Source organism: Schistocerca cancellata, chromosome 2 (assembly GCF_023864275.1).
Source record: "Schistocerca cancellata isolate TAMUIC-IGC-003103 chromosome 2, iqSchCanc2.1, whole genome shotgun sequence".
In the NCBI taxonomy this organism is placed as follows: domain Eukaryota; kingdom Metazoa; phylum Arthropoda; class Insecta; order Orthoptera; family Acrididae; genus Schistocerca; species Schistocerca cancellata.
Window position 1 is genome coordinate 334339022 of NC_064627.1, and position 138339 is coordinate 334477360.

General features: G+C 39.3%; 1 protein-coding gene across 1 annotated transcript; it reads right to left on the bottom strand.

Moving 5' to 3' along the window:
* Window positions 1–1365: 1365 nt before the first annotated feature.
* On the bottom strand, window positions 1366–120266 carry LOC126161720 (putative U5 small nuclear ribonucleoprotein 200 kDa helicase). The gene is made up of 26 exons (XM_049917755.1): window positions 120150–120266; window positions 119883–120046; window positions 109241–109412; window positions 104631–104823; window positions 102217–102368; window positions 94600–94846; window positions 90225–90578; window positions 85898–86091; window positions 82642–82797; window positions 78560–78730; window positions 63378–63548; window positions 62689–62869; window positions 55662–55777; window positions 50851–50961; window positions 48736–48867; window positions 48423–48652; window positions 41588–41744; window positions 41372–41478; window positions 41069–41168; window positions 40656–40803; window positions 39706–39865; window positions 19180–21368; window positions 11663–11952; window positions 11126–11368; window positions 7157–7280; window positions 1366–1715 (listed from the first exon to the last, which is right to left on the bottom strand). The coding sequence occupies exons 1-26, from the start codon at window positions 120192–120194 to the stop codon at window positions 1588–1590; spliced, it is 6435 nt and encodes a 2144-aa protein (XP_049773712.1). The 5' UTR covers window positions 120195–120266; the 3' UTR covers window positions 1366–1587.
* Between the last annotated feature and the right edge of the window lie 18073 nt (window positions 120267–138339).

The window sequence follows — 138339 nt, forward strand, 5'->3', positions numbered from 1 at the left end:
TAATGCCATGGTAGATGCCGCTGACCACATGCCACATGTTCCTTGTGTGTTGCAGGCTGTGTCATTGACGCAGCATACTGTGAGCAGCAGAATCGTTCGGTGTTCATGTCAGGAACAAGCTGAGTTGGTGTTTGTGTACAGCGAAGCAGATGGAAATGGTCGAGACGCAGCATGGCCATACCAAAACAATATCACACAATATTTCAAGCTCTTTATGGGTGTTTGCATGAACATGGGTCCTTTCAGAGAGATGAACATGCAGGGAGGTGGCAGATTGTGCATACACCAGATTTGGAGAACCGAGTTCTGCAGGATATTGAGACGATCCCTAGTACACGCTCCAAGCACGTGGCCTGCCAACAGGGTGTAAACCAAAATACGATTATGTGTATCCTGTATAACAACCACTACTATCCCATGGAAGCCATTTCGAAAATCTGCTGAGATTTGGATGCAATGCAGCTCTGTAACATGTTCCAGGATGATTTGTTATCAAACAATGCACACCGTCCATTTTTGGATACATGTTCATAATACCTTTTTTCCTCCATTTTCAGTCAGGAATCCATCCCAGCAGTTTGTCGGTTCTATTAATGTTCACCCCGTATACATAAAGCAGAGTATATGTTTGTATCTCTTCCTAAACTCCTGGATCGATTTCAACCAAACCTGGTGCAAAAACTGCAGACCTCATGAGTATCAGCACTGTGGGGGTTTATAATCTGCTAGTTGCAATAGAAGTGGGGACATGGGTAAAAAGTGATTTTTTTTCCAGCCCCTGGCATATAGGCTGTCATGCATGACAGGTGGATTGTGTGGGAATAGTATCAGACTGCCTTTCCACCCAGCTCTCGACGGCAGCCTACATGTTAGGGGCACACAATGGTTTTGCAGCCCCTTCTATAAAGGCTGGGCAGAAAGAAGGGAAGGAACTGGGAAAAGGGGACGAGGGGAGGAGGAGATAGATAGATCAAGAACGGTGAGGGAGAAGCAGTAGATGGAGAGAGGAGATAAGACAGAGAGGGGGGCAGGAGGAGGTGGGCACAGAGAGGACGGTAGGAGGAGATGGAGGGAGGAGGACGCAGGCAAAGAGGGAGCAAGGAAGGTATAAGCCAGAGGAGGCCAAGGTGGAGATGGAACAGAGAGGGGAGGCGAGGAGATAGAAAGAGGAAGGAGAAGGGTACTGCAGAGAAATGGGGAAAAAAGAAAGAGATGGCGAGAGAGAAGACGGAGACTGGGATAGGAGGAGATGGAAAAAGAGTGGGGGAGGAAGGAATAAAACAAGATTAGGGGAGGCCGAGATGTGAGCAATAATGGTATGTGTCGAACAAGTACGCGGGCTAAGTTGCAGGGAAAAGGGTAGTGTTTCAATAAAAAGGAATCATTTATTAATCAAACTTTTTAATAAACACATCCACAGTAAAGTTTCACTCATCATACAGCTCTCTGATAATTTATCCACAACTATTTTAGATGGATAAAACACATACAATTATAAAGATGGAATGATATATATACAATAAAAGGATGATGAAATGCCATTATTTACAAAAATCAATCACTTGAAAATTTACAAGCCTGTTAGGCCTAGTCACTTCCACTATCGCTTTCACTGTCTCCACTTTCGAAATCTCCTACATTAATTGAGAACTTGTATTCTTGATCACAGCCAAGGTATGCATCACTCATGAAATACAAAGTATATGTATGGTGACCTGCAAAGGAAATATTCTGATCAGTAACATAAATAAATCTAAAAAGTCAAACAAATATTATTATTAATCACACTTAACAAAAATTGGTTATGCATTGTACCTGCAGTTAAGCAATGGTATGTTGATAGACACAATGAAAAACACACAAACACAAATTTCAAGCTTTCGCAACCCAAGGTTGCTTCATCAGGAAAGAGGTAAGGAGAGGGAAAGACGAAAGGATGTGGGTTTTATGGGAGAGGGTAAGGAGTCATTCCAATCCCGGGAGTGGAAAGACTTACCTTAGGGGGAAAAAAGGACAGGTATATACTCGTGCGCGCCCCCCCACACACGCACGCACGCGCACACTCACACACACACACACACACACACACACACACACACACACAGATCCATCTGCACATACACAGACACAGGCAGACATATGTAAATGCAAAAGAGGTTGCGCAGACATGTCAGTCGAGGCGGAAGTACATAGGCAAAGATGATGTTGAAGGACAGGTGAGGTACGAGGGGTGGCAACTTGAAATTAGTGGAGGCTGAGGCCTGGTGGGTAACGGGAAGAGAGAATATATTGAAGGGCAAGTTCCCATCTCCGGAGTTCTGATAGGTTGGTGTCAGTGGGAAGTATCCAGAAAACCCGGACGGTGTAACACTGTGCCAAGATGTGCTGGCCGTGCACCAAGGCATGTTTAGCCACAGGGTGATCCTCATTACCAACAAACACTGTCTGCCTGTGTCCATTCATGCGAATGGCCAGTTTGTTGCTGGTCATTCCCACATAGAAGGCTTCACAGTGTAGGCATGTCAATTAGTAAATCACGTGGGTGCTTTCACACATGGCTCTGCCTTTGATTGTGCACACCTTCCGGGTTACAGTACTGGAGTAGGTGGTGGTGGGAGGGTGCATGGGACAGGTTTTACACCACAGGTGGTTATAAGGATAGGAGGGTAGGGAAGGTGGTTTGGGCATTTTATAGGGATGAACCAAGAGGTTATGAAGGATAGTTGGACGGCAGAAAGACACCCTTAGTGGAGTGGGGAGGATTTCATGAACGATGGATCTCATTTCAGGACAGGATTTGAGGAAGTCGTATCCCTGCTGGAGAGCCACATTTGGAGTCCGATCCAGTCCCGGAAAGTATCGTGTCACAAGTGGGGCACTTTTGGGGTTATTCTGTGGGAGGTTCTGGGTTTGAGGAGATGAGGAAGTGGCTCTAGCTATTTGCTTCTGTACCAGGTTGGGAGGGTAGTTGCAGGATGCGAAAGCTGTTATCAGGTTATTGGTGTAATGGTTCAGGGATTCAGGACTGGAGCAGATTAGTTTCCCACAAAGACCTAAGCTGTAGGGAAGGGGCCGTTTGATATGGAATGGGTGGCAGCTGTCATTATGGAGGAGGTACTGTTGCTTGTTAATGGGTTTTATGTGGACGGATGTGTGAAACTGGCCATTGGACAGATGGAGGTCAATGTCGAGGAAAGTGGCATGGGATTTGGAGTAGGACCAGGTGAACCTGATGGAGCCAAAGGAGTTGAAGTTGGAGACGAAAGTCTGGAGTTCTCCTTCACTGTGAGTCCAGATCATGAAGATGTCATCAATAAATCTGTACCAAACTTTGGGTTGGCAGGCTTGGGTAACCAAGAAGGCTTCCTCTAAGCAACCCATAAATAGGCTGGCGTACGAGGGGGCCATACTGGTACCCATGGCTGTTCCCTTTAATTGTTGGTATGTCTGGCCTTCAAAAGTGAAGAAGTTGTGGGTTAGGATGAAGCTGGCTAAGGTAATGAGGAAAGAGGTTTTACGTAGAGTAGCAGTTGATCGCCATGAAAGGAAGTGCTCCACCGCAGTGAGGCCCTGGACATGAGGGATATATGTGTATAAGGAAGTGGCATCAATGGTTACAAGGGTGGTTACTGGGGGTAACAGATTGGGTAAGGATCCCAGGCGATCGAGAAAGTGGTTAGCGTATTTGATGAAGGATGGGAGACTGCATGTAATAGGTTGAAAGTGTTGATCTATGTAGGCAGAGATACGTTCTGTGGGGGCTTGGTAACCAGCTACAACAGGGTGGCCAGGATGTTTGGGTTTGTGAATTTTAGGAAGTAGGTAGAAGGTAGGGGCACGGGGTGTCAGTGGGATCAGGAGGTTGATGGAGTCAAGTGAAAGGTTTTGTAGGGGGCCTAAGGTTCTGAGGATTCATTGAAGGTCCGATTGGACCTTGGCAAACTTTGTATGTAGTGTTGCCTGAAAGCTGACGCAGTCCCTCAGCCACATACTCCCGACGATCAAGTACCACAGTCGTGGAACTCTTGTCAGCCGGAAGAATGATGATGGATCGGTCACCCTTCAGATCACGGATAGCCTGGGCTTCAGCTGTGGTGATGTTGGGAGTAGGATTAAGGTTTTTCAAGAAAGATTGAGAGGCAAGGCTGGAAGGTTCGGAGAGGGTGAATTTGAGGAAGAGGAGATGGGTCCCACTGTGACGGAGGACGGAACTGTTCCAGGCAGGGTTTAATTTGGATAGTGTCTTGGGGAGCTGGATCTTTAGGAGTGGGATTAGGATTAAGATTATTTTTCTTTGTAGCAAAGCGATATTTCCAGTTCCGTCCTCTGTCACAGTGGGACCCACCTCCTCTTCCTCAAAATCACCCTCTCCAAACCTTCCAGGAATTTCTCACTTCCAGCCTTGTCTCTCGATCTTTCTTGAAAAACCTTAATCCTACACCCAACATCACCACAGCTAAAGCCCAGGCTATCCGTGATCTGAAGGCTGACCGATCCATCATCATTCTTCCGGCTGACAAGAGTTCCACGACCGTGGTACTTGCTGAGGGACTGCGTCAGCTTTCAGGCAACACTACATACAAAGATTGCCAAGGTAATCCCATTCCTGATGTCCAGGCGGACCTTCAATGAATCCTCAGAACCTTAGGCCCCCTACAAAACCTTTCACCTGACTCCATCAACCTCCTGAACCCACCAACACCCTGTGCCCCTACCTTCTACCTACTTCCTAAAATTCACAAACCCAATCATCCCGGCCACCCCATTGTAGCTGGTTACCAAGCCCTCACAGAACGTATCTGCCTACGTAGATCAACACCTTTAACCCATTACATGCAGTCTCCCATTCTTCATCAAAGACACCAACCACTTTCTCGAACGCGTGGAATCCTTACCCATTCTGTTACCCATGGAAACCATCCTTGTAACCATTGATGCCACTTCCTTATACACAAATATCCCGCACGTCCAGGGCCTCACTGCGATGGAGCACTTCCTTTCACGCCGATCGCCTGCTACTCTATGTAAAACCTCTTTCCTCATTACCTCCTAACCCACAACTTCTTCACTTTTGAAGGCCAGACATACCAACAATTAAAGGGAACAGCCATGGGTACAGGATGGCCCCCTCGTACGCCAACCTATTTATGGGTTGCTTAGAGGAAGCCTTTTTGGTTACCCAAGCCTGCCAACCCAAAGTTTGGTACAGATTTAGTGATGACATCTTCATGATCTGGACTCACAGTGAAGAACAACTCCAGACTTTCCTCTCCAACCTCAACTCCATTGGCTCCATCAGATTCACCTAGTCCTACTCCAAATCCCATGCCAATTTCCTCAACATTGACCTCCATCTGTCCAATGGTCAGCTTCACACATCCGTCTACATCAAACCCACTAACAAGCAACAGTACCTCCATAATGACAGCTGCCACCCATTCCATATCAAACGGCCCCTTCCCTACAGCTTAGGTCTTTGTGGGAAACGAATCTGCTCCAGTCCTGAATCCCTGAACCATTACACCAATAACCTGATAACAGCTTTCGCATCCTGCAACTACCCTCCCGACCTGGTACAGAAGCAAATAGCTAGAGCCACTTCTTCATCTCCTCAAACCCAGAACCTCCCACAGAATAACCCCAAAAGTGTCCCACTTGTGACACAATACTTTCCGGGACTGGATCAGACTCCGAATGTGGCTCTCCAGCATGGATACGACTTCAAATCCTGCCCTGAAATGAGATCCATCGTTCATGAAATCCTCCTCACTCCACCAAGAGTGTCTTTCCGCCGTCCAGCTAACCTTCGTAACCTCTTGGTTCATACCTATGAAATGCCCAAACCACCTTCCCTACCCTCTGGCTCCTACCCTTGTAACCGCCTGCGGTGTAAAACCTGTCCCATGCACCCTCCCACTACCACCTACTCCAGTACTGTAACCCGGAAGGTGTACACGATAAAAGGCAGAGCCACGTGTGAAAGCACCCACGTGATTTACCAATTGACATGCCTACACTGTGAAGCCTTCTATGTGGGAATGACCAGCAACAAACTGGCCATTCGCATGAACGGACACAGGAAGACAGTGTCTGTTGGTAATGAGGATCACCCTGCGGCTAAACATGCCTTGGTGTACGGCCAGCACATCTTGGCACAGTGTTACGCTGTCCGGGTTATCTGGATACTTCTCACTGACACCAACCTATCAGAACTCCGGAGATGGGAACTTGCCCTTCAATATATTCTCTCTTCCCGTTACCCACCAGGCCTCAGCCTCCACTAATTTCAAGTTTCCGCCCCTTGTACCGCACCTGTCATTCAACAACATCTTTGCCTCTGTACTTCCGCCTCGATTGACATCTCTGCCCAACCTCTTTGCATTTACATATGTCTGCCTGTGTGTGTGTGTGTGTGTGTGTGTGTGTGTGTGTGTGTGTGTGTGTGCGCGTGCGCGCGTGTGTGTGTGAAAGTGTATACCAGTCCTTTTTTCCCCCTAAGGTAAGTGCTTCCACTTCCGGGATTGGAATGACTCCTTACCCTCTCCCTTAAAACCCACATCCTTTCATCTTTCCCTCTCCTTCCCTCTTCCCTGATGAAGCAACCATGGGTTGTGAAAGCTTGAAATTTGCGTGTGTGTTTTTCATTGTGTCTATCAACATACCATCGCTTTCTCATTTGGAAAGTTACAGCATCTTTGTTTTTTATATATATTTCTCCCACATGGAATGTTACACACACCCGTGTGTGTGTGTGTGTGTGTGTGTGTGTGTGTGTGCACGCTGATTACCTATTCTCCTACCACAGTTTGTATTCTACCAGGAGTTTGCAAGTTATATTAATGTCATTGCTATAACAGAAATGTCAAACACAAGAACGACAGAACAAAACATACATGGAATACATATCCATAGGCATTGCAATATCGTATAGAAGAAGACATATCCAATACACACTAACAGACACTTAAATCAGAGACTGGCCACAATTTATGTTACAGTTCACTTCTTCAAGAACCAGATCCTTATTGTTCAATGGCTGACAGTTTTAATATTTATTTCTGAATACAAAATAAATCTCTAACCAAAACTTACAAAATGCCTTCCTCTCTGCAGGCACAATATTTCCAAGCAAACATCACGAGAATAAAGCACTCACCTGGACTTGGTGCAACAAAGTCCAACTTGACTTTTGCTTTCTGCTGAAGTGTAAGCCTTTTAATTGACAGTAAGGAATTTGTTTTTGGGTCACCTATCACAACCCACCATCCTTCTTCACGTTTCTGCACAGGCACAGGAAAAAATGGAATTAAAATCTTGTCACAAATTATTATTATTATTATTATTATTATTATTATTATTACGGTATTTACACATGAAATATCTGATCCACAATACAGTAATACTCCAACTTATGTTACCCTGTTTTACGCAAATATTGAGTTACACAATGCACCTGTTTGAGTGCTGCACACTTCTACTGACCCACTCCACTCACACAGTGCTTGGCTTACAATAGGTTCAGAAGTGTTTCGTACAGAACCATTTTATACACAGAGCTGGCTTGATTGATAGATTCTGTCATCCAAATGAAGAAGAGCTGACGTATTTGCATAACCCAAGGAAACAAAATCATTGTCTTTGGAATGTACAATTAATACAGAGAGTACATAAAGTCCGAAACACTTACAATTATTTATTGCACAAGAACCAAACACTGTACAGATATCATACATAGTCATTTTGTAGAGAAACCCTGAAATAATAATAATAATAATAATAATAATAATAATAATAATTTATTATTATTAATAATTTTTTTTTAGCCCCATGTGAACCTCCACAGCATAGTTTGGTAATTTGCCGATAGTCAGCGCTGGTCACAAACATGGTGAGTTCAGGTGCGGAGCGAGCTTTCTGGGTGTTGGAGTTCAACAAACACAAGTGTGCTACCACTATTCAATGAATATTTAGAAATAAGTACGGTAAGAAGCCACCAACAAGGAAGGCCATTTACCACTGCCACAACAAATTCGTTTACAACAGGTTGCTTGTGTCTGGCAAAGACAAGCTGACGTCCCAATGTGAGTGAAGTCTATGAGAGACATTCATAAGGAGTCCAAAGAAATTGGCGCATCTTGCATCAGCTCCAATGACAGTGTGGAAAGGCCTGTGACAGAATCTGTCTATGAAACCATTCAAATTGGAGCTAGTGCAGAAGCTCAATGACGACAACAAAGACAAGCATTTTGAGTTTTGTTTGCAGTTGCAGCAATTGAATGACGATGGGGATGGCATTGGTGATCACTTAATTTTTAGTGATGAAGCCACTTTTCACACTAATGGGAAAGTGAACAGGCATAATTGTATAATCTGGGGGACAAAGCATCCACATGAATGCACTGATTTTGAATGTGATTCTCCAAAGGTAAATGTTTCTTGTGCCTAGTCACGTCGAAAACTGTAGGGGCCATTCTTCCTCACCGAGAGCACTGTCATTGTATATTCCTACTTGGACATGTTGCAGCAATGGCTGATGCCTCAAATGCAATTGGAGACTCTACATCCATTTTTCAGCAAGATGGGGCTCTAACCCATTTTCATTGTGAAGTTCATGGGTACCTGAACACGGAGCAGCTGCATCGATGGATCGGCTGTTTCACGAAATGGCCTCCCTGATCTTAAGATCTCACTCAGTGAGACTTTTTTCTGTGGGCTCACATTAAAGACCTGGTGTATGTACCGCCTCTACCACGTGATGTAGCAGAGCTCTGGGAGAGAATATGGGAAGCGACTGCCACAGTCGATGATGCTATGCTGGGATGGGTATGGCAGGAATTCGATTACCGTATTGACGTCTGCTGGGTCACTCATGGTTCGCATATGGAATGTTTGTAAAACAAACTTTCAGGGTTTCTCTTCAAAATACAATATGCAGGACATCTGTACACTGTTTAGTTCTTGTGCAATAAATAATTGAAAGTGTTCTTGGATTTTATGTACACCCTGTATTATCACAGACTTTGATGCAAAAACTAAAATTTTTTAACTGCCAAAAAAGTTTTAACTAGCGGAATCAACAGTCAAAACATCTACAAAGGTAAAGAAAAATTCTCTAAGCTACGAAAACTGCTCAACCACTGAATTAAAGTATCATTTGTGAACATCATGGTATTATCCCTCAGAAGGAAACAATATTAAAATTATGGTGTACTCTCAAGCTGAGCTGATTTTTTAGAGACTGGAAGAAGAAACTGGGAAGTTGGCCAAAGATGAAACATTTAAAGCTAATAATGGTTAGTTTAGCCAATTCAAAAGTAGTCATAATTAGTACAGCAACACAGAAAGTGGAGAGGAGGCAAGTACTGATAGAGAGACTGTGTCACTCTATGAAGGAAAATTAATGGCAGTGATAGAGGAAGGTGGCCATACCAACCAAACCACGTTCAATGTAGATGAAACTGGTCTTTTCTGGAAGAAGATACCCAACAGAACTATTCTTACACATGAAGAGAAAACATTTTTAAGTCTTAAATTCACCAAAGACTGACTGACACTGCAGCCGGTGATTGTAAATTAAAACCTCTTTTAGTTTATTGCCCAGGAAATCAGAGAGTTTTAAAATATACACATACATCTGGGTTGGCCGTGAGTTGGAAGTCGAATGCTAAAACTTGAGTGACAGCTTATTTTTTGAGGACTGGTTTGGTCATCACTTCATATCTGAAGTTGAACATTATTGCCAATAAAAACAATGCCCATTTAAAGTGATACCATTAATCGACATCACACCAGGTCACCTTCCTGTTACTCTAATTAATTTCCACCCACATGTGAAATTTGTATTTTTGCCACTGAATACAACCAGATACATTAAAAGAAGCTACGAGACAAAATGATGACTTCTGGAAGCAAGTGCTGCGGGAATTATTGGACAATCTCTGAACGAAATTTCCCAAAAAACTTTAAATGGCATTTGGAAAAACTGTGTCCCGTTTTTTCACTGCCAAAACTGGGGAGGAATCAGTACCAGATCCTGATCAAATTGATAATGTGGTTGCTGAGGTGGACACTGTTGCCACACAATTAAATTTAGGGTGATGGCGTTCATGAACTGTTGAATTCACACAATCAGGAGGTGACAACTGATGAGCTTATAGCAATGTGTGAACAAGAGTAAAACATTGAATAACTTGATTTTTTGCACCCAGTTCAATCAGAAGTTATAGTTACAAACTTGACATAAGGCCTCAGTTCAATTGTAAAAGGGTTACATAAAAAAAACAGATTCAATAAAATGTGCATTTCTGCTACATAACAGGGAATAAAAAATTTATTAGCAAAGCTTTGATGAATTATGTGTGTGTGTGTGTGTGTGTGTGGGGGGGGGGGGGGGGTGTTGTGGGTCCTCGGTAGATGACATTTTTAAATTTTATGAAGCCTTCTATGTCACTTAACGTCTCACATTGTTGCAATGCATAATACTGTATTGTAATATAATTTTACTATCCTGTTGTACATTTTCTTCTAAATTACATTGTTTTCTTTAGTCTCTTGTCCCAGTTGAACATAATTTGTATGTTTTTATATGTAAAAGTGGACCTTGACTTATGCAAATTCGACTTCCACGGTTATTGCTCAGTTCCACCTACTGCCTTAAGTCCATGGTATTACTGTGGTGCCAAATTTCCAGATGAACAGCAGAAGTATTAAAATTTTAAAGATGGGACTATAAAGAGATTGTACGTGAAAGAGAACGATGCTCTTACTGCTGTACCTTCAAAATACGCTCGTTTTTGTTTGCTGTAATTTCAATCACTACGCAATTTACAAGGGCAATTATACATGGTATCTTTGGTAATGGGACTTAATGTATTGACTGTAGTGGTTGACAGCGGGCCTTTCTTTAAAGTAATTGTTACGAACAATGACATGTGGTGCACGCTTTGTTGCACTACCATCAACGAATATCTGTTAGTGGTTGGGAAAAACCCACCTCAGAGCATATTGCTATAAAGAGGCTTAGGCTATGCATGTGCATGTGTGCAAGGAGCGAAGACAGACAATCCAAACCTCTTTTCAGAAAGCTCATGTTGTTTCTAACAAAAACTGCTACAAAAAATATTACCTGTGGGTAAAATGGTGCAATTACAGGACCTGTAACTTCATCTTCTCTCTCAAGCTGCACAAGAACATTCACAGATGAACCTGTATGTATCCTGTCCTTGTCTTGTACCTCATATCCCAGTTCAATATTGGGATAACGATTACAGAAGCGTGCAACATCTGCCATTTGTTGATCTGTAAGTTGCAGCAGCTTAGTGCGGTCTTCATCTTCAAGTTCCATAATATCAAACACTGTTTCCACACCCTGAAATATAATTGACACACAATTATCACATAACAGCAGCTAATTATTTCTTTTCCACATGATGGGTATGCATTTATCAACAGAGAGATATTTTGAAAGAGAATAGCTACAATACTGCAAGGAATACAGGCAGCATAATTTCCATCAGAAATATTTTTAGAACTGAAAGAAATCCAAATGTAAAAATACATAATATAGTGTCAGAACTATAGGGGTGCAGGGAAATAGCTTGTGCAGATTTCTGACAGTTTTAGATAAGCTGTTCTAAAACAAGTGAAGAACAAATGAAACTACCTTCTCAGTACATCGCTTGATGATTTCAGGAGTAAAGTGTGGCAACTGCTTTAGATATGAGTCTTTGCTCCACATGGCTTGCGTCACCATCTGTGCCAGCTCCATAGCAGCAACAGCAGGAGACAGCCAACCATTTGAGCTCAGTACATCAACACAGGCCTGGATGAGTCGGATCGCCTTCCCCAAAATCACCTCGGTGTCTCCTTGCAGTTCAGCTCCAAGCTGCAATCGGGAAAGGTGTGCCTGCAGCATCAGGTTTGTCTTCACGTGTGGATCATTGAACCGAGCTCCTGAAAGCAAATTAAGTGTGTAAGTCACATTTTACAAAATCATGGCATATTTCACAAGGTCAGTAATAAAATGTGATGTTAAATGGAGCAAATTGTGCATATTAATAGTAAGACATAATTATTCTCCTGACAATTGAAATAATGGAAGGAGTAAAGGTAACAAACTCACTGTTGACATGTAGTAAATAAAACTGGACAAATTGGTAAGATTTCAGACAAACTCTTTCTTGAGTGTTACTACTGTCTAATTCATGAATGACTGCGGTTCATGCAGGTCGAGACATGAACAAAAACTGCAGTGTTGCCGGTTCCAAGCGGCAGTTGCGGTAGCATGCATACACATGTTTTGTACTTAAAGAAAGTACTTATCCTGCAATTTGTCTCTTGCTTGCTTATGTAGAATTTGTCTCTTGCTTGTTTATGTAGAATTTGTCACATAGCACCACCAACAGCGGTGACAACTCAAAATAATGTAACAAAGATTCACTAAATAACTCGCTATGATCACATTTAATGTTCATACTGGTCACAGCATTCACAGCAGAGCACTTGGACTGAAATATCATTGGCTATCAGAGAATGTATGGCTCAGATGTGCAGAACAAGTCTAAATTCTATTGCCACTGTTCGTTACTCCAACTATAACATAGAAGGAAAAAAAAAAAAACAACACACACACACACACACACACACACACACACACAGATAAAGGCCTTTCTGGCCAAAAGCTTACTTGTTTGACACACTTTTTGTTGTGTCCATCCGCAGCATCTCCGCTATATGGTGAGTAGTTATCTATTCTTTTCATAATATTGTCATCATTCCATACTGGACTTCCCACTGTTTAAAACTTTTCACTCACTTGTACACTGAGAAGCCCCCACACAGATAATTCACAATGGCATATTGAAGGTGTTAAGTCAACTAATGCAGTCAACAAATTGTGTCTAGGTCAATTAACATCACACATGTAAAAAATTTCTTTCACTGTGATGGACACCATATACGATCTACATATTTCATTGTTTCCAATTTATAAATGTGGAATTCCATTTTATCACTTCCGTGGAGAATATCCCTTGACTGGGTCATGTTTTTCTATCTTACATCACACCCTTCCCCTTTTTAAACAAGAAGAAGCAGAGGAAGGCTGACTGACACAGAGTTAAAATCACACTGAATTTGTAGTTACCAAAATTTTAGGCAGATGCGTAATCAGGAAAAGCTGAAACAGAAAATATAGAAGGGGAAAATGTGCTGGTGCTGGAGGGAAAGCCAACTCTGCAAAAATCTCTGGATAAGGATGGACAAGGTGCAAGATAGGTGCCAGAGAAGTAACAACTCTTTTAAGAGATGAACATGATGATATCTTGGGCTACACAAAAAATTAGCAGAAAGCAGAAGGGTATTTCGAAAGATCTATAGAGGCATCTACAATACCATGGAAGGTGAGTGGGAATGAAGGCTGAAAGATGACCTGCACCAGAAATTTGGAAATACAAAAATAGGCCGAAAATTAGGGCACTAGAGGCTGCAGTGGTTTGGCTGCATCCTTCAAGCTTATACACACATCCCATATTGAATTATCCATTCTCAACCTGTTGGAAAATGCCCACAGGGAATCCAAGAATGCGAGGGAAGAGTTGAGTGTCTCCCCCCCCCCCCCCCCCAAATCATCAGTCCCTGACTGATTTGATGTAGACTGCCACGAATTCCTCTCCTGTGCCAAGCTTTTCCATCTCTGAGTAGCTATTTCAACCTATGTCCATCATTATTTGCTGGATGTATTCCGATCTCCTCACTTCTTACCTTGTCAGCCCATCTCAATTTTCCCGAGAAGTAGTACCACATCTAATGCCTTAATTCTCTTTCATTCTGGTTTTTCAACAGTCCTTGTTTCACTAACATACAATGCTGTGCCCCAAATGTAAATTCTCAGAAATTTCCTCCTCAAATTAAGACCTACCATTGCTACTAGTAGACTTCTTTTGGCCATGAATATATTCTTTGCAGTGCTAGTCTGATTTCTATGTCCTCCTTGCTCCTTCCAACACGAGTTATTTTGCTGCCTAGGTAGCCTATATCTTAACTTCACCTACTTTTTGATCCCCAATTCTGATGTAAAGTTTCTCACTGTTCTCACTTCCACTACTTCTCATAACTTTTATGTTTCTTCAATTTACTCTCAATCCACATTCTGCACTCATTAGACTTTTACATTACATTCAACACATCCCATAATTCTTCTTCATTTTCACTAAGGATATCAATTTCATTGGTGAATCTTATCACTGATATCCTTCCACCTTGAATTTTAATCCCGTTCTTGATCCTTTCTTTTATTTCCATCATTGTTTCTTCGCTGTAGAGATTGAACGGTAGAGGAGAAAGATATCATTCCTGTCTTACACCCTTTGTAATGAGAGTGCTTCGTTCTTGGTCTTCCAATCTTATTGCTCTGTTGCTTCTTGTACATATTGCGTATTACCATCTTTCCCTATGGCTTAGCACTATTTTCTTCTTCAAACATCTTGCACTATTTTACATTGTTGAACATTTTTTCGTGTTGACAAATCTTATCAAAGTCTCTTGATTTTTCTTCAGTCATGTTTCCATTATCAATCGCAACGTCAGAACTGTCTAAAGCCAAACTGATCATCATGTAACAGAACTTCAATTTTCTTTTCCATTCTTCTGTTTATTATTATTGTCAGCAATTTAGACGCATGAGCTGTTTAGCTGATTGTGTGGTAATTCTCACACTTGTTGGATCTTGCTGTCTTCAGCATTGTGTGGATGATGTGTCTCCAAAAGTCTGATGGTATATCACATCTCATACATTCTACATATTAACATGACTAATCATTTTATTGTCACTTCTGCCATAGATTTTAGAAATTCTGATGGAATGTTATCTATCCCTTCTGCCTTATTTGATTTTAAGTCATCCAAAATTCTTTTGAATTATCACTCTAATACTGGATCTCCTGTCTCTTCCCTGTTGACTCCTGTTTCTTCGTCTAACACATAATCGGACAAGTCCTCCCCCATATAAAGGCCTCCAATGTACTCTTTCCATCTATCTGCTCACTCTTCTGCATTTAATAGTGAAATTTCCATTGCACTCTTAATGTTGCTGCCCTTGTTTTTAACCCCTGAGCAAGTTTGCCTATGTATATATTTTTCACCATTCCATTGTTGCTTTACAATTGCAAGCTCATACCTATTCCTTCATTATTGGTGTGTTGTCATACATCCAAGTGAGCATCAGCAATATAAAATAAATAGTTAGCTAGGTAAGGAAAAATTTACGATCTGTGCAAGAAAATGACCCACAATGAGGCAGCTGACTATAAGATAATTAGTAATCGAATAAGTGGTTGGCTGGGGTCTCATGCAGTGTTCAATGCTTCAAGTGGTTCCATTACTGTGGGGTAATGTATATGGTAACAGAGTAATATAATGAAAGTTTATTTTAAACAATGGGAAATCCAGGATGGAATGCAACCATATTATGAAAAAGAAGTTGCCACTCAGGATGTAGCGGAGACGCGGAATCGCATCTGGTGTGGCTACAATTGCCTGTGTGTGTGTGTGTGTGTGTGTGTGTGTGTGTGTGTAGGGGGAGGGGGGGAAGGGGAGGGGTCTATTTTTGACGAAGGCCTTTCAGGCTGAAAACTTTATTTGTGAGAGTCTTTTTCATTGTGCCTATCTGCAACTCAGCATCTTCCTAAATGGTGAGTGCCAACTTTTCTTTTCATAACATTGAAAGTTTATTTTACTGTGGTGATTCTGTTCGCATATGATTACCTTGGTAACATAAAGAAAGCATTTCTTAAAATGTGTATAGAGCATGTTGCGCACCTGCTCGTTATGAAAAAGGTGCGCCCGCTCAAAGGTTACTTTCACTGAAGATTGTTTTGACTTTCTATATGCTGCGTCAGTCTTTCCTACAATCATTTCTTTTTTGATTTCTCCACAAGTGTCATGTAGCCATTTCCCCTTACCTTCCTTGCAATTACTATTTATTTCATTCCTAAGTAATTTGTAGTTAGCTTCCATGTGTTCCTATGTTTTCCTTTCCTTTTTAGAGATGTCCACTTCTCTTCATCTGAACTACCTACCAAGTTATTTATTTTTTAAATATCTATAGCCTAGAGAAATTCATGCCTGTCTCTCATTCTTTAGTATTTCCGTATCCCACTTCTGGGCACACTGATTCTTCCTAACAGCCTCTTAAATTTCAATCTACTCTACATCATTACTAAATTGTATCTACATCTGTTCCTGCATGTGACGTAATCTAATTGGAGTCTTTCTGTATCTCCCTGCCAATTCCAAGTATACCTCCTCCTCCTCCTCCTCCTCCTGTGATTCTTGAAAATAGTATTCACTGTCACTAGTTGAAGTTTATTTAGAACTCAATTAGGCTCTCTCTTCTACTCCTTCCCTTACAATTGCATTCTAATCTCACTTGACTGTTAGATTTTCATCTACCTGTATGTGCTCAATTATCTATTCAGTACCATCATATACTTTCTCTATAGCTTCATCTTCTACTTGTAATGTTGGCATGTATATCTGAACTATTGTTGAGGGTGTTGGTTTGCTGTTGATTCAGATGAGAGTGATCCTATCACTGTACTGTTCATAGCAACTCTCTCCCTGCCCTACCTTCCTATTAATAATTAATCCTATTCCCATTATACCATTTTCTGCTTTGTCTGCCATCCATTTCACTTCACTGACTCCCACTGTATCTATACTGAGCCTTACCATTTCCCTTTTCAGATTTTCTAGCTTCCCTACCACATTCAAACTTGTGACAATCCATGCCCCGAACTGTATAACATGACATTACCCTTTCATTGTGTATTCAATCTTTTCCTCATGGTCACCTCCCCCTTGGCAGGCCACTCCCTGACATCCAGATGGGAACTAGTCTGTAATTTTCTGCCAATGGAGAGAGCATCACAACACTTTTTCAGTTACAGGTCACGTATCTTGTGAATTACATTGCGTGTCTTTAATGCAGAGGTTTCCACTGCCTTCCGTGTCCTTGTGCCATTGTGCACTGCTGATTCTTCCATCTTTTAGGGGTAGTTTCCCAACCTAAGGGCAAAAGAGTGCCCTGAATTTTCGAACACTCCCTTCGCCCTCTTTGACAAGCATGGCTTCTTATGTCAGACATGTTGATGATTTTTATTTAAAACTTAATCATCGGCGAGATCTGAACCAGGCAAGCAGGACATTTTGACCTGATCGAGTATTAACAATCCTTAAACAAGTGGAACCAACAATGGTGGAATAGGGGGCTAAACTCTCACAATGATGGACTACCATTTACAGTAGAAATCTCCTCTGGTGTGACTTGCTGATCTTTTTTTATTGTGCTTTTTGCAGTATGTTCTTTTATAATTTTTTATAGCGTGCTTCTTTCATTTTGTAGTGTGGTTATTTCTTTTCTGCTGTAGGCATTAAAAGGCCCGTTGATGCAATAAATAATAATGATGATGGTGACGAGGAAGAGAGGGAAACTAAATACAGGGCGTTTCAAAAAGAAAGAGCAGATTTCAAACATTTATTTCTCAAAAACTACAAATGATAGAAACACAATTCAAACGTTTCTTGTCAGAGAAAGGTTCAAAGTTTTTCAATGGTCCGCGCAGAAGTTCCATGCAAATCCGCAGTGGCGCTGGCGTTTGTTTGTAGGAAAATGGCGACGACACCACAGGAACGATCATTTTGTGTGCTGCAATTTGCAAAGTTAGAGTCCATTGTTGGTGTGCAACGTGCATTCCGCCATCAATTCAACAAACAGCCGCCTCGTCATAAGCAAATTTATGAGTGGCATCACAGATTCGTAGAAGATGGTTGCATCTGCAAGCGAAAAAGCACGGGTCGTCCACGCACATCGGATGAAAATGTCGAGCGTGTCCGTGCAGCTTACGAAAGGAGCCCTAGAAAATCCACGACACGGGCAAGTCACGAACTAAACATGTCTAAAACAACGGTATGGCGCGTTCTGAGTAACCGTCTGCACATGAAGCCGTACAAACTGCAGTTATTGCAAGCATTGCGTCCTGACGACCACAACAAAAGGTTCGAATTTTCAACTGCAATTCTACAGGACATGGAAGAGGACAATTTTGCCGAACGATTAATTTTTTCAGATGAATCAACGTTTCACATTTCTGGTAAAGTTAATCGGCATAACGTACGAATTTGGGCGAGTGAAACTCCGAGGGACGTTATTCAACATGAAAGAGACTCACCAAAGGTTAACGTCTTTTGTGCAATTTCGGTAAACAAAGTTTATGGACCTTTCTTTTTCATGGAGAAAACTATCACAGGAACCATTTACCTGGACATGTTAGAAAACTGGCTATTTCCTCAACTTCAGGAAGATTCAAATCACTTCATCTTCATGCAAGATGGCGCCCCACCACACTTCTCTGAACCTGTACGACGGTACCTAAATAACACCATTCCAGGACGGTGGATTGGAAGAGCAGGAGCACAAGATCAATGTCATCGTCTGTGGCCTCCCAGGTCACCAGACCTTACTCCCTGCGATTTTTATTTGTGGGGGTACATAAAGGACTGTGTTTATGTCCCACCTATGCCCGCTACTCTTCAAGAGGTACGACATCGAATTGTTGCGGCCGTGAATTCGGTAACTAAAGACCAGTTGCGTCGTGTGTGGCAAGAAATGAGATACCGGTTTGATATTTGTCGTGTAACAAATGGTGCTCATATTGAGGTACAGTTTTGATATTTGTTGTGTAACATTTGGTACTCATATTGAGTGAAGGACCGTTGGAATTGTGTTTCTATCATTTGTAGTTTTTGAGAAATAAATGTTTGAAATCTGCTCTTTCTTTTTGAAACGCCCTGTATATATCACTATGAGACACTTATTTTTGACAATTATGTTACTAAATAAAAACAACACAAAGAAAAAAATAATTTCTATGATATTACGATACACAACTATACCATATGGTACAAGCCAATAAATATTTCTAAGTAGAACTGATACTGTACAGTCAATTATTATATCAAGGATTATTATTATTAATACGCCTACTACTGTTACAATCATTACTTATATCCTTCTGAAGTATCTGTAAACACTCCACTCTTTAAGCAGTGACTTTCAATCATGTCTGTTCTGTCACCTTCTTTATTAAGATAGATTAATACATAAAAATAGTATGATCTCACCTTGAGGCAGTTTATTTGGAAGGCGCTGGGCAAGATTCTTCAGTAGTGCATCCTCTTTGTGGCGTACGGGGACATCTTCATATTCTGCTGCAGAGGAGATAATCTCCAGCAGACCACGGATTTTGGTTTTATTATTCAAGGACAAACTGAACAATTCAATAGTTGTGTAATTAATGTAATAATATGCAGCAATCATACCCAGATTCAGAGGTAAACAATCCATTTCATCTTCAATGCTAATGCATTTTGACTGTTCCAAATCATTCAGTGTATTCTCTACAAGCTCTGATAAATGGTCAGACAGATGCCTGTGAGTTACACCTTGCAAGTTATAGTAGTTTGGGTTCTGTGTGAGCCTACGATATAAGAAAGTCCATGTTAAGTAATCAACTGCATCTTGTTTGTTTTCAATTGTTTTTGTAACAATCTCAGCATTGAAATGGTCATGGAGACGATGATCAAGATGACTCTCAACTGGTAGTGATTCATTCAAAAATTTCTTAAAGAAATCTTTCTTGGAACTCTGACACATGAGAATGCACTTTGCGTCATCATCTTCCAATGGTCTATTTGCCCGTCCAACCATTTGCAATACATCTGTAATGGGATAATCTTCATATGCATGTATCTTTCCATTGTAAAACTGAGTGTCCATAATGACCACTAAATGCGCAGCAATATTCACACCCCAGCACAGATTTTTTGTGACTACTGCCACCTGTATCGCACCTGAGTCAAATAACTGTTCAACAAGCCTATGATCTCCAGGAGTGAGGCCTTCGTGTATGTATGCTACACCTTGTGATAATGTTTCACGAAGAGTTTTATCCTGCATGCGATCTAAAAATGGCTTGATATCTTCTTCCTCTGCATGGAAAAATCTATTTGGTTGTCCTTCGGCAGCTGTGAAAGTTAGAAGGTCAATAGCTGTCAAGCGAGCTTGTTTCCTGGTTGGTACAAACACAATAACAGGTTTGTGAGGACTGTGTTTTAAAATAGCATTGTACACTGGTTTTGCCATAGCGATAAGTCTTGAGGCATTGTGTGTAATATTGAAACCCTGCACGTGAAGTTCCAGAGGTACTGGTCTAACGGATGGATGGAAATTGAATGTTGCATTTGCATTACAGCCAAGCCACTGAGCAACATCTCTAGCATCTGCTAAGGAAGCCGACAATGCTACAATCCTGATTTGTTTTTCTATCTGAGATGATATGTACCGCATACGAGAACACACTACTTCCAAAGTTGGTCCATCTTCACCACCAATCAACTGAAGCTCATCAACAATAAATAACTGTATATTTTGCACATTTTTTCGCTGCTTCCATCGCCTTGATAGAACGTCCCATTTTTCTGCTGTACAGACAATTATCTGTCCTTTTGCCAGCAGTTTTAAGTCAGTCCCAGTTTCTCCTGTAAGTAATACAACCTTCTTACCAAGTGACATACCAAATTTTTGTTGCCACTCCTGAAACACTAGTTCTGCCAAAGCTTCTTTTGGTACCAGATACACACATCGGCCATCTGAATTCTGTGATAATAGTCTCAGAACTGCAAATTCTGCGATTGTTGTTTTTCCAGAACCTGTAGGAGCTCCAATGAAGATATTATCATCACTATTATAAACAGCATTGAAGACTTGGGTCTGAATTGGATTAAACTGTGGAAATCTGTCAGAATATAATGATTCAAACACATTGTTCCTGAGAGCAGATACAGGCAATGGCTGCAGGTCAAGAAGCTCTGTAGGTGGCAAGTTCTTTTCTGGCAAAATCAAATGCCTGAAAGAGACGGGAAGTTGTGTTTCAGCTCCAATCCACCTATCTGAGACAATTCTTAAGAAATACTGCGGCGGCAGAGGTTCAAATACTGGTACAAAAAATTTTACGAGATGCTCATCAGTTGAATATTTTGATTTCAAAAGAAAATATTCGTGATGAAGAATGACTTCAGAATCAACATCTTCAACAAGAATCCAAAATGCTTCTGATGCACCATGCAGCTTCTCGTCCCACTGGAAATCCGGAGTAATTGTCAATTCAACTCTAAGAGTAGATCGGGTAATAGGTTGAATGTGAGTGGATAGCTCAAGTTTTGGGAATTGGTGTACATATTTGTGAATGGTTTTTCCCAGCTTTGGAACTCGGATGAGTTCTCCTATTTCATTTGGTCCCAGGTCATACAATCTGAAAATAAAAAATAAAGCTTCTATGTAATGTGACTGTTGTCATTTCGTGCAACATGTATATTAATGATTGTCAGACAAACTTTCCTGTCTGAAAATTGTTCTTCACCAACAATTAAACAAGCAAGTCTGCATGTATATCCCCCCCCCCCCCTCCCGTCTCTCATAAAGTTTTTTAAGAATTTGTGACCACTAACCCTTCTGGTATTACTAAGGGACAGGGTCAGGGGGGGGGTGGCACTTTATTGACAATGTGTCAACTGGGAACATTAATATGCTTTTTGTTTTGCATCTCTCGATTTATTTTTCGGCATCACTACATGGATATTGTATTCAAAGAATACCTCAGCAGTATGAGGTAATCTATGCCACATTAAAATTAAGGTAATTAGGAAACATGTACTATATACTTGACAATATTATGAAAAAGATATCATTGCTAGTCACTACATGCAGGAGATGTTCACTCACATACAGGCACAACGAAAAGACAGCTATACATGTGTGCTTTCAGCCAAAAGGACTTCTTCAATGTAGAAAACACACACATATTCATGCAAGTCCAAATCACACACGCATGCCCACTGTTTATTGTCACTGAGGCCGGTAGGCCTCAATGGCCAGAAACGGTGGCCATATATGTGAGTTGTGCTTGCTTGAATGTGGGTGTATTTTCTGCATTAGAAGAAGGTCTTTTGGCCCTTTTGACCAAAAGCTCATGTGTATAACAGTCTTTTTGTTGTTCTGTCTGTGGCCCATATCTCCTCTATATGGTGAGTAGCAATCTATTATTTCCTAATACTATTTTTATTCTATCCCGGCTTTTCCACTGATTTAAACTATATAATATTCACATAAAATACATAACCACTACAGAATGCAAATCACCAGATTATTAGGTTATCCAAGTTTGTTTGAAAGCTTAAGAAAAATTAGGTAATTAGGATGTCTGAGTTATACTGGCGGGGACAACACATTACGTGGAGAAATCACAATGAGAGTTCTGCATGTTTCGATCAAGGGCTCATTTGTGTTCTTGCTCATGTTGATTATCTACTGTTTTATTTGACTTAGAAGGTAAAATTAGTTGTTTTTGTGGATGATGTGAATATTGGTGTCAACAGAGAAAAGAGGAAACAATTTTGTCATTCAATTTATTATTTGGTTTTGCACAAATGGCGTCCCTTTGAATTCTAGAAAAAATATCTTGTTCTGTTCTGTACTGTAAATAATATCACACCTTTTATAGATGCAGTGTACAAACAAATAATAATAAATACAGTAAAAAGTTCTAAGCTTTGGATGCACAGGAAAAACCATTAGCAGGCCTCTGTAACATTTATTTTCAGCCACCACTATCCCAAGAATAATAGCCAACACTGGAGATGCAGAAATCAGCAAGTTAACAAATTTTGCACATTTTGATTCACTGATGTACTATACGATAAAAATATTGTTTTCACTCTTCCTTAGGCAAAAGGTATTCATTGAACAAATGAAAATAATTGGAATTGTGTGCGGGTCCACATACACACATCGTGCAGGCAACTGTTTGAACAACTGAGTACATTAACCACAGTCTCACAGTACTCTTACTCAGAGATGAGATTTGTCGCCAATAATCCAGAGTAGTTTGAGGGTAATATAGATATTCACGAATACAATATGGGAAACAAAACGGTCTGTATTTCCTTTTTCTGAATCTAACTTTGACACAAAGCAAGCAAATACAGTCTTTCACTATCTGGCTACAGAAATAGAAGTCTGATAGACAGCTGAAGTGTTTTCAGATGTAGAAAATATTCCTTAACCAATCTGTTTTACACAATACAGGAATTCTTGAACAGACTGAGAAGTCAATTACAAATCTACACACACTTAACACAAAGAAAACTATTTAGAACACTGCTGAGAAGACATTATTAGGGCTTTAAAGTAAGATTGATTTGCACGTTATACAATGCATTTTAATAGTGGAGCAGACTAAAAATTTCTTCGAAAGCAATAGGTTTACAGTTCAATACCTCTTTGGTGATGATGACGATGATGATGATTATTTATGGCAGAGGGCACTAAACAGCTAGGTCATCAGTGCCTTTGCATTAATGTTATACTGAAGATTTTCACAATCTATGGAAGGAGATAATTAACTGGAAAACTACATTTGATTCCACCACAGGAAATTTAAAACAACCCCAAAAAGATGAGGTTCATAAAAGCCCATAATAAAACCCCAGTGAGACACAGCGGGATAACTAAATAAAATCATGGAGAAAATACCTAAATCATGGAGTAAATACCTGTAAGGAGACTGTTAAAAAAGGGACAAAAAACAATGGCTAGATGACAACAGAAACAATACGTGATACAGTCATTCTGTGATGCATTAAGATCTCACACCAAGTATTTTTGGAAGAATTCCGGACACCACACAAAATTTTAAGACACGAATGACACTCGCCTCCTTAGAGGGAAGACTCAGTTCAACCCTCAGATCATCATATAAAACACACTCAGTTAACAGATGTCTTACTGACAGCTATGTCCCACATCTCTGACATACTGGGGGCTCCTCCCGACGTAAGAGGAAGCCAGGTGTCAGTGGACAAGCTAGGTGTCAGTGGACAATGTCCCACTCTAAGCCGAGTAAGTGCTACTTCTTCACACCGTCGCGGGCAGAAGGAGGTGATCCATGGTCGCACTGAAGTCTTGATGGAACGTAGTTTATTGTTCCTCACTTCTAGCCACTGGGACTCCCACCGACATATGGCCTTCCTAGTCACAAATGAAGCGACAGCCCGCAGAGGGACTGAACAGCGGGCAGCAGGAGGAAGGGAGCAAGCCTCTTTAGCAGCAGCATCAGCGATTTCATTTCCCTGGATGCCTATGTGCCCTGGAACTCAGCAAAAAATGATTTCCTTGTTTTGCCTCTACAAGAGGAGAAGAATGTTGAACCATCCAATCTGCTGAGTACATCTGTCCATCAGTGAGAACGGCACTTTGAGAATTGGAGCAGATGATAATTTTTTTGTCATTGCGCCATCTCATCTGCTCCATTGCCCTCAGGACAGCAAACAATTCTGCGTAATAAACTGAAAACTGCTCTGGGAGCCCTATCCTGAGGACAGTGTCGGGGAACACAACAGAACAACAGGAAACATCTCCCTGCTTAGAACCATCTGTGTACACAGTAATAAAATCTGGGTGGCTAAGTAAAATTTCATTAAATTTAATTTTAAACACATGGCCTGGGGTACAACGCTTCTGGTAAGCAGTCAGTTCTAAAAGCAATCTAGGCCTTGCTAGTAGCCAGACGGATGCTCTACTCCACCCCTGGCTTTGGACCTTAATGCCCCCCACCTGTAATAATTCAAGACTCTCCCTTGCACGGATCCCAAATGGCCGTCTTGCTTGTGGTCAATGATCGAACAGCCGTTCCAGTGGCAGCTGAACAATGTAACTGGATGCTGGCGATGTAGGAACGAACAATGACCTATTTTCTTGGCATACCACAAGAAGATGTGAACAGACAGCGGAGGCTCACCAGCATCTGCACACAAGCTAACAACAGGGCTCGTGCGATAGGCCCCTGTTGACAACCTAATACCATCGTGTTGAACTGCATTCAGCATTTTAAGGTATGAAGGCCTTGCTGACCCATACATCTGGCATCCGTATTCAAGCCGGGGTCATACGAAGGCCTTATAAAGTTGTACCAGATGCACTCTATCAGCTCCCCAAGACCTATGACTGACACATTTAAGGGTGTTTAAGGCCTTGAGACATCTCAGTTTCAGTTCTTTAATGTGTGGCAACAATGTTAATATCTCATCAAAGATAAGACCCAGATACTTCACCTTTTTCTAATTAAACAGACAGTGGGACGATTAAAAGCAACACATACTGTTTTATCTAATGAGAATTTAAAACCTGTGGTGCGAGACCATTCCTCCAACCATCTGATCATCAACTGCAATTGCCGAGTAGCCGTGGTGAGGCTGGAGGATGCACTAAAGATGGAGAAGTCGTCCACAAATAAGGAACATAGTACTGGACGTCACACTGTGGTTGTAATGCTACTGATTGCGATAATGAAAGCCGTGACTCTTAAGACACTCCCTTGAGAGACAGCATTCTCCTGCTTAAAATCGTCAGACAAGACATTCCCAACACTGTATGTAAAATATCTGTCCGAGAGAAAGGACTGTATGAAGGTCAGTAGAAGTCCACGGAATACCCACTGATGGAGCTGCAACAAAATATTATGCCTCCAGGTAGTGTCGTAGGCCTTTACCAAATTGAAGAAAACACTGATAAGGTGTTGCTTATGAAGGAAAGCTTGTTGAATAGCAGCTTCGAGCAGGGTCAGGTTATTGAGAGTGGAGCGATACCTCCTGAACCCACATGGGAGGGACTGAGTAGGGACCTGGTCCCCAGGACCCACACTATACACCGATTGACCATACACTCCAGTGTCTTTCCTACACAGCTTGACAGGCTAATGCTACAATAACTACCAGGGTCTCTCCGATCCTTTCCTGGTTTTAAAATTGAGATTAAAATAGATTCCTTCCACGAGTTGGGAAAGTCACCAGTTATGCAAATTTTATTGAAGAGCTGAAGGTGGACTTCATTCCACCATTGGTCCAACTGTTGTAACATGCTGTAGGTTATCAAGTCGTTTCCAGGGGTCGTATCACAAGCAACTGACAATGCAGAATCCAGCTCCCACAGAGAGAATGGCTGGTTGTACTCTTCCATGCTGGTCGAATGGAAATCAAGATCAGTCTTCTCCTGTGCCTCCCGATATTGACGGAAGGTGGGATTCTGGCTGGAAGTGGCCGTAATGGATTTATATGAGTCAGCCATTGTCTGAGCTATATCCATTGTCAATGTTGCGAGACCCCCCTGTATTCGTACAGCTGCTATTGGCGGTCGAGAGTTGTGCCTTGAGATCCTCCTAATGGCTTCCCATAGTTTAGGTGTGGGTGTGGACCTATTGATGGAGCTCAGGAACTCTTTCCAAGACCTCTGCTTACTCACCCAAATTATTCTCCTCGCCTTTGCACGTGCCATTCAAAAGTTTGCAAGATTATCATCTGTAGGGCATCAATTGAATCTGCGCATTGCTGCCCTCCTGTTCCTAAATTGCAAAGCAACACTCATTATTCCACCAAAGGACAGGTCGCCTCCTCGGCACTTCCACAGACTTTGGGATGGATGCATCAGCAGCATTTTGAATCACAGCTGTAATGCGATCCAAACAGTCCGGATACCGTCATATTGCTTGAAAACAGCAAACTACCTGCAAAGCATCCAGTTAGCCTTCTTGAATAACCATCTCTGTGGCTTTCTTGCAGGATCTGTTACATCAGGCAGATGGATCCAGACTGGGAAATGGTCACTACCATGGTCATCATCCACTGCCCACTGAGCAGTGTCCCCAAGAGAAAGTGAGCAGGAGGAGAGGTCTATGGCTGTAGACGAATCTGTAGCAGTGCTAAAATGTGTGGCTTGACCCATGTTGAGCAGTATAAGATCTGTTGTGTGTAGCATATCTTCAAGTACCCGACCCTTGGGGCATGTGGTGTTAGAGCCCCATAGTGCACTGTGTGCCCTGAAGTCCCCCAAAAGGAGAACGGGTCGGGGTAGTTCATTAAGATGAGTGAGGACCCTACTATCAAGAGGCTCATGGGGTGGTAAGTACACAGAGCTCACTGTGATGTCAACATGGGCCACTATCCGAACAGCAGCCACTTGTAGTGTTGTTGTTAAGGGAATAGGTGAGGAGTGAAAAGTCCTTTACGAACACTGCAAAATCACCTTGTGCCCGTCACCAGTAAGGTCGTCATTTCTATAAAGGTGATAACCTCCAGGTACAGGTGTGTCAGTCTCTTTAAAATGAGTGTCTTGAAGGCAGGGGCAAAAGGGTCTGTCCTGTACAAGGAGTCTCAGTTCTGCCAGATGAGTCCTGTATCAATTTATATTCCATTAAAGTATGGGAGCCATTTCGTCAATGTGGTCTTGATTTACCCCTGTCTTTGTGTCAAGGTGGTTAGGCGCTTGTAGAGTGAGGTGGGGTTTTGGGGCTGACTGGGTCTGGTGATGAGGCATCAAAATCCATGAAGTCCTCATCATCAGTCAGACGTGCCAGAATGACGTCTGATGGAGCCCGGGTCAGCTTTCGACCTGAATGCTGGGATCCTTTCCCTGCACCCTTTCCCAGCAGGGATGAGGGGGAAAGGTGGCAGTGAGAGCCACTTTTCTTCAAAGAAACTGGGTGTTGAGGGTCACACTGCTTTGGGGTGCACTGTGGAAGCATTACTGGTCTTTTCCATCGTAGCTGTTTGAATTGCTGTGTATTTCAATTTACTTCAGCAAGTACAGGTGCTAGAGATGGATAGGGAACATTGGAGGTCGTGTCAGTCGAAGCATCGACCTTACTAACGGGTGTCTGCACCGACGAAGCATAAGAAGTGGCAAAGATGGGGTTTCATCCCCTGATAGTCCTTTTTGGCTTCTGTGTGTGGGATCTGCTTGGTCACTTTGATTTCCTGAATTTTACGGTCCTCTGCAAAAACAGGGCAGGCTCAACTCCAGACTGTGTGGCTTCTAGAGCAGTTAATACAAACTACTGAAGATGGACAGTCCGTTCCAGCTTCATGGACTGCCTCTCCATACTTCCCAGAAGTCGCTTCTCCTCTGCAACTCAGTGTTGCATGGCCAAAATGTTGGCATTTGAAGCATCGCATAGGGTTAGGTACATAGGGTCGAACCCTAAGTCGGAGGAAACCTGCCATGGTGTGTTCAGGTAGCGTTGGAGAATTGAAGGTCACAATAAAAGTGGCAGTCTTCTCAGTCTCTCCATTGTTCTTGTGTGTCCTTTGTTCCACATCTATGATCCTCTGTGGTGCCCATTCTTGTCTCATTTCAGCAATGTCTATATCCATAATATCACTGCAGGTTACCAAACTTTTGGTGGAGTTAAGGGAGTTATGAAACTCAACAATGATGTCATACTCACTCAATTTCAGTGACTTCTTAAGCAGTTCCACCTGCTTTGCCTGGTTAGTCTCAACAAGCGAGGAACGATTGTGCAACTGCTTAATAGACTTTAGCGTACCAGCCAGCCCTTCTAAGCCTTTATGGATATAGATTCATGACTCATTGAGCCCCTTTACTGACAATAATTTGATTAGCAGGAGGACTAGCCTCCCTCATTCTTTTTGATGAATGAGTGTGAGAACTCCCAGGCAGTACACCCTTCCTGCTGGGAGGAGAAGAAGAAGATTTCGAGGGTTCCAGCTCAGTCCCACGAGCAGCTAGGGAAATAAGGGTCCACTAAGACAGAGCCCTGTGTGCCTAAGTAAGCCTTATACAACTGAGGTGCAGCAGGTTCCCAAAAGGTTGCCCACTAACGACTGTTCCACATCAACAACCATGCATGTCATCAGTGTGCAGCACACCTTAAGATTGAGTTTTTTTTTTTTTTTTTTTTACATCCTCGCGATCCAGGCGGTCAAGCCAAGATCCCCATTCCCTGTGACACACAACCTTCCACCACCGCACCGCACGGTGGTCACTAAAGCATGCCCAGAGCTTACGGTGACAAGAGGACTGGCGGTGCTTAGCAGTCCCCAGCTCAGGAACCCCAGGATCGCCAAGCCCGTACCCAGCAAATGAATGCTGAGCCCTGGGGGCAATACCTTTCTGCCAGAGATGAAATGGCACATTCACTTTTCGAAGAACTACCAGACACGTGGCAGGCACTTATCAATTTGATTTTGAAGATTTGAAAACCATAACGCTAAATCAAAATTACCACAGTATGAAACAGAATTCCTATAACTGTGTGTCTCATTAAAGTGCTTTATTCTAACATCCAGCATTCTGATCACAAGGAGCAATGAGAAGGCATTGTATGAATCGCAAAGCAGATGAGGAAAGACAATTGTGAGCATCTATGTGCAGAAACTACCTGCCTAATAACAAAGCTCACAACACCTGAAGATGATAACTGGGTTGTTCATCAAAAAACCATGCAGAAAAATGGAATCGACATCTCAGCTGAACACCCAAAAGCACATCATAAATACCCACAGACAGGGGGGTGGGGGTGGGGGGGGGGGGGAGAAAGAAAGAAAGACAGTTTATTTTCTGCCCACTTCGGTGTTATTTCCTGATGGCTTAATTTTCAGCCTTATACTGAAAATGAATATGTGCCTATCAATTATATTACATTTACTGACATCACGTCTCATTTGGTTTCATTATTTAAAAAAGTTACTTAAAATGTATTGAAAATAATGAATTAAAGAACAAATAAATCTGGATACAATGTACAATGTTAAAGTTTTCAAAAGAAAGTATTCTCTTAAATTCAAATTTCTATTCAGAGACAACATGCCATCAACCCTTTCAGACAGTGTGCCCTATTTATCTCGACAACCCACAATCAGTTTTTTTCCAGAAGTAAAATACAAAACCTAATGCAAAAATGTTGTTTAGCTACCTGGGAGGCATTAACCAGCATAATTCTCTTTTTTGTGACTTTTATTGTTATGAAAATATAACAGCATTACGTGTTTTTTAAATGGCACCCTATATGTTTTATTTGGTATTCCACTTCTTCTTCTCAGAAACTGTTCAAAAATGTATCACAGTATACCATTCAAATAAACATGACATTATTAAGAAAACTGACTTACTCTCCTGTACTACCAAACAGTGAAAGTACACAATATAACTCATCTGCTTGCTGCAGTTGGTAGTGGACCAATGGAAATATTGGCCATATGCACACTTACTGTCAACCATCTTCAGTTGAAGGTATTGGCGAGTATAATGTACACCAATGAAGAGAAGGTAGAAATGCTACTCTTCTATGTAGAACGTAAGTTAGCAAAACAGCAACTGCAATAAGGTAGGAAATAATGTTCCTGTCAGGATATCACTCTCTGTAGAGTTCCTCCACCTGAGCAGCATTATGGTTATCTTCAACTACAGTAAAAGAGAAGTAATGAAAATGTAGTTTTTAATCCAGGACTGCCTTTACTGCCCACAATATACTGTTTAATAAAAGTACTACAGTACTGTACCACATGTACTTCTATCAAAATAAGGAATCACTATTGTTTTGTTTACTGCCAACACCAACAAGTGGATGAGTTACTTACCACTATCACCTGTGCTGTGTGCTGGTACAGGACAGTCAAAGTTAATATTGTGTTACATTTTTAATAATGTAGTGTTTACTTGAATGGTACATTGTGATATGTTTCTGAATGGGTCTTTGAGGAGACAAAGTGGATCCAGAATGCAATTAAAAAAAAGATGTACTGCTGTTCATACCTTCGTTACAAACAAAGTTACATTAAAGACAATCACACTGGTTAGTGCCCCCTGGTAGTTAAACAACATATGCTTGATAAATTTTTTACTTTGCTGATGGACAAAAAGTTATTTGGGACAATCAAGATATATGACACCCTGTGTAGTGTGAGAGCTGCCGTTCAGAGTCTATATTTCAACAATTATGCCAAGCTGCTGCTAGTACAACAGCAGACGTTTGACAATGTCCACATTTCGTACTGGCACGAAAAGTTTCTATCTCATAACGTTTTCAAGGGATTTGTGTCCCTTCAGTATATCTACACTGCAAAGGCCTGTCATTCCAGATATACACAACAGGCTCTTTGGCATGTTATCATTCGTTATCTTCCTATTGATGAAACAAGAACATACTGCTGTGAGACTTGCATGTATCTGTGCTCATAAAAGTTGGAAGGGTAGTTTGAAAATGCAATCCAATATGTTTCACTGTTTTCTTCACCTCTGCCTGAAGTGCCTCGTGTCAGGTGTTTCAAAAGTACCATTCTAACATGGAACAGAGGTACTAGTTTTATCCACAGCATTATCTTTGCTGCAACTTCTGCAGAGTAAATTGTTCCAAAAACTATGCATTTTACAGAGATCTTTAATTTGTGCATCAATTAAACTGCATAATATTATGAATGGGAAAGCTGCTACTTACCAGATAGCAGAGATGCTGAGTTGCAGATAGGCACAACAAAAAGACTGTCACAATATAAGCTTTTGGCCAACATGGCCTTCGTCGAAAACAGACACAAAACACATACACAACTGCAGCCACTGGCAGCTGAAGCCACTATTTTCAACAGAGGCCATGTTGGCTGAAAGCTTATCTAGTGACAGTCTTTTTGTTGTGCCTTATCTGTGACTCAGCATCTCTGCTTTATGGTGAATATCAACTTTCATTTTCATAATATAATTACATTCCATCATGGATTTTCCACTGTTAGAATTAAACTGTACGTTTTCATAAGAAATAAGTGTGAATACAGAAACTGCCAAATACAAATAAATGTGATACAGAAGAAAAATGAGGCTCAATGTCTATGTAAATGTTTGCAAAATTAAAGTGGCATATTTGGTGGTTTTCATAGTTGCGCTTCTGTACTACGAAAACATGCAGTTTAATTAGAGTACCACAAAATGCGACATTTTCTCTATGATTTGTTGCACAGAAAAGTCAGGGAAATAGACTTCAGCAGATAAAGCTGTTACTGGCTGTCACCACATCTAGGCATCAGTTTGTACAACAGGGAAGGAACGGCCATTTTAAGGTCATATGCACACCACAACCTCGAGAGCATAAACCAAGATCCAGTTTCAGCATTAAATAACTTACAGTTCCCAATATCGGTAAACTGCTGTCTTCAGATTTATGAGTCCCCCCCTCAAGAATGGGGAAAATGCCAAATGTGATATTTTAGCTTTCCTGGTCAACTTGGGCACTTAAGGTACTACACGCATTACCTGTGATTCAGATGCATTGCATACCTATCGAGTGCCACTTAATTTTGATTGCTTTGTTTACATATGCAATCCGTGTCTTACTAGATTCCTCTCAAAACCGGAAGCATCAAACCATCTAGAAACAAGAGTGTGGATACATAAAGGACTGCATAAAATATGGAACATTAGTACGTGACCACAATTCTTCAGCATGCATCTTCATTCAGAATTAGGCAAGGACCACTGAAAACAAGACAGAAGCCACGTGTAAGTACTGCTGAGCCATATATCATAGCACAGTGGTTACTCCTATAAGATCACTCTCAGAAGTGTAGATTCTGTCCACAATCTGACACGTGTGGCTCAGGAGCCTCTACTGAGATCAGGAAAAATTTTGAGGACTAATAAAACATCAATGTCTACTATATCTGCAACCTTGCCTGACATAGACAAACTCATTGTTAGAACTGTGTACGCTTCAGGAGCCTCATTATCAATGTTACAGACCCAAGACTGGAAGAAATCTTTCATTTAATTCATCCTGGCTACGAGCCACCTAACCACGGTGCAATGGTTACAACGTTGTTCAACACCGAAATCAGGATTTTCGGGATGTACCGTATTTACTCGAATCTAAGCCGCACCTAAAAAATGAGACTCGAAATAAAGGGAAAAAAAAATTTCCTGAATCTAAGCTGCACCTGAAATTTAAGACTCGAAATTCAAGAGGAGAGAATAGTTTAAGGCCGCACCTCCAAATCGAAACAAAGTTGGTCCATTGTAATATGAGAGACAATTTAGGTCGAATGAATGGCGATACACCTACAGTAGTTTGGTTCGAGTCGTAAGCTTAGCAGTTAAGCTTTACCAGGTAGCCATTGCTATGTGTCAGGCGCTTCGTCCGTATTTATACGGGTACCCTTCCTTTTTCATGTGCTTCGTCTGGCTTGAATCGATTGCTTATTTTGCTTTGATCTGATAAGTGCCGTTTTCTTTGTTATAGGTGTTTACGTCACTGTAAGCTGAAAATACATTACTGTACTGTGTCATGCATTGTTCGTTGCGTTCTGATAGTGCATGTTTACGGCCTGTCGCCGCTCATGGCATGGCTTGCTTTTGTGCACGCTACCACCGCTTACAATAAAATAATAATAATAATAATAATAATAATAATAATAATAATAATAAACAGGAGAGGAATCATCTCATTGCCGAAACAATGGCAAGAGACTGCTATTTGTTGTTACTCTGCTGCTTTCTTTGATAATAATCAACAAGAACCAAATAATAGACTGCGTATGATAGAACAGGTTCTTAACGAGAGTTAGGCGAAAATTTTTCTCCATTTGAAAATCTTTGCGGCCGCTTCTTTAGTACATCAAATTCTGCACAGAAATGAGAGTCATCTTAGATTTAAAAATCTAGTCAGCTGCCATGCTTCATTTCTGACAGTATCACTATTAGGCATAAGAACAATACAAATATAAACATGAAATGATACATATATTCTTCCGCGTTTGCTGTTGTCTCACTCTAGTTTTGTAGTTTATTAGGCAGACAGGATTTAAACGAGATAGCAGCAAACAGGAAACAATACATGGCAAAATGTTTACATTTATATTATTCTTATGGTGAAGAGAATACTGTATGTGGTTCATATTTCATCAGGTTCCTATTTATTAGCAACCATCTCTTCTCACAGGTAGGAAAAAATTCAGAACGTAGAGTTGGCCATATTGAAAAACATCCCAAACAGTCTTGCCAGTCGGATTTTCATAGTACATTGAAATTCTGCTACATTCGAAGATGAACAATATGGAATTTGTATTTGCTTCGTTGGACAATGTATGACAATGCAGTGGTCAAAACTCGGGGCGGAGAAAAAAAGCTCGTCTTCCACCTTTTTTTGTAATTTATTTACTGATGCAGAGGTTTTGACGCCAGTATTTATCTTTGTGCCTACAAAGCATGCTTGTGCAGCGCTACATATATTCGACAGCAGAAGTTAGTTGTGGCGGCACCTACCAACATTTTTGAGAACTTCCGCTTGCTTTGCGTTTTTTGGATTACAAAAACCGGAAAAAAGTGTGGTTTAGATTTGGGTAAATACAGTAGTCACAGATAAGACTAAATGATCAAAGCCTCTCACTTTAATTTGTGACGCTTGGACAGATGTTTCCAGACACGAAGTGATTAATTTCATTGACATGACATCAGAAGGAGTTTTCTTCAACAGCTTTTGTCATGGTTCGTGCAGCATTGTCACAGTAATTCAAGAGATTGGGGATGTAAAGTTCATAGTGGTGATCACCCTCAATACAAGAAATACGCAGGCTGCTTCGAGAACAGCGTAAGGAAAGCACATGCATACCTGTACTCCAGGAGCTATTCCAGTTCAGTAAGAAAATATTCAAAACATACATATTGCTCATGCTCTGTTGGAGTCAAAGCAGAAAGAAAAGTATGGAATTCAGCTGTAACTCTGAAACTTCTCTCACCAACTCATTGGGCTAGAGCACTAAGAAGTTTTGAAAGTGTGATAAAGAACAAAGAGTCTATACTAGAATACACTGTTTCTCCTTCAGTTTATTTCAATAACACAGTAAGAAGTGCTGTTTTGAAGAAGTGCAGATGGGAGAAACTTGGACACGCAAGTCCCTTACTATGACCAGTGTCTATTGCAATTACTCCACTTGGAGTAAACAATGACCTGTTGTCAGATGTGCATCCTCACTTTTCTAAAACTGCAGTAAGGTGGACCGCCTTAAAAACTACCTCCAGAAAACCAGCAATGTATTACATCTGCAATTACAAACGGAACAAAATCCATCTGCAACCCTATCCATGCTATAGCAAATTTGTTAGTCCCATGGTACAACGGACAAAAACAAGACTGGCAAATATGTGACGTGCATTAGTTTGGCTCGCACATTTACATGAATTTTGGAGGTGTTATTAAACAGTTAGGCTATTCTATGTATTGTATGAATCGTGGTGAGTGCCTATTGGCATATTTGCGTTTGATTCTGAAAATCTGTTAACCTGGAACTGCATTTAACCCTTTAAGTGCTCTGGACATGTTAATGCGCACACCTTTGTACCTGTCCCTGTGTGCTCTGAACATCTTTACGCACGCCACCAGTCCTTCTACCTCATACTCTGAACATCTTTACGTGTAGACACGTTCAGAGTACCAGGTAGAAGGACTGGTGGCGCACGTAAGCACATTCAGAGCACACAGTGACAGATATAAAGGCACGCACGTTAACACGTCCAGAGCAGTTAAAGGGTTAAAATGATAACCGTCAAACAACGTGCAGTGTTGCCAATCGCCACTCTGGAGTTGAGCTGAAACAGGAAGCCAAGTTCGCACCACCCGATATCCCCAAAGTTGCTGCACCTGTGAAGGATGAGTTGAGTGCCGCACCACAGTCAGAAAACATGACTTGGCTCCTTCAAATCATTACTGCTGCTGCCACAGCCACAGTGATGGCCAAACTACAGGAGACTCTGAAGATGAATGCAAGTGAGATCTGTGCTTTCAACAAATCTTTAAAATAAACTGAGGATAGGAGATGACTGCTTGAACAGAAGCTGATCAAGAAATCTCATGAAGTTGAACAAATACCAGCAGCACAATCATCTGGACTACTCTGGATTCATGAGAACAGCAGAGAGAATAACAACGAATTAGTGATCCATTTTGCCAAATAGAATCTTTGTCTGCAGGTGACACTGAATGCCACAGGCAGAAGTCACAGAATGGGGTGTAAGACACCAGGATCTTCAAAACCTAAACCCAAAATAGTGATGTTTGCACAGTCACAGTCTATCATAACAGTTGCAACACTCTGTCCTGTTTTTCTTATCAGCAGCGATAGCAGCACCCCAAATGGCCGGAAAGCAACATCTCTGAGTACGATATTGGATGAGTGCAAATACAAATGCTTATAATGAGTTGCAACATAGTTTTACAATAGGGAGTGTTTGTAGGGACATAAAAATCGACAATAACTAAAATATGACACCATGTTTGTCGTTATTTAGAAATACGTGTTTATATTCTCTTGCTTTCAGCAGAATATGCTGCAAATATACACATATTGGGAAGTATTTTTCTTGATAAGTTGTAGCTTATGTCATTGAATTAGGGTGATTCAGTTGTTTTTACATTATTTCGCAATAACTTATGTCTCTTCATAATGAGAGTGTGTGCTTCCTCACCACTTGGAACACTCGTGTTGCTCAAGCTGTCAAATAGTAACAGACGGTGTCATAACTGTATGTATTAGGCTGTGTATAGCACAGGAGAAGATCTGAAATCTTCAGAGCGAAGAAGAAATTCACAGTCAGGTCCAACGATACATGAGGACCTTACTTCTGAAAGGGCAAAGGTTTTGAACAGTGGAATCTCGAGATTTGGGCTACAAAAGGTGTGGAGAAACGACGTCAGAATAATGGTTAAGACCGAAAGTGGGAAGAGATCAGTATGCAATGGAGATGAACTTGAATGCCTGTGCTTTAGGAACTTAAAACATGTCAATTCTTGCTGCCTCTAGTTTGTGTGTTTATCTTTGTGCCTATTTTGAGGAGAAACAATTTATTTCTGCAATGCTTACCTTAAAACAGTTTCCTGCTATTATCACTTGTTTGTTTAGATTTACTTTTAGTATTCATTATAAATTTTATGTTGAATTCTCATACTTACAATACCAATATAACTCATTATTTCACTACTCTCATAGGACTCTGATTCACAAGATTAATTTACCTTCTTTCTTCCATTTTTATTTAGCAATTTTATCATATTACTGTTGTTAATCATCATTAGAACCATTAATAGTAGCCCATATTTTTATTCTGTTTAACTTGCATTTAATACGCCTCTCTCCAGCTGGCTGTTCAACGACTGGTCCAATACCTCCCTTCTTCCTGAAGATATCTGCTGCTTTTCCCTTCCGAGAACCTCCCCCACCACAGAGTGCTCAGGTACACATTGTTCCCCAACTCTCACTGGTCCAAGCCGCTAATGTCTAGTAGTGGCATCCTTGTAAGCTTTGCACCCGCATGCACAAGCTACATATTGCACACGGAAATGTCCAATCTCTGCCAGCTCATATTGATGAGTTCTATCATATATTTCAAGACATAGACATTCATGTAATATCTCTGTAATAGAGCTGCTTCAAACCAAGTACTCCCACTATTTCAGTTCATCTAGACAGCTAAACCTTTCTAAAACAAGACCAATGTAACCAAAGGGAGGTTGGAGCAGGAACATACATATACTCTAAGTTATCAACTACTGTGCTACATACATCCAACAATAATGAAGATAAACAAGTGGAATATATGTTCACAGAGGTCAGATCCCATAATAGAAACTGTCTGATACATATCCTCTACAAATCTACTCAAGTAGGCAAATTTGCATGTTTCGATACTGCTTCTTCAAGTCTCAAATCAAGATACGAGTATATAATTATAGCTGGTGACATTAACATAAATTTTCTATACAATAGGCCATCCAGTATGAAATTTAAGTGGATGCTTTCTTCTTGAAAACATGTCTATTTCAGTTTGCTCCCACCTAACATACAAACAGTAGTCCACTCTCACAGATACATTTTCAATAAAAACCCCAAACAGAGTAATTTTTACCTCTCAAATATCTCCACTGGCATGTCCACCCCGACATAATTTTCATGACATCCTCAGTAGAGTGTCCCAGAAAGAACTGCAACAGGCTACTCACCGAGATGTCAAAGTCACTAATTTATCTGAACTTGCAACTGAGGCACAAGAAATAGTTTGCAGGATGTCTTCTACTCCATTCTTGGACATGAACAAAAAGCTTCATGTATTTGCTAACAAACGTACTCAACTGTATGACAAATATAGCCCTTTAAAGACCAGAAAAGTAAGAAGGAAACATATTGCTTGGCTAACTGAAGACCTGAAACAGCTCGTGAATCTCATAGATGCTGCACATTGGCCACACAAAATTTTCATATCATTTTCAAGCAGAACAGAACCAGTCAAGCTGTGAGAAGTGCAAAACTTGGGCAATACCTTGACTGACAACAGAAATAGACCAACTGGCCTATGGAAAAATCTGCATGGTCTTGGTATAGGCATAGTAAAAGCTGCAGCTTATCATACTGTCCCAGGTACTTCACATTATCTGTAACCACAACTGTAACACAAATGAAATGGAGTCTCACTGATTACTTTTTATGGGAGTAGGGACTGTAGCCACAAAAAATTCTAACGCATGTGACTTGCAATGGCATCAAAAAGGTCTTGTGTATCAAACCAGCATCTACTGAACACAATGGCATCACAGTCCAAATGATGAAGCTTATTACTGACCCACTACTGATCCCTATAACAAGGATCTTCAATCACTCCTTAACCACAAGTGTTTTCCCTGAGGCCAGGAAACAAGGACTAATTATGCCCCTACCTAAAAAGGACATTGCCACAGCACACTTCAATTACTGAGCTATTTCCATTCTTCCTTGTCCAAGTCTTAGAATACATAGTGCACAACCAGTAAACAAACTACCTCAACCAGCCTACTAGATGAATACCAATCAGACTTGCATAAACATCACAGCACATATGCCTTAATAAAGGTAACAGATGCCAGATGCTTGCTATGAATGCACAAGAGGAACCTCTCATGTGCTTCTTAGATGTCAGCAAAGCCTTTGACACTGTCAACTTCGATATTTTACTTGCCAAACTTAGCAGCCTAAATTTCTCGCTAAGAACAATACAATGGTTTCACTCAGGTCTGGTGGCTCGCCAACAATGCTTCATAATCAACTCCATAAAGTCACAATGGAGGCAGGTAGTATCAGGTGTCCTCCAGAGTACGGTATAAGGTCCTACACTCTTTTCGTTGTACATAAATGATGCGTCATCCGTTTTGTTCTACTGCAAATGCCAAATGTACACTGATGACCTCCAGTTTTATCTAAGTGCAACCAATAAACCTAGAGACAGCAATTGGGAGTCTCAATACCAACCTGTGTACAATATCAAAATGGGTGCAAGATATAGGGTTAAAGCTCAACCCATCCAAAACCCAAGCACCACTGGTTGGTCATTCTAGGCTTATTAGCCTGAAATATTGGGAATCCCTACCAGCTTTAACACTAAATGGGAAAAACAGCAACTTCTCTCCTTCAGCAAAGAGTCGAGGAGTAATAAGAGACAAAAATCTAAAATGGGATGAGGACATAACTACAATATGCAAGATAGCACCAACATATCTCCACACCTTAGAAAAATATAAAAAGCTCTTCCCTCCTGAGAAAGGAACTTGTACAAATGCTTATACTTTCATTTTTTGATTACACTGACCCGGCAAGGCACACACACACACACACACACACACACACACACATACACACACACAGAGAGAGAGAGAGAGAGAGAGAGAGAGAGGGGGGGGGGGAGGGAGGTGGAGGGTAGTGACAACAAAAATTGTGGATTTAGCAAAATTAACTTACCTCTCCCAGGGGAAATTTTTCTTCTCAATTTTTTTCACTATTTCTTCAGGCATTTTACGGAACTGTCTAAGAGGTGACATAGACTGCCACATTCGCCTGTCAACCATCTTACATAACGACAAAGCTTTATCTGCCAACTGTGCCCAACCACGGTACAACACTAAAAATCAAACAACTAATTAGGTTTCCACACATAAAAAAATGTATTTTTTGTTATGAAGATGTCAATTCTTGGCACAATGTTCTAATACAGTCTAGTTCAAGAAAAGGGGGGGTGGAGGAGGGGGGGAAGAAAAGATGTAAGCAGATTCAGAAAATTCATGGTGGAACTGTAAATTAAATGCAGCATGAGAAAATAATGCACAGTTCTCAACACTGATACAGCAGTAGGAAACTGAGTATTTAATACATAAAACGAATAAGTAATGAATGAGTAGGAGATAAATCTGTCAATAATGAATTGATGAGAGGAAATAGATGCATTAATTAACAGTTTCAAATACATTAAAAGATAGTCTGACTAAAGGAGACACAACAAAAGAATAATTATCCAATTATGTTACAGACAAGTCCCAAAGAAATGCAGATTTCCGGTTTCTACAAGTTACACTGGTAATAATACATAATGATACAAGAATAAATTCATAATAGCCAAAGGTGCTACACAAAATACAAACACAAACCAAATGGTGTCAGTTCTTCAAGAAAATAACTAATGAATGAAAAAATAGAAGTAGTTTAGAGAATGCAAATCCTGACAGGGATGGGTAAAAGTAGAAAAAATGTACTTTACAAGAAAGAGTTAAAAAGAAATTAAAAAAGGTGCCATAATTACATGTTTCAGATTCACGGTGGGAGAAGCTGCAGAAAGAGATATGAATACTGATGGAAAATATTTCTAGATTCTGAAAATATGACACTAAAATACAATAAACATCACAGAAAATTACCTATTTCAAAAATAGCACGCATCAGCCGTGCAGCTGACTGTGTAACATACACCATATCTGACATTAAAGCAAATCCTTCAAGTTTCAGCTGAGAGATGTATGCTTGCAGGAGCACATTAACTTTTGCACTAGGTTCTTCTATGCTCTCCTGTGTACATAAAAAAAATCAGACATATTAAAATGCTTATAATAATATCAAATACAATGCAGTGATTATACTGGAATTGAAAGACATTTGAAACCTTTTTGTAATAAATATGGAGTTTCACTCACTCAAATCACACTGCACAAAATATTCTGGAAGAAAAGCATGTACTACAGTACGTTACACATAGAAAATGCAGTGATTTATCTTTTCAAATGATTCTTCTTCTTAAGTGCTGAGTTCTTCATTGAAATAATGTAAAACATACCTTAATTGGGATGGGTACTCGTTCCATGAGCTTCTGTAACTCCAGTTTCTCTTCTTCACGAACTGTGATATTCTTGAACTCTCCAGACAAAGAAAACACCCTAAAAGAAAAGTTATTCCATTAAAATGTGTCAAAATCAACAACTGTGTGACAGTTATGTAACAGTAATCATGAATCAGGAAGCATGCCACCGTAATTCTGTAAACACTATAAAACATGTTTTTTACCTACTCCCCCAACAGTAGTTCAAAATGGTTATAAATTGCCAATAATCATAAACCTCACATCTGCGGGTAGAATTACCTGAAAAGTTCAATTTCACTGAGGGTTGGCTTTAGAAGCTGATTATATGTTGACATTGTTTCATGTGTACAATAGTAATGACTTGAAATTCGACCAAGTTCAGTTACCTGCAAAACATAGTACAAAATTACTATTCATTGTCTCATTTAAACATTGAGGTCCTTTGATATGTCATATTTACAGTTTATTTTAGTGAATAAAATTATAGGGATATACCTGAAAGTGACCTGTTTTCCTATCATATTTTATAAGACCACTACGATCCAAATGCAAAGCTGCCGTGTGGATGAGATTTGCCCTGTGTTGCACAAGTAGTGGATCTTCCTTCACTGTATCATGGGAGATACCATACAGAGTTGGAGCTCGTAAAAGCCTAAAACAAACCACTGAATTATAATTTTCACAATTTAACTATTTAAAATAACAACAAAGTAATTACAAGATTCATTCCTAATAATTTTGAGAGAGAAATTCAAATTCCAGCATTTATAAAAAAGAAAAGAGTTGTCAAATATACTCAGATACTTTCCTCTAAGTTGTATGTATTGATATAAATATGTAAAGACCCCATGTTTGGCTGGCTTGGGAAACTTGTTGGGTAACACTTTGTGACTGGAATTATCAAAACGATAGTTGCGACTCACTATATAGCGAGGATGCTGATTGGCAGACAGGCACAACAAAATGACTGTCAGAAAGTGAGCTTTCGATCAACAACGCCTCTTCAGAAATAGACAACATACACACATACAGTCACACAAACACAACTCACACACATGACCACAAGACTGTAGCCACATGTGTGTGAGTTGCGTTTCTCTGTGGGCTGTCTATTTCTGACAAAGGCCTTGTTGGCTGAAAGCTCATTTTCTGACAGTCATTTTGTTGTGCCTATCTGCGACTCTGCATCCCCATCCTAAATTATAACTTCATTAGGAAAGATCCAGACCAAAACAGGAAAAAATCATTTTTTTAAAGCAGTCAGGAAATTGAACATCTATTTAAACACATCAAAATTAAATCTGTCAAGCATCACTAACAGAATACCAAATGCTGCATATTTTACTCCTGGCTTAGATGATCCCTGTATGAAGACTCTCGTGTCATGTATTACACACAGTTTCACATCCAATCCCTAAAAAACTTCAAAGTGTTAGTAAAATCCAACAGGTGGCAGTAACAACTAATGCTCTGTACACACATTAAATTCCTCTTTAAAGTGTTTTCTTTTTTTTTGTGAACTACTAAAAAACCTTAGCCACGAAAAGAAAAGAAATGCAAAGTGCATTTGGTTAAGGGACTGATTCCCATTTAACTGCATTCAAAATTTTAAAAGACTCCCATTTCAACTCCCTGACTGATAGGTAAAGAATACCATTTACAGGTTGGCACAGAGAAAAAAGATTTTGCAAAGAACAGCACAGTGTGTACTCTGGGATGTTGGCAATGCTTTCTTCAATCTGTTCTTGAGCTGGACAAGGCTTGTTGGTCTAGCATGCTGCACAACTCTCTTCTGCTGTTCCCATAAAAAGCTGTCACAGACTGACATGTCTGGAGATTTGGACAGCCACGCAATGTCAGCATTCCCCCAAATTGCGTGATCCCCAAACAAATGGTTCACTGCAACCATAGATAGTCAGGCAGTGTATGACATGGCTTCATTTTATTGAAACCAGATCTGCTGAATGTCAAAATTTCGAAGAGAATGGAGCCTTGTACCCAAAAATGTTTCTTTGTTAAAATAACGTTCAGTCAACACACTGCCAGCAAAGCCTCCTAACTTTCAAAGAAGGGCCTGTCACCAGAAGACAGGACAGTGCACACTGCACAGTACCACTGTGTAATGGATGCTGGTGAAATGTGACAGGATTTATTTGTACCCAGTAACATTTGTTCTGCTTATTCATGTGACCATTTAGATTAAAATGGCCTTCAACTGATATACAAATATTTTCTTTTAAGTTAGCATCCTCACTGATTTAACCAAAAGGTATATGCACACAAAATTATTAAGTTTCAGTTCAGTTTTGGAACAGACAGAAGTTTATGAGGATGAAGCTCAAGACTATCAAGTATTATTTGCACACATTGACAACCAATCCTCAATGATGGGGCAAAGTTTCACACCAATCAATGATGATTCATTACCACTGTAGCTTGCACAGCATCAACATTTACGGGGCTTCATACAAGACAACACACATCCATGATGTTGCTTCCCCCGCCCCCTCCTTCTGTGGGACCAAACTACTGAGGTCATTGGTCCCAAGGTTTACACACTACTTAATCTAACTTGAACTAACTTACGCTAAGGACAACACACACATGTCCAAGGGAGGACTTTAACCACCAATGGGGGGAGCGGAGTGAACCGTGGCAAGGCACCTCAGATTACATGGCTACTCTGCATGGTCTTTGCACTGGAAATGTGGATATTGAAGAAAAGCACACGAGCAGGACACAGGGTTGAGAGACGACATTTTACAGGGTGTCTACGTGGACAAGGAAAAAAAATTCCCGGATTTTTCCCGGATTTCCCGGTTAAAAACACACTTTCTCCCGGATGACAGTATATTTTCCCCTATCACTCCTTTGAATGGTTATGGTTTTGTACACGGGCGTACAATTTCCCGGCACTTTAGAAAACGAAACTCAGAGAAAAAGGCACGTTTTGGAAATATCTTTGATGTGCAGCAACATGTACGCTGCGTATTTTCGTATTACGAAAACATACATTAGAAAATCCACCAAACACCGCATGTTACTTTCCGAACCATTGAAACCGAGATTTCGATGCGCTTTTGTAAGCCGTTCGTAACTCATGTCACGTGATCTCGCCAGCCGATGACAGAGGATATTCAGAGCATAGGACACGTGATGTAGTCAGCCAATAGCAACATCAGTGTTAAAAAGCGCGCCAAACAGGGAAAGTTAATAGTTTAAATTAATATACATAGTGTTGTTACAAGAAAAGCAAAACTTTCACATAAAATATTGGTCTCAACCTGCAAGAGAAGCTAAGCTTTCGCATATACTGTTGATCTTTTTTAAGAGATATCATACAAATGTGCCTGTAAAATTTTTAATAATGACATAAATGTCTGATCTTCAGGGTTCGAGGGTTCGAAATGCTTCTAAATGGCTCGTCATCAGACACCTGATTTTTAAATGAGAGTCAAATGCTTTGTGATTTAATAAATTCACGGTCCATTCTTGTACGTAGTTCAACTTACGTAAAAGGATATTTACTTTGAAAGTAACGCTTTTCAAACCACCAATCGTAATATTTTACCGCGACCTGTTTAGGTTCGTTTCAGCAGTTGCCAGAGAGCTCAGGTAATAGGCGACACCGCGCTTGGGTAGATATCATGACGTAGGAAGCCCGTTTGTACGTACGTGTAAAAGATCATCAATGAAAGATGATACTGCAAGAGCATCGGAATTTCGTGAACCATATTAAAATGTGCACATTTAAAGTGCATACTTAAAGGCACACTCGTATGTCCAGATTCCCAATGAAGTACCGTAGACCCCGACCTGATATTAAGCTTTTAAGTGTGGTTTTCAGGATGTAAATTTTCTTGGAGCATCAGTACTTTATTATATCATGTTTTGTTCTTTATTATGGCATAATGCCATACGTGCTAGAAAATGAAAACGTGCACTTGAAATGCAGCGAACAGTTGAAACTACCCAGTACTGTGGAATTAAACATTTCGTTTCAGATATATTGACTGCCTCTGCGGAAAAGATTAGCAAACGTCAAATTTCTTTAGCAAACAGACAAAAATAACTTCATTGTTCCGCAAGGCGATTAATGCTTGACTGTCAGAAAGGTGGAAATAAAATAAAATCTGAAACTAATGACATATTTCAGCCTTTAGTAATTATGTGAATGTGTTTTAATTCACTTGATAGCCCCCGGCCACGGATATCCGTTTTGTTTTCATTTGACGTGTGAGTAAACGAAGGGGAAACAGCAAAATCACTGAACGTAAACATGGGTCACGTGGAGACTACCCACTATAGCTCAGATTGCTCTGCGCATCAGCCCCGGATCTAAGACATTTGCGAACCGGGTCAATACTAAAAAAAATCGAATTTTCAAAATATGTTCATCTTGTAGCGCATATCTTTCTGAAAAGTCTGAAACATAAAACGTATGTATTCGAGGAAATGTAAGACATATTATTTGGTCTTAAGTATGCCCAAGTGCAGTTCCATGCCTCTTCATAAAGCATTTTTCTACTGCACGTCCAAACTATATTCAGGAGAGTGGAAATTAAAATGTCCTGTGGTGCCTCTCCTGCTCCCAGTCAGCCGGTTTGGCAGCCTGCCTCTCTTTAAAAAAAATCTCGCAATTAATAGAGGATGGGATTATTTGTAATCGAGAGAACAAGAACTCTTCGGAAAATCTGAACTCTTCATTGCCCATTAGTTAATAACTTGCTGTTTTGTGTGTCATAAAATTAAATATAGGATATATAAAACCAGTACTGACAAGAGATAAGCAAGAAATTACACATTTCTTCAAACCTTAGCTCCTAGCATTTTTTTCTCTCTAATTTTGCTACAGCTTTACATGGTGTGTTTTCCTTTCTGTGAAAGAATCTTTTACCTCATCAAAGTTTGTCAAACGTTTTGCTACATGGAAAATCGAAATGTAGTTATCTAATAATGAAAAAGCTGTTAATACAAATAATACCCAAGACTGATGTGGTTTCTCGATCTGATTACGTCTATTTTGTCACTGTCTGCTAGATAAAACAAAATAGGCCTTTCTAATACGGCAGCAATTTTATAACACACCAAACAAACGAGACTGCTTTGGCACAAATGGTCATTTTTATAACACGACAGAATATAATCCAATAAGTATCAATTTCAAATGCCTATTAGGCCTACTACAAGCAAAAAGCTTCATGTTAGGAAATAGTTTCACGTTTCATTCATATGCACCAGCTTCTCTAGCATGACATCGAAAACTAGTATTACGAAATTTTTATATAAATTTGGAATCGTCTTATTCTTCCATAATTTGTGTGATGTCCTCGTTTCTTCTCCGTCCTCGTTCTATCCTGTCATCACCAATTCTGTAGCTGTTGCTGCCACTGTCAAAATTTGTTCGCCGATTAACTTCACTAACCCTGCCAGAATCACTGGTTTAGGTCTCCCACAATTATTCTCCGGTTATTCGTTGTTACGTGTTCGTACAACACGTTTTCCGCGTTACTTCCATAATAGAACTTAAGCGGCTGGTAACCGGGGACTGTACTACTGGTCCTTACTAGTGTAGCGATCTGGCCAAACATTTTCTGCCAAAACTTCATTTTCTTGGACACACCGAGAAGATAATACATAATCTTTCTCACCTGTTATTCCTGTCAGTCGTTTATTTCGATTCTGATAGTATGAATCTATGGATTTCGCTAGTAATTATAACAACGCTGATCATTCCCACACCCAATCAGCCACATAATTAGACAGAGACTGCCATTCATCCATTCGGCTTTACTCCACTCAGCTCGTATAGCCCCGTCCCCTTTTGTCTGTGGAAAGTTTATTTCTAGATGTGACGAGGATTCTCCTGACAAAGACATCACGTACACTATGCATGCATTCAAAAGTCAGCTTATGATTCATTCAGAAATCAACTTAAAATGTGTTCAAATACCAACAGAGAAGCGTTTCAAAATCATATGACTAATTGATAGGCAAATGTGCGCTGGATGCTAGGTGCTTTGTGAAACAAGTTTTTTTTCCCTCAAGAATATGAATTAGGCGACCCCTTTTCCCGGAAGTATCTAGCTGCTTGCTGCGACTGCTTGCACAGCCAACAGCCACATTCCCGTTGACAGAAGCGGGAGAATCTACTACTCAAACGTGACTCTACTGCGCAAGCGCATGAGCCCGCGCGTTAACTGCTAAAACAAATCGAATATAAACAGTTGCGACTTCACGCTCATTGGAGGCAGTTTGTTGTTATGAAGCACTGCATAGTCTTCCTAAAAGCCTTTGGCAAATTTTCAATCGGCAGACGCTTGCATGAGCACTTGTGTCGTCGTTGTATATGGCGCATTTCCTTCGCAATTTAAGTTATTTTCGTTTTTTTTCTCTCGTTTATGTTTTATTGTTGAAGTATTATTCTGCAGTAGCGGGATACAGTAATATCCTTTGTTAGTGTGTCGGTTCTTACTAGTCAAAATTACAAAAATTTAACTGAAAACTAAAACAATGAAAAATTCCCGGAATTCTAAAAACATCCCGGGTTTTTCCCGGTTTTCTCCCGGATGAAAAAAATCCCGGATTTTTCCCGGATCTCCCGGTTGTCCCGGGTCGTAGACACCCTGTTTTAAAGACAGACAGAGCATTGGTGGGCTGCCAGAGGCCCACATCTAGCCCCCAATTGGTTTCAATCCAGACCACAGTAGAAATTCTGGGTGAACATAAAATGAATGTGCTCTCAATGACATGTTTTACAACATAGTTTGTACACATGGCGTGTTGGCAAAGGAGTGCCATTAATATTGATGAATTGCCCCACAAACATTAGTGTCACAGATGATATAGTTTTGACTTTATGCACTAGGAGTGTTGCTATCACATTGTCATGAGACTGCCCATGAACTGAAGTAAGTAGGTGAATCAGGCCTGGGGGGTCACCAAATGTTGCCTAAGTCTGGGATAGTGTAAGGAACAAGATGATGGGAAAAATAATAAAAGAGATGCCCAAATAAGAGATTGCAAGAGAGACAGGGTTACAATAGTATGGACGTGTTACAAGAGTGAAGGTTGGTAGGAAGTCGTGACAACCTCATGAAATGACCACAAGACACAAGACCATTAGAAAGACCATGAGGTGGAGTCAGAGTTGGAGCGAAGTAATGTGTGAAGAAGAGAAGTGAAGATTATGGCAGAGAGGAGAGGGTAGAATGGTGGGAGGACAGGAAAAGATGGAGGGACTTCTGATTCAAGCTAACCAAGCCAGGGGCTGGAAACTGAAGAAGAAGAGGAAGAGCAGGAGGAGGAGGAGGAGGTGATGATTACTGACCTTATATACAAATACGTGTATCCCAGCCATGTTACAGCATCTTTGACATTCTGTATTGTGCCAAGAACAATCTCAGCATTCAACATGTCAGGTAATTTGCTGATCATTTGTGACTCTATAGGTAGCTGTTGATTCAAAAGTGACAAATAGTACTGAAGTTCACTGTGATTCGTTATCAGAACACCCTCACCCTTGGTGTCATACTGTGGTCTCCCAGCACGTCCCAACATCTGCGGAAAAAGTTAAACACAATTATAAATATAGGAAACACATTTAACCTCCCTAAGAACAAGACAAAGTTCTATGTTCTTACCTGGAGCACGTCCAGAGCACCAAGTTCAACCCAGCGCCCCTTCTCAGGGCTGTAAACCTGTGTGCCTTTAATGATGACAGTGTGAGCAGGAAGATTAACTCCCCAAGCCAGTGTTGCTGTGGAAACAAGTACCTGGAATTTTGATATAAAAAGAATAAAGCTCTACATATGAACAGGTGTAGCTGGTAAGAAAGAAAAAGAAATGGAAGCAACAAACAATGTGTATGATACCTGTTTTCTTTTAGCACAACATGAACAGTAACCAGCATGAATGACAGAAACACACACACACACACACACACACACACACACACACACACACACAGGCGTGTGCTTCTCTGCACGCACATACAACTCGCATACACATGGAAACTGTTGTCTTCAGGCCCTGGGTGTGTGTGTGTGTGTGTGTGTGTGTGTGCGTGTGTTCTTACATCTGACAAAGTGCTTAGTCCAGTAGCTTAATAATATCCAACAGCCTTCTTTTAAATGTGCCTGTCTTCCACTTAATGCCTTAGTGAGTAGTATTCTATCTTAAAGCATATTACTGTTCCATTCTGCATTTTGCATTTTTGCAATAAGAAACTAAAATTCTAAGAGAAAGACAAGACATTCTTGGCGTAGGGAAACACAGTGATAATCTTTCAATTTTTTAAGTTATATACACTGCCTGACAAAACAAGTGAAGCATCTGGAAGGGGAGCAGAAAACAAAATGAAACTCCACAGCTGAGATGATATGTGATACTGTTTCAATGATTACAATGTTGAGTGAAATTTACAAAGAACTTGGCAGCATGAGCCCACTTATCAGTATGATGTCCCCCCCCCCCCCCCCCCCCAATCCCCCATGCATGAACTGAGTCAGTTGGAAAGGGGGTCTAAAGCCATTGTACCAGGGTGTGTACCCTTTCTTGAGGCAATCTTACCACAACTGTTGTAACTGGTCCTGGATGTCATAGATACTGGCTCTGATACAGGATTGATGACCGAGCTGATCACACACATGCTCCATCAGAAATAAATATGGTTTGTGTTGTGGTGTTAACTGTAACCTACACATGGGACAGTAATTGCCTAGTCCAAATGCTGCTAGCCTCTGACCAAAGGTGTGGGATAACACAGAATTTTGCAGAGAGTCCATTACTTGTTCTTGCATGGCAGGTGCAGATGTGAAGGGGTTACCATTTACTTGGTGCACAATACAGTGATCCTCCTTTGTGAGGGTTAGATGTGTTTGACTGAAACCTTGACAACCAGAATGTCTGCTCACATGTTCCCATACAGTCCAACATCGGGCCACTGCTGTGTCTGAATGCCCCACAAATCTAGGTATTGCATGATCTGATCAGCTGGCCAAATGAGGCCCCTTTCAAATGCCGATAACGCTGTATCACTTGAGTATGTGGCACCTTCATGGCCTTCACAGTGATCACTCAATATTGATGCTGTTGATGCCCTGTATACACCCTACCAGGCCTAGCAACTAAACTAAGCACGAGCAATACTAATGCACTCTTGTGACCATTCTACCTATCACAGCAAATTGCAACTCTAATCATATACATATTCTGCGATGTTGTGTCATGTACAAAGACATATTGACATGTGACCATGTGTTCTGGGTGCTTCACTTTTTTTGTAAGGCAGTATATTTCAGCTGCATGTTAGAAGTGCCCCCCCCCCCCCCCTCACACACACACACACACACACACACACACACACACACACACACACACACACACACACACATGCACACTTACTGCTGTTGAAAAATCAACTTTTCAGAGATACACCTCACTGGGAAATGTGCAGGCAGGAATAAGATGTGTAACACAAAGAAGTGCTGACACTGGGAATTTAAGGATACTAAATTCTGAATGAATTCACAGCTTCTATTAAAACTCACTCCTTCTTCTCCCATGCCACTTCTTACCTTCTCATGGATGACATAGTTTAAAAACTGCTCTTCAGCATTGCTGTCTATCATACTTTTGGGTTTTTGCACAGTGTACAACATTTCATCTACGTTTACTGATTTCTGAATGAAGTAATAACAGCATGGTACATGCTATTAACAATACAAAAGTTTATTAATTTGAGCATAGTATTTTACCTGAATATGTCGATCAGCAAACAGATCTTCAACAAGAGTTCTGTCAACACGAGTCATCCCAGCATGATGGATGGCAAATCCGTATGGCAGTAGATCTTTCAGCTCATTGTTCTAATAAATGCAGAGCAGGATAATCATCATCAGAAGTATGTAATTTATTATAAATAAACAAAATGATTTCAGTTTTAAGTACCATGTAATGACAAAAAACTCCACATATTTCTTCACTGCTTCAGAACTGTCAGTTTATGATATTGTTATGCAACTGTGAAACATGACATATATAGTGTTGTCTAACAAAAACTATTGCAAACTTTTTTTTCTTTTCTCATGCTATAATATTAATCTCTCATGGCTCTTTTCTACACTGGCAACAATTTTTTAACTTCATTCTTCCCTCTCTTAATAGTATAATCACTTTGTCATCAACATAATCTTCACCACCACCACCACCACCACCACCACCACCACCACCACCATGACCACCACAATCATCATTCCCCCCTTCCAATCCTATAAATTTAGGTCTTTTAACCTGGTACTGTTACTGCCACTTCCCTTCTCCTCTTCTCTTCTAGAACAGCTTTGTCAGGTCAGAAATATTTTAAATTCTAGTCTTGCTACTGGGTCATACTGATATGCAGATTTGGCTCCCCCACATTATTGCACATGCTGAAGGAATTTGTGCCTACTTTACTTTTCATGTTATGTGTAAGCTTAAACAAAAACACCAAAACTTTTCAACTGTTTTATTTTTAATGACAATTTTTACCCAGACCTAACATCCATCAGGAAGGCTGCAGCTTTGGTTCTCTACATGGATGCTTTCACATTAAATATACTTGTGTAGAGGTTCTCTGTATGGATATATTCACATTAAAACAGTTTAACATTTAATCATAATATTGCATCTTATTTGCACTTACATCTAATGTTCCACAATGCACATCACAGTATGTATAACAGAGGATACGTTGAGTCCCCTTTTAATTTCTCCTCTTTCCTGGGCCATTTGTGAATCATGAGTGGTAAGGACAACTACAGTAAAAGTCCAATATATTGCAAATTCAGATATAACACAATGTAAAAATCTTGTTACAATCTACATTAAGTGTTTCTGTAACGAGTCTCTGGCCAGCTTTTAAAACTGTCACTGGACAGAAACCTGAACACACATTTCATGATTAACGCTGTGACACTATCAACAACATATCTACATAACAATGTTTGAAAATAATCGAAATGAGTACAATCATAATTCACTTCATTTGGAGTCTAGATTTTTTTGTGGTTGTTATAGTGCCCCAGAAACAAAAAGCATATTCTTTGAGTGATAAAGTGAAAATTATTATTTATATACAGAATGGTTACACAAAATCCAGTTTAGTCGCATCTGAAGAAACAATCGAAAGGTGGGTGAAACAAGAGAATAAACTTAGAAGTTTTGTAAACACAACTGAAAAAGACGTCTAAACAGACAGAAAGAGGATGACACAAAAAAGTGGTTTTTAGTAAAGCCAAAATATGCTACTTTCTGGACTGATTCTTAAAGCTCATGCTGAAAAATTTCACTCTGATCTACATGGCAGCGAACATTTCATTGACTCTGATGAATGGTATCCTAAGTGGAAATGCCAAGGAATTTGCCAAATAAGCACTGAAGGAGCAACAAGGTCTTTTGATGGTGAATCTGCTTCACAATTTCCTTGTATTCTATGGTAACTAATCCCAGGTGAAAACTTAAATGGACATAACATGCATAAGTGTGATGAAACGGAACTTTCCTACCAGAACTCTCGATGTAAGAAATTCAGGAAATAAGACTGCTTTCAAAATGAAGAAAGATAGAATTCCCCCTCTACTTGGCCTCTCTGGCACAAACATCAGGTAAGACAAAACTTTTTTATAAAGGAAAAATTACACGCCTAAGATGTTTCAAGCACGTAACCATGTCATCATTACATTCACTAACATGTATTCAAAGAATGCCTGCATGACATGTGACATCATCAAGTGGCACAAGAAGAGTTTCTTCCACCAGTGACAAAGCACCTGCAATCACTTAAGCAGAGAGACGAAGCTCTGCTAATCCTTGATCACTGTTTAGCTCATCCACTTCTTGATGATTTGCAGTCAAAAGAGGGAAAACTAAAAACTTTGTTTTTGCCTAGAAGCACAATGGTAGAAATTCAGTCAATGGATCAGGGTATCAAACAAGCATTTAAGGCTCATTGTTGCAGTGAACTCCTCACATCAATACTAAATTTTGATGATGAAAGAAAATATCCTGAAATCTGTAAATCTGAAAACTGGCATATATTCAGCTGGCCTGGAAGGATAAAGTATTAGTCTGACCATTGTTACAAATTGCTGGAAATGTTCCGTAAAAGAAAATGCAACAGATGAAGAACGTTGTAAAATAGAGTTCAGAAGCAGTGGCATCCAGTCTCCATATGATGTTCTGCAGGGCAATACTGAACTCGAAGGCACGAAACTGCTGGGCAGCTGTCGACAATGACTAACTGATTGCAGCAATCATAGACAACAAAAATATTATTGGTGCTGTATGAGATGAATGTAGTAAATCGACCGAAGATGAGGATGAGGATGAAGAAGAAGAAGAAGAAGAAGAAGAAGAAGAAGAAACAATAGAAGATGCACCCAGTACCTGTGAAGTATTGGATAATATAATGAAAGTGAATATACAGATGTAGTGACAAAGTGAACCAAATCATAGTCAGTTGAAACTGATAAGCATAAAACAATGCACATGAAGGAAAATGCCTAAAATGACCCACCACAGACAGCTGACTGACTTCTTTTAGGCAGCAGAAAAATGAGCATACAGAATCATAAATAATCATATATTTTGCAGTGTATTTTATGTTCAGTGTTGCAGTCCGGTATTTTATTTGGAACTACTTTAGTGTTATTGTTTGGTTTTTCATTTGAATGAAGTTCATCTCATTGTTGTACTAGACAATGTTTTTACATATATTACTTCTAACATTCTTTAAGCACATAGTACAGTAAGAGGCATCTATTCCACTTTGGATTCTGTCTGATACACTAAAGATATTGATAATCTATTTTCACTCTGACAAATGGTCACTAGCCTCATTTAAACTCTCTCTCTCTCTCTCTCTCTCTCTCTCTGCCAGAAATTTCTAATTACATGCTTTCCTTTTCATACTTCAAGATTTCCATATGTTTTGGACCTCATCACTATAATAACTTTTTGGCTTTGTTTTAAATGACTGTGAAGATTAAATGATCCCACTTGTAGCATATGATTGCCAACACAAGCTATATGTGACTCTTTTTTGATCCCCCACTCTTTGAAGAAAACTGTCATAAACCCAACCTCCATTATGAAACATTTAAAAATAATTATTTTCTGAAACATACTGTCAGATTAAAACTGTGTGCCGGACCAAGACTGGAATTCAGGACCCTTGCCTTTCACAGACAAGTGCTCTACCAACTGAACTACCAAAGCACGACTCATGACTCACGACCCGTCCTCACAATTTTACTTCCGCCAGTACCTCGTCTCCTACTGACCAACCTTCACAGAAGTTCTCCTGCGAAACTTGCAGGAGTAGCACCGCTGGAAGAAAGGATATTGCAGAGACATGGCTTAGCAACAGCCTGGGGGACATTTCCAGAATGAAATTTTCACTCTGCAGTGGAGTGCGCGCTGATTTGAAACTTCCTGGCAGATTAAAACTGAGTGCCAGACCAAGACTCAAACTCAGGACCCTCGCCTTTCGCAGGCAAGTGTTCTTTAATCTGCCAGGAAGTTTCAAATTAGTGCACACTCCACTGCAGAGTGAAAATTTCATTCTGGAAACGTCCCCCAGGCTGTGGCTAAGCCATGTCTACGCAATATCCTTTCTTCCAGAGGTGCTAGTCCTGCAAGTTTTGTAGGCAAGCTTCTGTGAAGTTTGGAGGGTAGGAGACAAAGTACTGGCGGAGTAAAATTGTGAGGATGGATCATGAGTCATGCTTGGGTACCTCAGTTGGTAGAGCACTTGCCCCCAAAAGGTAAAGGTCCCGAGTTCGAGTACTGGTCTGGCACACAGTTTTAATCTGCCAGGAAGTTTCAAATCAGCACACAGAGTGAAAATTTATTCTGGGAATTATTTTCTGATTGTGAATACAATACTTTTCTCAGACAAAGCATGTTTGCAGGACGCATTCAAGCATTTACAAAAACTTCAAAGGGCATGTGACCCTGCATGGTACATAAAGTATATGCAGCTTCAATATCTGTCTGCTCCCTTTCATCAAATGACTGCCCCATCAGCTCCCTTTGGCCTCCTGTTATAACACTGTAGATAACCGCAGGGACCACACAAGCTGACTACACTCTGGACAAATGCCTGCTGCCTCCTGTTCCAGCCAGGCCCACAAGTTGCTCGTCACCTACTACAATAGTATTGGAGATAACTGGGCAGAGTACACTTTTGGAAACTCTGAGTTACTTGCTGGTAAACTGGATCCACTGACGAGCTCAAGCATCAACTTGAATTTCTCAGATTTTTACTGTCATAGTCATCTCATAACATTTCTCCCTACTCTTCTCGGAATGGAGAGTCTCAGAATTTAAACAGTAAACTTTGTATGATGCACCACAGCTGCACGTTAAGAACAACATACCGATTTCTATGGGCAATATGAATCTCAGTTTAAGCTGAAAATTTCTTATGAATAAAATCGTAATACTAAAAAGTTACAAAAATTAAATGTGAAACACACTGCCTTGGGTTGGTGCTCTTTGTTCAATGCAAAATTAATGTTACACTTACCTTAACTTGTTCTGCTTCTGTTCTCAGAACCTCCATGGAGGCAGATCCTTCTCTTAGAAACTGACCAAGTGTATCCTTCTCAAGGCACATGTCCCTTATAGCCCTTGCTGTCTTTCCTTCATAATAACAAAAAACAAAAATACACACTGAAACTGAGATGGTGATGGCAAATTACAAAACTGGCTAGCATAAAGTTTTATTGACCAACTGCATAAAACAATTCACAAGTCAAAAGCTTCTGACAAGCAGATGAGACTTTCAAGAAAATTAGTACTTCAATAGGAACAAAGTGTATTTCATGAACAAGATTAATATTCATTGCTAACTGTATTTATTGCTAACACTCAAGAACGATGATAGGAAATTGACTATTAATGAAAGTTCAATCAACGAATGTGGAAATAAAACTGTTAAGTGATATACATGAAACAGTTTTACTATTTGGGAGTGTTGATTGACGCTATAACAGAGTTTCAAATCAGAAAAAAAGGATAAGAAAGAAGACTGCAGTTTAATGTGCAGTCAAGTATATGGGCACAGACCGATTCACTATAAATCACATGAACAAAGAATGACAGGAAGAAAAAATTAGAGCATATCACAAAGTTAATATAGTGATTAAAATGATGTGACAAAGGATTAGAAATAAATAAATTACATTTGAACCAATTAATTGAATAAAAATAATAATAAACATTTCACTAAAATTTAAAAACAAAAAATTTCAAACCACCTGAGAAAAGATTCAAAACTACAACCACGTTGCTCTTCAAGAAAATATCTTAACCAATAACACCATTATTTTTATGGCTGTAGAGCAGTTGTCGTCAGACTACTACCTGGGGGCCGCATGCGGTTCAAATCAAATACTCATACAGCCTGTTGTTCTCAGTTGTATACTACAATATATTGCATCTAGCAGTTAACAGCCAAATCTAAAAATGTCAACTAACATTGAGCCTTTCTTAAGAAGATAGTTTTCCTGCTCAGTAGCAAACAAAAATACTTATAGAGACTGTAATGTTTTAAAGTGAGTTTAATTTTAACTGACATTGGTGAATTCAGCAGTGAGCTAAGTAAGGTCAGCTATTTATCTAAGGTGATACCAGAGTTATTAGTAGTATGATCACTGTGGGGCTGGAGGATGTCAGAAGAGGAAGCTTTTATCGTTTGTCTTCCACTACTGACAACTCACAGGCATGCGCAACTTGTACCACTCAGCAGCTATGGTATAAGTTTTGACAAAGAAGTAATATGCATTTGTGAAAGTGCATTACAGAACCGGCCATCTTCAAAAGCAGTACCGACTGAGGTGACACAGTGGTTAGCACACTGGACTCTCATTCAGTGAAACAACGGTTCAACCCCCTGACCAGCCATCAAGATTTACGTTTTCCATAATTTCCCTAAATTGCTCCAAGCAAATGCTGTTATGGTTCATTTGAAAAGCCCATGGATAATTTTCTTTCTCATCCTTGAAACAATCTGAGCTTGTGCTCCTTCTCTATTGACAGTGTTGTTGACACTTCAATCTTTCCACTTCTCCTTGAAATGCAGCACTTATTTGTTAATTAATTAAGGATGTTGTAATACAATGCAGCAAGCAGAAGAAAACTACCATTTAAATCATTTATCAAACCTCTGTGATAGTTCTCACAGTCAATAGTCCATTTAAGTATAACTATGGACACTATCATTAATCAAAGTCATTCGCACGTGTAGAAAAACCAACACTTCACCATGCAACTATGGTGTCAGAACTCTTAGATCGCTGTGACTGGCAGCAATCCGAAATAGCGAACAGTCAAGACAAAGTGTTCCAAATGGTGCTGACTTTTAACAATCAGTACTTGGGGCCCAGCGGCCAACTTATTGTACCCTTACTATAGTCGCAGCACACTAATTTATGTAGGTTTACCTATTAATACCTTCTTCTATGGGCCATTGACCTTGTCGGTGGTGGGGAGGTTTGCATGCCTCAGCGATACAGAAAACTGTACCATAAGTGCAACCACAACGGAGGGGAATCTGTTGAGAGGCCAGACAAACGTGTGGTTCCTGAAGAGGGGCAGGAGCCTTTTCAGCAGCTGCAGGAGCAACAGTCTGGATGATTGACACATTTGGCCTTGTAACATAAACCAAAACGACCTTGCTGCGCTAGTATTGCAAATGGCTGAAAGCAAGGGGAAACTACAACCATAATTTTTTCTGAGGGCATGCAACTCTATTGTATGATAAAATGATGATGGCACCCTCTTGGGTAACATAGTCCGGAGATATAACAGTCCCCCATTTGGATCTCTGGGTGGGGACTACTCAGGAGGATATCGTTTTCAGGAGAAGCAAAACTGGCATTCCACTGACTGGAGAACAAGATGTTATATCCCTTAATTGGGCAGGTAGGTTAGAAAATTTACAAAGGGATATGAATCGGTTCAAGTTAGATATAGTGGGAACCCGTGTAGTTTGTAGGCAGGAGGAACCAGACTTCTGTTCAGGTGAATACAGGGTTATAACTACAAAAGCAAATAGGGATAATGCAGGTATAGGTTTAATAATGAATATGAAAACAGGCATGGGAATAAGCTGCTATGAACAGCATAGCGAATGCATTATTGTAGCCACAATAGACATGAAACCCTCATCCGCCACAGTAGTACAAGTTTATATGCCAATTAGTTCCACAGATGATGAAGAGAATGAAGAAATATACAATGAGATAAAAGAAATTATTCACCCAGTGAAGGGAAACAAAAATTTAATAGTGATGGGGAACAGGAATTTATCATTAAGGAAAGGAAGTGAAGAAAAGTAGGTGAATATGCAAAGGGTGAAAGGAATGAAAGAGGAAGCCACCTGGTAGAGTTCTGCACAGAGCATAATTTAGTCATCGTGAACACTTGGTCTAAGAATCATGAAACAAGATTGTATACATGGAAGAGACCTGGAGACACCAGAAGGTTTCAGACTGATTATATAATGGTAAAACCAAGATTTCAGAACCAGCTTTTAAACTGTAAGACATTTCCAGGTGCAGATTTGGACTTTAATCACAATTTATTGGTTATGAACTGTAGATTAAAACTGAATAAATAGCAAAAGGTAGGAAATTAAGGATATGGGACCTGGATAAACTGACTAAACCAGAGGTTGTTGAGGGTTTCAGAGGGAGCATTAGGAAATGATCAACAAGAACAGGGAAAAGGAATACAGTAGAAGAAGAACGGGTGCATTGAGAGATAAAATACTGAAGGCATCAGATGATCAAATAGGTAAAAAGATGGGGCCTAGTAGAAATCCTTGGATAACAGAAGAGATACTGAATTCAGCTGATGTAAGGAGAAAATATAATAATGCAGTAAATGAAGCAGTGAAAAGCGATACAAATGTCTAAAAAATGGGATACACAAGAAGTGTAAAATGGCTAAGCAGAAATGGGTAGAGGTCAAATGTAAGGATTTAGAAACATATCATTAGGGGTAAGATAGATACAACCTACAGGAAAATAAAAGAGGCCTTTGGAGAAAAGAGAACCACCTGTATGAATATCAATAGCTCAGATGTAAAACCAGTCCTAAGCAAAGAAGCTGAACGGTTGGAGGAGTACATACAGGGTCTATTCATGGGAGAAGCATTATGAAACAGAAGAGGGCATCGATGAAAATGAGATGGGAGATATGATGCTGCAAGAAGAATTTTACAGAGCACTGAAAGACCTAAGCCGAAACAAGCCCTGGGAGTAGACAACGTCCTGTCAGAAGTACTGATAGCCTCGGGAGAGACAGCCATGACAAAACTCTTCCACCTCGTGAGCAAAATGTATGAAACAGGGGAAATACCCGCAGATTTCAAAAGGAATATAATACTTCAAATACCAAAGAACACAGGTGCTAACAGGTGTGAATATTACTAAACTATTAGTTTAATAAGTCATGGTTACAAAATACTAACACAAATTCTTTACAGAAGAATAGAAAAACTGGTAGAGGTCAACCTTAGGGGAATATCAGTTTGGATTCCAGAGAAATGCAGCAACATGTGAGGCAATACTGACCTTATGACTTCTCAAACATGGACAATAAACAATTTAGATAAGAAGACAATAGAAGGTTTTGAAATGTGGTGCTACAGAAGAATGCTAAAGATTAGGTGGGTAGGTCACGTAACATATGAGCAACTACTAAATAGAATTGGGTTTGTGTCACAAGCTGACTAGAATAAGGGACCGGTTGGTAGGACACATTATGGACTTCAAGAGATCACCAATTTAGTACTGGAGGGAAGTGTGGAGGGTAAATATTGTAGAGGGAGACCAAGAGATGAATACAGTAAGCAGATTCAGAAGGATGTGGACTGCAGTAGTTACTTGGAGATGAAGAGGCTTGTACAGGATAGAGTAGCATGGAGAGCTGCATCAAACCAGTCTTCGGACTGATGACCACAACAATAACAACAACACAAATTAATAACAAGATCGATACATATGTGGACTGAGGACCCATCCTACAATGTCAGTAAAGACGCTTGAGGAAAATAGTCTGATGACTGCTGCTCTAGAGAATCACAAGAAATTCTTTTTCATCAATTACTCAGAAACAAGGGCCCAATTTGATGAATGTCTTGCAGGGTTTGATACCTGGGACACAAACCTACATCACGTCAATGCCACTCTTGGGGACCTACCATTAGAACTGAATTTACACAGACTATGAATAGTGCCTAAGGAGAAAACAGTAACCATCAGTCAAGAAATTTCTTATATTCTATTTTACAATGTATGGTCGCACATTACTGGTTTTAAATTCTTAGCAAGTCATCATCAAATGATTCAAATACATTATATAGTAACTCAAACAAAATGGCCAAATGAGGCACTCAGAAAGTGAGCTCATTTCTTTCAAGTTCCACCTAGATGCTACTGCCTCTTAATCTCATTCACTGAATATATAAATCTATTTGTTTCAGCTGCCATTTGTACTTCAGTAATGATTGTCATTACTGTCCTATGGCCACTTGTACCACTTTCAATGTGGACATCCTCAAAGAGGTCAGGTCTATTTGTTGACATTAGATAGAAAAAATTTATGTCATGAACTGGTCTCCAAAATATCTGTTCTAAGCATTTTTCAGAGAGAGCATATAGTACTGTTTCACATACTATTTACTAAACTGTAATTATACCAATTGATTGTTGGATGATTCAAGTCTCCTTTAAGTATAACAGTGTGATTGGGGAAGGTACGTATTAGTGAACTGAGATTTTCTCTAAAGATTTCTGTGAACAAGCACAATACATACAATAAATATCATAGTTCCTATACCCGTTTCTTGCAAAAGAAAAGAGCTATTGTTGTTGCTAAACCAGTGGCTTAATCATGTTAGCTATTAGAGAGCAAGTTTGTTTTCTGGCATTACATCTGTTAAATGGTCACTATAAATGTATGAACCCTAGCAAAACGTTTTCGCTTAAGAGACTGACAATTTTGTACTATTATCATTTAATCTTCAACACTCCATGGGATGATTACACTTTGGACTGTTCTGTTCCTCAGCTTTGCTGATGTTTGAGTTACTGCAAATAGTCTTGCCTTCCTCAATATTTTTCTCAAATAGTCTTACTACACAAAATTATTTCTCAACTAACAGATATCACAAAATGTTATTTATCCATCTTCCTACAAATTATATGGTCAATATTAGTTTTCATGTGTTTCTGCACTTTCAGAAAGCCATCTTATCTTTTACTACTACTACTACTACTACTACTACTACTACTTCACCCATATACAAGGGGTGATTCAGAAGTTTCATGACTGAATCATTTCTGAGTAGGGGAGTGCGCACGGACTGGTTTCGGAGGGTGGGGAAAGTAGTGGGGAGTCTCAGGGAATGAACCGACGCTGCGGCAGTTGCCTCTGGAACCCTAGAGAGTGCGCATCGCTTGCAGCGCGAGTGCGCGTTATTGAGCTCGGTCGAAAAGTGGGAGATGCGGAAATGGAGCAGCACTTGGAGCAGCGTTATGCGATTAAGTTTTGTGTGCGATGAACAAAACCGCCATGGAGACTCTTGGTATGGTTCAAGAGGCGTTTAAGGAAGAAGCCACATCTCATGCAATGGTTTTCATGTGGCACAAACTTTTCAAAGAAGGCTGTGGGAATGTTGAAGATGACGACCGCTCTGGGAGGCCATCATCAAGCTGAACGGATCAAAATCTGGAGAGTCTGCAGGAACTTTTAAACAATGACCATTGTCTTAGTGTGAGTACTACTCCGCTTGAGGGGTCAAGTTCGCCATGTCTGCCCGGCGATCAAGGGCGACTGGATTCTCCACCAGGACAACACACTCGCTCACACGTCACGTGCCACCGCCTAAGTTTTGGTCAAGTTCAATGTGACAACACTACCGCAGCCACCCTACAGCCCCGACTTGGCTCCAAGTGACTTTTTCCTCTTCCCCCGAATCAAGACAGGCCTAATGGGAAGCAATTCAACTCCAACAATGCCATCCAGCAGGCTTCGATGAGAGCCCTTGACAGCATGATGCTAGAGGCCTTCCAGAAGGGCTATGAACAGTGGAAGACATGCTGGCAGCACTGTGTTGATGCTGAAGGATCATATTTTGAATTTTTGTATTTAAATGTCCAATAAATTTCTAGTTCTGAGTTAAGTCTTGAAACTTTTGAATCACACCCTGTATTTTATTACACAAAGAAATATCATTGTAGCCACACTGTAGTTTTTAAATAAGGAAGATTGTACTTCTGAAGAACCAAGAACAATTTCTATTTTTCTGAAAATTTTTGAGATTCCCCCTCCACATACATTTTTTATTTGTAAGAAAAGCTTTTAGAATAACATTAACAATCACAAACTAAATTACTTTACGCAGTATGCCACAGGTTATTCGCTGATAAATATAGTTTCAAAATGATTTTTAACATGTATCTTGGCTTTTCAGGACAGACAATTTCTATCACACGAGCGCTTATTATTACATGTCATGAAAAGAACAGTATCAAACAGGTTACCTGTCTCTTTGCGTGAATGTACAAACACAAGGACTTGATTACGTCCTGCATGCTCCATCACTTTTTCATAAACAATTTCATTCATGACCTGGAATCTCTTTAGAGCCTTCTTTTCTGTAACTCCAATATACTGTTGCTCAAGAGCAACAGGGCGAAAACTGTTGTCAAAATAAAACAAACCCTGAAACATAATTACTTTATTAGTAGTTGTAGTACCGTTGAATTCCATTACAAGTGACTATTGACATTACTTATGCATTCATTTTCGAATTACAATGAACTATTTAGAAGTTATTAGATAAGCTGATAATTTATGAATGGGTTTTTGTAACCATTTGTGAGAAAAGTGATGAGTAGGAATGAGATAGTAACTGGAAAGAGGAGAGGGCAAGGAGGTAGAGGGAGATGGGAAAGAGTGTGAGTGAATGAGTGAGTGAGTCAGAGGGAGGGAGGGAGGAAGGGAGGGAGGGAGGGAGGGAGGGAGGGAGGGAGGGGAAGGGAGGGGAGGGGAGGGGAGAGGGGGGGATGTGGCTAGGGGAGCTGGATGGACTTTTAGATCTCTCTTTCACTGAGAGCTGACACAGGGCAATATCTTTTAGAGGAAAGGGCAATGACGGTGCACCACATCTATAAACACAAAGGTGTTTATGTTCAAATGAAGATGTAGATGTTTTGATTTGTCAGCTTACCGTTTCATGTTTGACTCTTAAAAACTTGGCAACATCTTGATAGTTTGGTAAAGTTGCACTCAAGCCAATTAAACGGACGTCTTCCTGTGTTGTTTCAATATTACGGATTGTTCTTGCAACAAGTGCTTCCAGCACTGGACCTCGCTCATCATGTAAAAGATGAATTTCATCCTGAAGAGAAAATGAGAATAATTTTATTTACTTCACTTTCATGACACTATCAGCGAGCTGTACAAAATTAAGAAAAAGAACACACACACACACACACACACACACACACACACACACACACACACACGTAATAGGGTACTAAAACAATCTGTACATGGTTAAATGTCCAATAAAAAGAGATGAGAGTGTCTGAATACAGTACGGTACCATCGGCCGCCTTCAGAACTTCTTGAAAAAGCAGTTTTGCCTACACCACAGTGACTTACCAAAGAAATGTAATATAATCTAACAAAAGCAATGCAAAACAATTTAATGAAGTTCCTGTATTAAATATATTGTCAATGAACTTTCTTTTATCTATTCCTTTTCCCACACAATTTGGAGATTTAAAAAATTAAAGACAGGAAGTGTCAGCTGAAGTATTAGTCAGGCACGGGATTGATGGAAAAAAATGATACTCAATGGAAAATGGTTGTTGGCAAACCATATCAAATTAATGTGTGAACTACATTTTAGAGAAACAGTGCAGAAAAATTGAAACACAGAACAAAATAAGGAAAACTGAAACAATCACATATAAAGCAAACTGCACAAACACTATAATTTGAGGAATACTTTTCAGGGAAAATTAAAGGTTTGACAACAGTTAAGTGTCCACGTGATAAGAACCACTGTACCAATGAAGAAATGTAATGCATAATAATAAGAATGTATGCATACTGCTACAAACTAGTTATGTTCATCATAGTAATGGATAAAATACTAGGAAGTGGAATGTTTCTTAGAGCATGATCATGAACCTTGAAAAATATTTTTAGTACCCACAGAAATTGATGTTACTGATCACCAATGCTTATATTTTGCTGGAAAAAATCTTGAGCAAATGAGGAGAGAGAGATAAAAAGCAAAACAGTAATTTTAAGGCCTGAGGGAACGATGTCGTTTAAGAAGTATTCAATATTATACGGAAAAAAAGAAAATGCAAGATGAGAGGAGCGTGTAAGTGAAAAAGGTATGTTCCTGACAGGTAGAATAGGACTGCATGGGTGCACAGCATAAAGAGTAAAAAAACATGATCAATACAGGATTAAGTACTGGAGAGCACAGATATAAGTAAAAATATGCTGATACTGATTTAACAATACACACAAATTGGTAGAAACAAAGGTCCCAGTACCTTCTAGTTTAATGAGCAACCTACAGCATGCTTTGATTCCCGATCTCTAACATTGAATAAAATTTCATGGCTCTTGATGCAGAAGCCCCAGCTGTATTTTCCAAGTGGAAATGATATGAAGAAAGGAAAGTTACACATCCCACTGACACTGAAGTCAGGAGAGAGGGGAGAGAGAGAGAGAGAGAGAGAGAGAGAGAGAGAGAGAGAGAGAGAGACCATGAGTCCAGTTGTCTAACACTGGGGAAGGGAAGTGACCACAGCCTTGTTCTTAAGAAACAAGGTAAAAGACAGGTGATTAGCAACACATTGATGACTTGGTCATTTGGAATGGAGCACTTGCCAGGGCAGGGCATGGTTGGGGAAGGGAAAGAGCCATGTCCTTTCTAAGGAACCATCCCTACATTTGCCTTGAGTGATGTACTGAAGCTACACAAAAGCTAAATCCAATCATTGGTTGGGATAAAAATACGATCCTCCTGCATGTGCGTCTGATGAGCTAACCACTGCTCATCCAGTATCTTATTCAAAAAGATATCCCAGATTTCACCTGAAATGTTTTAGGGAAACCAACAAACAAACCACATGGAGTGAAGACAAAGCAGGGCTAACTGTTATCTATGGATTCATTTCAGACTGTCATAAACTCAAGCATGTATTAAAAAAAAAAGAAAGCTACTCACTACGAAATTCAGTTCTTTCAAACAACAAAATAAAATGAGAACATTTCACTGTATGGAGCTTTCATTTCGAGCAAACATCATATATCAATATGAAGCACGGGAACTGAGGGGGAAAGTGGGAACAGATGACTACAGTAAAATGATATGAGTACAGTATTACTATTTCTTAGGCTAGACTATTCTACATACTTGTTAGTGCCAAGTAAGGTTTATTGACATCAGTTATAGTAACAAAAGGGTAGTTTCAATCACACTGAGCATGGCTGATCTAAGGAATTATTCAAAATAAATAAAAGTTTACATACAGCATTTATAAAAAGCACATGTTGAAACAACAAAAGATTTTACGAAGAATCTCAGAAACATAGCAGTTACCTATTGGCATATGAATACTCAGCAAAGAAAACATGAATTTTTTTGTAATTTGGTACATACAAGGTGACAATCGTTGAACTATATGAAAGAAAATGTGAAAGAAAATGTAAATCGGTTACAAACTATGGCATGCACATACTTTATTCAACATGTACATGTCACTACAGATATTTGCATTTAAGTTATGACATGTTCTGTATGTCTGCCATCATTGGCAATGATGTGGCACAGACGAATAGTGAAATTCTGCATGACTCGCTGAAGTGTCAGAACATTGATGCTGTCGTTGACCTTCTGAATGGGTGTTTTCAGCTGAGCAATGGTTTTGGGGTTGTTGCTGTACACCTTGCCTTTAATTCAGCCCCACAAAAAGGAGTTGCACATGTTCAGATCCAGAGAATATGGCAGCCAATCAAGGACCATGCCAGTGACATCAGGGTACCTGAGGGCCAGAATGTGCTCCCCAAGTGTTCCTCCAGGTCATCAAACACTCTCCTGCTTTAATAGGATTGAGCTACATCTTGCATGAACCACATCTTGACAAAATCAAGGTCACTATGAATAACAGGTATGAAATCATCTTCCAAAACCTTCATGTACCATTCGCTAGTCACCGTGCCAGTGAGGAATATCGCACCAATTATTTCATGACTGAACATTGCACACCACACAGTCACCCATTGAGGGTGAAGAGACTTCTCGATTGCAATATGCAGATTCTCAATTGCCCAAATGTGCCAATTTTGCATATTGACAAAGCAATCCAAATGAAAGTGGGCTTTGTTGCTAAACCAAACCACATTGCACATGCTAATTCTCATCATGTCCTGTGGCCAATCGTCAGTTTGAAGCTCCTAACGCAAACCATTCAGAAGCTGTGATGATTTTACTTCATATAGTTCAATAACTGTCAGCCTGTATTAACTTCGGACATCAATCAAGGTGGGCCCACAATGGCTACCGTAAATATAAGCTGAGGGCAGGTGCATTAGATACTGACAAAGGGCATGTCTTATTTTTATTCATGCTGGATGTATTTTCTGATAACAGATTATATAACCTGCTAATTCAGTTATGTGTATGTTGCTGACATCACAGGCCAATTCATGTTTATATTGCAAAGGCTGCTAAGCTCTCTGTTTTTCAGTTTGTGTATGAACAGTATTTCAACACTGCCAGCTCTTATGTACATGTGTAAAAATAGTATATTTGCCTACTAACGGCTTGGTTGCATAAAAAGTCATACAGCATGTAAAGAATGACTTTCCTCTCATGTTACGAACACATCTGGTAATGCTCTTACCGTTGTGCTACCTTTGCGCTTGGGACTTGAAGACGGAAATAATTCAGAAACTCATCACTGTATGATCAATATCCTGACCTGCTGTATATATATATATATATATATATATATATATATATATATATATATATATATATATATATATATATATATATATATATAAAAAAAAGTTGCAGATTTATACCTAATTACTAGAATGACTGTTAACCTCCTATGTAACTTTCTGTCACACTTTCATTAATTATTTTGTCTCGAGGTACATGTCTGCAGTCTTGGAACACTTGGAAAGTACATGCCACAGCATCATAGCATGCCTCTAGAGAAACCAAAACAAAATGGCACAGTCCTGTGATAAAGTGGAGTATCATGGGGTAATTCATTTTCGACAGCAGCAGAAATATTGCAACCATATCAGGCCAATCCACGAGGCTAATGAAGTCATTTGGATTGGCCTGACACAGCAGTTGCTGTGAAAATCAAATTACTAGATGATACTCCACTCTCTCAGTGGTCTGTGTCATTTTCTTTTGGCTCCCATAGAGGCGCAATACAAAACTGCGGTACGAGGATTTCAATTTCCACCAGGGCCTACAAACGAACAAATAATTAATTGTGTAATATTATCTTTTTCCCCCGAGATGATAATAACTGCCCCCCACCCACCCCACTCCCCATCGCCACCGTCTCCATCTTCTTAGACAGACACAGTAACTGGATTAATAGGATAACTTGCTTCCCTATTTATTGCATTGACTGTTATTTAATTACTGCTGTTATTTATTACAAATTTTCATGTGGAAATTGCAACCAACATTTCAATTTATGATAGCACAACTATGTACTTGTTGACGTATAGGCCATGCGTATCTTTAGCAGCAATGATCAAATATCTGTGTATCTTTGATTCTAGCATGCTGTAACACTGTCTTTTTTTTTTTTTTTTTTTTTTTTTTTTTTTTTTTTTAACCAATATAAACAGACATCAATTGAACCCCCTGCCCACGCCTAACATGTCATCGCTCAATTTATGTCCACTGCATCCATTGGAGTTTCACGTGATTGATTTCTGCAGTTCACATGAATATAGACGCAATTCTAAAAACAAGACGGTTATGATGTAAATTCTACATGTAAACTTTTATTTATCAAAGGATATATTCTAAGATCCACTACACCAAGTGTGACTGAAATGTCTTCCCATACACATATCTCACACCACAAAATAATCATTTAAAGCAGCAGTAATAATGATCACACTCCACGTATGCATTTTCATCAAAACACCAGCTGCATGACAAATGCTTGCAAATGTTTTCATTTTATTTGAGTCAGTCACATGTTTATTCCAAGAATCAACAGAAATTGATGTGCAGGCAAATCACCAGGTAAGGGGCAACAATTATAGTAGTGAGATACATCAAAATAGGAAAAGTAGATGCAAGGCTACGATTAATTGAAGGAATGTTGAGGAAATATCATTCATCCACATTAAGAGTTGAATTTCCGATACCACATACACCAAAAAAATCAGGAAACATATCACTTCCTTCAAAATATGTAAAACAATGAGAAAATCTGATGAATAAGAGCTAATATGAAGATTAATGGACAGTCATTTTTCCTACATGTTGTTGTTGTTGTTGTTGTTGTGGTCTTCAGTCCAGTGACTGGTTTGATGCAGCTCTCCGTGCTACTCTATCCTGTGCAAGCTTCTTCGTCTCCCAGTACTTACTGCAACCTACATCCTTCTGAATCTGCTTAGTGTATTCATCTCTTGGTCTCCCTCTACAATTTTTACCCTACACGCTGCCCTCCAATACTAAATTGGTGCTCCCTTGATGCCTCAGAACATGTCCTACCAACCGATCCTTTCTTCTAGTCAAGTTGTGCCACAAATTTCTCTTCTCCCCAATTCTAGTCAATACCTCCTCATTAGTTATGTGATCTACCCATCTAATCTTCAGCATTCTTCTATAGCACCACATTTCGAAAGCTTCTATTCTCTTCATGTCCAAACTGTTTATCGCCCATGTTTCACTTCCATACATGGCTACACTACATATAAATACTTTCAGAAATGACTTCCTAACACTTAAATCTATACTCGATTTTAACAAATTTCTCTCCTTCAGGAACGCTTTCTTTGTCATTGCCAGTCTACATTTTATATCCTCTCTACTTCGACCATCATCAGTTATTTTGCTCCCCAAACAGCAAAACTCCTTTACTACTTTAAGTGTCTCATTTTCTAATCTAATTCCCTCAGCATCGGCTGACTTAATTCAACTACATTCCATTATCCTCGTTTTGCTTTTGTTGATGTTCATCTTATATCCTCCTTTCAAGACAACCAATCATTCCAAAGCATCTACTAGCAAGCACTCCCTTCTCAGTGAATGTCCCAACTATTTCTTTTTACTTTCTCTTACAACCTTCAGCAGACATCTTCTCTCACCAACTCTTTCCAACACTCTTTCATTACTCACTCTTTCCATCCAGCTCATTCTCTCCATTGTCCTCCACATCCACATCTCAAATGCTTCTAACCTTTTTTCATCCTCTCGTCCCAGTGTCCATGTTTCTGCCCCATATAACGCCACGCTCCAGACAAAACATTTGCCAAGCCTTTTCCTTAGTCCTTTATCTAATTTGCCACATAAGAGTCTCCTCTTTCTGTTGAATGCCTCCTTCGCTATGGCAATTCGAGTTTTCACCTCCTGGTGGCATCTCAAGTCTTCAGTTAATGTGCTTCCGAGATATTTAAATTCACTTACTTGGCTAATGGTAGATTGTCCTATTTTAATATAGGACAGTCTGCGTCTTGTACTGATGACCATACTCTTTGTTTTTGCTGTGTTTCTTCGAATCCCATATTCCACACAAGCTTCATTCAGATCTTTGAGCATGTTATTCACTGCCCGCTCACTTTCTGCCACTAATACCATGTCATCAGCAAATCTTATACTTTCTATTCTCTTTCCACCAATACATATTCCTCTTTTCCCATCTAAACTTTTCGCAATAATCTCTTCAAGGTATACGTTAAACAACCATGGGGAAAGGCAACAAACTTGTCTAATACCCCGTCCAATGCTGCTTCCTTCTGACATTTCATTTCCAATCCTTATCCTTACTTTCTGGTGTAAACATAGATTCTGTATCAGTTGTCTCTCTTTCCAATCTACTCCTTTCCTCTTCAAGATATCCATTAGATTGCTCCACTGAACTCTATCAAAAGCCTTTTCTAAATCTATAAAAACAGCAAAGATTTCTCTACCCTTTTACATATATCTTTCCCCTATAGTTCTTAGCAGGCCAATAGCATCTCTTGTTCCTTTTCCTCGTCTAAATCCGAACTGCTCCTCTGCAATCCCTCTATCCAGCTTGCCATAAAACCTTCTATTCAACACTCTCAGCAAGACTTTAGCTGCATGAGAAGTTAGACTCATGGTCCAGTGCTCTTCACATTTTTTAGTATTTCTCTTTTCCTCTATTGGTATCATAACTGTTGCAGCGAAGTCCTCAGGCCATTCCCCTTTGTCATATATCTCGTAACAGAGGTAGACTATTTCTTTTCTTACCTTGTTATCCAGACTCTTCAACAGTTCTGCTGGCAAATCATCTATTCCACATGCCTTCCTATTCTTCATCTCCTTCAGCGCCTTTTCTACTTCTGCTTCCAAGATGGTAAATCCCTTTCCATCTTCCGGCACATATTGCTCCTCTTCAACCTTAATTTCGCTTTGCATTTCATCCCCCTTATACAGACCTTCAATATATTCTTGCCATCTGTTCAAAACGTCCCGTGGTTCTTCTGCTAGAGTACCATCCGCTCTTTCTATTTCCATGTTATTCCTCTTTCTCTTACGTTCAAAAACTATCTCACTAGCCAGTCTATACATCATTTCATACTTTCCCTCTCTCTCCATTTTCTCTATTTTGTCGCATTTCTGTTTCATCTATTTTTGTCTTGCTTCTTCAGTTTCTCTTCTTAATTCATTATTCAGTTTCCTGTACCTCTTTTTGCCTTCTTCAGTTTCTATACTTTTCCACTTTCTGCGTTCTTCCATCCTTTTCAACATGTTTTCTGTTATCCATTCTTTCCTGGTGCTTTGGGATACTCTAACTCCTAGTACTTCTTTGACAAAGTCCATGAGTCCTTCCTTCATTTTTATCCACTTGTCATTAACACTTTCATCAACACTACCTCTTTGCCATTTTTCCATAAATCTGTTCTCCAAATCTGATGCCTTTCCTACCTCTTTGAGTCTTTCCATGTTTAGTCTTTCCTTTGCTTTACCTCTCCACACTTTTTACAACTTCACTTCTATTTCGCCCATCACTAGGTTGTGGTCTGAATTTATATCCACTCCTGGATAAGCTTTGGCATTCTTCAAACAGTTCCTAAACCTTTTTTGTATCAGGATGTAGTCCAGCTGATATCTTTCCCTATTCAAATTTGATATCCATGTGTAACGTCTCCTTTTGTGGTGTTCAAATAATGTGTTACCCACTGCTAATGAATTTTCTTTACAGAAACTAATTAGTTGTTCACCTCTTTCATTTCTTATTCCTAATCAAAATTTTCCTACTGTATCTTCATATCTTCCTTCACCCACCACTGCATTCCAGTCCCCCATGATGATAATGCAGGCATTTCTATTTTCTTTCTCGATGAGTTCTTGTATTTTCTCATAATATTCTTCCACTTCCTCATCTCTGTGCTGGCTGGTTGGCATATATACCTGTATTAATACCAAATCTTTTGAACTACCCTTCAGCCGTATCATCATCACTCTTCCATCAATATATTGTACCTTCATTACCTTATTTATCAACTTTTGCCCTATCAATATTCCTACTCCGTTTTCACCACTCTTGATTTCCCCTGAGTAAAAGTGTTTATAATCTCCACTTTCTATCTCCCCATCTCATTTCACACAAACCGAGGGCATCTAATCTGTTCCTTTTCATCTCCTGTTTTGCATTCTCTAGCTTTCCTGCTTGCAGAAGTGTCCTCACATTCCATGTTCCAATCCGTACCTTTCCTCCCTTCACTGTACCTTTCTTCCTTTCAAATATGTCTACTCTCACTGTGTTCCCCTCTCGGAGATCCGAATGAGGGGAAGTTTTAAAGCCGGAATCTTTCAGTACATGGTATGTCTCTTATATCTTCTCCATGGATTTTAATACCTACTCGGGATTTTTCTTTTGTTTCCTTTACTGCTTGCTCAATATACAGATTGAATAACATCGGGGATAGGCTACAGCCCTGTCTCACTCCCTTCCCAACCACTGCTTCCATTTCATGCCCCTTGACTCATAACTGCCATCTGGTTTCTGTACAAATTGTAAATAGCCTTTCGCTCCTTGTATTTTACCCCTGCCACCTTCAGAATTCGAAAGAGAGTATTCCAGTCAACATTGTCAAAAGCTTTCTCTAAGTCTAGAAATGTAGGTTTGTATGTCCTTGATCTATCTTCTAAGGTAAGTCATAAAGTCAGTATTGCCTCACGTGTTCCAACATTTTTACGGAATCCAAACTGATCTTCCCCGAGGTCGACTTCTACCAGTTTTTCCATTCATATGTAAAGAATTTGCATTAGTATTTTGCAGCCATGACTTATTAAACTGATAGTTCGATAATTTTCACATCTGTCAACACCTGCTTTCTTTGGGATTGGAATTATTATATTCTTCTTGAAGTCTGATGGCATTTCGCCTGTCTCATACAACTTACTCACCAGATGGTAGAGTTTTGTCAGGACTGGCTCTCCCAAAGCTGTCAGTAGTTCTAATGGAATGTTGTCTACTCCGGGGGCCTTGTTTCGACTTAGGTCATTCAGTGCTCTGTCAAACTCTTCACGCAGTATCATATCTTCCATTTCATCTTCATCTACATCCTCTTCCATTTTCGTAATATTGTCCTCAAATACATCGCCCTTGTACAGACCCTCTATATACTCCTTCCACCTTTCTGCTTTCCCCTCTTTGCTTAGAAATGGGTTTCCATCTGAGCACTTGATATTCATACAAGTGGTTCTCTTTTCTCCAAAGGTCTCTTTAACTTTCCTGTAGGCAGTATATATCTTACCCCTAGTGATATATGCCTCTACATCCTTACATTTGTCCTCTAGCCATCCCTGCTTAGCCATTTTGCACTTCCTGTCGATCTCATTTTTGAGACGTTTGTATTCCTTTCTGCTTGCTTCATTTACTTCATTTACTGCATTTTTGTATTTTCTCCTTTCATCAATTAAATTCAATATTTCCTATGTTACACAAGGATTTCTATTAGCCTTCGTCTTTTTATCTACTTGATTCTCTGCTGCCTTTACTACTTCATCCCTCAAAGCTACCTATTCTTCTTCTACTGTATTTCTTTCCCCCATTCCTGTCAATCGTTCCCTTATGCTCTCCCTGAAACACTGTACAACCTCTGGTTTAGTCAGTTTATCCAGGTCCCATCTCCTTAAATTCCCACCTTCTTGCAGTTTCTTCAGTTTTAACCTACAGATCATAACCAATACATTGTGGTCAGAGTCCACATCTGCCCCTGGAAATGTCTTACAATTTAAAAACTGGTTCCTAAATCTCTGTCTTACCATTACATAATCTATCTAATACCTTTTAGTATCTCCAGGATTCTTCCATGTATACAACCTTATTTTATGATTCTTGAACCAAGTGTTAGCTATGATTAAGTTATGCTCTGTGCAAAATTCTATCAGGCGGCTTCCTCTTTCATTGCTTACTCCCAATCCATATTCACCTATTCATTGCTTACTCCCAATCCATATTCACTTACTATGTTTCCTTATCTTCCTTTTCCTACTGTCGAATTCCAATCACCCATGACCATTAAATTATCGTCTCCCTTCACTATCTGAATAATTTCTTTTATGTCATCATACATTTCATCAATCTGTTCATCATCTGCAGAGCTAGTTGGCATATAAACTTGTACTACTGTAGTAGGCGTGGGCTTCGTGTCTATCTTGGCCACAATAATGCGTTTACTATGCCTGTTTGTAGTAGCTTACCCGCACTCCTATTTTTTTATTCATTATTAACCCTACTCCAGCATTTCTTCTATTTGATTTTGTATTTACCGTATTTACTCGAATCTAAGCCGCACTTTTTTTCCGGTTTTTGTAATCCAAAAAACCGCCTGCAGCTTAGAATCGAGAGCAAAGCAAGCGGAAGTTCTGAAAAATGTTGGTAGGTGCCGCCACAACTAACTTCTGCCGTTGAATATATGTAGTGCTACACAGGCATGCTTTGTAGGCACAAAGGTAAATACTGGCGCCAAAACCTCTGCATCAGTAAATAAATTTAAAAAAAAGGTGGAAGACGAGCTTTTTTTTTCTCCGCCCCGAGTTTTGACCACTGCATTTTCATACATTATCCAACGAAGTAAATACAAATTCCGTATTGTTCATCTTCAAATGTAGTAGAATTTCAATGTACTACGAAAATCCGACTGGCAAGACTGTTTGGGATGTTTTTCAATATGGCCAACTCTACGTTCTGAATTTTTTCCTATCTGTGAGAAGAGATGTTGCTGAAAGTAACCTGATGAACTGTGAATCACAAGCAGTATTCACCATAAGAATAATAGGAACACAAACATTTTGCCATGTATTCTTCCGTGTTTGTTGCTATCTGAATTAAATCATGTCTGCCTAATAAACTTCGAAACTAGAGTGAGACAACAGCAAACGGGGAAGAATATACTTATCGTGTCATGTTTCTATTCGTATTATTCTTATGCCTAATAGTGATACAGTCAGAAATGAAGCACGGCAACTGACTAGATTTTTAAATCTAAGACGACTCTAATATCTGTGCAGAATTTGATGTACTAAAGAAGTAGCCGCAATGATTTTCAAACGGAGAAAAATTTTCGGCTAACTCTCGTTCAGAACATGTTCTATCATACGCAGCCTATTATTTGGTTCTTGTTGATTAGTCTCAAAGAAAGCAGCAGTGTAAGTAACAACAAATAGCAGTCTCTTGACATTGCTTCGCTAATGAGACCATTCGCCTCCTTTTAGTTGTAAGCGGCGGTAGCGCGCACAAAAGCAAGCCATGCCGCGAACGGCGACAGGCTGTAAACACGCACTATCAGAATGCGACAAACAATGCATGACACAGTACAGTGATGCATTTTCAGCTTAGAGTGACGTAAACACCTATAACAGAGTAAACGGCACTTATCAGATCAAAGCAAAATAAGCATTCGATTCAAACCAGACAAAGCACGTGAAAAAGGAAGGGTACCCGTATAAATAGGGATGGAGTGCCTGACGCATAGCAATGGCTACCTGGTAAAGCTTAACTGCTAAGCTTACGACTCAAACCAAACTACTTTAGCTGTATCGTCATTCATTCGACCTAAATTGTGTCTCATATTACAATGGACCAACTTTGTTTTGATTTGGAGGTGCGGCCTAAAACTTTTCTCTCCCCTTGAATTTCGAGTCTCATTTTTCAGGTGCGGCTTAGATTCGAGTAAATACGGTATAACCCTGTATTCACCTGACCAGAAGTCTTGTTCCTCCTGCCACCGAACTTCACTAATTCCCACTATATCTAACTTTAACCTATCCATTCCCCTTTTTAAATTCTCTAACCTACTTACACAATTAAGGGATCTGACATTCCACGTGCCGATCCATAGAATGCCAGCTTTCTTTCTCCTGATAATGATGTCCTCTTGAGTACCGTATTTACTCGAATCTAAGACGCACTCGAATCTAAGCCACACCTGAAAAATGATACTCGAAATCAAGGAAAAAAAATGTTCCCGTATCTAAGCTGCACCTGAAATTTGATACTCGAAATTCAAGGGGAGAGAAAAGTTTTAGGCCGCACCATCAAATCGAAACAAAGTTGGTCCATTGTAATTTGAGAGACAATTTAGGTCGAATGAATGACGATACAGCTACAGTAGTTTGGTTTGAGTCGTAAGCTTAGCAGTTAAGCTTTACCAGGCAGCCATTTCTATGCGTCAGGCATTTATACAGGTACTCTTCCTTTTTCAAGTGCTTCGTCTGGTTTGAATTGATTGCTTATTTTTCTTTGATCTGATAAATGCTGTTCTCTTTGTTTTAGGTGTTTATGTCACTCTAAGCTGAAAATGCATTACTGTACTGTGTCATGCATTGTTTGTCGCATTCTGATAATGTGTTTTTACAAGCCGGCCATGGTGGCCAAGCGGTTCTAGGCGCTTCAGTCTGGAACCGCGCGACCGCTACGGTCGCAGGTTCGAATCCTGCCTCAGGCATGGATGCGTGTGATGTCCTTAGGTTAGTTAGATTTAAGTAGTTCTAAGTTCTAGGGGACTGATGACCTCAGATGTTAAAGTCCCATAGTGCTCAGAGCCATTTGAACCATTTTTTTGTGTTTACGACCAGTCGCTGCTCACGGCATGGCTTGCTTTTATGCACACTACTGCCGCTTACAATTAAAAAATAAAAGAGAGGAATCGCCTCATTAGCGAAACAATGGCAAGAGACTGCTATTTGTTGTTACTTACACTGCTGCTTTCTTCGATAATGATCAACAAGAACCAAATAATAGACTGCATATGATAGAACATGTTCTGAACGAGAGTTTGGCAAAAATTTTTCTCCGTTTGAAAATCTTTGCAGACACCTCTTTAGTACATTACATTCTGCACCGAAATTAGAGTAATCTTAGATTTAAAAATCTAGTCGATTGCCATGCTTCATTTCTGACTGTACCACTATTAGGCATAAGAATAATACGAATATAAACATGACATGATATGTATATTCTTCCACGTTTACTGTTGTCTCACTCTAGTTTCGTAGTTTATTAGGCAGACTGGATTTAAATGAGATAGCAGCAAACACGAAACAATACATGGCAAAATGTTTATATTCATATTATTCTTATGGTGAAGAAAATACTGCATGTGATTCACAATACATAAAAGTTCCTATTAGCAACCATCTCTTCTCACAGGTGGGAAAAAATTCAGAACGTAGAGTTGGCCATATTGACAAACATCCCAAACAGTCTTTCCAGTCGGATTTTCGTAGTACATTGAAATGCTGCTACATTCGAAAATGAACAATACGGAATTTGTATTTACTTCGCTGGATGAAAATGCAGTGGTCGAAACTCGGGGCGGAGAAAAAAGCTCATCTTCCACCTTTTTTTTTTTTTTAATTTATTTACTGACGCAGAGGTTTTGGCGCCAGTATTTATCTTTGTGCCTGCAAAGCATGCCTGTCTAGCGCTACATATATTCGACGGCAGAAGTTAATTGTGGCGGCACCTACCAACATTTTTCAGAACTTCTGCTTACTTTGCACTCGATTCTAAGCCGCAGGCGCTTTTTGGATTACAAAAACTGGAAAAAAAGTGTGGTTTAGATTCGAGTAAATATGGTAGTCCCCACCCAGAGATCTAAATGGGGGACTATTTTACCTCTGGAATATTTTACCCAAGAGGATGCAATCATCATTTAACCATACAGTAAAGCTGCATGCCCTCAGGAAAAATTACGGCTGTAGTTTCCCCTTGCTTTCAGCCGTTCGCAGTACCAGCACAGCAAGGCCGCTTTGGTCAGTGTTACAAGGCCAGATCAGTCAATCATCCAGATTGTTGCCCCTGCAACTACTGAAAAGGCTGCTGCCCCTCTTCAGGAACCACACATTTGTCTGGTGTCTCAACAGATACCCCTCCATTGTGGTTGTACCTACGGTACGGCTATCTGTATGGCTGAGGCACGCAAGCCTCCCCACCAACGGCAAGGTCCATGGCATTCTCAAATGCACTAGGGGATGGGAGAAATAATAGTGATCCCAGAAGTACACTCAAATAAAAACTGTAAAATGGCTTGTGGAGTATAGATGAAGATCATAATGGTGATGAATGCTAAAACATAATTTTGTGTTATTTTGTTGCTCACTAATGCAACAAGATGGTTAAAGGTATATCAATGTAACTTAGAATAGTGAAACTAAACATAAAGAATCCAGACAAAAAATGAAAGCATAGACCAGAAATTTAATTGTTGATTACATTTGGCAAACAGATTTTTAATTAAATTTGCATAATAGTAGTACATGATTTTGTTGTAATTACATGTTTCAGTGCAAGTAATCACCTGAAAAATTTTTTGAATTAATCAGAAACATTGAAAAATTATGAATTTAACTTTGCATCAATCCAGAACATTTCATGTTTAATATATTCCCATATCACAACACTCAAGAGCACCTCATTTTCATAATCACTTAACTAGATGACATGGCTCCATTTAGCATACACATGACCATTATTAATTAAAGTAAAACTAATTCAGAAAACACTGACAACATAATTAGCAGAATATAATTAGCAAAACAATGGTGGGTGCACTGTAGACTTCTATTTGAATACATTCAGTGTAGTAAACTTATCAATGTGTGCTTGTTGATGCAACTGAGGGTGTACTCACAATTATAACAAGTCGTACAAGCTGTGTGAAGGTCTTCTCACCACCTTTCCGTGTGATGATGTCCCACTTCTCTGGTGTACACACTATGACTTGGGTGGCCTGTACTTGCTCCCTTGTCAATTGATGATCTCCTGTCAACTCTGATACAGTGATTCCGTAAGAGTTCAGCTTCTGCAATGAAAACATTGGACACTCATATTATACAATACATTCAGCAGATAAAACACACACACACACACACACACACACACACACACACACACACACACACACACCTACACCTATCTGTGGTTGCAGTGAAACTGATCGTTGATTATCAATAACACTTGTCTGGGAAGTTGAGAGGTGGAGATGTGGTTGGGGAGGACGCACGAGGCAAAGCGGAGGTAGCAGGACTGAGTGAGGCAAATCTTTTGACTGATGATTCAGTGGCTGCACAACAAGACAAAAGGAGTTCAGAAGGTAAAGCACATATCAGATAGAGAGAAGAGAAAAGGGGGGGGGAGGAAAGGAAAAGGAAGAAGAGACGAAGAGAGAGAAAGGGGACAGAGAGAGAAAGGGAGAGGGGTGGAAAAGGGCAGGGGGGGAGGGAGGGAGGGAGGGAGGGAGGGAGGGAGGGAGGGAGGGAGAGAGAGCCAGTGGGGGAGGGGGAGGAAGAGTGGTAGGAGATAACAGTACATGATCTCTGGACAGGAAAGGAGTGGTGTGGACCAAAGGGAGAAGGAGAAAGCTGCAGGTTTAGGCCAGCAGGATTGCAAGAGTGCAGGGTATACTGGAGAGACTATTGTAATGTGGGTGGTTCAGAGAAACACATGCTGGAAGGGAGTATCCAAATGGCTCGTGAACTGAAGCAGCTGTTGGAAGTCGTTTCTGTTGCAGAGTGCAGCGTGTTAGGCAACTAGATTAACCACTTTTGGTTTGCCACTGTTTAGCAGTGGCCATTCATGTGAGTAGACAGTTGGTTACTTCTCCAACCCGCAAAGAATTCTGTTCAGCTAATTCCAGCAGGCCTGATCTATAAAATGGCTACTTTCACAGATGATATGGAAGTTCTGTTAACTGGGGAACTGGATATGATATTGTCTCTCAATAAAGACTCTGGTAAGGTTACTGGCATATTTCAACAGCTCCTGCTTTCCCCTGCATACGCCACGACCAGTGATGTACTGTCTGGCCATCATCATACTGCAAACGTGACCATCCAGTTGCCAAAAAAGCGATGCACTCAAACACAAGGGGCTCCAACAGCTGATTTATTACACAGGCACTTCAATACTTCCTTCAAGCACAAGTTTCTCTGAACTATGCAGGTGGGAATGATCTCTCCAGCACATTCTGCACTCTTGCAATAACCTGGTCTACATCTCCACAAAGCTGTTTCCCACTGCCTCTTCTCACTTTTCCTGTTTTCTCATCCGTCCACACCACTCCTTACCTGTCCAGATGCTTGCTGTAGTGAAGTGACCAAAGTTTTGTCTCACATCTGCAACACATCCATGCAACAAGGAGTGTTTCCAGACAGAATGAAATACTCTGTTGTCAGGCCCCTGTACAAAGCAGGGGATGCTACAAATGTGTCAAACTATCACCCTATCTCTCTATCTAGAACCCGAGGTCAATGATATCCTTAAAGAAGTTCTGGGTTGGTTTAGTATTAACTCCCTTTCAATAAACCTGAAAAAAAACCAATTTTATCCAGTTCCAGACAACATTTTCAAAAGTCCTAGAAAAAGCTCTGTACAACAGGATTATGGCACACCTTGGTGACCTGCACATCATTAACAGTCAGCAGTTTGGTTTTCAAAAGGGAGTTTCAATAGATAATGCAATTTTCTCATTCACAAATGATGTTCTAGAGTCTATAAACAGCAAGAGGCTGCCAATTGGTGTCTTATGCGACCTATCAAAGGCGTTCGACTGTGTAGATCACCAGATAGTCTTCAAGAAGGCCTGTCATTATGGAATTACAGGACCTGTAGGGAACTGGTTAAAATCGTACCTCGAAAATAGGAAGCAGAAGATTATTCTAGATGTTTCAGATAGTGTATCACAATATATAGTGGACTCTGAGTGGGGAATTGTGCAGCATGGAGTGCCACAGGGACCAGTGCTTGGGCCCTTGCTGTTCCTCATATATGTTAATGACCTGCCTTTATCCATCAATAAGCAGTGTAAATTTACAATGTTCGCTGATGATACGAGCATTGTGGTGGATAATGTGTCAACTACTGACTTAGAATCCGAGGTCAATGATATCCTTAAAGAAGTTCTGGGTTGGTTTAGTATTAACTCCCTTTCAATAAACCTGAAAAAAACCAATTTTATCCAGTTCCAGACAACCCACAAAAACCCAAAAGAAATAGTTATCACACAGAATGATCAGATGATAAAGCAAGTGTACTTATCAAAACTCCTAGGCGTATACGTGGACAGTAGGCTGAACGGGGAACATCACGTTCTACAAACACTAAAACGGCCGACGTCGGCAACATTTGCTTTACGAATTTTGTCACACTTCAATGACATTACCATCTCAAAGTCGGCTTACTTTGGCTATTTTCATTCAGTCATGTGTTATGGCATGATCTTCTGGGGCAATGCACCTGCCGCAAAGAAAATCCTCGCAGCACAAAAAAGAGCAATAAGAATCATTTGTGGTGTACCCCCATGAACCTCATGTTGAAATCTTTTTAAACGACTTGAAATACTGACAGCAACATCTCAGTACATATATCCACTGATGTGCTTCATAATAAATAACCCCACTCTGTATGAAACGAATTGCCTACATCATGAACATAACACCAGAAGAAGAGGATTTCAACTGTGAGTTAAAGAACTTGACACTTATTCAGAAAGGGGTAAAGTACGCTGGAATGAAAATTTTCAATTCCCTACCCAACAGCATCAAAAGTATAAGGAGTAGTACATCGGTATTTAAACGTAGCTTGAAAGATTATTTACTTGAGACCTCACTTTATTCACTAGAGGAATTCTTTCAGAGAAATAAGTAAAACCCAAATTGGAAAGATGTTTTTAAATTTTTTGACACTGTTTACTGTTAAACTAATGTAATAATGCCCTAATGTAAAAATTCCTGTTTTTCTCATTTCCATTTTTGGGACACTTTTAAACCCAAAGTGGGAAGTTTTGATTACTGTTCAAGGTTAAAATAGATGCAATAATGCCCTAAATATGAAACTGCTATCTTCACATTTATGTTGACTAGTTTTAAGCTAATAAGTATGACTTTTGTGCACTGTTATTAATACTATAACAATGTCTTTATTCTATGTATTTTATTATGTACATTGACACGTTCCACATCTAAGTGACTTGCTCACATGTACAGATCTATGGAAAAAGTATGTAAATAAATAAATAAATAAATAAAAGATCATATACTGCCTTCTCTTACCATTCTTCCTTCCGCCCATACAGTCTCTCTCTCTCTCTCTCTCTCTCTCTCTCTCTCTCTCTCTCTCTTCCCCCCCTCCCTTTTCCACCCCTATCTGTTTTCCTCTCCCCTCCCTGCCTCCATCTACTTCTCCACTCCTTTCCTCTTATTGTGCAACAGCTGTGTCATCTGTCAAAAGACCTGCCTCGTAATATCCTGCAATCCCCTCCTTGCCTCGTACGTCCTTGTCCAATTCCCCCAGCAACTTCTCTCAATAGTTGATAATAAATAATCAGTCTCACTGGGTCTGTGAGTGTATCCGTCTGGGTGGTTATGTATGTGAATATGCATACTTTTACTAGAATGACAGCAAGTGCTCGAAAGCTAGAGTGAATAATGTTTTCCATTACATGTTTTTGTGCACCACACATGATCCACTACGAGTGGTTACCGTTCCTTTAGTTTACATATTTTTCACACAGGAATTTCTAGTATAGTTATACATTCAGCAGTTAAATTTTCAAAATGATAACTGTGAAATCTCATAATAGTCTAAATGGCAATATAACAACATATGCTGACTAAAACAAACATCAATAAACTAGTAAACTTAATCAAATCAGTCCATACTTATATTCTTACAATAATTACTTTATAAAACAATTCCAATCTTATGCAGCTTTACCTTGTTGAAATTACCCACTAATTCCTGTACTAGTGATCTCATGGGAGCAACGTAAATAATCTTGAATTCATCCACATTTATTGTACCATCTGGATTAATATGCTTCCCTATCTCTCTCATCATACAAAGTAATGCTACGTTTGTTTTACCAGCTCCCTGAAACAACAGGTTTTTATTAATTTTAAGCCAAAAATATTGTTGCATGCACTGTATAATGTAAGAATATTATTCATTTTACATAATCATCTATCTCGTTGAAAACAAATACACCAGAGTTCAAATGTTTAATTAAACATTTAAATACTGAAGCAGTTAGTTAAGTACATAAAAATTACTATAGAGATAAACTGCGATAGACAACACTTAAATTATTCTCCATTTTTGTGAAATAGGAAAAGTGAAACATTTTTGCATTTGGTTATTACTACAGCTGATAGTGTTAACAAAGACATCGTTTTAAAAGGAGGACTGCTAAACGGTGAAATCCTACTGTCCCACCTAAATCCTACATAAATGCTTTATTTAAAAAAAAATCACTTACCATGACATTGCTTATTGCAGCTTATCAGAGAAAACAACGTATTTTTGTTACATTTACAGAGAACTATATTGGCTGTAATATCCAATGTTCATTATGCGTGTTACATAGTTGGGGATTACTAACAACAATGTAATGCCTATTTTCAAACACTTGTTTCTCCTGTTTTCTGTAGAGTGTTGGTTTCAAATCAGTATGTGTGTTAAACAGTCAACGCAAGCATCACTTTAAAGATATTACAAAAAAGATGGAAGAATTTAATATTGAAGGGAAGTCACACATAATTTGGTGATTAGAAATGGGAAAACAAACAGCATCACGAAGGAATTGGTTGTGTCATACTCAACATTTTCTACAATTTGGAAGGACAGACAGAAAATACAATCTCTTTACAAACACAATTCCTTAAAAATCAAGTGGACGAGATCATCTGAGCACAAAGATATTGAAGAAGCTTTACTCACATGGCTTAAGGGGCAAACATCAAATAATGTGTCAATCAATGGAACTATTCTTCAAGTGATAACCAATGAATTTGCACATCTGCTGGGAAATCTGAACTTCAATTGTTCTTCATATTGGATACAATGTTTCCAAGCTTGATGTGATATTATCACCAGGAAAATTTGTGGCGGAGCTAATGGTGAACCTGATGGTTTAACAGACTATTTAAGAAGCAGCCTGTTTCGTGTGAAAGTTAAAAGACAGATGATATATTCAGTGCAGATGAGACTGACTCGTCTTAAAAAAATGACCCAAGATAAGAAATTTAAAGGTGAACTGTGTGTGGGTGGTAAAATGTTTAAGACAAGAATCATACTTATGGTTGCTGCTAGGATCATGTAAAGAAAAGTTTTTTGTGATCAGAAAATCGAGGGAACCTAGATTTTTTTTAAACATTTACTCCCTACCTGTATTTTGTGAAAACAATGCAAAATCTTGGATGACATCTGACATTTTTAAAAAGTGTTTGCATAACTGGATTCTCAGCTGAAACCAAAGAAATGAAAAATTATTCTCCTGGTCAACAATAACTGCCCTCCTAATCCAGTAGTCAATAATCTGCAGTGCAAAAAAACATTATGTTTTTGCCTCCAAACATCACTTCCACATGCTGTGGACCATGGAGTCAGAAAATCTCTGAAAATGCAGTACAGCAATCTTCAAGTGATGAACATGTTACAAAATGCCGAAAGAAGGTAAAGAAACACTTTTTGGCATTCTTGATGCAACTTTAATATTAACAGAAGTGTGGAAAATGTCACTCAAAAGACAATTGCCAACTGTTTTAAACATGCAGGATTCAGAGAACTTTCTTCACCATCCCATGGTGAGGGCACATACTCAGCAACAGCTGATGCTACTAAAGATGAAGCCGAGGATGACATTCCTCTGGCAGAATTAGTGCAAGAACTTTTTCTATCTTTGTCAATTTGTGAAACGTAGGACTTTGCCAGATAGAAAACAAACTTATCGTGTATGGCTCAGTGAGTGAAGAAGAAATTGTAGCTGACAGCCAAGGCCATACACAACTGACGAAAAAGAAAGTGAACAAGAAGAATAGTTTGCTGTGCAATCACTTAACGAAGCTCACACTGCAGTGAATACTTAACAAAAATTTCTTATTGTCAAAGAAAATACTTCAAACAAATGCATCATCAAATGCTAAATGGGTATGCACATTTTAAAAGCAAAAAGCAAACAAAGATAAGTGATTGTCTTACGTATGACAGTATACAGTAGTATGGGTTACTGTATTGCTTTTTAAAGTTAATGGAAATGGTTGAAAAACTAAAGAATACTGTCCTTGCTGTGATTGTAGAAAACTACAAAATTAAATTCCAATATGTGTTATCTTTTCAAAGTGCAGAAGTGGAATAACAGCGTATTCATTATTGATGTTTTGTGAATAGGTGTATTGGATATTTTCAATATGTTAGGTACAGTACTTCATATTTGTGGAATATTTTAAAGAGAAATGTAGAAGAAAGTGTAGGCCTCCATGTAATTTATGGACAGACTACTGTCTTTTCATTTTGGTAGTGACATTTAATTTTTGTAACAAAGTAACTGGAATGAAAATGTGTCGTTTATAACTATTATACTATACGGCATATACAGTAAGTTTTAAGTATGCTCAACATTTCAGCTTATTCATTATCCAATATTGTGTTCAACATTAAACATTGTTGGTGTTGAAGCTTTAACTATATTGCAGCCTACACTTTACAGATAACAAATTTTTATCAATATATACATGAAGATACAAAAAACAAAAAAATGTACTTGATATAACTCAGAAAAGCAAGAAATGGACAGGAAGGAAAATAAAATGAAAACTGCACAAAGTTAAGTTTAAAATCAAATATTTTAAGTAAAACTTGTATATATGGCAAATATTTTCTATAAATCTCTTAGTGTATATCTGAACTTTGAGAATCACTGACGTGAGGGAATAGACAGGACCTACAAAAAATATGTATTTGTCGGATTTTGACATATTCACTGATTTTATTGTCAGACACTTCATCCTGTTCGTACTCACTTGAACATTATCCCTTATCCTTTAGGTAAATAACACTTCTCCAACAGCAACTTTTGTTTTTGTTTTTAGTTAAGTCGTATTGCTCTAACATCATCAAAAATGTAAACTGACTAATACTGGAACACAGAGGAAAAATCAAAACTAATTTTAGGTCTGAACTGCAAGGAACCAACCGTTGGTGCACACAGAAGTAGATTTTCATCAGATTCCAATGCGACTTTGTACAGTCTGCTTTGAATGCGATTTAGCGCTTTACAGTCTTCAAATGCAGGTTGAACATACTTTGGCAGTTTCTCAATTGGAACGTTACATTCGTCTGCTCCATAAGGCTTTGGCTTCAAAGCTGGAACATGCACTTCTTCATAACCTGCAAAGAAATTTTGATATTAAGGAATTTAAAATGTTACACTAGGCATGTATTTACTGAGTTACGTGGAATGACTATCTGTTACTACTTCAACGATTAAAATAGGCAACACTAATCTTCTTAAACTGCATTACACAAAACTATAATTACTTACAATAATTAGCAACAATGAAAGATTATAAAGTTTATATAATACTGTCATGCTTATCATGATATGCTGTGTAATGAGTTCTTATTTAGAAGGGCCATAATTCAAGTTCCAATTTGACCATCACTGATTACCTCCTTTACTAGATGTTACTGTGAGAATATTTCTTCACACAAACAGGACAGAAAAAAATCAATTAAGAGAGAGAGAAAAATACAACAACAAAACACAGAGGAAAGTAGTGAAAAAGAAACTGTGACACGCAGAGGAACAGAAATAGGATGCAAAAGCACCTTTGGTGGGGGGGGGGTTTGAATTTGGGTTAGAGAAATGTGACACATATAGGACAAGCTACAACATGCCTTGATAAACATTATATAGGTCAGTTAACACCAAACTTGGCCAGAGAAGATGTTCATACAAAGTAAAAGCAGGAATGCTAGTTCCAGGGCATCTTGTAGACTGTAAGGAGTACAATATCAGGTCATGAATGAATTCACATAATGTAGAATAATAATCTGTACTCACGACACAACTTTGTCATTCCATTACATTTCAGATTGTACAAGGCATCGTCTAATGATATTGACAATGCACGTGCTGTACCTGTGATTAGAAGACAGTCACATGCAGTGACAAGCATGTACAGGGTCACAATATAACCACAGCATATGATGACCACCATCTTGGAAGAATTAAACAGTTTTGACCATTGTGTTAGCCAGATGTTGAAGCACTACAACAAATAAGGACCAGTAAGTGGTCTGATTTTGTCATTTTCAGGTGGGACCAGTAGCATGGATGACACAGTCTATACTTCTACTAAAAAGAAACAACCAATGTTTTCACTGGTGTTCCAAGTTACATAATGCTGTGTTTTCAAACTCCAGTTCAAATGTCTTCTTCAGTTCCAGCAGTGCAAGTGTCAGATTCTACTATGGTGACCACAGTCCGATACTTTGCATTGTTAAGCAACATGACGGACAAATTTTAAATAGGATGGTTTGGAACAACACTGAAGACAACAAGTGCTTTCAACTCCTATTTATTGATGACAGTTAAACAGCAGTTGTTACATCAGGAATGCTAAGTAAAAGAGGCACTGCCATCTTTCTGCAGGACAAAGCCTTGTCACACGTAGTGGGGTACCACTGCCATGTAAATTTGCCTGTAATGTCATCCACAGGCCACTTTATGATGTGCTACTTGTTCTTCACACAAGGGAATGATAAAATACAACATGTCAAAACCTGCCTACTTTTTTTTTCATGGGAAGAACCTACTAAGCAAATCAAGTGACAAAATTTTAGCAGTCAATATGCTCTACCAAGCACAATTTTTTATATATTTTTCATTGCTTGTCAAATGGCTGGAGCAGACTGTCCCTGAAGGTGTATCGGTAAACAGGTAATATGACACTATATGAGTCTACACCATTGTTTCCACTGGTAATTTTTGGCAAATCAAGACATCCTCTAATTACCACTCACTTGAAATTGTAGCATATTTAGTGTACAGAAACAAAAATAGTTATCAATTAATTCCGCAGTGTTAGTAAGTGTTAATGATGGAGATAAAAGTCAGCTAACAACAATTATATCTTCACATCCGCAATTAGAATCTATCTTTGTGCAAGTTCCAAAATTTCAGAATAACACTAGAATTTCAGAATAACATGAAATCCAATTAATGTTCCCAATCTTGCAAAAATGAAATATGAAGATGTGATATGCAACTGACATCAATTAACTCTTCTGAAGACATGCATGTGTACAATTTAGCGATTAATTTCATGGACATTCATTCAGATATTGACATTTCAATAGAAAGTGCAGAACATTACAAGCAATTACTCTAACAATTCGGGAAATAGTGGTTCGGGTTATGATAGCTATGCCAGTTGACCGTCTTGAAGTTCTCAATGACAAATAAAAGAGCACTGGATTGTTGGTTAAACGGAAGAGGGGAATAATGCTTACAGTAAGCAGTGTGCAACACTTGTACCATTTTTAAAAATCTGATTTCCAATAACATGAACCAAAGAACAAATTATGCAAAGAAAGACATATGTGCCAATATGCAAATATTGTGAAAGAAAAAATATTTGAAAGCTTCAGAATTACACATGAGGGACAATCTAGAGTTACTGGTGGAAAGCTAAGTGATGACTCTACTATTTGCATGAGATAAGGACATTGGCAATTTCTTCAAACTGGTTAAGCATATTAACAAAACTGAACAATATTAGAAGTAAAATTACAGTTTACTTCAAGTAAACATGTTGAGGATATGTCATTGGTTGGTAAGAGTAGAGAAATTAGAAGCTGACATGAGAACGAAGCTTACTGTTGTCCATGCAATTGTTGTCTACAACTCCGACCAGTCAAGTTTCACGCAAAAATTACATGCACGCAAAATGTATCATTCTGTGATGAAAAAGGCTATTGATGCACATTTAACACATTTCTATACTGTAATGCCAGTGATTAGTATGCCTGGACAAATGGGGAGGAGTAATTTTCAACACATAATTCAAAACATCATCTTACCCTGGATTCTCGACCCGGAAATAATGACAATACTGTGTTTCAAGTGGACAACAGTATGCTGATTTAATGTGGACTGCCTCCGGTACAACTAAAGTGATTAAATCCCTTGATAAAAAAAAAATCTTCAACAGTGGAAAGCATTTTTCAGGATATTGTCAGACAATACACCTTTTGATAGATCTTTGTCATTTCATATTTATCAGCAGAACAATATTCAGGAAACTTTAATCATTTGTGCATTTTCAGTTTGCATCGTGTTCTGTGAATGTGATCAAAGTAGGCATGGGATGCCAAACAAATTGCTGGGAACTTTTCTTACTCCATCCCAATTTTGCTTAAATAAAATTAGTAAATACTATAAATACCTAAATGCAGTAAACCTTTCTTCTGTTAGAGCACCTGCTGTAAGAAAACTGTTTGTTTTTGACACTTAATAGACACTACTATTTCTGAAACTATTTTGAGAAATAAACAAGTGATTATTTCATTGTTATTCTATATATTTTCCTGGCATAATGGCCATTCCGTGAGGATTGCAGCCAAATTACATTGACATCTTGCCATGACATTTCAGCTGACTACTATTCAGTGCAAAACACTCACCTGATGATGCCTGAATGGTTGTCAGCCAAAATACCATGGCAAGATGTGGACGTAATCTGGCTGCAATCCGAAAAACCTCATGGAATAACTGTTTAACTGACAGTAAAATGCACAAAATCCCATAAATTTTAATAAGAACTCTGCTACAATAACTATTATAAAATGATGTAAGTATGTAGTATTCAGTTTCAAGAAATTAAATTCCCGGCTGAAGTAATGCAAGGTGTTTGCAATATGGTTTCAAAATTGCCACTATTTTTGTTGTCTGCTAGTGACCATCAATAGAATTAGATCAGCAGTAGTTTAGCTGTTTGTATGAACCCAAAGTTATCCAAAAAGTTAATGACATTCGATATTTCTGTATGGGTTCAGTGATTGAAATTGCCATGAGGTTTCCACATTGGTCTCAGTTGTCATAAATGTTCCTGCTCAATTGTCAATCCACGTGCTACGCAAGAAGGGCTGTATAAACTAGTGTAAAAATGGTTCTGCACGTGGCAAAAAGGTGTAATTTCAAAAACTTTCTAAAAATACTTGCAGTGCATCTTAACGGGTGGGTGCCTCTTATCCTGAGGTTACAGTCACATGCCCTTTCTTGTTGACCTGCCGCAGTTCGGCCCTCTGTCTTTCCCAAGAAAGGAGCTATTAATTCCAAAAGCTAGGATTGTGTATGTACTTTTATATGTATCTATAGCAGTACTGACATTTTACTTGAAGGTAAATACCAGCCACCAATCATGTCTCCTAATTTTATAATAAGAGGTATTTCAAACACAAAAATATAAATAAAAATACACAAGCAAAGAGATCTACAAGATGTAAATTCATGTTACCTTTTCTTTGCTTACGGAAGGACCCATCAGGCAACTGACAACGTTTGTTCGCCATAAAATGACTTCCCTGGGCGAATACAAGGTCTTCCAGGTCTACAATGACACGCTGTCCTGGTACATTGGCAGCACTAGCAGCTCCAACATCCCCAGATCCCTCACCTCCCTGGTCTCGACGAGACCTGCCAGATGAGCCTCGGCCACCTCCACCACCTCCGACAACTTCTTCATCATCACCTCCACCTGTGTCCAATGCTCTCAGAATTTTAACTAGAGATGGATCCTCACTCATTTTCTCTCGTATCTTCTGGCGTTCAGATTCACTCTGAGAAGAAGCCAGCAATGTGCAATAAAGGACTGAAATCAGAAGAACAAACTTAAGTTATTCTTAAAACAATCACTGCAATTCCAACTTTCTGGGAAGGTGAAGGTCACTAAAGTCATTCTGAACTAAATAATGTCACTATATATTCACTAGCATGTACAGGAATTTTCCTTAAGGAATTGCCATAAGCTAATTTTATTTTATTAAACAGATATCGTCACAAAATGAGATGCGGGAAAGGTCAATGAAAGTCTAAATTAAAGTAAAACGCTGAAGAAGTATAGACCTAAAAATTATCCCAATTCTACAATTTTCTGTAACTGATTAATGTAAGACACACACATCTGTAAACACAATACTGGAAGAGCAGAAAGAACAATATGCACATAGCAATATGCACATACACAGATGGCAGCTGTATCACATACACAATGTATAAAAGGGCAGGACACTGGCAAAGAGTCACTTGTACTCAAGCAATTTGTGTGAAAAGCTTCCAAAGTGATTATGGCCACAAGGTGAAAATTAACAGACTTCGAACACCGAATGGCAGTTGGTACTAGATGTGAGGTCATTCCATTTTGCAAACTGTTGAGGAATTCAATATTCTCAGATCCACGATGTCAATAGTACACCAAGAATACCAAATTTCAAGCATTACCTCTCACCATGGACAATGCAGTGGCCGCAGGTCTTCACTTAATGACCAAGAACAATGGTGTTAGCATAGAGCTGTCAGTGCTAACAAACAAACAACACCGCACGAAATAACCACAGAACTCAGTGTGGGACATACAAACGAACATATCCGTTTCAACAGTGCAAAAAATTTGGCATTAATGGGCTATGGTAGCAGATGGCCAACAAGTGTGCCTCTGCTAACAGCACGACTTCATCTGCAGCACCTCTCCTAGACTGGTGACCATATTGATTGGACCCTAAACAACTGAAAAACTGTGGCCTGGTCAGATGAGTCCCAATTTCAGTTGGTAAGAGCTGGAGGTTGGGTTTGAGGGTACCACAGACCTCATGAAGCCCTGGACCTTAGTTGTCAACAAGGCACTGTGCAAGTTGGTGGTGGCTCCATAAAGGTGTGGTCTGTGTTTATATGCAATGGACTGGTTCCTCTGGCCCAACTGAATTGATCATTGACTGAAAATGGCTGTGTTTGGCAGTTTGGAGACCATTTGCAGCCATTCATGGACCTCATATTCCCAAACAACAATGGAATTTGTATGGATGAGAATGTGCCTTGTCACCTGAGCCACAATTGTTTGCGGCTGGATTGAAGAACATTCTGGACAATTCGAGTGAATGATTTGGCCACCCAGGTCACCCAACATGAATGTCATTGAACGTTTGTAGGACAACAGGTCAGTTCGTGCACAAAATTCTGCACTGGCAACACTCTCACAATTATGGACGGCTATAGAGGCAGGCAGCATGGTTCTCTTCTGCAAGGGACTTCCAAAGACCTGAGTCCACACCACATCAAACTGCTGCACTATGCTGAGCAAAAGGAGGTTGGACACGATATTAGGAGGTATCCAATGACTTTTGTCACCTCAGAGTAAAATATTAGAGGTATAACTGACACACTATGTCAGACATTGAGTTCTCATCAATATCACTAAAGCTGGGGATGTCATTCAAATAATGCAAATTTGAACACAGGTCAAATTAATTTGTACAACTGGAAGCTTGCTTATTTTGAATACCAATCACTTTGTTATGTATAATGGTATTGGATAAGAAAGTGATATTTTAGATGTGAGGCAGATCACTGCAACATGTTTCAGTTAAAACCATATATAGCCTTTTTAACAAAGGGGCAAAAAGCTATCTGCCCCCTCCTTAACTACGATGCTTGCAGTTTTATATGTGACAACCGACTTTATGATGTGCATCTATTATCAATAAGAATTACTGATACGAAAAGTTGAGGTTTCTTAAATTTTTATTTCAGAAACATGCAACATTACACATAACATATCAGTATCACATCTTAAATACTATGAAGAACACTCAAATAACAACAAAAATAGTTTTAGTTGCCAATCAACAAAAGAAGCAGCTGTATGTACATGAAAATGTTTGGAAAATACCACAGTAGCTTTCAAATTGGAAGATTCCATTGCGTAGCAAATGAGACTTAAGTGGAAAGCTAACAACTCACTGTAAAGTTGAAACATTGAATGGTTGATAGGATTATAAACAAGACTGGAAATGTAGAAATGGGTCTCGGGCTATATATCATACGTAACTGTGAAATTCTCCCAATATTTCATCAGCGCAATGACTGAAGTCTCCTATTTACGCCAGTCTATAAAGAAAATGTGTAGTCCTAAACATGCCAAATAAGGTGACCAATAGAGAAGACCTCCTGACTGGTAGTGATACATTCCCTGCCAGAGAATGAACCAAGAGCTTCGATGTATGCACAGAAACTGTCACTGATAATGGGCACTGCCGTTGGCTGCCCCAGAACCCTCTGTCATTAAGCCAAATGCCAATATACAGTTCTGGCCCAGCCTGTGCCCATCCTTGCCTTTACCAACCGAATATCCATGTCACCACTGAAACATCAACCCATGTATGACCAATACTTCCCTTTTGTAGCAGCTGCAATTTTAATATGACCAGTGGTCGATCCTATACTGTGCAAAGTCAGTATCCTGTCTATCTTAATATGACACTGAACAAGAAATACAACAAGAAAAGAAACAAGGCACCACATAAATATGCAATTTGAGAATAGACCTTAATATAATGTGCAAAGGTTTCCAGTTGCCTCAAGCGGTTAAAATGTTACGAGCTTTCAACCAAGCACTCCTTGACAATTGTCAACTGAAATCAAAGCTGATGGGCTGCTGGTATACCCTTATATACTCCAGCTGTTGGGCCTTGTGGTCTTGTGATTAAGTGCGAGCCTGGAAACAAAGGACGCAGGATCGAAATCTCAGTCTGCATTTTAACCTAGTCTTAACCTCTCAACGATGTGAGGAATCAACAGAAATGAAACATGGTTGGATTTCATCTTCAACTGTACGGCCCCATATTCCACACAAATACATGGGATAAGTTACGGACACACAAGTCACCAAAGCACTCTCGCTCCAAGCTCAATGCTTGTTACTGCCTATAGCCCATCAATTGGTAGTGACCTTCATCCAGACATCGACCCATCAAGACCTTAGCACACCAGCCACATCACCAACCAGGGCACCGGCCATAGCACCGACAGCCCACCAATGAGACACAGACCCAACATCAAGTAAGACACCCATTTGGATTATTGTGAGAAATCTTTATCTCTATCAGAAGTAGCTTTGCTTTTCAACATTTTCATCAGACTCATGAACCGTGTTTTAATCGAGTTGAGCCTCTATGGACTGCGTGGTAACAACCAATTTCATTTTAGTATTTAGGTCTTGTTCTTGTTCCAGCTTTGACTTCCTGCCATCTTCTGAGCCCACCAAGAAGTGCCTATTTCTGCTCTTCAGATAATGGTCCTCTCCGTCTTGCGGCCGTTGAAGCCATTTTAAAACCTTGGTAGTTGTTCACCAATCTTCTAAATTTGTTCCTGTCAGGAATTTCTCTCTCTGAGATACCAATCGTCCGAAGACCTTTTCACATTCTTTTTTGTGTTACCAATAAAAATACTTATTGCTTGTAACCAGGGCACTGACTTATCTTTATGCTGTCCTTGCCAACTCGCAAGGCCAAGACATAAAAGATGTCACAGTCAGCAGCCAAAGCATATAAGAGCATACCAGCAATCGATCAGCAGCCATCTCACTTGACAATGACCACACATTATTTGGCCAAAAGCTTGAGGCATTTTAACCATTTGACATGACTCGTAAACAGAGAATATTTTATTAAATGAAACTGCCATGGGATTCTGCATTCTTATAGACCTTCGCTATATTTCATATTTTCCCTTATAGTTTTTGCATAACTGGCTATTTCTCTTTCAATCACAATTTTCTTACAAAATAATTCCCTCAAAAAGCATGTTAAAACAGAATTTCAAATGTAGTTTTTACTCACTCATCTGCCGATGTCGCTTCAATAACTTTATGAAGTCAAAACAGCTGTAGCCCAAAAGTAATACAAGTTGATTTTCACAGTCACGATCATCCCCAGCATCTCGTAGTACAGCTAAAACTTCAGCTGCACGAGCTTGAGAGACCATAGCATCATCATAGAATTTGCTGAGTCGACGCTGAAGCCAATAGGCATCAATGTCCAATGGATGTAGAGTTTTTTCCTTCCGGGTCTCTTCTGCACCACCCAACTGAAACAGAAACAATTGCCATTGTCAAGACATCCATACAAAAGGAAATTATCGATACTATCACACAAATTTAGAAACCTACAGAGTGAATAATCACATACAACTTTTACCCTGAATGAATATTCAAACACTGGATACTAATATATTTTTCAGTCTTCAACAGAGGACGCAAATTAAAACAAGTGAAGAGATCAGAATATCAGAAATTGATAAAGTGAAGATAATATAGATATAGACTGACAATTCTCCAACATAATCACCATGGACAATAAGACATCCATTGCAGTCACGTAAGAGCTTGACTATACCAAGGGACACACAAATTTAGTTCCACTAAAATGGCAGTTTTCAAGAATATAACTTGAAAACAGTGGTTTTAATGCAACATCATGAAATTTCGCATATTTTCTCTTTTCTTAATTAAAAATATTGTGAAACTGTAGGCAGCAGTTGATTAATAATGGCCTTATGCTTTGACCTCTGCACAATCACTGATCGCAATAAAGATTTAGTTGGTATGACATGCCAGAATAGCCATCAGTTTGGTTGTATTGAAAGGATTAAATTGTTGACACAAAAAAAGTCATATCTGTATTAGTTACGTGTTAAACTTGTAACTTAGAAACTAAAAACTAAAAGATAAGTTTTATTTCATCAAAATATAAGCCATATCAGAGATAAAGTTAGTGAACTGCTTACAGATATTGATTCTGAAATTATTGGTATGTCGGAGCATCACTTAAATAATTTGACAATTCAGAGGCTTCCATTACCAGGATACAGATTAGCTGGCTGTTTTTCAAGGAGTTCCTTGCGAGGTGGGGGAGTGGCTATGTACATAACAAGCAGTATTCCATTTAAGTCCATAGATGTATCACGGCACTGCACTGAACAGATATTTGAATGTTGTGCAGGGGCAGTTGAATTTAGTGAAACTAAACTTCTAATTGTTGTTGTTTATAGGTCGCCTAACTCTTGACTTCAGAGCATTTCTGCTCAAGCTAGAGAGGCCTCTTGATTCACTTTGTAGGAAGTACCAGAAATTAGTTATATGTGGTGACTTCAATATAGATTTTGTATATGATGATGCAAGAAAAATGATGTTGGTAGATCTCCTAAATTCATATGATCTCATGCAGACTGTGGTTTTTTTTTTTTTTTTTTTTTTTTTTTTTTTTTTTTTGTACAGTGCAGGGGAACAGTAGTACAGCCATAGACAATATTTTTATTCATTCTTCATCACTAGATGGACATTCTGTTAGTAAAAGGGTGAATGGCCTTTCAGACCATGATGCACAAATTTTAACGCTAGAAGACTTTTGTAGTCAAACAAATATCGCATATAATTACAAACTATGTAGGAAAGTTAATCCAACAGCAATAGAGAGTTTTTTAAACCTTGTCAAGGAACATGAGTGGCGGGATGTTTATAGTGCCGATAACGTAGATGATAAATACAATGCTTTCCTTAACACATTTCTCATGCTCTTTGAGATTTACTTTCCATTAGAACGTTCTAAACGGGGTACTAGCAGTAATAGGCAGCCTGGATGGCTGAGTTGTGGGATAAGGAAGTCACAAAGAGCAAAGCGGGAATTATATTAAAATGTTAAAAGAAGTCACAATCAGGGTACACTAGCCCACTACAAACATTACTGTAAGGTGCTTAAAAATTTTATTAGGAAGGCAAAGAGGATGTGGTACGCAAATTGAATAGCTAATTCACAGAAACCATATGGTCAGTTGTGAAGGAAGTATCTGGTCAGCAGCCCAAGGTCGACAATATAAAGTCAGTTCGCAATAAAAATATTTCTGCTCTGATAAATCAGATGTATGTACAGTATTTAACAATCATTTTCTGAGCATTGCTGGTGAATTAAATAAAAATTTAGTTTCTACACGGAATCATATAACTTTCATGGCAAATGCCTTTCCGAGATTGATGTCTGAAATATTCCTCTGTGATAGAGACAAGGGGGAGATTGAGTCAATAATTAAATCACTGAAGACTAAGGACTCTCACAGTTATGATGGGGTGCCTAGCAGAATATTAAAGAACTGTGCTGCACATGTTAGCCCTGTATTTAGCCATATTTGTTTCCTGAATGATTAAAGTATTCAGTAGTAAAGCCACTTTATAAAAAGGGAGAAAGGGATAATGTAGATAATTTTACACCTATTTCTATGCCATCAGTTTTTGCTAAAGTTATTGAAAGGCTGTGTATGTAAGGATAATTGATCATTTTAAATCACACGATTTGCTATCAAATGTACAGTGCGGCTTTAGAAGTCGTTTAACAATTGAAAATGCTTCTCTTTTCTCTGTGAGGTACTGGATGGTTTAAACAAAAGGTTTCGAATGATAGGCATATTTTTTTATTTAACTAAGGCATTTGATTGTGTTGATTACAAAATATTGCTCCAGAAGTCGGACCATTACAGAATACAGGGAGTAGCTCACAACTGGTCAACTCTTACTTTAGCAACAGACAGCAAAAGATCATTATTCACAATATAGAGAATGGCTGTGATGTGGGTCTGAGTGGGGTGCAGTGAAGTGAGGGGTGCCCCAGGGATCAGAGTTGGAGCCACTCCTGTTCCTTATTTATATAAATGATAGTTCCTCTAGTATTATGAGTAACGCTGAAATATTTCTGTTTGCTGATGACACCAGCTTGGTAGTAAAGGATGTTGCGTGCAACATTTTCTTGGTTTCAAATAGTGCAGTTCACAGCATGTAGAAAATAAACTAATGCCAAATCACAGTAAGACTCAGTTTTTACAGTTTTTAACACACAATTCAACAAAACCCGACATTTTAATTTCACAGAATGGGCATATGATTAGTGAAACTGAACAGTTCAAATTTCTATATGTTCAGACAGATAATAAACTGTCGTGGAAAACCCATGTTCAGGATCTTGTTCAAAGACTTAATGCTGCAATTTTTACTATTCAAACGGTATCTGAAGTGAGCGATCATTTGCCATGAGAATTAGTCTACTTTGCTTATTTTCATTCCTTTATGTCATATGGTTATCATATTTTGGGGTAACTCTTCCCATTCTAAAAGTATACTTTTGGCTCATAAATGGGCGGTTTGGGCAATAAGTGGTGTAAGTTCACAAACCTCTTGTCGACCCCTGTTCATAAGTCTGGGTATTTTGACATTGGCCTCTCAATACACACACACACACACACACAAACACACACACACACACACAAACACAATTCCCTTCCTGTCATTTCTTGTTAACAAGATTAGCTTATTCCCAAGAATAAGCAGCTTTCACTCAGTTAATACTCTGCAGAAATCTAATCTGCATTTGGATTGGACTTCCTTAACTCTTGTACAGAAAGGTGTGCAGTATACTGCTGCATCCAGTTTTAATAAGCTACCACTCGAATTCAAAAATCTTGGCAATAATCCATGCACTTTCAAATTGAAACTGAAGAGTTTCTTCATCCATCACTCCTTCTAGTCTGTCGAGGATTTCCTTGAAAATTAAGCTGATTCTTCTTGTATTGTTGATTGCATTCACTTTAACTTATGGATTGACTTTTTTCGGTTCATAAAGATTTTATTTTTATCTGTTATTACTTTTATGTTGTAATTTCATGTACTGACACAGTCTATGACCTTGGAGATTTGCTCCTCAATTTGGTCCTGTGGAACTTGACGTGTAAATAAATAAATAAATAAATAAAAGATAGACAATGATGGAAGCCACTGATTTACAAACATACCCAGGAAGCTGGAAATGGGCAATGAAGAAGAAGTTAATGTGAGTTTACACTCATGGTAAAGTCCACTCAAGAGTATTTTATCCTGACAATGTTTACATTCAACATAAAAGGAATGAACATCAATGTTGCAGATGTACGAGGTGGATCTTTGTACCGTTAGGTGGCCAGAGCTGCATACCTGATAAGTCAGTGTGCGGAGTAGCATTCAGCTGGGAGGACGGATTGTGTGTCCACAGTGATTTCCGTAATACTCTGTGTTTGGTGTATGGCGATTTTACAATGAATCCGCGAACGGAACAGTGCGTGTGTATCAAATTCTGTGCGAATCTTGGGAAAAGTGCTACGGAGACCCTTGCAATGATTCATCGAGTGTTTGGGGGCAGAGCACGAGCAGTATGCATGCGTTTGAGTGGCATGCTCAGTTCAGGGCCAGCCGTACAGACATCGAAGATGATGCTCACACTGGAAGGACCGTTAGCCGCACAATGCCAGACCTAGTTGCCAAACTTCAACAATTGGTTTGTGAGGATCGACGTCGAACCGTTCAAGACCTTGTGGATGAAGTGGGTATTGTTTATGGGACATGTCCACAAATGCAGACTGATGAATCGGGCATGCATCATGTCGCAACCGGGCATGCATCGTGTTGCCGCAAAATTTGTACCAAGGACCTTGACTGCCAATCAGAAGGCACAGACCTTCATCAGGCCACATCTGACGATCCAACCTTCTTGTCACAGGTTATCACCGGTGACAAGAGCTGGATTTATAGTTATGACCCAGAGACAAAGCAACAATCGTCCCAGTGGAAGAGCCCAGGCTCTCCAAGATAAAAAAGCGAGGCAGGTGAAGAGCACAGTGAAGAGCATAATCATCATTTTCTTTGGTTCTAAGGGAATTGTGCACAAAGAATTCATCCCACCCAACCAAACAGTGAATTCCGCATACTGCTGTGATGTTTTGCGATGGCTCCATGAAAACATGCAGCGTTGATGGTGCGAACTTTGGTGTCATGGGAACTGGCTGCTGCATCACAAGACCGCACCTTGTCACATGTCCTAGCTCACCAGGACCTTTTTGCTACAAAACAACATGGCAGTTGTAGCTCACCCACCGTACTTTCTAGATTTGGCACCTTGCGACTTTGCTCTATTCTCAAAACCGAAACTCAAGTTGAAAGGCTGTTGGTTCAACACACTAGAGAAAATTCAAGAAGCATCACTTGCGATGAAAAACACCCTCAAAGAACAGGACTTCCAGAAAACGTTTGACCAATGGCAGAAGTGCTGGGACCGGTGTGTACGTGCGGATGGGAACTACTTAAGGGTGATTGTGACCATCAGTCCAAAGGTAAGGTTTTCAACAGATGGCAGCACCAGTCCCAAACATTTTGGATAGCACCTCGTAGAGCACAGTGTACAGCTTTTCCATCTTCTGAAAAAATGCTACTGACTCTTCATCAAGCCATGTCAATGTCTAGCAGTTCCTCATCTGAGGTGAAATATCATCCACCTACTTTTTCAATTTTGGGGAAAGGTGGAAGGCACTTGTTGACAAAGGATGGGTAATCCAAAAGGTGCTATTACAATCACTGAGGAAGTTGTAGAGCTGACGCAGCAGCATGCAACTGTGACAATTATAAATTAGCTTTCCATGCTGATGGTAGCTATTTTGCAGACAGAGAGGAAAGCTAATCACTATTACAACTAATGTCTCAATCCCCAGGGTGATTATGTGAAAAAATATTCAATGTATGTAGCATAATATGATAAAAGCTCTTTCTAGTGTTCAAAACACACACACATGTACGTACACATGGGAGGGGGAACAGGAATACGAATGCACGGAATATGTGCATGGTTACAATTTGTGCACAGAGATATAGTCATGCTGCATGTGTGTTTGGGGGAGGGGAGGGAGTGGTAATGTGTTGAAAGAACAGTACGGATTAGAATACACTGACCTAAAACATAACATGGCCATCTGTTGTGGCTGAAGTAAAAAGAGGGAGTGTGTGGCATGAAACAACTGTCTGTGAACTAGATACTGGATGGTTGATCTGAAAAGAACTTGATACAACCCAGTATTTTCCATTATCATATTCACTACTATACAGAGAACTTGTTATTCTAAAATTCTGAATGCGTCTGTTGTTCTTACCTGTACTGTCACAGAGGGAAGAGAACTCTTAGCTGTATGTTGTTGCACTTGCTGTCCTGTGCTATCTATTATTGCAACATTATCAGAAAAATTCATTCCCTACACAACATCCTGATAGATCCTGCATTTACAGTTATTATTTTTCTTGAATGAGATTTTCACTCTGCAGCGCAGTGTGCGCTGATATGAAACTCCCTGGCAGATTAAAACTGTGTGCCGGGCCGAGACTCGAAATCGGGACCTTTGCCTTTCGCGGGCAAGTGCTCTACCAACTGAACTACCCAGGCACGACTCACGCCCCGCCCTCACAGCTTTACTTCTGCCAGTACCTCATCTCCTACCTCCCAAACTCTACAGAAGCTCTACTGCAAACCTTGCAGAACTAGCACTCCTGAAAGGAGAGCTTCTGTAAAGTTTGGGAGGTAGGAGACGAGCTACTGGCAGAAGTAAAGCTGTGAGTGCGGGGCATGAGTCGTGCTTGGGTAGCTCAGTTGGTAGAGCACTTGCCCGCGAAATGCAAAGGTCCTGAGTTCGAGTCTCGGCCCAGCACACAGTTTTAGTCTGCCAGGAAGTTTCATTATTTTTCTTGTCGTAATATAATATTTTGAGCAAATGATTCTTTTCTCACAGATGATTAAACAGGCAGTTGAAAATATTTTGCTAAGTATATTATGTAAAACACTGTAGACATTCTACAAAAGATACAAAAAATAATAAACAAAGCAAATATTTTCCAAACACATCCTCTAAAGTGGCGCATGTTCTGCCTGCATGTTCTGCCTGTTTAATCATCTGTGAGAAAAGAATCATTTGCTCAAAATATTATATTACGACAAGAAAAATAATGAAACTCCCTGGCAGATTAAAACTGTGTGCCGGGCCGAGACTCGAAATCGGGACCTTTGCCTTTCGCGGGCAAGTGCTCTACCAACTGAACTACCCAGGCACGACTCACGCCCCGCCCTCACAGCTTTACTTCTGCCAGTACCTCATCTCCTACCTCCCAAACTCTACAGAAGCTCTACTGCAAACCTTGCAGAACTAGCACTCCTGAAAGGAGAGCTTCTGTAAAGTTTGGGAGGTAGGAGACGAGCTACTGGCAGAAGTAAAGCTGTGAGTGCGGGGCATGAGTCGTGCTTGGGTAGCTCAGTTGGTAGAGCACTTGCCCGCGAAATGCAAAGGTCCTGAGTTCGAGTCTCGGCCCAGCACACAGTTTTAGTCTGCCAGGAAGTTTCATTATTTTTCTTGTCGTAATATAATATTTTGAGCAAATGATTCTTTTCTCACAGATGATTAAACAGGCAGTTGAAAATATTTTGCTAAGTATATTATGTAAAACACTGTAGACATTCTACAAAAGATACAAAAAATAATAAACAAAGCAAATATTTTCCAAACACATCCTCTAAAGTGGCGCATGTTCAGTGCAGCAACTATTAGCTTAAACATATTACCACACTCACATTTTCGGCATGAATTGCACGGTCCAGCTTTGCTTCTTCTCCTTCATCATCATCCTCTTCTTCACGGATTTCACCATACATATCTTCATCATCTTCCTCCTCAGATTCTTCAAACTGCACATTTATGCCATATGTTTCATCAATATTTTCCTCTGAAAATTTCAAATTGCATTTTGTAACAGCATAGTTGATCTACCAATGCAAGTTTGTAATTAATGAAATTTAGTGGCAACAAAAAGAAAAAAACAAACAACTAGAATAAAAAATAAAAATCAGAACAGAGACAATTTATTAACTAAATCAGCTTATTGTATGCAGCTCATTGAATATCAGACTAATAAAAATTTTCTGGATCAGATATATTTTGATCTCTGTGTTTAACAATTGTTTACTACAAAACATTTCCTTCCACCATATGTAGTACTGAATAAAAATAAAGAAAATAAATTGTCAGGGTCATTGCCTGCAACAGTGAAAATACACTTCACAATGCAACTAGCAGTTATTTGCGACGGAGTTTCCAACAATAAAACATGCTCAGAATGAAGTGACATGTTTACATAACCAATATCCAGGTGTCCCTTATTTATAGAAGATTGATGAAATAGAGAAGAAAATGGAATTCTGTTAATCAGACTGACACAAATAGAAATGTTGGATCTCCGAGTGCTTATAACGTGATGTTCATTGCCCACAAAAGAGAAATGAAGGTGGAGGAAGCAGGATTTTATTAGGGGTATACATAAAAGTAAACCAAGAAGACTGAGACTAAGATCACAGTGTCAGAATACGATAAGAGCGAGTCAAGAATGAAGTGTAAGAAACAGACAAAATATGAGAATAAGATGTCATAATTTAAAACACACGCAGTAGTGGGGCCACAAAAGACAAGAGTTCATTAATCCACATTCAAGCGCACACAAGCATAGAAACAGTACAAAGCAATAGAATATATCCAAAGATGAGCACCTGCTGCACTGGCCTTATATAGGGAACAGCTCCGACAGATGGCATGGCAGGTGCCATGCCACATGCACTAGTCACGGTTGGCCACTGGCAGCTGGCTCACACACATGCCGACGATGGATTTTTTTGATTCTAGTGCACCAATGACCATGACCACAGTGCTTATCCCAGCATGATATACAGGGTTACAGCATACGAGAAACTAGAAATAGTGGAGGTCAATCACAGACAAAATGAGCAGAGATTGGAAATAGGAGTATAACCGATACACAAAGAAGCAAAGAAGGTAAGCATATTAGCCTGATTTATTCTGCTATTCTCACCCACTATCCTTGAATGGGAAGGGCATGTTTACCACTTTCAACTTGTAGGGTTTTTATATCTTATTTGTCAACGGCATGCTATTATTGGTTTCCTCTCGACTGTCCCGTTATGCCTCACATGACTGCAAGGGCCGAATGACTTTCCACAACCAACCCTTACAAAGTCCACTCACTTCCGAGCCTTTCAATCTTTTTTCCCTCACAAAATAATCCAAAAGATTCTCTGAAAACACTACAGCACACAGTACAGAAAGATCCTTAGAATATGATTAATAAAGTGGGCGAACATTGAGCACCACGGAAACAGTAATCTGCCAGTATTGAAGAAACTTGATCAAAGAAAATATATAGGATTAAAATGTGTGGTTGCCCAGGTTCCTAAGGTTAATAGAAGGTTATTTCCAGGAGTCAAGCAATGATATGGTCTCAAAGATAAGTTGTACACAGGTGAGATTATGTGTAGGAGAAAGATCATATATGCTTATCAAATCTAGTGAGGAATCTACACAGGGAGGACAGGAAATGCATAGAGCGTTAAAGCATGGCAACCGTTAAGTGACATAACACACCCAAGTAATAAAGGGAAAAAACATGCAATGTACAGCAGTAAACAGACAACTATACACTGCCTAGAAAATAATAGTAGCACACCCAAGTTCAATATGAATGTGCATAAACGAATTCTGCATGTTAAGCAACTGATATTCTTAAATATAACTGAGTGAAGGCATCTAATGACTTCTTCAGAATCATGCAGTAAATTATGTTATGGGAATATGTTAAATACCATTAATCAGAACATACCGAACTCTGTCTAGAACAGGATTTGGCATTGATATTCTTCATCATCCAGCAAATTTGGACATTAGATGCAGATGAAGGAAAACTGTTTACATATCATATTATTTTAGTACCGGTACATTATCTCTTTTATAGCTGGAATATTTTAGTAACTGTGTATTCCACAATATTTACAATTTGAGAGCAGTGTTATGCCATTATAGGTACAATAACACAAATTTCTTTTCCAAATCAATAGTATGTGCATAAATATCCAAGGTGAGAAACACTTGAGGCTTTCTATCCCTAAACACAAGAGCTTACAATAAAATATCCTACACATACCGGAGGTCTGTGTTTTTTCTTCTGTTCCAAAGTCTGTGATCTTTTTACCAAGGTTGACCAAGAGGGCAAATCTTTCATCAGTCAGACTACCGAGTAGTGACTCTGTTTCTTTCTTCTTTTCCCTCTCTTTTAATCGATCATTCTTAAGAACTGCCAAAACTTCATCAGCTGCTCCACACAGGATGTCTCGCGGCTGTTAACAGGATAACACAGAAATAAATAAAACAGGTAAAGTACAACACATGATCTCTGGTACAACTTTTGGTTAGATTTGGTAGCTACACACTATGTAGAACAATATTCCATCTATCTACACAGTAATGGGTTTGATATTTTCATCCACATCCATTTTGCTGCACTGACTTACCAGCTGGCTGATTTTGTTTCATCATTATTTTTTTATTTTTATTTACTTATTTTGTAAAAGTAGCCCAATTTTCCTCTGGTAATCAAATATTGAAATATGTCTATAATTATTAGGTTAAAGTGCCCTAACACTTTTGTGTTTTGTAAATTCAATTTATTTATGTTAAGACAGAACTCAAAATCTGAACTCCGAAGCCCTCACTGAGAGCAGTGATATAATATCTCTCACACACTACTGCCTCCAAAGAGATCATCTAATTCAAGTACAGTCAGTTCTAATCTACACTCTGCAGGCCACCTTATTGTGTGTGGTGGTGTGTATTTTTGTATACCACTGTCACTCCCACCCCTTTCCTGTTCCAGTCACGAACTGTGCATAGGAAGAATGACTGTTGGTCGGCGTCTGTGCGAGCTATGATCTCTTACCTCCCTGATATTTTCATGACATATGTATAGGACAAAGCAACACACTGGTTTATAAATGTATATGCTTTCATAATTTCTACATACGCCGCATCGTGATGTACAACGTATCTTTCAGTGTTTGCCACTGGAGTTGGTGAGCACCTGTGTGATACTTTTCATCTTTACTAAACAAACCTGAGATGAAACATGCTGCTCTTCTCTGGTTCTTCACTATATTATCCGTCAATCCTACACAGTACAAGTCCCACACTGATGAGCAATATCCAATAATTACTGGTTGAAAGAGGGCTTTCTTTGCTGCTTCCTTCGTGGGTGGACTACGCTTCCCAAGGTTTCTTTCAATGAATCTCAGTCTGACATCTGCCTATCCTTCAAACAAGTGTAGTTGTCCCACTTTAAATACCAACATCATAAGCCACAAACAACCTCATAGAGCTTCTAGTGTTATCTACTAGGTCATATACATTTATTGTGAACAGTAATGTTCATATAACACTTTCTTCGGATATGCCCAGAGCAACTGTCACAACTGAAGATTTATCTCTTTTAACGATGACATGCTGTGTTCTACTTGAAATGGACTCTTAAGGCATAACACTCATGAGTTGGTTTCTTATTAACTGTTCAAGTTAATTTTTGGATAAAGCATTAAGAACAATTCCACTCAGTTCTCTGACTCTATTACCCAACATACCGTAATCACTTGAAGCTTCCAGTCTATAGCTGCAAAGTTGAAATTTCCCTGTATCACTATAACATGGCCAGGAAATTTGCAACCTTATTCAACTTCTACTTGAAATGTTTCACCATTACTGCTCTTGGGACACAGGGTCTACAAAAGTATTAATTGACTTTATGACTATAAAAAGGCCTTCATCACCAGCATCCAGGGTAATTTTGCAATAGACATTCCAATTGAAATTCAGAACTTCACTGCCATTAATACACATTTACAGTTAGTTTTCTGCCTCTATTACTATGTGGGCATTATTACAGTTTCGAAATGAGACCAATTGTGAGACCTTTCCAGGGTGTTCCCACTGTTAACTAATTCTATATTCACATTTTTTTCTATGCTCTGCCATGACAATCACTTCACTCTGTCACTCTGTAATTATTTGGGCTGTTATTCCTTTCTCTCTCTCTCTCTCTCTCTCAAGAATTATAACATTTACCAAGGTCACACAGGATTTTCTCTATCCTGAACAATTAAATGTCCATGCCACACACACTCTGTTACCCCAGCAGGACCTTCCTTGTGCATAGTGTACCCCTGACCTATCAAGAGTGGTCCTAAAAGTCTTCACCCTACAATCTGCGTCCAAATCAATATAGAATCATCTGAGTGATACAAGCCTTCCACTCAAATCCAAACCATACGACAGTGATGGAACAATACTGTAAATCGATAGCTCAGCTTCCAGACTACACGCACAGCAAACAGTCATTACTGATGCAGCCAGTCACTGTGACAATCAAGCGATGGCTTCTGAATACAGGAGGTAGGCGTCACTGGTGCCATGAGTCACAATCTGGAGCAGGATGCATCCAGTCCTCTCCATAGGCTCCACCAAAGCCTCACCTGCATTTGTGAGAAAACATCCCAACAAATACACAGAGTGGACACTAGCTTTCGTTTCCAACCTGCCTGCTGTTTAGCTAAGGGGTTCCATCGTTCACTCAATGTTGGAGTTAACAGGAACCCTCTGTACTTGCATGGACCTTTTAGATAGATTGGCCAGTCCCAACAGATGTGGTATTTCATGGTGGCTCAGATGTACTTTCAATAATGGTAAGACCTCAAACCTGTTTTTAAGGCATAAAGGGGACAACCTTGTGGTCAGTGTACCTTTCATTCATAGATTTGCAACTGTCTCCACTGTTCGCTACTCACGCTCAGGTGAATGGGGACCAGCTAGGACAACTAAATCCGAAGGCACTGTAACACTAGGAACTTAAGGTAACTTTTGTCTCAGGTGCCTCAATGCCACCACAGCCCAGGATGACGGCCCGAATTCTGTTTAGCAGACCAATATAGCTTCCAACTGTTCCCAGACAGTGGACAATTCCCCCCTGCATCCATGCACAACTGGCACAGTCACTACCCATCATGAAATTAAGTTTGTCCATACAACAAGATATATAACATCAACCCAGTAGTCACTAGGTGCAATCTGCATACTGCTGCTATCCTGCTCCTATTATCAGAACATAAAAAATAGGTTACACAAGTTATTGTTCAAAAGATATACAAACTCTTAAGAAAAACTCTACCCAACACAGATAATATTAATGTCTCCATGGAAGCACATGCAAAAAACACTAAACTAATCCCTGTGTGGAAAGAGAACAGCTGCTCCTGCTGGTGACAGCTCTTACCTTGATGGCTGGAGCTATAACGACTACTCAGGTGCTACACTAACAACAGCCACAAAATATAAAGTGAATCAGGCAACAACAGCAATAATGGTGGTATGAAGCTACACTGAAAAAAGTTCACACAAACACTAACAATAAAATAAATGCAACCACTTAGAAAAAGTTAATACACTCTACAAAAAACATAACATTCATTTCTTCACAGACACACATGGGAAAAACACTAATCAATCATAGTTTAAGCTGGTCGCAGCTCTCACCTGGATGGCTCAAGCTATCTTACGAGTCATTCAGGATAACACACTATAAACGGTAAATGGCATCATTTGATTTAAAAATTTTCATGCTTCTCTTATTGAGTAATTGGTAGCCACACACACAAAACCGATTGTAGACTTCAGACATGTATGATACAGAGAAACAAGAACAAGTCTAACAATTCAGATAAAAGCTATGAAACTAAACGTCCAATGTGTCTGAAATTGAAAGTACAACCACCTTTACCCTATGGCAATGAGATATGGATTTTAAAGGTATATTTCATTCAGAAACTGGTGGTTACTCAGAGAGCAATAGAGAGATTTATTTGGGAATTGCAAGGGTAAGGCAAGATAACAAACAAGTGCATCAGGAAATAGACTGTAGTGGAAATGAATAATTATCAATATACTGAAAAAGAAATGGAACAGAGGTGCGTGGGACATATGTCAATCACAAAGTTACTGTAAGTGAAGTAAAGATGACATTATGAGGAGCAACAAATATGTGTATTGCTAAAGACTGTAGTCTAATGCTTAGGAAGGAGTTTAGACAATGTCAAATGTCTATACTTGATGAACTTCAGTGTCAAATACTGAAATTTATTCCTGAAATTCAACTTAACTGTAATAAGTATGCTGAATTTCTCAAATAAATTTCAATATTTGAAACTGTAGTTTGTCTCAATTGTAAATATATATAAAGCGAAGATGGGCCAGTGACAAAAATCATGATAGTCTGTGACTTCTCTCTGTCTTGATTCTAAAACCTGCATGAGAATCTTGTTAATGTGCAAATGTGGGTAAATGAATTAATAATCTGTGAGGAGAAATAGAAAGGTGTGTAGCATGTGGAAGTTTGGGTCAGTCTGTGTAACAAGCTTGGATAGCCTAAGTGGTCAGCCGAACACTCGCAATAAGCGGGAAATTTGGGTTTGAGTCCTGGTTAAACACAAATTTTCACGTCACTTAAGGTAGTACATCCACTTATCACAATCAAGTTGAATTTCGCGAAGAACTTTAATCTTAAATTGCTGATGATGACATATTTGTAATATGTCTCACAGACACGCCTTGCCTTCAAAGGGTGGAGACACACTGAAAATAAACTTTTTTCCTCACAGTCTGTTATCAGGACACACACTCACGGCCAAAAGATTGCAGAATATACAAGTACCATACCTGATCTCCCAAAGCTTCTTGGATGAAACTCAATAAAACCTCATACGTTTGTCGTGTTTCTTGTGTCTTTGGTCTGTACAGTATTCCCACCATTTCATCCACACCCTCTGACAACAGCGTTGCTCCTTTCATTCGTGTAAAGTCATACTGAGCTTCATCTCGTTTCTGCCTCCTGTAATTAGTTAGATGCACAATTTATGTCAGTCCTGGGCCACATACCAACTTACACAATTTTTGCAAAAGCATATGAATATTGCTACCATCGAAGCTCACATAAAGTAGATTTTGGAAAAAAAAAAGAAAAAGAAAAACAGGCAGCATGAAGGAACACCATTCAAAGCAATTCACAACACACCTTCAACTTATCACTTTAAACAAATTCATACGGCATAGAAACATCATAAAGTTACAAAGACAATGTGATAACTGATATCTTCTTCCCTATCAGTCTTTCTCCATAAGTTCAATACCGATAACCAACAGGTCTATTTGGCATAGGAACATCCCACATCAAATTCCCCCAATAATTCTAGGATTCATAGTTCAACATCTCTGATTCTCACAAGACTTTTCATATTTTCTAAGATTTATAATGCAAGAATTTCTGTAATTTATTTTTTAAGTCTAAAACTTTCTTTTATACCGAATTTTCAGAGTAGTGGTGCTCTCATCAGTTGGCTCTGTGATAATGTCCATGCAAAGTGGTACTTATCTACAGAAATACTCACAACTCCAGCCTTTAAGAAGCTTTACATTTGGTCGTGCCCCCCCCCCCCCCCCCCCCCCGGCAGAATTAAGAGAAGCATATAGTTAGGAGAAATGAAATTATACAAGTGCTAAGTTGTAAAGAAAATTACGTAAAATATTAATGCATGTCACTTTCCAATTTCTATAAAAATCAAAAAGGCATTGAGAAATGCTCATATTATATTTCTCTAACCTGTTGGGGGACCTCATTTTGTCCTTAAATAATTCTAAAGTTTTTACGCTTTCTAACAAAATAAAACTGTTAATGGGTTTTCTATGAATGGATACACAAATAAATCGAAAATCAAAATATTTTTTTCTGTGGTGAAGAAGGGGCCTTTCGAAGCAAGTTTATTGACACTTGACACCCACTGTGTGAGGTGCAGGGGCATAATATTAACCTATGTAAATATCAATTATTATAGGCATGCATATTAGCTTCCAGAGAAAAAAAAATTCCACCTTATTAATTCAGTAATTTTTGACATACTATAATATAGTGGACATTTCTGTGCAGTAAACCACCTGCTCACAGTCATCAGAAAGTGTTCTGTATGCCTGCAATAGCTACCTTGGACCTGCACAGACATAAAAAGAATGCAACAATCAATGTCACTGACATGCAACAGTTAGTCCATTTAGCCTAAGTTGTTCTTTATCTTTCTGTGAGATGGGTCATATGAATTTGTATTTGTTTACAGTCCAGCCATATATCATTCTACTTGTAATGGAGTGTATTTTTAAGTGAAATAATGCTTATGTAATTACAATGGCAAGTATGAATTCATGTAATGTCGGAAAATTACTTAAAACACCATGTCATTTGACAATTTACATCTTGATAAAAACTTTTCAAAAATTTTCAGAGTTGAGTGACGACCATCAAGTTTTGATACCACTACAGTTCAATATAAACTTTCTAGAAAGTCAAGAAAGAACTACTATATGTTAACATCACAGCACTATTACTTAGAAGTTTTTAAAAGTCATCAAAGAACTGGTTGTGATCCTTTCAAAATTTACAGACAATTACAAAATCCTAGAGGTCAGTAGCTTGGCTTTATCTAAAAAATTAAGTGCTTGGAGAATATATGTATCCAGGCAAAAAAAACTGTGTACAATACATTGTAAGATTTGTGAACAAAAAGGTGAAATCAGTGATGGAAATGAAAGTGGTGCACACGACCCAGAGGTGACATTTCATGAGGAAGCGCCTCAAAATGAAAGTATACAGGATGCTCAAAATCAAATGGTTCAAATGGCTCTGAGCACTATGGGACTTAACATCTCAGGTCATCAGTCCCCTAGAACTTAGAACTACTTAAACCTAACTAACCTAAGGACATCACACACATCCATGCCCTAGGCAGTATTGGAACCTGCGACCATAGCGGTTCCAGACTGAAGAGCATAGAACCACTCGGCCACACCGGCCGGCATACAGGATGCAAATAAAACGTTGGACAATATGGGACACTCTCCCTTAAAACTCCATTCCATTCCAAATCACAGCAAGGTCTCATATGCCAAACAGAAGCTAGAAAATTTGAAGTTTGTTTTGAAAAGACAAGTGTACTGGGTATTAGATTATAGTGTTCAAGTTCCTGACAGTACAGAATATAAGATAGATGATGAAGGTGGTGGGAAAAGCAAAGATTTTAATGCCATGATATTGCTAATGAAAGAAAAAAAAATGAGTTTTAACTTTAGCTCCTCCCTCTTGGTCAAACAAAAAAGTAACATCAGAATTCAATGTTAATTCGACAGACAAGGAAACTGAAAACAGATATGTGTATTTTATAAGTTCCTAAATCAAAAACAGACAAAATGACTGACGATGAAATTGTCAAATTTGTCACTGATCTTTAGCAAAATGATTAATATACTCGAATGTTATAAGGAGCTAAAGACCATATGAGCTTTCAAAATAATATGTAAATGCAAAAAATACTTATCCTCTACAACCAAACAGAATTTATATTCTTGTTTTAAATGGGAGAACGTAAACATCAACATCTATTTTTCTAAATTTTGTTCACTAAGAGCAAAGTTCAAATGGCTCTGAGCACTATGGGACTCAACTGCTGTGGTCATAAGTCCTCTAGAACTTAGAACTACTTAAACCTAACTAACCTAAGGACAGCACACAACACCCCAGCCATCACGAGGCAGAGAAAATCCCTGACCCCGCCGGGAATCGAACCCGGGAACCCGGGCGTGGGAAGCGAGAACGCTGCCGCACGACCACGAGATGCGGGCAATAAGAGCAAAGTGGTATACTGCAGTTGCTCATTTGTGTGTGTGTGTGTGTGTGTGTGTGTGTGTGTGTGTGTGTGTGTGTTCGCAGTGGCCAACCTAGATAGTGTTGCCGGATGCCGCTGTTGGCAAGTAATTTTTGTTTTGGGTTTATTCTATAGTAATTGTGACGTTTTGTGTATTTATGGTAGGTTGAGTGTGTTTTAATTGACGTTGTGATGTCAGATTTTGGGGTTGTTGAGGTTTTGGTTCCACTTTTCGTAGTTATAGGTGTGTGTTTTTTAGTACTGACAGCTGCTGTTAAGCTATATAGATCAAAGAAAATGTCCGATTCCCATGTAGTGGAACGCTCTAATTTTGTTTTTTTGTGATATTGTTTATTTTGGGATCTTGCGGTGTTTTTTATTATTGTGGTATATATAGATTATCCATGCCATAAAACCCCTAATTTTTCATGGTTATCCCATTAGTTTCACTTTATTTTTGGAGTGAGATGTTACTGCGTCATTTTTATGTTTTCCCATTTGTTGGCGTGTGTATGTAGTGAAGACATTGTCGCCATCTTTGATACACTGAAAATAGCTCTTTCCACCATGCTGATGGTGGTGGTGGAATGGGATGCTTCTGTAATGCCAATGAATGGACAGAGTAGTGTCTAGACAATCACATAGCATGACATAACAGGTCAAGAAAAAATCAAAGTTAATAAGTTTTAGAACAAATTAAACTGCCAATAATACAATAATGTTGGCCCAGAAAAGTCTATAAAGCAAATGGAAGCATTAATACACTAGCTATGCTTTATACTGCTGTGTATTTAGGTCACCATCACAAACCTGTGAAAAAGTTTCACCAGGGTCATTCCATGTCAATTCAACCAATTTGAGAAAATGTTCCAGCTGATAGACTCAGATTTGGGTGAAATTTAGCACACCAATGCTAGCAAGTGTGGAACACTCATGTACAAAATTTTAAGTTCCCCAGCCAATTAATTCCAGAATTATGGCTTGTGAAAGAAGGTGGCATGACCCGGAAATTGCAACCCGCATCTGGCAATCCATCTTCAGACCCAACCTCAGGTCTTAATAACTTTGGAACTATTCCACACAGTCCAGTGAAATTTTTACAACCCAGTGACATCCATTTAGAGAACACACTCCATGGATCAAAACACCAACAATATATTTCTGACGGAAAATAAAAAATTCCAAAATGTGATTAAAAAAATGTAATACGTTAGAAGGTACATATTGTAGGTGCCCTCCATGCCAAATATAATTCACTCAAAAAGGGTATAAATTTTTTTGTGGTAAGCTTAATGTGGCCTAAACACACACAGGACTCATCTTGCCCATATCAGTCACACAAACAGTTACATGCACACGAAAATACAAAAATTTAAAAAATTACCTGAAAAACATGGATTTTCTAAGTGTGGTAGCACAAAAGGGACAAGTGATATCCAAGCCAAATTTCAAACACTGCAAAGTAGACCATAATATAAAATGTGGTAAAATTTCAACTTGTTATTGCAAGGCATTTGTGTACAATAGAAGTTGACAGAGATGTATTTGGTTATTTTTCTTTTAACATGATTTAGCAAGTAATAGTGATGATGCAGACAGCTTGTTTCTGATAAGGCTGCAGCAATTGTTGGGAACCATTAGGCAACAGAAAGTTAAACAATGGTAGTTTTCAGGTACAGAATGAGTCATTGTTACGCAGGAACAACAAAAGAAACAAGCAACAATTACAGGTCACTCATGTTTTTAAGATTCTAGTTCCCGACTGGTCAGTACTGTTGTGGAAAGTCAGTATGGAGGCAGAAGAGTGTACCAGTGGTGCTTTTGTTCAAATAAGTTGCAGTATTGATAGAGCACAAGCATCTAAATGTCATAAAACAACATATGGAACAAAATATGGCATTCACTTTGTACTATATGATCTGGATGAATCAGACCAAGATTTGTTGCTATGGAGATCCGGGATACACCCTGTGGGCACAGGAAGTACAGTTCCAAGAAACTTTAGTGTTTGTTATCATCATATGAAAGTGTTTCTGGATAAGTATTATTTCCTACAAAGAAGTTGTTTTGATCCATTTCAGATTCTTAAGAAGACAGTGAAATGTAGCCTCAGAGAAATTGATATAAAATCAGTATTGAAAGTGAATCAGTGCATGGGACTTAACATGAAACCAGGACAAAAGTTATGTTCCAGGTGCGTTATACTGCTAAAAAATGAAGAATATTCTGATAATTTACATGACAGTGATAAAGAGTATCAGCCACCCACAACCACAATGGATGAGCAATTAAATACTTCAGTGACTGCTCTTGGTTTGTCTCCCATGAAGAAAACTACAAGAAGCTCAAATGGAATTAAAACACAAAATAGCTGACACAGTAATGGTGGAAGAGGAAGAACTATCTGCTCCAAAGGAACAGAAATCATGCCAGAAATGCTCTGATTTGGACAAAATTGTGCATGATTTGAAAGAAAAATGTGCCATATTGACGCACCAGAAAGAAGTAGCTATTCTTACCCTTGCACCTTCCAGCTGGTCTATTGACTACACTGCAAAAGAATTCAATGTTTCTACATATATGGTCAAGCAAGCCAGGAAAATAAAAGCAACCCAAGGAGTGCTTCCACAACTTCAGAGGGCTCAGGGTAAGCAATTCAGTTCAGAAATAAAGGTGCTAGTGTCTGAGTTTTATGAAAATAATGACTACAGCCGAATAATGCATGGAAAAAAAAGACTATGTAATGGTGAAAATGGGAAATGTACATGTACAGATGCAAAAAAAAGTGTGAAATTTTATGGGACTTACCTGCTAAGGTCATCAGTCCCTAAGCTTACACACTACTTAACCTAAATTATCCTAAGGACAAACACACACACCCATGCTCGAGGGAGGACTCGAACCTCCGCCGGGACCAGCCGCACTGTTCGTGACTGCAGCGCCTCAAGACCACTCGGCTAATCCCGTGCGGCTGTACAGATGCAAAAAAGATTGTTGCTATGCAACATATCAGAACTATATGTAGAATTCAAGGAAAAGTATCCCAATACCAAAGTAGGTTTATCATCTTTTTTCAATCTTCGGCCAAAATGGGTTGTGCCTGTAAGTGCAAGGGGCACACACAATGTTTGTGTATGTGAGACCCATCAAAATGCTAAGCTAATGTTTGCTGCTACAAAGGATTCTGGTCTGGATTACAAAGGTGCAAGGAAGCTGCTAGTGTGTGACATCAGTTCCTACCAGTGCATGATACACAGGTGTGAAAACTTGCGGAACGCATGAATAACAAACTGTATGGTGAACTCCTTACAGATGACGATGAACTTGTTTCTTATAAACAATGGACACACATGGATCGCACAAGTCTTGAAACAAAGCAAAGTACAGTGGAAGATTTTGTTGAAATGTGTTGTCGAAAAACGGACAAACTGACCACACACAGCTCTGGTTTTGTAAGGATACTTTGAAACAAGATGAAATTATAGTAATACTAGACTTTTCTGAAAATTATGCATTTATATTTCAAGATGCCATCAAAGGATATCATTGGGACAATAGTCAAGCAACTCTCCAGCCATTTGCGATTTACTATAGAGGTGAATCAGGTGATGTGTCTGTCATGAACCTGTGCATTTTAGTGACTGTTTAATTCATGATTCCATTGCAGTTCATGCCCACATTCGCACTGTCATGGCATATGTGAAAAACAAGCTGCCTCACATACATTTTGTGAAATACTTAAGTGATGGGGCAGCTAGTCAGTATAAAAACTGTAAACATCCCAAAAATTTATGCATGCATTACCATGATTTTCAGATTCATGCAGAATGGTATTTTTTGCAACAAGTCATGGAAAAAGTATGTCATGGTATTGGTGCTACCATTAAGTGCATGGCATCACGAGCTAGTCTGCAGCACCTTACAGAAGGTCATATTCTAACACCTCTTCAATTATTTACCTGGGTACAGAAAAATATCTCTGGCATACAATCATTCTATGTTTTGAAAGATGAGGTGAAATCAGTCGAAGAGTTGCTACAAAGCAGCCATCATCACTTCTCTTCAACGGACTCTGACAATGTGTAGATGAGCAGACTGTCCAGTTATAACTATAGGTTCATGCACGACATATGTCTTCACAGTGTGTCTGACTCAGGATTCAGAAGCAAAAGCAGCAACATACAACCAGGTTGCTATGTTATTGCTGTTTATGATGACAAATGGTACTTAGGATGTGTTGCAGAATGCTGTGAAGGAGAAGGTGATGTATTTGTGAACTTCATGGCACCAGCAGGGCCAGCAAGATCATTTCATTGGCCACATTTGGCAGACAGCTGTTGGATTCCTTTTAAACATATTCTTATGACAGTACCAGTTCCTTCCACAGCGTCAGGAAGACAGTACAATTTGCCACTCAATGTACAGAGTACAGTAGCTAAAGTGTGGGAGAACTTCCGCTCGAAGCACGATCGACTGGTTTTTAGCAGTTAAGGTGCACTAAACATTAATGATAGGTTGGGTTACTCTGTCTATATGTTGTTGTTTGGTGAGTAAACAGTTGTGGGAGAGGATAAGAAGAGGCAGAACAGTTTACGATATGTTTTTACAAAATTGTGTTCTGGAACAATGGCTACATCACCAAATACATCAGTCAACTTCGATTGTATACAAATGTCTTGCAATAACATGCTGAAATTTTGAGATATATATCATTATGGTCTACTTATGCAGTGTGTGAAATTTGGCTTGGATACCACTTGTCCCTTTTCTGCTACCACACTTAGAAAAACCATGTTTTTCAGGTAATTTTTCAAATTTTTGTATTTCCGTGTGCATGTAACTCAGTTTTTGGGACTGATATGGGCATGATGAGTTCTGTGTGTGTTTAGGCCACATTAAGATTACCACAAAAAAATTTATACCCTTTTTGAGCGAATTATATTTGGCATGGAGGGCAATACCTTTTAAAGTATTACATTTTTTAATCACATTTTGGAATTTTTTATTTTCCCTCAAAAATATGTTGTTGGTGTTTTGATCCATGGAGTGTGTTCTCTAAATGGATGTCACTGGGTTGTAAAAATTTCACTGGACTGTGTGGAATAGTTCCAAAGTTATTAAGACCTGAAGTTGGGTCTGAAGATAGATTGCCAGATGCGGGTTGCAATTTCCGGGTCAAGTCACCTTCTTTCACAAGTCATAATTCTGGAACTAATTGCAGAGGAAACTAACACTTTGTACACGAGTGTTCCACACATGGTAGAATTAGTGAACTGAATTTCAGTCAAATCTGAGACTATGAGCTGGAGCCCCTGGATGAACTGACATGGAATGACCCACCAATATCATGGGCAAAATCCTGTGTCACTCATAAAAACAAAGTTTACATGGGAAAGTGACACTACAGCCTTCAGAAATGACTGCACCTTTCAGCTGCAAAGAAAATCAATGAATACCAGCTCCTATAGTAATAGCCACACAAAGACAGTAAATCCTCATACTTAATACGATGCAGCAAAAATCAAAGTGACTTATAGATTGCAGTGGGAGGGTCACTTTGCTGCAAATGACTCATTTGTGAAGTCCACTTGAATACCATCCTTCAGGAGAATATTATTGCAACTCTATAGAAAAAAGGAAATCACGACTGACTGCCCAAGCAGAAAAATAACTTTCTTTTAGTGTGGCACTGGAAACGAAGACCATGTAGCCTTCCAAGATTGTTTACAGCTTTTGGCACCAATATTTTCAGGATCTATACAGTCACTTGATTCATAATACTATTATATACTGTTTGATGTTTCACATCAAAAAGGAAATACGGAAGCGTCCGATCCCGCCCGTCTGCTTTGACCCATGACGTCACAAATATGGCGGAAACAAAAACAAACACACACACTTTCCACAAGAAGCCTAATGACACTAACGGGACAAGCGCGGGAAATGGGGTGTTTTGGGTGGGGGGGCAAACTAAATATAAACAAATTTAGACATCTTGCGTAGCTACAACGTGTAAGTGAAGACAGCCATGCATGAATACCCACCCACCTCCCCAGGGGTCGTAACCCCTGCAACCCATAGAAGATAAAGATGCTTCAGTAGCTGATTAGTGTTTTTTGTCTTTTTTTAAAAAAAAATCTCACGGGATAGAACGAACAGATCAGAAAGATAAATATAATAAGCTAAAACAGAAATTGGAGGAAACAGATAATTAAAATAAGTAATAAGCGTTTTTAAATTAAAAAAAAAAAATCTCACGAGATAGAACGAACAGATCAGAAAAGTAAACAAAATAAGATAAAACAGAACTGGAGACAGCCACACTCAAACCAAACTCCGCGCCGTTATGACGTCACACACGACAACACCCTTACGCCACGGGTCAAAGCCGCCGCGTGGGATCGGACGCTTCTGTCGACCCATCAAAAATTACAATAATGCTCACCCTTAATCATATATGAGTACATTTGGCTAAGATGCGAAACTGGAACCCACCATGAAATCTTGGTTGTGCAGCGAGATTGGAAAGCAGCACAGGCCAAGGTCTACAGTAGGTTCAAATGAGATAACCTGGCTGAGTTGGTGAAGCCAATGAATGCGAATGCAAAAGTAGGCTATGGTAACAGACTGACTTGTAGCATGGTGTAATGTTTATGCTCATGCCATATTTAAAACACTGTTCATCACAACCAAAACTGGAACCCTCTGATAGTATAAAACTCCTATTAAGCCTAGTAATGACTCTTAGATGTTAATGTAGCATGCAAAAGCAATACATTATGGTTGTATCTCTGTAGTAATGTGTGAATAGGAAAACTGATAAAATACTACATGTTAAATTGATAGGGCTTGGGTGCAGCAGCTCCCTCTCTAACTGTGCGTGAACATAGACAGATTTCAAAACATAATAAGATATTGTGAAATGGAGACAGCAAGCTAGGTGTTACAAATTTCACTAGTCTGTACACTATGTAATTATTTGGTTAATCCAAGTCTTAACTTGAAAGTGTCATTTAAAAGATTGAGATTAAGGAAGTTTTCAATATATTTTAGGGTCACTATCTCTAGTGTAACAAACAATGTAATTCCTTGTATACAGCAACCTTGTGAATTCCAGCAGTAGTATTTCTCAAGTAACAAGGGCCAGAAATACGTAGATGACAGTATTTTGGTGGAGGACGTGTTTCGACAATTTTTTAAATAGTGTTCCTAGTATGTAAAAAATACGTACTGTAATCAGGGTCTACACGCAAGGGCCATCTAGCTGGTTGGCAGAAACTGAGCAACAAAGTGAAATGAATTATACGTGACTATTCACTATCGTGGGAAATATGATAATTCTGCCACAATCTACAATATATATAAATTACGTGGCACTCAACGCCAATAGCATTCAAGTTTGATCTTTGATGATGAGTGGAAGATTTAGCTATAATGAAATTCTACCACGAGGTGGGTTGTGTTGATTTGGGGGAAGAGACAAAACAGCGAGGTCATCAGTCTCATGTATTACGAACTGCTGAATGGCTTATAGACGAAAAGCATCAGGAAAACATTCGATTCAACGACACACAGCGACGTGAAAATAAATCAATACATTATATTGTACGTACTTCGCTTTTCTCTCTGCAGCTTTCACGGGTTTAGTGCGTTGGTGCCTGTCCCCCATTCTTGTCCCATCAAGTTTCCCAACAAGGGACATAACTTCACCGGTCGCTTCATCGCGGCTGCGGCGTTCGATAAGCCTGACATCGGCTTGGAGCACAAGATTTGAATTCTGAAATTTAGGAGAATAACATTTTCGATAGTATCAAAACATTTAGGCCTATCAAATATATAAAGTGTATCAATATAAAGAAGAAGCAAGTTTGTTTACTTACAGCTTTATACTCATATTGTAGTTGACGGGCAGCTGCGTCCGCCATTATTTACGTTATTTGTAGAGTATAATGATAACAACAACACAACATCAAACACTCATGTCCATTGATTACCACTACCCAAACACCTTTGTATCGAATAGACTCTACTTCTACCATGTCCAAAAAGAAACCAAAGTATATCATAAAGAGAGCACAACGGGAGTTAGCGTGGATGTCATTTCGTATTTACTAAGTCGTCGTCTGCAGAAATAGCGCGTCAAAGATGAGTGATAAGAGTTCCAGATCGTGAAAGTATTCGCTTGAGTATGTTTTGAGGCTGGCAGATACAGTAAATAACTTCAAGAGTGAAGCAGTAGTCTCAGTCAATGAAAATATTAGCACAAAACATTTAACTAAATTGGTAGGGTACTTACATGTATAACAGTATTACTATCTACTTTGAAATTAGTTAAAGGCTCTGGTATTTGTTGTTTGACCAGTAAGAGATCTTTCTAGAGTTCCGAACAAAGTATGAGAAAAAATATGCAACAGTTTCCATTCACAGAAAACTTCACATAGATGGAGAGGACAGCTACAACAGACATACGACCTTTTTTTTTTATAAAGAAATAAACACGTAAGTAAATATTATGTCCAGAAAAGGTAGCAGAGGCTACAACAGAAGGACGCCACATCTTCTATGAACTATGTCACTTCCCATGTTTCGCTGTCACTAAAGTCTTGTCCGACAAAGCTCCGAAAGCCGTGTTCCAGCCCCAACAACATCACGTTCGCCCGTGTTGAACTCCCGTGAGCGCCGGGATCAAATCGAGTGCCACATCGTGCTACCGCGCCAAGCTTGTCAAACAAGAAAAAAACCCGTGTTTTATGAATAGTACGTCCCTGCAAACGTTTTGTTTACTTTTTCCCCATGGTTAACGAAACATTGTTTATTTGCTTATGAACTCACTGTTATTTCTTATCCTTGTTCGTGTGTCAGTGTTCTCAGGGCTGACATCTGCACACTAGATCCGCAGCCGTTCATTGCTACAGACAGTTCCTGCATAGCGCCGCCGGGCACTCCCGTTCTAGAAGGCCGCTAGGGATAAATCCTTGCACGCCCCACTAGCCGTTCGTGACGTCATACACCGCCGCTTTCGCGCTCACGCCGACGTCACATGCCGCTCTCACCGCGCTCGCACTGTGTAACCACAAGCGCGCGAAGCGCAAACGTATGCTGGGCGCAGACGGCTGCTAACGAGCTACGTTCCCCAAGGGGAATCTGTGCGGCAGCCTCGGACAGCAGCACTGCAACTGCAGACGACACAGTCAACAGGCCGACACTCGTCCGAGCGCTGCTTCGCGCAAAACTATCGTTAGGCCAAAGCACCGCAATGATGCCGCGCCGACGGGCGCGCAGGACACAAAGAGAGAACAGTGCAAGTTATCCGCTCGACGGACGCCTGCATCGCTCTGAGATCTCGCCAGCCACTGCCCACTGGGGTCGAGCAAAGCTGGCGCTCCCCATCTTCGCGCACACAAATCGGACAGCCGCCACTTGTTCGCTATGTTTCTCGCACCCTCGAATTAAACGGCATTCGCGAGGCAAGAGAAAATTCGCACGCTCAGCCGGAGAGGCGTCCATTGCCTTCCACAGCCACGAGTCTCTACTGCACGCCCGATCACTGAGGAGTGTATATTCTCCTGGATCAGTGGTCGAGACGTTGACTGTGGTCACACGATCGCCCACGCGGTTTCCAGTGTAATTATTATAATTTTTCGGTGTATGTACGTTGCTGTGAATAAATGTGTTGTGCGTAACCAGAGGGATTTAAGTACCATCACCTGGGCCTAGAACTTGAAGTTAGTACGTGGGCGCGGTAGTAAGCTGGCCCACAGAAAGACAGGTCTGAAAGCAGCTCTACATCCAGTATCTATAGAAGACTGTTGAACGAAATAATGTGTATTATTTGATGTTTCTTTGAACTATTACATCAAAATCTCCGTTTGGTGTCAAATTTCTATACTGTCGACATATGTAATGCACACATTGAAGTATAGCAACACAGCAGTGAAGTAACTACGAAGCACAACTTTCAAATTCTGGAACCGAATTAAGATGTTGAACACCCAAAAGCAAGTGTGTGCTGCAATTATATTAGCTGTATCTTGCAAGCAACAGAAAATAATTAAACAGACGAAGTGGCTCCAAAATTGATTGAAAAAAGGCAGAAATCAGAATCACAGACCTGTAAGAGTACATAAATTATTTTATGATGAGTTCTGCATTGTATGACAAGTTATTGGTATTGATACGAGATAAAAGAGAGGCGCAAAATACGTTAATGAGAGAAGCAATCGCATTCGACAAGAGATTAGGAGTAACTTCGAGATGTCTGGTATAGCGTCCCCAGTGAGGTAATAAGAAAACACTTAAAAAACAGTGTTTATAAATAAGAGACATTTAAAACTTGAATGAAACAGATTTTTTATAATGTACTGTAAAATAATAATTTCTCTGTGTAAGTTTCGAGTGCAAAGAAATATAACAAAATGATCTAAAGAGACGACAACATACGCTCTTTTGTTAATTTTTTAGTCGTCTTCACTTCTTCTCTTGTCTTGGTTGCGTGTAGATGGACATCTTGCGAGTGCTGGCAAATGAAGCATATTTGTATGAATTAATCAGATAATATATTGATTTAATAGTATTGTGCACTTTTAATTTGTAAGAGGTGATCCCGATTTCATGTCTGCCTTCCTTGAAATAACCTGCATTAAGTAATTTACAGTTCAACAATCGCAGCGGCCGATGCAACCAACTACGCCATTACGTGGCGATATTAACATATAAAAATTTAGCGGAAGCGAAAAACTCGCTCGCTTTTAATATAATATTCAATTTTCCCCACAGCCGCCCGACGTTGAAGAAAATACGTAGCTTTAAGGTTCTTATTTTCAGTACCGTAGCTGAGAGCCAGAGCGAGGACTCCGACTACAATACAATGGATAACAGAGGTAAGAAAAAATACTCTCGTGCATGTGTGGGCCGCAATTGTAATTAATAACTAAAGACCTTTTGCTTAAAGTGAGCTGCTTAGCCGAGGAAATTAATAAGAAAAGTTTATTATATTGTTCAGCTTATATGCTCATGTTTTAAGATTCAGTGTATCTAACGTTCATTAACGTAACAAATAATTTGAGATTAATATTGTTAAACAGGAGAACTTCAGGAAAGCATTTAATAGTAAATCAAAATTGAATGAAATATCATTTTTATTAAGGCCCATCACGTAATTCGGCAACAATAAAAAAAATGATAATAATATATTAAATTACGACGGCCGACAGATGCGAGATTGTAATGAATGTAATAATGTATGTGCCTAATTGTTGTAAAATATTAATGCCTATATGAATTCTTTTACACGTACAATAACAAAACCACACCCTGAGGAGATCTGGAGAAGAAAAAGTGTAGAAAAGAAAAAGGATTTCTAGAAACAGAAATAACTAAGGTAATGCCTATTGTGCAAGCATCCTGTGTAGCTCTGTGCAGAATATCGAACCCATATGCACATGAGATACCTTTGGTGAAAAAATAGTAAGTAAAGTGCAAATAAATTGTGTATTTATGTGTCTATTTTTGGAGGGGATAATTATTCGCGTATGTATCAGTGTTAAAGATTTGTCAGTGGCTTAAAGTGAATTTATTATGGGTAAGATAGGACAAGCTAAAGCATCCATACCAGACGAAAAAAAATTTGTTAATATGGAAAGTGAGGGTCATTTGCAATACTTAAACGAATCCCAAGCCACCATCTTGGATAACATAATTTCCGGACTGGGGTGCCAGGATCTGTGGATGGTGAATGACGCTCCACAGCAGAATGGGAATAGAATAACAACAACTCCACTGCCTGGGAAGGGGGGCCAATCGAGTGCTAGATTAAGCAAGGCACCAGTATGCTCACCGATTGCAGACCCATTTGCAGAATTTCTGCGTGGGTTAGAAGAAAGAGATAGGGAGAGAGATCTGAAATTTGCTCAGATGCTCCATGAGCAAGAGCAACAAAGAGATGAAAAACTGGCTCAGATGCTACATGAGCAGGAGAAAAAATTAATGCAAAAGCTCATTGACCAAGAGCACCGCAGTGAAGCGAAACTAGATAGCATCCAAAGCGAACTTGTCGAGATGCGGGATGCTTGCAAAGATATACCCGATCTTGTGCAAAGCTTAGCCAGCGAGATGCAAAAATTACAGATATCGCAGGCTAGGCTTGAAGACAATGTCCAGAATTTAACCACCCACATGGATAATGTGGAGATAGATGCATGGAAAAGTATTGACGCATATTTGGAAGTGCAAGCTCAAAAAGTAGAAAAAGAATTAAATGAATGGCTAGAAGTAAAGGATCGCGAGATATCTGCGAAGATTGAGAGCGACGTAAAAACAGCTGTAGAACAAGCGACTGCGGCCGCGAGTGTAAATATTGACGCTTGCGCTGCCACACTACATGCCGAATTAACACAGATCAAATCCCGTGTGACAGCGGAGTTGCCGAATTGGCAACAGGAGGTTGCGCGGAGTCTGTTTGGGTTGGAAAGCAATGTAAACAGTGGCGGACAGATAACGAATCCGACTCCGCGTACTGATTACTATACTAACTCTGACGGTATGCAGGGTGCGAGAGCACAACCGCAACCTAATGGGAATTACGGGCATGAACAATATGCGTTACCTTGCAGCGCACTTTGCAAAGTAATGAATGGCACAGAAGGTAGTAATCAGATGTGCAAAAAGGAAGACAATGTGATAAAACACAGGACATTCCAACCCTTCAATAGCGAAAAACGAAATGTCCACCCTGTGGTATTCATCAAGAGCTTCAGGAATGTGTTTCCCAGGACATGGACGGAAAGACAAAGAATACAGTTCGTGGACTCCTTTATTCAAGGTGACGCAGCACTGTGGGCCACCGATGTGTCCGAAAAATGTCTAACAATGCAACAGTTTGAAGGTGCTTTCTTGCAAAAATTCTGGTCCGATAGCGTCCAAGAAAGACTATGCAAGGAGTTGTACAGTCCAGAAATCTACAATCCTAAGGTGGGAACGTTACGCAAATATTTTGAAAATAATATAAAAAAAACCAGGTACTGGGACGAGCCCATGTCCGATCGTGACATAATCAGATTAATAAAAATGAAGTTGCCCAGTGAAATTAAAAGATATTTCACCAATGTGCCTTAATATGATATAGAACAATCATGGAAATAGTGGATTCTGTTGACTTATTGATCGAAGACATGAAAACCGAAAACAAGTGGAACCATGCAGGCTGTAATCAACGAAAAGCCGATTACAATGGCAGCCACAGTAACGGTAGTAACTTAGTACCAAATGGTAACGGGAATAGGCAAGAGCACCGGCAACAGAATCGAGGCACAAACAATGGCAATGGTTATAACGGCAACGGTTATAATCGTCAAAATCGTAAGAGACATCATGATGGACGCATGAGTAATGGATATAATGGTAACGGCAGTCCGCAATGGCGAAACAACCGAAACCAGAGGCGCGGTAGTAATGAACCGACACGACAGTGGCAACAAAACACAGCGCCACAATGGAACGCCAACCCAGGTCCATCACAGAACATGTCAGGAAGTTACAACCGACCACCCCCAAACCAGAGCCATACACAATATCAAAATACGCCATCGGGGAGGCAGGGTGGCCAACCCAACAGTAGCAACAACAACAACCAGAGCCACAATGTTAGGTTAGTGGAAGTGACAGACAACTGTAAACCCACTAATGCTTATCTGTTAAACTAAAGACAGCCACAATACGCTCTCCGTTGTTGGCTGCAAGATGGTGTAGTGAGGGCACATTCACGGATGACATCCATAAACTTTGTATGCTGAGATACAATGAGGGAATAAAAATAGAAAAGGAACTTGAAGACATACCGCAGAAATGTAACCGAACCAATAAAAGTATTGTGCTTTCTATATTGCAAGCAGATATGTACAGAGCACCAATACAGATAATAGTCGATACCGGTGCGTCAACCAATGTCATGAGTGCAAATTTTTACAAGTACTTGAGTCAAAATAATAGATTACCAGTATTGCCAGTGAAGAATTGTCGTGTAACAGGTGCAATAGGTGCACAATCTCATATCATAAAGCACCAGGTGCAAGTCGAGTTTACGGTAGGAAATGAAACAATGAAAAGCTCGTTCCTAGTAGTTAAGGGATTAGGTGTTGCTTGTATCCTGGGGATGGAATTTTTAGGTCAGAGGGACGCAAAAATCGACCTCTTGTGCGGGGAAGTAAGCCTTATGAATTAGGGTAGATGTGTAATTTTGCCATTGTTGAGGTCACGGGAAGTGCACGGTAAATATTGCCGGAGCTTTCATTCTAGATTCGAAGGAATACAGGTAATGAATTTATATTCTGACTTAAGTACAAGACAAACATATTATAAAGAATTTATTACTGAAGACAAAGAGGAAAAAAGGAAACTGATAGCCATGAAAGTCAGGGAGTCAGAACATTTGACTGAAGCACAACAAAACGAATTGAGTCAGCTACTTACAGATTATGAGAATGTGTTTTCGGAAAAACTCGGTGTTATCGAGGGCTACACCTATAACATCGAAGTGGTACCTCACGATACTTTCTGTCAAGCAAACTACACCATCCCGTGGTCAAAAAAGGAGGCAGTTACGAAGGAAATAAGAAAAATGCTTGATTGGGGTATAATTGAACCATCTCTATCCCCGTACAGCAGTCCGCTCATGGCCATAGCGAAAGCGGACGGCAGTATACGTCTCGTGCTTGATGCACGCGATATTAACAAAATAATTGTACCTGTCAGAACGCGACCAGAAAACCTGGATGAACAGATACAGAAGTTTTATGGAGTTAAATATTTGACCTATGTCGATATGCGTTCGTCGTATTGGCAAATCCCACTAACTGAATCATCAAGAAAGTAACTGCCTTTGTGTTTGCCGGCAGAAGTTACCAATTTAAAGTTTTACCATTTGGATTAAATGTTAGTGCAGGTGTCTTCATTGCAGCGCTCGATACAGTATTAGGACCAGATTTGTTGGACCGAGTAACGTTGTAAGTCGATGATTTATTAATAGCTACTCCCGATTGGGAAAGCCACATGGACACACTGAGATGTGTACTAAAATGATTTTCTGAGGTGGGCGTAACAGAAAACCTCGTAAAATCCAAATTTGGCAGGGAGAGAATAAAATTTCTTGGTCATGTAATATCACCTACAGGTATTGTGCCTGATCCGAAGAAAATGGCAGCAATTGAGAACTTCCCTCCTCCTAGAACCAAGAAACAGTTAAAGGCATTTCTGGGTCTAGTGTCATTTTTCAGACGATTCATACCTGACCAGCTTTTAAATGATAATGCCCTGTTAAACTTGTTGATAAAGAATTCACCCTGGATATGGAATGAACTGTGCCAGCAGTCATTTGAGCAAATACGACAAGCCCTTCTAAATGCTAATCTACTGTCACATCCTGATATGTCAAAGGAATTTTGCCTTGTTCAGACGCTTCCACTGTCGGACTAGGCGCTTGTTTATTCCAAATCGATGAGGAAGGTGGAAACAAGAACGTAAGAATAATCGGTTTCGCAAGCTGAGTGTTGTCAAGTTGTGAACGATCATATACGGTCACCAAACTCGAAACACTAACAGTAGTATGGGCCATGAAGAAGTTCAGATACTATGTGTATGGAGAAAATGTAAAAATTTTCTGTGATCATCAGGCCTTAAGTTTTTTGCTGATGTGCAAGTTAATGCACGACAGGTTGACTAGGTAGGTGCTTGCTCTGCAGGAATATCAATTTCAAATAATGTATATAAAAGGTTGTGACAATGTAGTACCTGATGCTTTGTCACGGTTGCCGCAAGGTCTGCCTGAGTTAACAACAATACTAGAACAGGCATCAGAGTACAAAATTTTAGTTATGAAAGATCCTACTTGTCGAAGAAAGTTCCTGCAGGCGTGCAAGCAACTGCCTAGTTTACAGGACGAAGATCCCGCCTTGGGAAAAGTCAAACAACAACTCCAGCTTCGGGTGGAAATCAGAAAGGTAGCCATTATTCTGTGCAAAATAGGGTATTATATTACCAGAAGGATGTTAACAAGGACTTGTGGTGTATCTGCGTACCGGATGTATGTATCAGTGATTTAATCTGGCACGTGCACCTTTCGTGGGGACACGTAGGCATTGAAAATGTAGAGCACTTCTCGCTAGACAATGTCATTTTAAGAATATGAAAAGAATAATTAGGAATGTTGTAAGGACATGTGTAGTTTGTCAAAGGATGAAACCTACAAATCTGCCCACTGTAAGTGAATTGCACCCTGTTGTTCCTAACAAACCATTACGACTAATTTTTGTTGACATTCTAGGGCCACTACCCACTGGCAGAGGTGGTGTGAAATATATATTTGCTGTATATGATGCCTTTTCCAAATTTCTAAAATTTTATCCTGTAAAAGCTTCAACGGCCACACCCCTCATTCAGAAATTACGAACAGATTATTTTGTTAATGTTGGCAAACCACAGATCTTATTATCCGATAATGCCACCTATTTTACTGGTCTCAAATGGAAAACGTTTCTACAGGAGCAAGGTATTAAACACATTTTTGTAGCTCGATTTCACCCGGAGAGTAGTCTTGTAGAGCGTACCTTTAAGGAGTTGAACAGGTTCATGAGAACTTACATTTCGAATCGCCACACCAAGTCGGCAGAATACGTTTCGACTTTTGAGGAACTCCACAATAGATTGCCACATTCAGCCACTGGTTATACTCCACTAGATGTCATGTTTGGAAAGAATGAAACCGACTGCTGGCTGCCACCGTTACCGACTGTACCACGACAAGTTGTACCTCACCAACAAATTATAGCTGAGACTTTAAATAATTTAACGAGGTGCACGGAACACTGAAAGGAGAAGAATGACAAGAAGATAAAGAGGGTAACAGTGTATCAACCAGGTAACTTGGTGCTAATAAGGACTCATCCCAAGTCATCTCTGTTAGCGAAAAAGAATAAGAAATGGCAAACGGTGTATGCCGGGCCCTACAAAATCATAGACATTCCACATGGATGTAGCTATTTGTTGGGTGACAGAGAATCTGAAGAGATCAAATGACTCTATCCATATAAAGACTTAAAGAAGTTCGCTCAGTAGAGAAACTTTTACATATGTGAGTAGTAGGTTAAGTTTTTAGTGTAATTTTTTTCTGTGTGTAAATGTTCAGATTTTAGTGTAACAGGTAAAGACAATGAGGCACACAAGATTAGCGCGATTCAATTTTGTAGATGTTAAGGAATAACAGTATTTTTAAGCAATTGCATTTTGAAAGAAAAAAAGAAGATAGGTTTAAGAATATTTTACAAATTTCATTTTTAAAAATGCTTTAAAAAATATTTTAATAAATCAACAGCATGTAATGATGAAAGAATTTTTCATTAGTGTGTCATGAATATTTTTGAACTGTAGTAGTAATGAAACTTATGAAATTCAATATTACAGTGTATATGTTGTTCCATGTATTTACATCTATACCGATCCTGAAATATGCTCAATCATAATTTACTAAACAACATGAGTGCTGTGTGTACATCACCTAAGGTACCTCATGTGTTGTGGACAAGGTACAAAGTAAATCAGTAAACGCGACTACCACTAAGCACTGTTAAAATATATTGCCATCTGCTAAGGCAGATATTTGCACGAATTTATCGTGTAAACAAAAGTCACAAATCTAATGCTAATCTAGGAACTTGCACACTAGGCCTAGATTGTAAAATGTGTACAATAATGCGAGAGGGAGAGTTTTGTAAAGTCGAGTCTGGCTCTGGAGGGCAAGTACGCAATGAGTGGGCAGACATGACATGGGGACTTACCTCAGATGAGACGGAAATACAATTGTATAGTCAAAAAATCTGAAGGCCAGTATGACTCTAAGTGGAAAGTGAAAAGAGATAATTAGTACGAGAGACTGGTAAAATCCAGCACGAGCCAAAATCCCGTTCAGATTGAATGAAATACAATAGCGTTTGTGAACTAATCGAAACAGTTACTTTAAGCAATGTGAAAAACTGTGAAAGTGAAAGTATGATATGGACAGTGAAGGGCTAGTATTGTACGTTCAACAGCGGTGAGGACGCCAAACGCCAATATTACGCACGAAAAACTGTGAATTTGATTATAAATGCGAGCTGTTAACGTGAAGTGAACCCACAGTCAATATTTTTGAGACAGACTGTAATTTCAGTGAGTACAATAATGCGAGATCGGAACGCGATGCGTCGACTGTTGCAAAACAGCGACCTCAGAAACGGCGAATGTTTGTGCTAATCTCGTATTGGGACACTCACCAGTGCTTGCGAGTGCGGCGAAAACATAAAGGATTTTATCAAGGCAAAAACTGAGGTGTGATGGAAACAGTGTCGCATCAAAACTGCATTCACGGGAGAAGATCCATGTCATGTATTCTGCAAAACAATGCTGGCTTGACACTCGGAAACTGGCGAAAACTTAACAACAACTGCCGCACTAATAAATGCTTCCTTCCCACTAGCGTAACTATCTGCAGCGGGAGGGAAATATTACGTTGGTTGCGTGTATGTTTCATGTACTACGTCGGAGATGCTTAGCAGAGCTGACTCCTGCCAACAACTGCGGGGGGCGGATATCATCCCACTCCACCACGCCCGGCCGAGACAGAAGCGCATCGCCAAACGTGCAGCCGATCAGCTGATTCTCGCGTTCCACGACCGCGAGAGACGCGCTGGCGTCGAGCGGGTGTTGACCTCTCCACAGCCGCCGCGAACGCCGAGCACCGTACACACCAACCGGCGACATCGTGAGCTAAACGTCGCTGTGTAGACCATCAACGACACCGTATTCAATAACAACGATATATTAATTGTTATAATGACCTCGTTTCATTGCATAGTGCAACGAAAATTTGTTCGCAACGTATACACATCCTGTACTCCAATGACATCCCAAAAACAATTAAGTGAAAGTAACCAAAGCAGTTAGTCTGTCGCTCCGCCGAGGTTTTCCCCAGGGTTTCCCTATGGCTGCGCCAAATGGGGAGCAAACAGTTGACACCCCTGGGACTTAAAGTATTACAGACTAACTCGTGATTGTATACCTTTGAACACTGCAAAAGTTGCAACCCTAAAAAGAAGCAGCCAAAATGAAACTAATTGTATTCTACGTCCTTTTCCTTTGTACATGACTATATTCATAACCAATTGTATATTATATTGTTATGTAAATAAGTTCATCTGTATTACACTTTCTGTGCAACAAACCTCAGTAATTACAACGGTTTATACATATGATGTGATATATGTAGACTGCGAAAGAAAAATCTGCGTGCGGACACTGTGGACATGAAATAGGAAATATTTATCTCAAAAAACACGAACATTTTTTATGACATAAACATTTCGGGGGGCAATATAGCGTCCCCAGTGAGGTAATAAGAAAACACTTAAAAAACAGTATTTATAAAGGAGAGACATTTAAAATTTGAATGATACAGATTTTTTATAATGTACCCATAAAATAATAATTTCTCTGTGTAAGTTTCGAGTACAAAGAAATATAACAGCATGATCTAAAGAGACGACAAGATACGCTCTTTTGTTAATTTTTTAGTCGTCTTCACTTCTTCTAGTAATAGCAGTGTGCATAACTACAATACTAGGAGAAAGGATGATCTTCACTATTTAAGATTAAATCTAACTTTGGCACAGAAAGGGGTGAATTATACTGGCACTAAAGTCTTTGGCCACTTACCAAATAGTATCAAAAGTCTCACAGATAACCAACAAGTATTTAAGAAGAAATTAAAAGAATTTCTGAATGACAACTCCTCCTACTCCATAGAGGAATTTTTAGATATAAATTTAAAAAAAATATTTAAAAAAAATAAAAAAAAACACAAAAAAATGAAAAAGTTGTTATATTAACTTAAGTATGTTGTTAAATTAACTTAATTATGTCATGTATTGGAAAATTTGACTCGTTCCACATCATTACGAAATATCGTATTCATGATCCATGGAACTAGTATTCATCTAATCTAATCTAATCTAATCTAATCTCTTGTCTTGGTTGCGTGTAGACGGACATCTTGCGAGTGCTGGCAAATGTAAGCATATTTTTATGAATTAAGCAGATAATATATTGATTTAATATTATTGTGCACTTTTAATTTGTAAGAGGTGATCCCGATTTCATGTCCGCCTTCCTTGAAATAACCTGCATTCAAGTAATTTACAGTTCAACAATCACAGCAGCCGATACAGCCAACGACGCCATCACGTGGCGAAATTAACTTATAAAAATTTAGTGGAAGCGAAAAACTCGCCCGTTATTAACATAGTATTCATTTTTCCCCACAGCTGCCCAACGTTGCAGAAAATACGTAGCTTTAAGGTTCTTATTTTCAGTACCATAGCCGAGAGCCAGAGACAGGACTCCGACTACAATACAATGGATAACAGAGGTAAGAAAAAATACTCTCGTGTGTGTGTGGCAGCAATTGTAATTAACAACTAAAGACCTTTTGCTTAAAGTGAGCTGCTTAGCCGAGGAAATTAATAAGAAAAGTTTATTATATTGTTCAGCTTATATGCTTATGTTTTAAGATTCAGTGAGTCTAACGTTCATTAACGTACAAATAATTTGAGATTAATATTGTTAAAAAGGAGAACTTCAGGAAAGCATTCAATCATAAATCAAAATTGAACGAAATTCATTTTTATTAATGACATCGCAAAAATTGTCAGCTGACAATGCAGCTCTATTAGGCCAAGGTGTCGAATTAAGATGTTGAACACCCAAAAGCAATTGTGTGCTGCAATTATATTAGCTGTATCTTGCAAGCAACAGAAAATAATTAAACAGAGGAAGTGGGTCCAAAATTGATTGAAATAAGGCAGAAATCAGAATCACAGACCCGAAAGATTACATAAATTATTTTCTGATGATTTCTGCATTGTGTGACAAGTTATTGGTATTGATACGAGATAAATCAGAGGCGCAAAATACGTTAATGAGAGAAGCAAATTCATTCGACAAGAGATTAGGAGTAACATCGAGATGTCTGGCAACACAATGGTCATGCTAATGCTCGAAGTTTAGTTCTGTAATATCAGCAAGCAGAATTAGTACATTTCTATGGAAAACTGTGACAAAATTACATCTGCCTTGCAAGGACCTGTTCATGCAATTAACGTAAGACTTTTTTTATGATTTGTGGTAATTTGGTGAAGCTGACATGAATTTTGCAGACCTCTTACTAGTCATTGCAGATATATGACATATTTTTCGAAATGGGAGCTTTTTTCAAAAATACTATGCTACACAACAATCTATACCACATATAAAATTAATGAAATGAGTAGTGTCATAGAGAATCCTCCGTTGACCATCCTAAAGTGGCCTATGCAATGCTTACCTATTGTGTTAAAACACTCCTTAAAAACTGAATCTGACGTTTGATTTACACAATGGCAGATTAAAAAATATAAACAGTGTACACTAATGCTGTGTGTCTGGTTCCCATATCTCTGTCAACTTCTGAATGGAAATATTATCAAACTGTCAATAAATGACTTCACACATTCACTATCTATTGACAGTAATGAGAATATTTTAAGGTCCATCAGCAGTGCTCATCAATATTTCTAGTGTTGACAATAAGTCAATACACGCCCTAAGGTGGCCAGTATATTGACAGTTTGCAGTATTATTTAATACATAGGAGCCTCTTTCTAGACTGGTTTGATGCAGCTCTCCATGCTACTGTATCCTGTGCAAGCTTCTTCATCTCCCAGTACCTACTGCAACCTACATCCTTCTGGATCTGCTTAGTATATTCATCTCTTGGTCTCCCTCTAAGATTTTTACCCTCCACACTGCCCTCCAATGCTAAATTTGTGATCCCTTGATGCCTCAGAAGATGTCCTACCAACCGGTCCCTTCTTCTCTTAAAGTTGTGCCACAAATTCCTCTTCTCCCCAATTCTACTGAATACCTCCTCATTAGTTATGTGATCTACTCATCTAATTTTCAGCATTCTGCTGTACCACCACATTTCGAAAAATTCTATTCTCTTCTTGACCAAACTATTTATCGTCCATGTTCCACTTCCATACACGGCTACACTCCATACAAATACTTTCAGAAACGACTTCCTGACACTTAAATTTCTCTTCTTCAGAAACGCTTTCCTTGCCATTGCCAGTCTATATTTGTATCTTCTCTACTTCGACTATCATCAGTTATTTTGTTCCCCAAATAGCAAAGCTCCTTTATTACTTTAAGTGTCTCATTTTCTAATCTAATTCCCTCAGCATCACCCTACTTTTTCTACTACATTCCATTATCCTCGTTTTGCTTTTGTTGATGTTCATCTTATTTGCTGTCTCTGACAGAATTACAATGTCATTGGCGAACCTCAAAATTTTTATTTCTTCTCCATGGATTTTAATACCTACTCCGAACTTTTCTTTTGTTTCCTTTACTGCTTGCTCAATATACAGATTGAATAACTTCGGGGAGTGGCTACAACCCTGTCTCACTCCCTTCCCAACCACTGTTTCCCTTTCATGTCCCTCGACTCTTATAACTGCCATCTGCTTTCTATACAAATTGTAAATAGCTTTTCGCTCCCTGCATTTTACCCCTGCCACTTTCAGTATCTGAAAGAGAGTATTCCAATCAACATTGTCAAAAGCTTTCTCTAAGTCTACAAATGCTAGAAACGTAGGTTTGCCTTTCCTTAATGTTTCTTTTAAGATAAGTCGTAGGGTCAGTATTGCCTCATGTGTTCCAACATTTCTGCGGAATCCAAACTGATCTTCTCTGAGGTCGGCTTCTACCACTTTTTTCAATTCGTCTGTAAAGAATTTGCGTTAGTAATTTGCAGCTGTTACTTATTAAACTGATAGTTCAGTAATTTTCACATCTGTCAACACGTGCTTTCCTTGGAATTGGAATTATTATATTCTTCTTAAAGTCTGAGGGTATTTCGCCCGTCTCATACATCTTGCTCACCAGATAGTAGAGTTTTGTCAGGACTGGCTCTCCCAAGCCCGTCAGTAGCTCTGGTGGAATGTTGTCTATTCCCGGCGCCTTGTTTCAACTCAGGTCTTTCAGTGCCTTGTCAAACTCTTCACACAGCATCATGTATCCCATTTCATCTTCATCTACATCCTCATCCATTTCCATAATACTGTCCTCAAGTACATCGCCCTTGTATAGACCCTCTATACACTGCTTCCACCTTTCTGCTTTCCTTTCTTTGCTTAGAACAGGGTTTCTGTCAAAGTTCTTGATATTCGTGCAAGTGGTTCTTCTTACTCGAAAGGTCTCTCTAATTTTCCTGTAGGCAGTATATATCTTACCCCTAGTGAGATAAACCTCTACATCCTCACATTTGTCCTCTAGCCATCCCTGCTTAGCCGTTTTGCACTTCCTGTCGATATCATTTTTGAGACTTTTGCATTCCTATCTGCCTGCTTTATTTACTGCATTTTTATATTTTCTCCTTTCATCAATTAAATTCAATATTTCTTCTGTTACCCAAGGGTTTCTACTAGCCCTAACCTTTTTACCTATTTGATCCTCTGCTGCCTTCACTATTTCATCCCTCAAAGCTACCCATTCTTTTTCTACTGTATTTCTTCCCCCCATTCCTGTCAATTGTTCCCTTATGCTCTCCCTGAAACTCTATACAACCTCTGGTTTTGTCAGTTTATCCAGGTCCCATCTCCTTAAATTCCCACCTTTTTGCGATTTCTTCAGCTTTAATCTACAGTTCATAACCAATAGATTGTGGTCAGAGTCCACATCTGCCCCTGGAAATGTCTTACAACTTAAAAACTGGTTCCTAAATCTCTGTCTTACCATTATATAATCTATCTGATACCTTTTAGTATCTCCAGGGTTCTTCCATGTATACAATCTTCTTTCATGATTCTTGAACCAAGTGTTAGCTATGATTAAGTTGTGCTCTGTGCAAAATTCTACCAGGTGGCTTCCTCCTTCATTTCTTAGCCCTAATCCATATTCACCTATTATGTTTTCTTCTCTTCCTTTTCCTAGTGTCGAATTCCAGTCACCCATGACTATTAAATTTTCGTCTCCCTTCACTATTTGAATAATTTCTTTTATCTCATCATACATTTCATCAATTTCTTCATCATCTGCAGAGCTAGTTGGCATATAAACTTGTACTACTGTAGTAGGCGTGGGTTTTGTGTCTATCTTGGCCACAATAATGCGTTCACTATGCTGTTTGTAGTAGCTTACCTGCACTCCTATTTTTTATTCATTATTAACCCTTTCAGACCCGAAATTTTTCTTGAGGAAGAAAAATTTTTCTGTATGTGGTCTTAGGTGATTTTTTAATGATTTTAGGAGCAAGATTTATACAAAAATATGTACCCGTTTTCAACCTGTACTTTGTTCACTTGGCTTCACTTTAAGGACTAAAATAACTAATTATGAAATATTATCTATTGTAATAAGTAGTAAAATGATCATTCAATAATTTCCATGCAAAATAACAACAACAGTATTCAATTATACACTGGAATACAGCAAACCGTGTATTCTGGTGGTCAAGAGTTGCAGCGCACTGCTACATTGACTTGCTGATATTTTTATAGTGATGCCCAACGGTTTGCAGCAGTTGCGCGCGATGAAAAGTTTAACATTTAGAAGTGTGTAGCTCATGTTCGCCTAGGGAAGAAATACTTCTGTTGCACCTAACAGACTGTAAAAGTTAATGTAGGCAATTGTAGCCAGAGGGTCTGAAAGGGTTAAATCTACTCCTGCATTACCTCTATTTGATTTTGTATTTAGTCATATGTATAGACCTTTCTAAAGCATTTGATGTCATCAATCACAAGATCTTGAATGGATAAAATCATATCTCCAAAATAGAAAACAAGTAGTTGAGCTTGCTATCCTAGAAGGGAACAAGATAAAGTCCTACTGCTCAGAAAAGCAGAGCATTTACTACAGTGTACCACAAGGGTCCACTCTAGGACCAATTCAGTTTCTACTCTTTGTAAATGACTTGGAACCGACCAGTCCACACCATAATTACATAAAATTCGCAGATGACACAAATGATATAATAAAAGGAAGAACCAGAGATCAACTACTGCATGGTGATTAAAATGTGTACCACACAAATTACAGACTCGTTTTCTGGAAACAATTTAGTAGTAAACACAGAATAAAACAGGTACAGTGCACTTACACCCAGTGAAAAGTAAATATCCACTAACACTAGGCATAGATTTGTTTGCCAGAACCCTTGAAAATGTAAGCTCTACAAAATTGCTTGGATTATGGATCCAAGAATATCCAAGATCTGTCCAACATCCAAAATACATTACAAATAAATTGAATACCATTTGTTAATACTATCAAAACTCTTTCTGATTGCACATTGAAAGAGACACTAAAAATGAATACTTCGCCCAGCCAGAAACCTTACTGCGATACGGCATAAACTTTTGCGGAAATGAGTCTACCAGCAAAAGTTGTTTTGTATGCTACAATAGAATTGTAAGAGTCATAGAAAATGCTGTCGCAAGAAAATCATGTAAGCCCTTATTTCACTACCATGTCTATATATCTTACAAGTAATAATATTTGTTAGGAAAATCCGTATAACACAAGGAAAAAGCAGGAAATACATGTTCAGCATGCATACACAACACTAAAACAGAATGAATCACTGCAAATAGGAAACAGGTACCTAATAACATTAAAACAATAAATGATCCTTCAAAATTTAAAACTGCTATCGATAGATATTCATTGCAAAAGTGTTGTTGTAGTGTAGATGAATATCTTGAAACACAAAAATCTGTTGCTAAATGTTGAAAAAAGAATGATTGAAATGTTAATCAAAATTCTATGTAAAAAACCGATTGAGTTACTTGTGTTAAGTATTATGCATGAAAGCTGAATTTTCAGCTGTGAAAATATAAAGCCTAAATTAGTATACATATTCTTGTATAATTTAAAATATTGTGTTATTAATCACAATGCCTTGTCCAATATCGTACTGTATACCTTGTACAACAAATGATTAAAAGGACC

Bases quoted from the DNA above. Each gene is read 5' to 3' on its own strand.
- LOC126161720 (XM_049917755.1), bottom strand. From the start codon at position 120,194: ATGGCGGACGCAGCTGCCCGTCAACTACAATATGAGTATAAAGCT. The intron at 41,745-48,422 runs GTCAGTAATCAT...GGTTTGTTTTAG, and splicing joins TACACGTATTTGTATATAAG to GCTTTTACGAGCTCCAACTC. The intron at 21,369-39,705 runs GTAAGTTAATTT...TTTTATTTTCAG, and splicing joins AAAAATTTCCCCTGGGAGAG to ATTGTATGACCTGGGACCAA.